General features: G+C 48.4%; 1 long non-coding RNA gene across 5 annotated transcripts; it reads right to left on the bottom strand.

Moving 5' to 3' along the window:
* Window positions 1–42,048: 42,048 nt before the first annotated feature.
* On the bottom strand, window positions 42,049–98,579 carry LOC147991060 (uncharacterized). 5 transcript variants are annotated; one of them, XR_015602235.1, is made up of 7 exons: window positions 98,097–98,579; window positions 97,678–98,012; window positions 80,946–81,079; window positions 46,257–46,448; window positions 44,530–45,940; window positions 44,311–44,340; window positions 42,049–44,233 (listed from the first exon to the last, which is right to left on the bottom strand). It is a non-coding gene; the product is annotated as an uncharacterized LOC147991060 (long non-coding RNA). The 5 variants fall into 5 exon arrangements; XR_015602234.1 differs by having other exon boundaries at window positions 42,049–44,340; window positions 44,530–44,742; window positions 44,841–45,940; XR_015602236.1 differs by having other exon boundaries at window positions 42,051–43,863.
* Window positions 98,580–144,179: the final 45,600 nt, after the last annotated feature.

Genomic DNA, 144,179 nt, shown 5'->3' with positions numbered 1-144,179 from the left:
TAGAAAGCTTTATGATGAGTGGGAACCAACTATTAAAATTAAAATTAAAGATCATGAATGCTATGCTTTATGTGATTTGGGTGCTAGTGTTTCCATGATTCCAAAGACTTTGTGTGATTTGTTAGGTTTCCGTGATTTTGATGATTGCTCTCTAAACTTGCACCTTGCGGACTCCACTATTAAGAAACCTATGGGAAGAATTAATGATGTTCTTATTGTTTCAAATAGGAATTATGTGCCCGTAGATTTTATTGTTCTTGACATAGATTGCAATCCTTCATGTCCTATTATTCTTGGTAGACCTTTCCTTAGAACGATTGGTGCAATTATTGATATGAAGGAAGGAAATATTAGATTCAAATTTCCATTAAGTAAAGGCATCAAACACTTTCCTAGAAATAAAATTAAATTACCTTATGAATCTATTATGAGAGCCACTTATGGATTGCCTACCAAAGATGGCAATACCTAGATCTATCCTTGCTTTTTATGCCTAGCTAGGGGCGTTAAACGATAGCGCTTGTTGGGAGGCAACCCAATTTTATTTTTATTCATTGCTTTTTGCTACTGTTTAGTAATAAATAATTTATCTAGCCTCTGTTTTGGTTGTGTTTTTTGTGTTTAATTAGTGTTTGTGCCAAGTAGAACCGTTGGGAAGACTTGGGGAAAGTCTTGTTACACTTGCTGTAAAAAACAGAAACTTTAGTGCTCACGACAACTACTGCCATTTTTATTTGAAAAGTGATATTTAGTTAATTCTTTTTGAAGATGATTAATAGATAAATCCTCACGTCCAGAAATTTATTTTAGAATTTTTGGGGTTCCATATCTTGCGCTAGCTACAGATTACTACAGACTGTTCTGTTTTTGACAGATTCTGTTTTTCGTGTGTTGTTTGCTTATTTTGATGAATCTATGGCTAGTAAAATAGTTTATAAACCATATAGAATTTTGAATACAGTAGGTTTAACACCAATACAAATAAATAATTAGTTCATTACAGTACCTTGAAGTGGTATTTTATTTTCTTTCGCTAACGGAGCTCACGAGATTTTCTACTTTGAGTTTTGTGTTGTGAAGTTTTCAAGTTTTGGGTAAAGATTTGATGGATTATGGAACAAGGAGTGGAAAGATTCTAAGCTTGGGGATGCCCATGGAACCCCCAATATAATCTAAGGACACCTAAAAGCCAAAGCTTGGGGATGCCTTGGAAGGCATCCCCTCTTTCGTCTACTTCTATCGGTAACTTTACTTGGAGCTATATTTTTATTCACCACATGATATGTGTTTTGCTTGGAGCGTCTTGTATGATTTGAGTCTTTACTTTTTAGTTTACCACAATAATCCTCGCTGTACACACCTTTTGAGAGAGCCATACATTATTTGGAATTTGTTAGAATACTCTATGTGCTTCGCTTATATCTTTTGAGTTATATAGTTTTGCTCTAGTACTTCACTTATATCTTTTTAGAGCACGGTGGTGGATTTGTTTTATAGAAACTATTGATCTCTCATGCTTCACTTAGATTATTTTGAGAGTCTTAAATAGCATGGTAATTTACTTAAATAATTCCAATATGCTTGGTATTCAAGAATAATAAAAGAACCTTCTTATGAGTGTGTTGAATACTAAGAGAAGTTTGATGCTTGATGATTGTTTTGAGATATAAAGATGGTGATATTAGAGTTATGCTAGTTGAGTAGTTGTGAATTTGAGAAATACTTGTGTTAAAGTTTGTTATTCCCGTAGCATGCACGTATGGTGAACCGTTATGTGATGAAGTCGGAGCATGATTTATTTTTTGATTGTCTTCCTTATGAGTGGCGGTCAGGGACGAGCGATGGTCTTTTCCTACCAATCTATCCCCCTAGGAGCATGCGCGTAATACTTTGCTTTGATAACTTGTAGATTTTTGCAATAAGTATATGAGTTCTTTATGGCTAATGTTGAGTCCATGGATTATACGCACTTTTCTCACCCTTCCACCTTTGCTAGCCTCTCTAATACCGCGCACCTTTCGCCGGTATCATACACCCACCATATACCTTCCTCAAAACAGCCACCATACCTACCTATTTTGGCATTTCCATAGCCATTCCGAGATATATTGCCATGCAAATTTCCACCGTTCCGTTTATTATGACACACTCCATCATTGTCATATTGCTTAGCATGATCATGTAGTTGACATCGTATTTGTGGCAAAGCCACCATTCATAATTCTTTCATACGTGTCACTCTTGATTCATTGCATATCCCGGTACACCGCCGGAGGCATTCATATAGAGTCATATTTTGTTCTAAGTATCGAGTTGTAATTCTTGAGTTTTGTCCCAGTGAGGAAAGGATGATGGAGACTATGATTCCCCCACAAGTCAGGATGAGACTCCGGACGAAAAATAAAAAAAGAGAAAGAAAAGAGGCCATAAAAAAAGAGAGAGAAAAGGCCCAACTAAAAAAATGAGAAAAAAGAGAGAAGGGACAATGTTACTATCCTTTTACCACACTTGTGCTTCAAAGTAGCACCATAATATTCATGATAGTCTCCTATGTTATCACTTTCATATACTAGTGGGAATTTTTCATTATAGAACTTGGCTTGTATATTCCAATGATGGGCTTCCTCAAAATGCCCTAGGTCTTCATGAGCAAGCAAGTTGGATGCACACCCACTTAGTTTCTTTTGTTGAGCTTTCATATACTTATAGCTCTAGTGCATCCGTTGCATGGCAATCCCTACTCACTCACATTGATATCTATTGATGGGCAGCTCCATACCCCGTTGATACGCTTAGTTGATGTGAGACTATCTTCTCCCTTTTTGTCTTCCCCACAACCACCATTCTATTCCACTTATAGTGCTATATCCATGGCCCACGCTCATGTATTGCGTGGAGATTGAAAAAGTTTGAGAACACCAAAAGTATGAAACAATTGCTTGGCTTGTCGTCGGGGTTGTGCATGATTTAAATATTTTGTGTGGTGAAGATGGAGCATAGCCAGAGTATACGATTTTGTAGGGATAACTTTCTTTGGCCATGCTATTTTGAGAAGACATGATTGCTTTGTTAGTATGCTTGAAGTATTATTATTTTTATGTCAATATTAAACTTTTATGTTGAATCTTTCGGATCTTAATATTCATACCACAATTAAGAAGAATTACATCAAAATTATGCCAAGTAGCACTCCGCATCAAAAATTCTGTTTTTATCATTTACCTACTCGAGGACGAGCAGGAATTAAGCTTGGGGATGCTTGATACATCTCCAACGTATCTATAATTTTTGATTGCTCCATGCTATATTATCTACTGTTTTGGACATTATTGGGCTTTATTATCCACTTTTATATTATTTTTGGGACTAACCTATTAACCGGAGGCCCAACCCAAAATTGCTGTTTTTTTTGCCTATTTTAGGGTTTCGAAGAAAAGGAATATCAAACAGAGTCCAAACGGAATGAAACCTTCGGGAACGTGATTTTCTCAATGAACAAGACCCAGGCGCGCCCTCCACCCTCGTGGGCCCCCTGTTGCTCCACCGATGTACTCCTTCCTCCTATATATACCTACGTACCCCCAAATGATCAGATACAGAGCCAAAACCCTATTTCCACTGCCATAACTTTCTGTATCCACGAGATCCCATCTTGGGGCCTATTCCGGAGCTCCTCCGGAGGGGGCATCGATCACAGAGGGCTTCTACATCAACACCATAGCCCCTCCGATGAAGTGTGAGTAGTTTACCTCAGACCTACGGGTCCATAGTTAGTAGCTAGATGGATTCTTCTCTCTTTTTGGATCTCAATACAAAGTTCTCCCCCTCTCTTGTGGAGATCTATTCGATGTAATCTTCCTTTTGCGGTGTGTTTGTTGAGACTGATGAATTGTGGGTTTATGATCAAGTCTATCTGAGGGAGTCCTGGATTAGGGGGTCTCCTGACAGTCGGACTATATCCTTTGGCCGGACTATTAGACTATGAAGATACAAGATTGAAGACTTCGTCCCGTGTCCGGATGGGACTCTCCTTGGCGTGGAAGGCAAGCTAGGCAATACGGATAAGAAGATCTCCTCCCTTGTAACCGACTCTGTGTAACCCTAGCCCCTTTCAGTGTCTATATAAACCGGAGGGTTTAGTCCGTAGGACAACATATACAATCATACCATAGGCTAGCTTCTGGGGTTTAGCCTCTACGATCTCGTGGTAGATCAACTCTTGTAATACTCATATCATCAAGAACAATCAAGATGGACGTAGGGTATTACCTCCATCAAGAGGGCCCGAACCTGGGTAAACATCGTGTCCCCTGCTTCCTGTTACCATCCACCTTAGACGCACAGTTTGGGACCCCCTACCCGAGATCCGCCAGTTTTGACACCGACATTGGTGCTTTCATTGAGAGTTCCACTGTGTCGTCACCGTAAGGCTTGATGGCTCCTTCAATCATCTCTAATGATGCAGTCCAGGGCGAGGTTTTCCTCCCCGGGCAGATCTTTGTATTCGGCGGCTTCGCACTACGGGCCAATTCGCTTGGCCATCTGGAGCAGATCGAGAGCTACGCCCCTGGCCATCAGGTCAGATTCGGAAACTTGAACTACACGGCCGACATCCGCGGAGACTTGATCTTCCATGGATTCGAGCCCATGTCAGGTGTGCTGCACAGTCTCGACGAGCATGACGTAACTCTGCCGTCGGACAATGTTCGGGAGATCGCATCTGCATCTACTCCGGCCATCAATCCAGAGCAAATCGCGCCATACGAGAGCGGAGGGATAGACCCCTCCATGGAGGCCGCACTCTCAGTGGCGATAGAGCCGGATACTGACTTCCCCCCTTACAAGAGCCGTGTCGCCGAACCACTGGATTCTTCCCCGACCACGGACTCCGAGCCGCCTGCATCCACACCCATCGAATCCGATTGGGCGCCGATCATGGAGTTCACCTCCGCGGATATCTTTCAGCACTCACCTTTCGGCGATGTGCTAAATTCATTAAGGTATCTCTCCCTGTCAGGAGAACCTTGGCCGAACTATGTCCGTCTAGAATGGGATGCGAACGACGAAGAAATTCGCTGCCCACCCACCACCCACTTAGTAGCCACTGTCGACGATTTAACCGACATGCTCGACTTTGACTCCAAAGACTTCCACGGTATGGACGACGATGCAGGAGACGAACAGGAACCACCGCCCATAGGGCGCTGGACCGCCACCTCAGCATATGATATATACATGGTGGACACCCCCAAAGAAGGCAATGGCGACGAGACAGCGGAGGATGACCCCTCCAAGAAGCAACCCAAGCGCCAACGTCAGCGGCGCCGCTCTAAGTCCCGCCACAGCAAAAGTAGTGATACCGGCACAGGAGATAATAACACTCCGGATAGTGCCGAAGACAACAACAATCCCCTCCAGCACGATGTAGAGCCAGAGGACGAACAAGCTAGCCCTCCAGAGCGGGCAGCAGATGGAGAACCGGAGGAGGACAATTACATGCCTCTCTCCGAAGACGAGGAGAGCCTCGGCGACGAAGAATTTATCGTGCCTGAGGACCCCGTCGAGCAAGAGCGCTTCAAGCGGTGGCTTATGGCCATGGCAAATATCCTGAAGGAAAAGCAGAAACAGCTTCAAGCTGATCAAGACTTGCTAGCAGACAGATGGACCGAAGTCCTTGTGACCGAGGAGTACGAACTCGAGCGCCCCTCCAAGAGTTACCCAAAATGCAGGTTGCTACCTCACCTCGAGGAGGAAGCATTGAAACCTCATTCACCAGTGTACGATGCGGCTGACCGGCCACTACGTGGCCGAGCCAGAGAGGCATTTCATCCTGAAGTTCAGCCTGCACCCCGCCGCCACTCAATCAAAAATACTAAGGCCCGGGGCAACACAGGGGACCTGCGAGACGTATTGGATAGTAAGGAAAAAATCGCAAGGTCAATATACGGGTCACGGGCACGCGCGCCAACACGGGACTATGATCGTCGCGTCGGATACACCAAGAGTAAACCCGGCCGGGCCGAATACAGCACACAAGACTCATACGAACTGCGTCGGGATATAGCCTGGCACAAAGGCACCGCACACCCCCTATGCTTCACTGATGAAGTTATGAATCATGAATTCCCGGAGGGTTTCAAACCCGTAAATATCGAATCATACGATGGCACAACAGATTCCGCTGTATGGATTGAGGATTTCCTCCTTCACATCCACATGGCTCGCGGCGATGATCTACATGCCATCAAGTACCTCCCACTAAAACTCAAAGGACCAGCTCGGCATTGGCTGAACAGCTTGCCAGCAGACTCCGTAGGCAGTTGGGAGGATCTGGAAGACGCATTCCTGGACAACTTCTAGGGCACTTACATGCGGCCACCGGATGCTGACGACTTGAGCCATATAACCCAGCAGCCAGGGGAATCGGCCAGAAAATTCTGGACACGGTTCCTGACTAAGAAAAACCCAATTGTCGACTGTCCAGACGCAAAGGCCCTAGCGGCATTCAAGCATAACATCCATGACGAATGGCTGGCTCGCCACCTTGTCCAGGAGAAGCCAAAATCTATGGAAGCCCTCACAACACTCATGACCCGCTTTTGCGCGCGCGAGGATAGCTGGCTGGCTCGCAGCAACAACACATCGAGGAATCCGGTAACTTCAGATGCCAAAGATGCAACGGTAGGCAGCGTCGTAACAGACCAAAGCGCCGCAATAACGGCGATAACACAGAAGATACGGCAGTCAATGCCAGATTCAGAGGCTCTAGATCCGGTCAGTGGAAAAAGCCATTTAAAAGAAGTACTCCGGCTCCGTCCAGTTTGGATCGCATACTGGATCGCTCGTGTCAAATCCACGGCACCCCGACAAGCCAGCCAATCACACCAACAGAGAATGCTGGGTGTTCAAGCAGGCCGACAAGTTAAATGCCAAAAACAAGGACAAGGGGCTGCATAGTGATGACGAGGAGGAGCCCCGACCGCCAAACACAGGAGGACAGAAGGAGTTCCCCCCCACAAGTGAAGATGGTGAACATGATATATGCAACCCACATTCCCAAGAGGGAGCGGAAGCATGCACTAAGGGACGTCTATGCGATGCAGCCCGTCACCCCAAAGTTCAACCCATGGTCTGCTTGCCCGATCACCTTTGATCGCAGGGACCACCCCACTAGAATCCGTCATGGCGGATCCGCCGCACTGGTACTAGACCCCATCATCGACGGATTTCACCTCACTCGAGTCCTTATGGACGGCGGCAGCAGTCTGAACCTGCTCTATCAGGATACAGTGCGAAACATGAGTATCGATCCCTCGAGGATCAAACCCAGCAAAACCACCTTTAAAGGCATCATCCCAGGTGTAGAGGCCTATTGCATAGGCTCAATCACACTGGAAGTGGTCTTCGGATCACCGGACAACTTCCGAAGCGAGGAGTTAATCTTCGATATCGTCCCATTTCATAGTGGCTATCACGCACTGCTCGGACGAACAATATTTGCAAAATTTAATGCAGTGCCGCATTACGCATACCTCAAGCTCAAGATACCAGGACCTAGGGGGGCTCATAACAGTAAATGGAAACACAGAACGCTCGCTCCACACGGAAGAGCACACTGCGGCCCTTGCAGCAGAAGCACAAAGCAGCCTTTTAAGGCAGACCACTAATTCGGCGTCATAGCCCCCGGATTCAAGCGAGTCCGAAACAAGCTGCAGCAGGATCGCCTGGCACGTTCAGAGCTCGCCTAGCAATTCGGCCCCCGTCCCAGTCAAGCGACGAAATCTGTGCCGCACGTACATAACTACGCACTGAAAAACCATGGACATAGGCGGGGGCACGATCAGGGCACGTCCCGCAATGCGGCTTAACCGCCCTAGGGGCTGTATACATTTATCATTTCTTTTCTCTTTCAGGGCCTAACTCTCTGGAAGCCCTTTCCGGCAGTATGATTGCCAGACACATTCCGGAAGCAACAACCAAGGCGGCAAGAAGCTAAGATGAACACAAGAACCCCCAGGTGATCTCTAATAATAATTGATATACTAGTTTTTCACTATCTATGCACAGCTTGCCCTGGGATAGGACATTTCGAATTGTCCTACTTTCTGCTTATTGCACTACTTGTACCAGTACGCTTCGACGTATTATTTAAATAACAATGCATAGCATTAGTTTATCATTGCATTATTTAAGCTTTCTCTCTCTCTCTCTCTCTTATATGTCCATTTACGACAATCCGCACCCGCACGTTCGGGTACGGTCAGTACGCCAGGGGCTTTCGTTTACCCCATAATACGGCGCAAGAAGTCTGAACACTTTCGACAGTGCGGCACCCCGAACTTATAGCATTATATGCATCAACTCCGAATCATGTCTTTGGTCAAATGTTGGGTTTGCCCGGCTCCCATGCTTGTTGGGGAACGTAGCAGAATTTTAAAATTTTCTACGCATCACCAAGATCAATCTATGGAGTCATCTAGCAACAAGGGAGAGGGGAGTGCATCTACATACCCTTGTAGATCGCGAGCGGAAGCGTTCAAGAGAACGGGGTTGATGGAGTCGTACTCGTTGTGATCCAAATCACCGATGACCTAGCGCCGAACGGACGACACCTCTGCGTTCAACACACGTACGGTTGGGAAGACGTCTCCTCCTTCTTGATCCAGCAAGGGAAGGAGAGGTTAATGGAGATCTAGCAGCACAACGGCGTGGTGGTGGAAGCATCGTGATCTCGGCAGGGCTTCGCCAAGATCCAACGAGAGAGAGAGAGAGAGAGAGAGGTGTTACAAGGGGAGAGGGAGGCGCCAGGGACTTGGGTACGGCTGCCCTCCCTTCCCCACTATATATAGGGCCCCTAAGGGGGGGCGCCGGCTCTAGGAGATGGGATCTCCAAAGGGGGGCGGCGGCCAAGGGGGACTTGCCCCCCAAGCCAAGTGGGGCGCCCCCACCCCTAGGGTTTCCAACCCTAGGCGCAGGGGGAGGCCCATGGGGGGCGCACCAGTCCACCAGGGGCTGGTTCCCCTCCCACTTCAGCCCATGGGGCCCTTCGGGATAGGTGGCCCCACCCGGTGGACCCCCGGGACCCTTCCGGTGGTCCCGGTACAATATCGATTACCCCCAAAACTTTCCTGATGGTCGAAACTGGACTTCCTATATATAAATCTTCACCTCCGGACCATTCCAGAACACCTCGTGACGTCTGGGATCTCATCCGGGACTCCGAAAAACTTTCGTGTTACCGCATACTAATATCTCTACAACCCTAGCGTCACCGAACCTTAAGTGTGTAGACCCTACGGGTTCGGGAGACACGCAGACATGACCCAGACGACTCTCCGGTCAATAACCAACAGCGGGAGCTGGATACCCATGTTGGCTCCCACATGTTCCACGATGATCTCATCAGATGAACCACGATGTCGAGGATTCAATCAATCCCGTATTCAATTCCCTTTGTCAATCGGTACGTTACCTGCCCGAGATTCGATCGTCGGTATCCCAATACCTCGTTCAATCTCGTTACCGTCAAGTCACTTTACTCGTACCGTAATGCATGATCCCATGACCAAACACTTGGTCACATTGAGCTCATTATGATGATGCATTACCGAGTGGGCCCAGAGATACCTCTCCGTCATATGGAGTGACAAATCCCAGTCTCGATCCGTGTCAACCCAACAGATACTTTCGGGGATACCTGTAGTATACCTTTATTGTCATCCAGTTACGTTGTGACGTTTGGTACACCCAAAGCACTCCTACGGCATGCGGGAGTTACACGATCTCATGGTCTAAGGAAATGATACTTGACATTGGAAAAGCTCTAGCAAACGAACTACACGATCTTGTGCTATGCTTAGGATTGGGTCTTGTCCATCACATCATTCTCCTAATGATGTGATCCCATTATCAATGACATCCAATGTCCATAGTCAGGAAACCATGACTATCTATTGATCAACGAGCTAGTTAACTAGAGGCTCACTAGGGACATGTTGTTGTCTATGTATTCACACATGTATTATGATTTCCGGATAACACAATTATAGCATGAACAATAGACAATTACCATGAACAAGGAAATATAATACTAACCATTTTATTATTGCCTCTAGGGCATATTTCCAACAGTCTCCCACTTGCACTAGAGTCAATAATCTAGTTACATTGTGATGAATCGAACACCCATAGAGTTCTGGTGTTGATCATGTTTTGCTCGTGGAAGAGGTTTAGTCAACGGATCTGCGACATTCAGATCCGTATGTACTTTGCAAATATCTATGTCTCTATCTTGAACATTTTCACGAATGGAGTTGAAGCGACGCTTGATGTGCCTGGTCTTCTTGTGAAACCTGGGGTCCTTGGCAAGGGCAATAGCTCCAGTGTTGTCACAGAAGAGAGTGATCGGCCCCGACGCATTGGGTATGACTCCTAGGTCGGTGATGAACTCCTTCATCCAGATTGCTTCATGCGCTGCCTCCGAGGCTGCCATGTACTCCGCTTCACATGTAGATCCCGCCATGACGCTTTGCTTGCAACTGCACCAGCTAACTGCCCCACCATTCAAAATATACACGTATCCGGTTTGTGACTTAGAGTCATCTAGATCTGTGTCGAAGCTAGCGTCGACGTAACCCTTTACGACGAGCTCCTCGTCACCTCCATATACGAGAAACATATCCTTAGTCCTTTTCAGGTACTTCAGGATGTTCTTGACCGCTGTCCAGTGTTCCATGCTGGGATTACTTTGGTACCTACCTACCAAACTCACGTCAAGGTTTACATCAGATCTGGTACACAACATGGCATACATGATAGACCCTATGGCTGAGGCATAGGGGATGACACTCATCTTTTCTCTATCTTCTGCCGTGGTCAGACATTGAGCTGAGCTCAATTTCACACCTTGCAACACAGGCAAGAACCCCTTCTTGGACTGATCCATATTTAACTTCTTCAATATCTTATCAAGGTATGTGCTTTCTGAAAGACCTATGAGGCGTCTCGATCTATCTTTATAGATCTTGATGCCTAATATGTAAGCAGCTTCTCCAAGGTCCTTCATTGAAAAACACTTATTCAAGTAGGCCTTAATACTGTCCAAAGTTCTATATCATTTCCCATCAAAAGTATGTCATCCACATATAATATGAGAAATGCTACAGAGCTCCCACTCACTTTCTTGTAAACGCAGGCTTCTCCATAAGTTTGCATAAACCCAAACGCTTTGATCACTTCATTAAAGCGAATGTTCCAACTCTGAGATGCTTGCACCAGCCCATAGATGGAGCGCTGGAGCTTGCATACCTTGTTAGCATTCTTAGGATCGACAAAACCTTCCGGTTGCATCATATACAATTCTTCCTTAAGAAAGCCGTTAAGGAATGCCGTTTTGATGTCCATTTGCCATATCTCATAATCATAGTATGCGGCAATTGCTAACATGATTCAGACGGACTTCAGTTTCACTACGGGTGAGAAGGTCTCATCGTAGTCAACCCCTTGAACTTGTAGATAACCATTAGCGACAAGTCGAGCCTTATAGATGGTAGCATTGCCATCCGCGTCCATCTTCTTCTTAAAGATCCATTTATTCTCTATCGCTCGCTGATCATCGGGCAAGTCTGTCAAAGTACATACTTTGTTTTCATACATGGATCCTATCTCGGATTGCATGGCTTCAAGCCATTTGTTGGAATCTGGGCCCGCCATTGCTTCTTCATAGTTCGAAGGTTCACCGTTGTCTAACAACATGATTTCCAGGACAGGGTTGCCATACCATTCTGGTGTGGAACGTGTCCTTGTGGATCTTCAAAGTTCAGTAACAACTTGATCCGAAGTACCTTGATCATCATCATTAACTTCCTCTCTAGTCGGTGCAGGCACCACAGGAACTTCTTCCTGAGCTGCACTACTTTCCGGTTCAAGAGGTAGTACTTCATCAAGTTATACTTTCCTCCCACTTACTTCTCTCGAGAGAAACTCTTTCTCCAGAAAGGACCCGTTCTTGGCAACAAAGATCTTGCCTTCGGATCTGAGGTAGAAGGTATACCCAATGCTTTCCTTAGGGTATCCTATGAAGACGCATTTTTCCGACTTGGGTTCAAGCTTTTTAGGTTGAAGTTTCTTGACATAAGCATCGCATCCCCAAACTTTTAGAAACGACAGCTTAGGTTTCTTCCCAAACCATAATTCATACGGTGTCGTCTCAACGGATTTAGACGGTGCCCTATTTAAAGTGAATGTAGCTGTCGCTAGAGCATATCCCCAAAATGATAGCGGTAAATCAGTGAGTGACATCATAGATCGCACCATATCCAATAGAGTGCGACTACGACGTTCGGACACACCGTTATGCTGAGGTGTTCTAGGCGGCGTGAGTTGTGAAACGATTCCACATTTCCTTAAGTGCTTACCAAATTCGTGACTTAAATATTCTCCCCCACGATCTGATCGTAAGAATTTTATCTTTCGGTCACGTTGATTCTCTACCTCATTCCGAAATTCCTTGAACTTTTCAAAGGTCTCAGACTTGTGTTTCATCAAATAGACATACCCATATCTACTTAAGTCATTAGTGAGAGTGAGAACATAACGATAGCCACCACGAGCCTCAACGCTCATTGGACCACACACATCAGTATGTATAATTTCCAATAAGTGGTTGCTCGCTCCATTGTTCCGGAGAATGGAGTCTTGGTCATTTTACCCATGAGGCATGGTTCACACGTGTCAAATGATTCGAAATCAAGAGACTCCAAAAGTCCATCTGTATGGAGCTTCTTCATGCGTTTGACACCGATGTGACCAAGGCGGCAGTGCCACAAATATGTGGGACTATCATTATCAATCTTACATCTTTTGGTATTCACACTATGAATATGTGTAACATCACGTTCGAGATTCATTAAGAATAAACCTTTGACCAGCGGAGCATGACCATAAAACATATCTCTCATATAAATAGAACAACCATTATTCTCGGATTTAAATGAGTAGCCATCTCATATTAAACGGGATCCAAATACAATGTTCATGCTCAAAGCTGGCACTAAATAACAATTATTGAGGTTTAAAACTAATCTCGTAGGCAAATGTAGAGGTAGCATGCCAACGGCGATCACATCGACCTTGGAACCATTCCCGACGCGCATCGTCACCTCGTCCTTCGCCAGTCTCCGCTTATTCCGCAGCTCCTGTTTTGAGTTACAAATATGAGCAACGACACCGGTATCAAATACACAGGAGCTACTACGAGTACTGGTAAGGTACACATCAATTACATGTATATCACATATACCTTTAGTGTTGCCGGCCTTCTTGTCCGCTAAGTATTTGGGGAAGTTCCGCTTCCAGTGTCCCTTTCCCTTGCAATAAAAGCACTCAGTCTCAGGTTTGGGTCCATTCTTTGACTTCTTCCTGGCAACTGGTTTACCGGGCGCGGCAACTCCCTTCCCGTCCTTCTTGAAGTTCTTCTTACCCTTGCCTTTCTTGAAACTAGTGGTTTTATTGACCATCAACACTTGATGTTCCTTTTTGATTTCCACCTCCGCTGATTTCAGCATTGAAAATACTTCAGGAATAGTTTTCACCATCCCCTGCATATTGTAGTTCATCACAAAGCTCTTGTAGCTAGGTGGGAGCGACTGAAGGATTCTGTCAATGACCGCCTCGTTTGGGAGGTTAATGTCCAGCTGGGACAAGCGATTGTGCAACCCAGACATTTTGAGTATGTGCTCATTGACAGAACTATTTTCCTCCATCTTACAACTGTAGAACTTGTCGGAGACTTCATATCTCTCGACCCGGGCATGAGCTTGGAAAACCATTTTCAGCTCTTCGAACATCTCATATGCTCCGTGTCGCTCAAAACGCTTTTGGAGCCCCGGTTCTAAGCTGTAAAGCATGCCGCACTGAACGAGGGAGTAATCATCAGCACGTGACTGCCAAGCGTTCATAACGTCTTGGTTCTCTGGGATGGGTGCATCACCTAGCGGTGCTTCTAGGACATATGCTTTCCTGGCAGCTATGAGGATGATCCTCAGGTTTCGGACCCAGTCCGTATAGTTGCTGCCATCATCTTTCAGCTTGGTTTTCTCTAGGAACGCGTTGAAGTTGAGGTTGACATGAGCGTTGGCCATTTGATCTACAAGACATTTTGCAAAGGTTTTTAGACTAAGTTCATGGTAATTAAGTTCATCTAATCAAATTATTTAATGAACTCCCACTCAGATAGACATCCCTCTAGTCATCTAAGTGATACATGATCCGAGTCAACTAGGTCATGTCCGATCATCACGTGAGACAAACTAGTCATCATCGGTGAACATCCCCATGTTGATCGTATCTTCCATACGACTCATGTTCGACCTTTCGGTCTCTTGTGTTCCGAGGCCATGTCTGTACATGCTAGGCTCGTCAAGTCAACCTAAGTGTTTTGCATGTGTAAATCTGGCTTACACCCGTTGTATGTGAACATTAGAATCTATCACACCCGATCATCACGTGGTGCTTCAAGACAACGAACTTTCGCAAAGGCGCACAGTTAGGGAGAACACTTTCTTGAAATTATTGTGAGGGATCATCTTATTTACTACCATCGTTCTAAGCAAATAAGAAGCAAAAAACATGATAAACATCACATGCAATCAAATAGTGACATGATATGGCCAATATCATTTGCTCCTTTTGATCTCCATCTTCGGGGCGCATTGATCATCATCGTCACCCGCTTGACACCATGATCTCCATCATCATGATCTCCATCATCGTGTCTTCATGAAGTTGTCTCGTCATCTATTACTTCTACTACTATGGCTAACAGTTTAGCAATAAAGTAAAGTAATTACATGACGTTTATGTTGACACGCAGGTCATAAATAAATTAAGACAACTCCTATGGCTCCTGCCGGTTGTCATACTCATTGACATGCAAGTCGTGATTCCTATTACAAGAACATGATCAATCTCATACATCACATCCTTTTGGCCATATCACATCACATGGCACATGCTGCAAAAACAAGTTAGACGTCCTCTAATTGTTGTTGCAAGTTTTTTACGTGGCTGCTATAGGTTTCTAGCAAGAACGTTTCTTACCTACGCCAAAACCACAACCTGATATGCCAATTTCTATTTACCCTTCATAAGGACCATTTTCATCGAATCCGATCCGACTAAAGTGGGAGAGACAGACACCCGCTAGCCACCTTATGCAACTAGTGCATGTCAGTCGGTGGAACCAGTCTCACGTAAGCGTACGTGTAAGGTCGGTCCGGGCTGCTTCATCCCACGATGCCGCCGAATCAAGATAAGACTAGTAACGGCAAGCAAATTGACAAAATCGACGCCCACAACAACTTGTGTTCTACTCGTGCATAGAAACTACACATAGACCTAGCTCTGATACCACTGTTGGGGAACGTAGCAGAATTTTAAATTTTTTTACGCATCACCAAGATCAATCTATGGAGTCATCTAGCAACGAGGGAGAGGGGAGTGCATCTACATACCCTTGTAGATCGCGAGCGGAAGCATTCAAGAGAACGGGGTTGATGGAGTCGTACTCGTCGTGATCCAAATCACCGATGACCTAGCGCCGAACGAACGGCACCTTTGCGTACAACACACGTACAGTTGGGAAGACGTCTCCTCCTTCTTGATCCAGCAAGGGAAGGAGAGGTTGATGGAGATCCAGCATCACGACGGCGTGGTGGTGGAAGCAGCGGTGATCTCGGCAGGGCTTCGCCAAGCTCCAACGAGAGAGAGAGAGAGGTGTTACGAGGGGAGAGGGAGGCGCCAGGGACTTGGGTACGGCTGCCCTCCCTCCCCCCACTATATATAGGGCCCCTAAGGGGGGCACCGGCCCTAGGAGATGGGATCTCCAAAGGGGGGGCGGCGGCCAAGGGGGACTTGTCCCCCAAGCCAAGTGGGGCGCCCCCCACCCCTAGGGTTTCCAACCCTAGGCGCAGGGGGAGGCCCATGGGGGCGCACCAGCCCACCAGGGGCTGGTTCCCCTCCCACTTCAGCCCATGGGGCCCTCCGGGATAGGTGGCCCCACCTGGTGGACCCCCTGGACCCTTCCGGTGGTCCCGGTACAATACCTATTACCCCCGAAATTTCCCGATGGCCGAAACTGGACTTCCTATATAAATCTTCACCTCCGGACCATTCCAGAACTCCTCGTGACGTACGGGATCTCATTCGGGACTCCGAACAACTTTCGGGTTACCGCATACTAATATCTCTACAACCCTAGCGTCACCGAACCTTAAGTGTGTAGACCCTATGGGTTCAGGAGACACGCAGACATGACCGAGACGACTCTCCAGTCAATAACCAAAAGCGGGATCTGGATACCCATATTGGCTCCCACATGTTCCATGATGATCTCATCGGATGAACCACGATGTCGAGGATTCAATCAATCCCGTATTCAATTCCCTTTGTCAATCAGTACGTTACCTGCCCGAGATTCAATCGTCGGTATCCCAATACCTCGTTCAATCTTGTTACCGGCAAGTCACTTTACTCGTATCGTAATGCATGATCCCGTGACCAAACACTTGGTCACATTGAGCTCATTATGATGATGCATTACCAAGTGGGCCTAGAGATACCTCTCCGTCATACGGAGTGACAAATCCCAGTCTCGATCCGTGTCAACCCAACAGATACTTTCGGGGATACCTGTAGTATACCTTTATTGTCACCCAGTTACGTTGTGACGTTTGGTACACCCAAAGCACTCCTACGGCATGCGGGAGTTACATGATCTCATGGTCTAAGGAAATGATACTTGACATTGGAAAAGCTCTAGCAAATGAACTACACGATCTTGTGCTATGCTTAGGATTGGGTCTTGTCCATCACATCATTCTCCTAATGATGTGATCCCGTTATCAATGACATCCAATGTCCATAGTCAGGAAACCATGATTATCTATTGATCAACGAGCTAGTTAACTAGAGGCTCACCAGGGACATGTTGTGGTCTATGTATTCACACATGTATTACGATTTCCGGATAACACAATTATAGCATGAACAATAGACAATTACCATGAACAAGGAAATATAATAATAACCATTTTATTATTTCCTCTAGGGCATATTTCCAACAATGCTTTGGTACCTTACGTTCCGCTATATCGGCTAAGGTAGCGGTGGGAGAACTACTGCGATTGTGTCCTGGTTCTTCCGGACAAGCACCTTAGTAGAGGAAGCCAAAAACTGACTGTCTTGATAAGGCGAGAGACTAGTCGCTGTTCGAGAGGTCTCAAGTCCTTACAGACTTTTTCCGCTTCGGGCGAGGAGTCGGCCTTGTCCGGCTTAGGCGTGTATAGCGCCCAAAATTTGGCCTTCCGAATACCAGGGGCTTCGCCAAAATTTAAAATTATAGACTTCTATGGCTAAGTGAGAGTGATAAAGCATTATAGTCCGATTGCCTAGTTCGTTGCGTTGAACACCTCCCTTGAAGGACCCAAAATTGGGGTAAAGAGTGCTCAGGTTTATCCCGAACACCCTAGTACTAGTTACATGGCGGCAGAAGCCAACGACTGGCCAACTCTCAGATTTTATAAACGGCCGCACAAAAGGTAATATTTTAAATAGAAAAAGCGTCGCATGGCGCAAATGAACTCGTTTCATATTATAGGATCACATGAGCATGTTCATTCAAAAATTACATCCTTGACACACTCATCCGCCACAAGGCGGGAACCCTTCAGGACACTCTCATAGTACATCTCGGGGCAGCGATGCTCCTTGCCCTCCGGCGGCCCCTCCTTCACCAGCTTCACGGCGTCCAGCTTCGCCCAGTGCACCTTCGCCCGGGCAAAAGCCCTGCGCGCACCCTCGATGCAGACGGATCGCTTTATGACTTCAAGCCGTGGGCACGCGTTGACGAGACGCCTTACCAGACCGAAGTAGCTGCCAGACAGGGGCTCGCCAAGCCACATTCGGACTACAAGGCCCCTCATGGCTTGTTCGGCCGCCTTGTGAAGCTCGACCAACTGATTTAGCTGGTCGCTCAAGGGCACGGTTTGACGCCCCAAGACCGGAGCTTCAGATGCCTTCCAGGGTTTCCGGGTTTCGTCATGTGATTTTATTTTGGTTCGTTGCGTCATGTGCATTGCATCATGTCATCATGCGACCCATTTTAAAACTCAACTAAATAAATGGCATGGATCTTTGATCCATTTAAATCGAGGGAACTCACATGGTGGTTTCTATTTAAAACATATCCTCCCGATAGTAGGGAGCTATATTCAATATTTCTTTAATTTCAAATTCACCATAACACACTTGCAAAAATCCTAATGCCTTTGTTATCACAACTCTTGGCCTCTAACTTTGCCATATATCCTTTCATCATTTTCCGGAGCTCCACCTAAATTCTCACCATTTTTGGGCACTTTGAAAAACATGTCCTAGTTCAAGCCTTTTGAATTAAATTCAAAGGAATTTGAATTCAATCTTTCAAACTTGACCTTTTCTATTTTCTAGGACCGTGCACATTTTTGCGAGTCCAGGAAATTTATCCCCATGCATAAATCCTGTCTCCACCCTTCCTTTCTTTTTCTTTCCTTTGCTATTTTTTATCTGGGCTTTAGAACAGAAAGAGAGGGAATAAGAGAGAGAGAGAGCCCAGCCAAGATCTAGGCGCAGCCCCCTTCTCTTCTGGGCCGGCCTCCAAGGCCCAACCGCGCCCCACGGTAACCCTAGCACGCCCGATCCCATCTCCCCTCGTTCCCTCCTTCTCGAACCCTCTCCCTCGCGCCGCCAGAGTCAGTGAGCACTGCTGCCTCGCTCGACCTCCTCCTTCTCTCGATCTCACTGTTGTGCCCGACCCCATCTCTCCCTCGCAGCCCGATCCCCATCCCCAGCTGCTCGAACCCCCTCTCGATCTCCCTCCAGCGCCCCTGAGCCTCCCTCCTCCTTCGATCCAGGGATCCAGGCCGGAGCCCCGTCTGCCTCCTCGCCGCCGTCACGCCCACGGGGCCACCAGCATGCCCTGCTCAGCCTCCCCCTCTGCTCCCTCAGCCATGATGCTCTGCCGCCCCTTGCCTCGTCCGCATCGGTGACCAGCAGCAGGTTGCTGCTTCGCGCCGCCCCCATCTGCCATGGCCTCCCTTCGCCAGCGCCGCGCCTCCGTCGCCCGGCGAGCTCCGCCACCAGCCGTGCCAGCGAGCTTGCCGCTGTCGTCCGCCTCGACGTGTTCCCCTCCACCTCCAGCCGCCAACCTCCGTCATCTCCATGGTCAAGTTGGTGCCAGGGCCGACCCCAAAGTCTCCTCTGTCGTCGTCATCAACCGTAGTTGCAGGTCCGGCAGACCCATGCCTGCCATGGCCCTCCTCGCGCCCCTGCTCCCTCTCTGACGGCCTTCCATGACTGCAACCACCTTTGCGGTCAATACCATCGAACCACGACTTCGCCTCTTGCTCGGCAAGTACCGCACCGAACGCCAAGTACCAGGACGTCGAGGACCCGCCAAGTTCATCTACGTGCATGTACCACTACATATCCGGGATGCGTCTAGTACCTCTACGGGAGACCCGAACGTCTACGAACTGTGCACGACGCTCGGAGCCCTCGAATCCATCAAGTCCGACTACCTTCATGTGTACCACTACCGTCGCCCCGAAGACGTTGGAGTCATCAAGTACCTCTCCAAACGAACATGAACGACTACCGTCGCAAGAACGGGACCGGAAAGTCCGAAGACCCCAAGTACCACGACACCGATGACATGAACGTCTACGGAAACTCATGCAACGATAAACATGTACCACTACCGTCGCCGAGATCGCGAGAACTTCTACCGTCGACCCTAGAGCGTGTGAGAACGACTACTTCCACTACCGCCGTCGCGAGAACGTCTACTTCCTCTACTTTGCACCGAACGAGAACTGTCCCGCTTGCACGCTTCGAAGGTATAACCTCGAGATGACATCCATGAACGAATGCTTGCGATGTTTGAGATGCTCGTGTTTGCACCATGTCCAAATTGTCACTCGTTTCCTTGTCGCCAAGTCGTGGGACACCCGGAATCCAGGAGCGCCCCACCATCTTTTGCACGCATCCGCACACTTCTCCTTTGCATCGGTACCTCAATAGAGTTACCGGAACTGGAACACTGCCGTGGCACCGTTTTCGTTATCGTTGCCGTGGCACCCCTTTCCTTTCCACCACGGTGAAAAATGCTTCATAATGCTCTTGTCAACTTTTAATGAAAATTGCATAAACTTGTTCATCTCATCCGCATCATGATAACAACAATTAAAATGTTTAGATTGTTGTTGCAATAAATTACTAAGGCATATGGGGATTTACCGGATTCATTATTTGTTATATCCGGCCCAATTTAAATTGTTTAGATGGTGTAGTTTCGTTATGCCTCACCTCTTGCCATGTTAACCAACATTTAATATTGTTGAGTACCTAACCGGGAGAGAACTAAATAATTGATGTGGTGTTCCGTCAATATGCAACCCGTTGCATATTGAGCTCCACTTAATTTGTAGTTTTGGTTGTTGCACTTTGCCATGTCATGCATATTTAAACCGGAAATGCATCATACTTGGTTGTGCATCATGCCATGCTTATGTGATGGTTGTTTACCATGTTGTTTGCTTTCTTTTCGGTGTTGCTTCTTCGGGTTAGTTCCGATAACGTCGCGTTTGTGAGGATCCGTTCGACTATGTCCGTTTGTCTTCTTCATGAACTCGTTCTTCTTCCTTGCGGGATTCAGGCAAGATGACCATACCCTCGAAATCACTTCTATCTTTGCTTTCTACTTGCTCGCTCTATTGCTATGCCTATGCCGCGGTACCTACCACTTGCTATATCATGCCTCTCATATTGTCAGGCCAAGCCTCTAACCCACCTTGTCCTAGCAAACCGTTGTTTGGCTATGTTACCGCTTTGCTCAGCCCCTCTTATAGCGTTGTTAGTTGCAGGTGAAGATGAAGTTTGTTCCTTGTTGGAACATTATTATTGTTGGGATATCACAATATCTCTTATTTTAATTAATGCATCTATATACTTGGTAAAGGGTGGAAGGCTCGGCCTTATGCCTGGTGTTTTGTTCCTCTCTTGCCGCCCTAGTTTCCGTCATACCGGTGTTATGTTCCTTGATTTTGCGTTCCTTACGTGGTTGGGTTATAATGGGAACCCCTTGACAGTTCGCCTTGAATAAAACTCCTCGAGCAAGGCCCAACATTGGTTTTACCATTTCCCACCTAAGCCTTTTTCCCTTGGGTTCTGCAGACTCAAGTGTCATCTTTATTTTAAACCCCCGGGCCAGTGCTCCTCTGAGTGTTGGTCCAACTTGTCAGCAGCCAGTGACCACCAGGGGCAACTCTGGGTTGGCCTACCGGAACCTTGGACAATCCGGTGTGCCTTGAGAACGAGATATGTGCAGCTCCTATCGGGATTTGTCGGCACATTCGGGTGGCTTTGCTGGTTTAGTTTTACCATTGTCGAGATGTCTTGTAACCGGGATTCCGAGTCTGATCAGATTGTCTTGCGAGAAGAAATATCCTTCGTTGGCCGTGAGAGCTTGTGATGGGCTAAGTTGGGACACCCCTGCAGGGATTTGAACTTTTGAAAGCCATGCCCACGGTTATGGGCAGATGGGAATTTGTTAATGTCCGGTTGTAGAGAACTTGAAACTTAACTTAATTAAAATGCATCAACCGCGTGTGTAGCCTTGATGGTCTCTTTTTGGTGGAGTCCGGGAAGTGAACACAGTTCTTGTGTTATGCTTGAACGTAAGTAGTTTCAGGATCACTTCTTGATCACTTCTAGTTCATGACCGTGCTTTTCTTCTCTTCTCGCTCTTATTTGCGTAAGTTAGCCACCATATATGCTTGTGCTTGCTGCAGCTCCACCTCACATACCTTTTCCTACCCATAAGCTTAAATAGTCTTGATCGTGAGGGTGTGAGATTGCTGAGTCCCCGTGACTCACAGATTTACTTCCAAAACCAGTTGCAGGTGCCGATGATGTCCGTGCAGGTGACGCAACCGAGCTCAAGGAGGAGCTCGATGAAGATCTCGTTCATTGTGTTGTTTCGTTTCAGTTGATCAGTAGTGGAGCCCAGTCGGGGCGATCGGTGATCTTTTGCATTAGGGGTAGTCTTCTTTTATTTTGATTCCGTAGTCGGACCTTGTTTGTATCTGGTTGATGTAATGTTATATTCATGTATTGTGTGAAGTGGCGATTGTAAGCCAACTTTGTACCTCTTTCTTATTCAGTACATGGGATGTGTAAAGATTACCCCTCTTGCGACATGCCTACAATGTTGTTATGCCTCTAAGTCGTGCTCCGACACGTGGGAGATATAGCCGCATCGTGGGTATTATAAGATGGTAATCAGAGCCTTCCCCGACCTAGGAGCCCCCTGCTTGATCGAATCGCTGGCGTTGTTGAGTCTAGAAAAATGTTTTGAGTCTTTTAGTATTATATATATCGGAGAGTAGGATTCTTTTTACTCCTCAGTCCCTTCGTCGCTATGGTGAGGCATCCTGATGTAGAGTTTGGACTCTTCTCAAATTTCACTAAATTTTTTTTAGGATCACGCGGGTATCTTGGAATCGTTCCGATGGTTTTGTGACGAGAACATTGTTCTTGGTGCCTCCTGACATTTAGGGGTTGTGGCAGTGTCCTGGGAAGTTGAGCTCCGAGGTGTTGTCGTCACAATTTTATCGTTGCAGTTCTGGAATACCTGAGTTTCGCCGACATCGAAAATCTCATTTATGCAGTTGTTGGTGAGATAACCTCGACGCCACCCAGTACTGGGGAGGGAGTTCGGGAGTATTGCCATAACTCGTATAACGGGTGCTTTTCGAAGGTTGAGGTAAACGATTTCTGAAGGTTTCTTGGTTATGTGTTGAAGGATGGATACAGCTGGATGTAGGATTTGCTAGTTTTGGGTGAGATATTATGCTTCCCCTGTATCCCCAACACCTGATTACATAACCAGAAAGTTTCGGGAGTTTATAAGTGGGAATTCAAGTAGCTCCTAGGATATCTTTCCGACAGATGTATGATATGAAATTGGGGTTCGACGTCTAGTGGTCCGCCTATCCATGGTTGGTTTTACAGTGGTCTCGTTGTGTCTTAAAGAGTCCTTGGCTATGCTGACTCGGGGACGCTTCGTATGTCATGTGCACTGCCTTGTACATGATGGTGTTGTACGATCGAGCCCGTGTGGGCCCCACCACGAAAACTTCAGACGAAATCTCTATCATATGTTTGTTCCGGCTTATTCTGCAAGCTAATCCTTTGTTTTGTTTTCAGTTGTGGTATTCGAGTTGCTTCAAAGTCAAATGTTAATTCCATACCTTGCCTAAGTGGTGTTCTCATATTTCTATGTAAATACTAATCCTTCTTGATCATCGAGGTTGTCATGTCAATTCTTTCCAACTGGTGTGTTTCTCGTCAAGTGGATCCGATCATTATCAACATCCGCAAGATCCAATCTCAGTTTTCTCAACGGTGTTCGTTTCATCCGTCCCCAAGTTGCCTTTGTTTTCCCACCCTCCCTCCCTTTGTTTCTTGAAGGACTCAGATTTCTTCATCAAGTATCTATTTTATTGATGCAAAACCTCTCCATTCTTTCCCTTCAATCTTCTTATCCGGTGATTCTCAGAAAGATACTAACAGAGCCTCTCGTTCACCATTCTTCATTCTTTTCTTCTCCGGTGGTTCCAACTCGAGCCTTTCAAGGTTGATCATTTTATTTTCCTCGCTTCAAATGCTTTCTCATGCCGGTGCACCTCATAATCATTCACTTCTCGCTATTCATTTGTTCGGGAGTGCTGAAGACATCTCAGAAGACTCGTCTTTTCATTCAAGATCCGTTCAACCTATTTTGAGGTTGTTCTCTCATTCAAACCATTTAATTCTACCGGCGCAATCTCTCTTTCAAATCTTTCAACGATGTTTCTTTTGAGTGGGCCCTAACCCACAGGTCTTTTCCCAGGATCTTACCTGACTCTTCTAATTTTCTCGGAGCTTTTCAAATACATTTCAAAGTTTGACGTAAGAATGAATTGACATCAGTCAAATGCCTTTCTCCAAGATCTTTCATTTCTTTTCATCATTGGTTCAACCTTTCTAATTTTCATCCCGGAATATCTCAACAATTTGGTGGTGTTTCTTATCGTCATTCTCAACATTTGAAGACCGAAGAAGAGTTTTTCCTCCAAATCTTACCCGTTCTCTCAAGACTCGTGGTGCTAGCCTTATGCCATCCTCTCATAATTGTTTTTGATCGTGAGAATTCTTTTCACCCATCCGGAGCATTTCATGAGTTGTTTCCACTTATTTCCTCTAAAGGCCATCTTTTCAAATATTATTCATTCCAGCTTTCAGCTATTGTTCTCCAAATCTTATCGGTGCTTCATGCAAGTATTATCTAATCAGCTCATGATCTCTTCATTCTCTTGTATCTAAATTTCCCCAAGTATCTTTGTTAGTTTTCAAATTCTTATCGGTGATTCATTCCTTTACTTCGTTCGTTTTTCAATTCTTATGGTGGTTCGGTCAAGAGTTCTCTTCATTCGTTATCATATCAATTCATTCGTTGTTTCAATCCTACCGGTGGATCGTTGGAGACCTTTCTCAAGTTTGCGCTATATCTCTTTTCAATCCTTTTTCTATGAGAATAAGTGGTATGCCAAATCCGTGGAATGTCATTAATTTAAATTGATGAAGGATACGCATAACGTAATTCTTATTATTGTTTCATCCAAGGGATTAATTCCTTATTCCGGAGGCTCATCAAATTCTCGGTTTCACTTGATTCATCTTTTCTTTTCCCGGAGCTCCAAGCTCTCATCACCATGAAGATCCACATATATCATTACAAGGCTTCACCTTGTGTTTTCAACTTCTCTTTCCTTTCGTTTGATCATTCTTTTACCGGAGTTCTTCATGGAGGCTCTACATGATGGTTCATCAAGGACTTAATCCGTTCTCGAAACGTTCATCAAGATTCTTTTCAGAGGAGTTCAAGCATTCTTCATCTTGCAATCCGGAGTGAAATTGTTTCTCCCTTATCTTTTGAGGTGGTAATATATCATTCTTCATTCACAAGAATGAGATATTTAAACCCATCAATATCTTCTTTGGGGTTATCTTGGGTTATATTTCACCTAAAGCCTTCCCTAAGGATTGTTGCTAATTATGGTGCTTATAAATGATCCAAGTTCTTCATTTATCCTACTGGTGAGATAAGTTTCTCGTCTCCTTGTTCATATCAATCCAAATCCATTGTTTCCATAGCGACATAATTTCACCTCATAATTTTGAGATGTTTTCCATAAGCCCACTACAAACTTATTCGTTTCGTTGTTGTTTTTTCCAACAACTCCGTTTTAACCTTCTTGGAAGGGTGCTTTCCAAGCTCATTTGTGGCAGAAGTTGGCATTTTCAACTCCATTGTTTTATTACAATGATGTAACTTCTATTCTTTTCTTCCGGAGGCATTGTGATGTTGCTCTCTTCGACCCATCATCTTGTTTTGTCAAGATCATGTTCTATTCCTTCCATTTACAGTCGGAGTGCTGTCCAAATTATATCATTCTTATTCCTTCTCTATCTTGTCTAACGGAGTGTTTGCAACTTTGTTCATCTTTGTTGTATTCTTTCTTTCATTTCTTCAAACTATCAAGGTTCTTTGGTTTCACTCGTTTGTCAAATAAGCAACTTTGTTTTACCTCTTCCTCTTCCGTTTTCTATCCGGTGCCATCCTAGATCTCGGGACGAGATCCTCTCGTAGTGGTGGAGTGTTGTGACGTCCCAAGACCGGAGCTTCAGATGCCTTCTAGGGTTTCCGGGTTTCGTCATGTGATTTTCTTTTGGTTCATTGCGTCATGTGCATTGCATCATGTCATCATGCAACCCATTCTAGAACTCAACTAAATAAATGGCATGGATCTTTGATCAATTTAAATCGAGGGAACTCACATGGTGGTTTCTCTTTAAAACATATCCTCCCGATAGTAGGGAGCTATATTCAATATTTCTTTAATTTCAAATTCACCATAACACACTTGCAAAAATCCTAATGCCTTTGTTATCACAACTCTTGGCCTCTAACTTTGCCATATATCCTTTCTTCATTTTCCGGAGCTCCACCTAAATTCTCACCATTTTTGGGCACTTTGAAAAACCTGTCCTAGTTCAAGCCTTTTGAATTAAATTCAAAGGAATTTGAATTTAATCTTTCAAACTTGACCTTTTCTATTTCTCGGACCATGCACATTTTTGCGAGTCCAGGAAATTTATCCCCATGCCTAAATCCTGTCTCCACCCTTCCTTTCTTTTTCTTTCTTTGCTATTTTTTATCTGGGCTTTAGAAGAGAAAGAGAGGGAATAAGAGAGAGAGATAGCCCAACCAAGATCTAGGCGCAACCCCCTTCTCTTCTGGGCCGGCCTCCAAGGCCCAACCGTGCCCCGCGGTAACCCTAGCAGGCCCGATCCCAACTCCCCTCGATCCCTCCTTCTCGTACCCTCTCCCTCGCGCCGCCAGAGGCAGCGAGCACTGCTGCCTCGCTCGACCTCCTCCTTCTCTCGATCTCACTCTTGTGCCCGACCCCATCTCTCCCTCGCAGCCCGATCCCCATCCCCAGCTGCTCGAACCCCCTCTCGATCTCCCTCCAGCGCCCCTCAGCCTCCCTCCTCCTTCGATCCAGGGATCCAGGCCGGAGCCCCGTCGGCCTCCTCGCCGTCGTCGCGCCCATGGGGCCACCAGCATGCCCTGCTCAGCCTCCCCCTCTGCTCCCTCAGCCATGACGCTCCGCCGCCCCTTGCCTCGTCCTCGCTGATGACCAGCAGCAGGTTGCTGCTCCGTGCCGCCCCCATCTGCCATGGCCTCCCTTCGCCAGTGCCGCGCCTCTGTCGCCCGACGAGCTCCGCCACCAGCCGTGCCAGCGAGCTTGCCACTGTCGTCCGCCTCGTCGTGCTCCCCTCCACCTCCAGCCGCCAACCTCCGTCGTCTCCATGGTCAAGTTGGCGCCAGGGCCGACCCCAAAGTCTCCTCTGCCGTCGTCATCAACCGTAGTTGCAGGCCCGGCAGACCCGTGCCTGCCATGGCCCTCCTCGCGCCCCTGCCCCTTCTCCGACGGCCTTCCATGACTGCAACCACCTTTGCGGTCAATACCATCAAACCACGACTTCGCCTCTTGCTCGGCAAGTACCGCACCGAATGCCAAGTACCAGGACATCGAGGACCCGCCAAGTTCATATACGTGCATGTACGACTACATATCCGGGATGCGTCTAGTACCTATACGGGAGACCCGAACGTCTACGAACTATGCACGACGCCCGGAGCCCTCGGATCCATCAAGTCTGACTACCTTCATGTGTACCACTACCGTCGCCCCGAAGACGTTGGAGTCATCAAGTACCTCTCCGAACGAACATGAATGACTACCGTCGCAAGAACGGGACCGGAAAGTCTAAAGACCCCAAGTACCACGACACCGATGACATGAACGTCTACGGAAACTCGTGCAACGAAAAACATGTACCACTACCGTCGCCGAGATCGTGAGAACCTCTACCGTCGACCCTAGAGCATACGAGAACGACTACTTCCACTACCGCCGTCGCGAGAACGTCTACTTCCTCTACTTTGCACCGAACGAGAACTATCCCGCTTGCACGCTTCGAAGGTATAACCTCGAGACGACGTCCGTGAACGAATGCTTGCGATGTTTGAGATGCTCGTGTTTGCACCGTCTCCAAATTGTCACTCGTTTCCTTGTCGCCAAGTCGTGGGACACCCGGAATCCGGGAGCGCCCCACCATCTTTTGCACGCATCCGCACACTTCTCCTTTGCATCGGTATCTCAATAGAGTTACCGAAACCGGAACGCTGCCGTGGCACCGTTTTCGTTATCATTGCCGTGGCACCCCTTTCCTTTCCACCACGGTGACAAATGCTTCATAATGCTCTTGTCAACTTTTAATAAAAATTGCATAAACTTGTTCATGTCATCCGCATCATGATAACAACAATTAAAATGTTCACATTGTTGTTGCAATAAATTACTAAGGCATATGGGGATTTACCGGATTCGTTATTTGTTATATCCAGCCCCATTTAAATTGTTTAGATGGTGTAGTTTTGTTATGCCTCACCTCTTGCCATGTTAACCAACATTTAATATTGTTGAGTACCTAACCAGGAGAGAACTAAATAATTGATGTGGTGTTCCGCCAATATGCAACCCGTTGCATATTGAGCTCCACTTAATTTGTAGTTTTGGTTGTTGCACTTTGCCATGTCATGCATATTTAAACCGGACATGCATCATACTTGGTTGTGCATCATGCCATGCTTATGTGATGGTTGTTTACCATGTTGTTTGCTTTCTTTCCGATGTTGCTTCTTCGGGTTAGTTCCGATAACGTCACGTTTGTGAGGATCCGTTCGACTATGTCCGTTTGTCTTCTTCATGGACTCGTTCTTCTTCCTTGCGGGATTCAGGCAAGATGACCATACCCTCGAAATCACTTCTATCTTTGCTTACTAGTTGCTCGCTCTATTGCTATGCCTATGCCGCAATACCTACCACTTGCTATATCATGCCTCCCATATTGTCATGCCAAGCCTCTAACCCACCTTGTCCTAGCATACCGTTGTTTGGCTATGTTACCACTTTGCTTAGCCCCTCTTATAGCGTTGTTAGTTGTAGGTGAAGATGAAGTTTGTTCCTTGTTGGAACATGATAATTGTTGGGATATCACAATATCTCTTATTTTAATTAATGCATCTATATACTTGGTAAAGGGTGGAAGGCTCGGCCTTATGCCTGGTGTTTTGTTCCACTCTTTCCGCCCTAGTTTCCGTCATACCGGTGTTATGTTCCTTGATTTTGCGTTCCTTATGTGGTTGGGTTATAATGGGAACCCCTTGACAGTTCGCCTTGAATAAAACTCCTCCAGCAAGGACCAACATTGGTTTTACCATTTGCCACCTAAGCCTTTTTCCCTTGGGTTCTGCAGACTCAAGGGTCATCTTTATTTTAAACCCCCAGGCCAGTGCTCCTCTGAGTGTTGGTCCAACCTGTCAGCAGCCGGTGACCACCAGGGGCAACTCTGGGTTGGCCTACGGGAACCTTGGACAATCTGGTGTGCCCTGAGAACGAGATATGTGCAGCTCCTATCGGGATTTGTCGGCACATTCGGGTGGCTTTGCTGGTTTAGTTTTACCATTGTCGAGATGTCTTGTAACCGGGATTCCGAGTCTGATCGGGTCTTCCTTGGAGAAGGAATATCCTTCGTTGACCGTGAGAGCTTGTGATGGGCTAAGTTGGGACACCCCTGTAGGGTTTTGAACTTTCGAAAGTCGTGCCCGCGGTTATGGGCAGATGGGAATTTGTTAATGTCCAGTTGTAGAGAACTTGAAACTTAACTTAATTAAAATGCATCAACCGCATGTGTAGCCTTGATGGTCTCTTTCCGGCGGAGTCTGGGAAGTGAACATGGTTCTTCTGTTATGCTTGAACGTAAGTAGTTTCAGGATCACTTCTTGATCACTTCTAGTTCACGACCGTGCTTTACTTCTCTTCTCGCTCTTATTTGCGTAAGTTAGCCACCATATATGCTAGTGCTTGCTGCAACTCCACCTCACATACCTTTTCCTACCCATAAGCTTAAATAGTCTTGATCACGAGGGTGTGAGATTGCTGAGTCCCGGTGACTCACAGATTTACTTCCAAAACTAGTTGCAGGTGCCGATGATGTCCGTGCAGGTGACGCAACCGAGCTCAAGGAGGAGCTCGATGAAGATCTTGTTCATTGTGTTGTTTTGTTTCAGTTGATCAGTAGTGGAGCCTAGTCGGGGCGATCGGGGATCTTTTGCATTAGGGGTAGTCTTCTTTTATTTTGGTTCCGTAGCCAGACCTTGTTTGTATCTGGTTGATGTAATGTTATATTCATGTATTGTGTGAAGTGGCGATTGTAAGCCAACTCTGTACCTCTTTCTTATTCAGTACATGGGATGTGTAAATATTACCCCTCTGGCGACATGCCTACAATGCGGTTATGCCTCTAAGTCGTGCTCCGAAACGTTGGAGATATAGCCGCATCGTGGGTGTTATACACGGGGTGTTCGGTCCGAGTATACTGAGACTAGAACAACTTCTCCGTCGAGCTCCCCTCCTCAGCTCGGTAAAACTCCGCGACATCTAGTACACTGCGGGGAAGATCTGCGAACGCTCCTTGAGAGCTCCGAACTCAGGTAAGAAAAAGGAAAGTCTCCTTCACGTGCTTGCTTTGCATAATGAATGCCTTACCCGGTGCTATCTTCTTCACTGCATCAATCTCCTGGTGGGCCTTGTGTGCTTCGGCCTTGGAGCTCCGGACGCTTTCAAGCGCCTGCGCGAGCTCGGACTCTCGCGTCTTAGAGTCAAGCTCCAAGGACTCGTGCTTTTTGGCGAGAGCCTCGAGCTCTTGCTGCACCTCGCCTACTCGGGCTTCTTGCTTCTCCCGTTCAATGCGCTCCTTGGCCGCTTTGTCTTCGGCCTCGGACAATGCCTTCCTCAGGGTTGCCACTTCGGTTGTGGCCCCTAGAATATCCATGATGATCCTATTACTTAACACCCAAGTTTCATTTTAAATATATAGACAAGGGTATTTCTTACCTTTGCTCTCCTCGAGCCGCCTCTTGGTAAGGCCGAGCTCATCCTCGGACCGCTCCAGGTCCTGCTTCAGCGCAGAGACCTCCACAGTACATGCGGCGGCGGCCAGCAGTGAAGCCTGCACATACACATAGACATTTTTCTGATTAGACTCCTGAATTATCATTTGATCCTCTATCCGGCCTTTCTTTCCGAACACCGAACAGAGCATCAGGGGCTAGTATCCATGTGGGCATATTTTCCTATATCTTCATTGCTTACCTCAAAGCCTGTTAGGAGGCTGGCGCAAGCTTCGGTCAGTCCGTTCTTGGCGGACTGAACTTTCTCGATCACCGCACTCATGATAGTGCGGTGCTCTTCGTCGATGGACGCACCGTGAAGCGCTTCCAGCAAGTTGTCCGGTGCCTCTGGATAGACAGAGGACACCGGCACGGGCGGCTTGCCCCCTTAATGGGGGGTCGCCCGCTGGAGTCCGGAACCATCGAAGATTCTGGTGCAGTGTTCGGCTGGGGGCCGAACCTAGAGCCCATGGGAGTCCGGCTCCCTTTGTGCCCAAGGTCTGGAAGGTCGCCTCGAGGCGCCCCCAGGACTGCCTCCCCTTGGCCCGGTGCCTGTTGAGACAACACCTCGATGTTGTTCGCAGGGCAAGGAGTGGAGGCGGTCGGAAGAGAACCGCTGTTCATATCCGATGAGTCCAACGAACCACTCGAAAGTTACATCGAGATGAGCTCGGGATGGACTGCATAATCATGTTCGGCATGAGAAGAATCAGTGCAGTACAACATACCATGAATTACTATGGTGTCCGGATACTTACGACTTCGCCAGGGGCTTGACCATGGGTAGCCACTCATCGCCGTTGTAGGCGGCCGTCGTGGAGCAGTCCGGAGGGAGGGTCTTGCCCTTCTTGGACCCTTCGGCCTCCCCGGTAGGGTCGGCCTTCCTTTTCTTGTCTCCCCCGGGTGAGGGGGGGGACTTTCCTCTTCCTCCTCCTCATATTCGTGGGAGGAGTGCGCGTCGGAGTCATCGAACGATGAGTCTGATACAACCTTGCGTCGGAGACCCTTTCGGGTCCCCGTGGCCTTCTTCTTGGTCTTCTTCACCGGCACCTCGTAAGGTCCCGGAGTCAGCATCTCCATTAGGAGAGCGCCCGCAGGATCTTCGGGCAGGGGGGCTGGGTAATCAAGCTACTCCGCTGTCTTTATCCAGTCCTGTTAATGGCATAGAAGCTTAGATCCTGCATATCACTAAACCGGGCAATACCCTGAGATATATAAATACTTACCGGATTGGCGCGACGCTTTGCGCTGAGTCTGCGGTCCTCGGTGAGGGAAGGAGGAATCTCGGCGCCCTTGAACAACACCCTCCAGACGTCCTCGTGCGTCGTCTCATAGAGCTCTCGCAGCGTTTGGTGCTTGGCCGAGTCGAACTCCCACAAATTGAATGCCCGTCATTGACACGGGAGGATCCGGCGGAAGAGCATGACCTGGACCACGTTGACGAGCTTGATGTTCTTGCCCATGATGTTCCGGATGCAGGTCTGGAGTCCGGTTAACTCTACCGAAGAACCCCAGGACAGGCACTTCTCTTTCCAGGAGGCGAGCCGCGTGGGGATTCCGGATCAAAATTTGGGGGCCGCCACCCAGTTGGAGTCGCGCGGCTCGGTGATGTAGAACCACCCCGATTGCCACCCCTTTATGGTATCCACATAGGTGCCCTCGAGCCAGGTGACGTTAGGCATCTTTCCCACCATGACGCCTCCGCACTCTGCTTTCCTGGCCACCCACCACCTTCGGTTTAACATTGAAGGTTTTCGGCCATAGGCCGAAGTGGGGCCTGATGCAGAGGAAGGCCTCACACACGACGATAAATGCCGAGATGTTGAGGATGAAATTGGGGGCCAGATCATGAAAATCCAGCCCGTAGTAGAACATGAGCCCGCGGACAAATGGGTGGAGGGGAAATCCCAGTCCACGGACAAAATGGGTAAGAAAAACTACCCTCTCATGGGGTTCAGGCATTGGGATGATCCGCCCCGCATCTGGCAGCCTGATACGTCTCCAACGTATCTATAATTTTTGATTGCTCAATGCTATATTATCTACTGTTTTGGACTATATTGGGCTTTATTTCCCACTTTTATATTATTTTTGGGACTAACCTAATAACCGGAGGCCCAGCCCAGAATTGCTATTTTTTTGCCTATTTCAGTGTTTCGGATAAACGAAATATCAAATGGAGTCCAAACGGAATAAAATCTTCGGAAACGTGATTTTCTCACCGAACGTGATCCATGAGACTTGGACCCTACTGCAAGGGATCAAAGAGGTGGTCACGAGGGTGGGGGCGCGCCCCTTGCCTCGTGGGCCCCTCGGTGCTCCACCGACGTACTCCTTCCTCCTATATATACACACGTACCCCCAAACGATCAGAACAGGAGCCAAAAACCTAATTCCACCGCCGCAACTTTCCGTATCCACGAGATCCCATCTTGGGGCCTATTCCGGAGCTCCGCCGGAAGAGGTCCGTCATCACGGAGCGCTTCTACATCATCCTAGCCCCTCCGATGAAGTGTGAGTAGTTTACCTCGGACCTTCGGGTCCATAGTGAGTAGCTAGATGGCTTCTTCTCTCTCTTTGAATCTCAATACAAAGTTCTCCCCCTCTCTTGTGGAGATCTATTCGATGCAATCTTCCTTTTTGCGGTGTGTTTGTTGAGAACGATGAATTGTGGGTTTATGATCAAGTCTATCTATGAATAATATTTGAATCTTCTCTGAATTCTTTTATGCATGATTGGTTATCTTTGCAAGTCTCTTCAAATTATCCGTTTGGTTTGGCCAACTAGATTGGTAGTTCTTGCCATGGGAGAAGTGCTTAGCTTTGGGTTCGATCTTGCGGTGTCCTTACCCAGTATTGTATCGTTGCCATCGAGGATAACAAGATGGGGTTTATTTCATATTGCATGAATTTATCTCTCTACATTATGTCATCTTGCTTAAGGCGTTACTCTGTTTTTAACTTAATACTCTAGATGCATGCTCGATAGCGGTCGATGAGTGGAGTAATAGTAGTGGATGCAAAATCGTTTCGATCTACTTGTCACGGACGTGATGCCTATATACATGATCATGCCTAGATATTCTCATAATTATGCACAATTCTATCAATTGCTCAACAGTAATTTGTTCACCCACCGTAGAATACTTATGCTCTTGAGAGAAGCCACTAGTGAAACCTATGGCCCCCGGGTCTATTCTCATCATATCAATCTCCATCACTTTTATATTGTTTTTCTATTTACTTTGCTATTTACTTTTTACTTTGCATCTTTATATCAAAAATACTAAAAATATTCTGTCTATCAGATCTCACTCTCGTAAGTGACCGTGAAGGGCTTGACAACCCCTAATCGCGTTGGTTGCGAGTAGCTATCGCTTTGTGCAGGTACGAGGGACTTGAGCGTGGGCTCCTACTGGATTGATACCTTGGTTCTCAAAAACTGAGGGAAATACTTACGCTACTCTGCTGCATCATCCCTTCCTCTTCGGGGAAAACCAAACGCAAGCTCAAGACGTAGCACAGCCGGTGCGGGATATCCGCGGCCAGATATCCGGCTTCTCATAACTTTTTGATGTTCTCCTCCGTGACGGAGGAGACTGTCCACTTGCCTCCTGCTCCGGACATGCTTGGAGTGGTTTGAGAAGAAGAACGCGAGCTTGGGCGCTAGAGCTCGAGTGTGCGGGAATGGGTAAGCAAGGAGGAAGAAGGCGTGGGTGAAAAGAGTAAATCCTTGTCCCTTTATAAGGGCAGAAGAGGCGATGCGTCTCCCCACTTGCCTGGTAAAACCGCTTATTCCCCAGGCGCCGTAATTGATGGCGCGGTTAGGTTACCCACGTCCGTATTGATGAGAATCCCGTAATAAGGGGGACACAATCTCTGCTTTGACAGGACGTGTCGAGAAAAGCGCCCCATGTTATGTGCGGTGCTGGTTGAGAAAAATGGTTCGAATAATGACCGAGCCATGACATAACGTTGTGCTGTCAGAATGCTCAGCAGATTAGATTTGTGCAAATATTATTCTCTCTGCGGTAGTATGTGGAACTTGTTTTGCAGAGCCGGACACTATTCTGGTGTTCAAAATCTTCTATGGAGTATTCGGAGGAGGAGCCCGCCTTGCAATGCCGAAGACAATACTGCGCGCCGGACTCATCGTCATTGAAGCCTGGTTCAGGGGCTACTGAGGGAGTCCTGGATTAGGGGGTCTTCGGACAGCCGGGCTATATCCTTTAGCCGAAGTATTGGACTATGAAGATACAAGATTGAAGACTTTGTCCCGTGTCCGGATGGGACTCTCCTTGGTGTGGAAGGCAAGCTAGACAATACGGATAAGAAGATCTCCTCCCTTGTAACCGACTCTGTGTAACCCTAGCCCCCTCCGGTGTCTATATAAACCGGAGGGTTTAGTCCGTAGGATATACAATCATACCATAGGCTAGCTTCTAGGGTTTAGCCTCTACGATCTCGTGGTAGATCAACTCTTGTAATACTCATATCATCAAGAACAATCAAGCAGGATGTAGGGTATTACCTCAATCAAGAGGGCCCGAACCTGGGTAAACATCGTGTCCCCTGCTTCCTGTTACCATTTGCCTTAGACGCATAGTTCAGGACCCCCTACCCGAGATCCGCCGGTTTTGACACCGACACTATCTATGAACAATATTTGAATCTTCTCTGAATTCTTTTATGTATGATTGGTTATCTTTGCAAGTCTCTTGGAATTATCAGTTTGGTTTGGCCTACTAGATTGATCTTTCTTACAATGGGAGAAGTGCTTAGTTTTGAGTTCAATCTTGCAGTGTCCTTTCCCAGTGACAGTAGGGGCAGCAAGGCACATATTGTATTGTTGCCATCGAGGATAACAAGATGGGGTTTTCATCATATTGCATGAGTTTATCCCTCTACATCATGTCATCTTGCTTAAGGCGTTACTCTGTTTTTAACTTAATACTCTAGATGCATGCTTAATAGCGGTCGATGTGTGGAGTAATAGTAGTAGATGCAGGCAGGAGTCGGTCTACTTGTCTCGGACGTGATGCCTATATACATGATCATACCTAGATATTCTCATAACTATGCTCAATTCTATCAATTGCTCAGCAGTAATTTGTTCACCCACCGTAGAATACTTATGCTCTCGAGAGAAGCCACTAGTGAAACCTATGGCCCCCGGGTCTATCTTCATCATATTAATCTCCTACTACTTAGTTATTTCATTTGCTTTTTTACTTTGCTTTTATTTTACTTTGCATCTTTACCACATAAATACCAAAAATATTATCTTATCATATCTATCAGATCTCACTCTTGTAAGTGGTCGTGTAGGGATTGACAACCCCTATTCGCATTGGTTGCGAGGATTTATTTGTTTTGTGCAGGTATGAGGGACTCGCGCGTAGCCTCCTACTGGATTGATACCTTGGTTCTAAAAAACTGAGGGAAATACTTACGCTACTTTGCTGCATCATCCCTTCCTCTTCGGGGAAAACCAACGCAGTGCTCAAGAGGTAGCACTGATCACACTGTTCTTCCCAATCAAAATATGCATTGGGGTCTTCCTTTCCTTTGATGTGCAACTTGATTCTTGCCATGTCTTCTCGACCATCTCAATCACGATGTTCTGCACGATGCCCATCTTGAGGAGCACGACGGTATGGGATACCATCATAATCATCAAAATCATCTCCATGACCACGAGAAACACGCTCATGAGGGTCATAGTAGTGCCCACAAGGACCATGGCCTCACCCTCGAAGTTATCCTCATCGCTGCCCTCCATGAGCAGCAGCACCGCGCCCACGAGCAACAGCCACATGTCCACCATAGCTGGTGTTATCATCCTCGAAGGCACCGTCAATAGGAGCATGCACGAAATTCTCATCGCCAACTTCCTCAAGTGGACCAATAGGGTGTTATCAGTGTCCACCCCTATCACCACCTGCTGGAGGACGCTCGTGAAGCATCCGTTTCATGGCTTGGAGTAAGTTGTTCTCGAGTCACTGTAGCTCGGCACGTGTGACCGGGGCATCTTCTTCCCCATGGTTTTCTCCATGAACACTTGATCTAGATCCTGCCATGTTAGTAAGGTCAAATGTGGAATAGGATAATTTTGTGGAATCACACAACCTGAGCTCTTACTCACCAAAGTTCTTATGAGTTCACATCAGATTGTGCTTCTCCCGAATGTGTTTAAGAGATTGAAAGACATGGATCAAAGTACTAGCTTCGGTTTTTGTTGGAGCTCGATGGGGTAAAAAAGGGGCTTGTGCTGAAATCAAGTTGATGCAAACCAAGAAAATACGGGGATAGATCTGCCGCACCTTTGCACCAAGATTTAAAATACACAACACACAAGCTTCTGAAATTTTTCTACCAAGTTGAAACTTTTGGATCTTACGCAACACTATCTTTTTATCTCTTGATTTTTTTCTGCCACTCTTTTCTTTCTCTCTTTGATTTTTTGCCATTTTCCTCTCTTTTTCCAAAGCATAACAACCAAATATGAAAACAACTATGCAGATGAACTTGGTGAAGATCTAAAAGATGCAGAACATGCAAGGTATGCAACAACAAGATCTCAGCACCAACAAGGCTTGGATTTATTTTTGGCTAGGCTTTGGACTTCTAGGGAAGAAAATATAGCATGAAAAACACTCAATCTAAAGGTATGATAGCAAGATAAACTTGGATAACAGATGATATCATGTCAATGAAGGCTCTGATACCAAATGATAGGTGGGAACCCGGTGAACGAGTTCACACCCGAGGGTGGCCCGATCTTCATGTCATAGGATCAAATCGAGAGGGATAACTAGCTGCAAGCAGCCGGGATAACTACCTTTATACTTACCAAGGTTGGATGCAACCCATACGTTGGGGATGGCTGACTGGAGCTACAAGAACTCCAACCCATTGTCCGAACAATTGCAGAACCAAAAACCAGGACTAAACCACACAAAATGGCTGGAATTGTAGAGCATGAATTAGGGGGAACCAGAGGCTCCTTCTCGCGAATCCGTATGAACTCACATGAGCAAAGGTGGCAAGGATCTCTCGGATCTCTCTAGTAGTCTTGCTGCATAAGCTTGTAGTTGAATGGTTTGACAAAAGGTTCCTAAGAGGGTGGGGGAGATGGGGATTTATAGCAGGGACAACCCCCTTAGTTAGGTGTGAAAATGGTTTCAAAAGTAAATAGGTTTGCATGGCTTCCTTGGGGGAATAAGCAGTCAAATTTGGGAGTTGTTGGAGAGCTCCTCGGAAATTCGCGAAGCCTTGACCGCCTGGACACCTTCCATGAAAGTGACTAGAGCTTTTGACTCACAACTCCAAATGATGTGAGGTTTTTGCATTGGAAAGTAAATTTGATATAGATTCTAGTGATGTACCCCTATGGCCCCATATCTCCACCACACGGGTGTGGCACAATGAAATATCAGAGGAAAAACTGATAGCATCAACTTCACTTGAAACTTGTTTTCTCCAAAATTGTTCCTCCAAATTGGTTGCTTCAAGTGATCATAGGTTGTTGGATTTCTTCCATGTGATACCTAAGTTAAACAAACAACAATGGGGATGAAAGCATAGTTGTGTCATCAAGGTTACCAAGTAAACTTAAGTTAGCGTTCACCTAGTCACTTATTAGTTTAGTGCGACTTCTTGTGATTTGACTTATAATTGTTGGAGATTTGTCGATGGTTGTGGTGTCCTCATCACTTCCAGCAAAAAAATTACTAGGGGTATTGAATTTCAGTGGATTCAATTCACTTATAGGCATTCACGAGTGACAAACAACTCAGAACCTGGGGAAAAACTGAAATTGGCGAGAAGCAATACTTGATGAAGAACTCATAAGGAGTAATGCAGTTCTGTAATATTATCGAGATACCAAAGGGGTAATACTCAAAGATAGATCATAATATAAGTTGAACTTGGCCGTTGACTTGCTACATAAGATACTTTAACCTTGTCGAAAAATAGACGAGGCACTGGAATGGATTTCTTTCAGATATATTGAATAAGGTAAGCTTGGTCGGAACCATAACTACACGGGGTCAAATTTAATGTTACCAGAAGGATCATTTAGATGATTAAATATTTTAAAAGAAGCTTCTATGATGGTCTACATCGGTACCATGGGCATGAACACAAAGTTCAAGGTCGACTCCCACTTCTTCAACACATAACCTTTCATTTACTTCCCGCTTTCTAAGAAGTTGTAGTGTTGAAAATTTATCTGTCGAAACAACAATAGATTATGACCCATATAAGTTTCTGGGTTCACACAGATTAGGGAAGGCATTGGTTCAACCCATAGGGGCATCTCAAGAACATATACCACAAACTTCAAGAGTAAATAACACAAGCTCGATAGTAGAGCATGGTTGTCAAAAGTAGAGGATACAATTTACCAAATGCATTATGTATCTGGGGAAGAACTCACAAGATTTTGAATGGGAAGGACACTGTCGAATAATAACCCAGCAATGGGTCTGGCGGTGCACAATGGAGCTAATGTGAGTATCGGTACTCAACCAGAGGAAGAAAGAATGCAAAGGCATCGGCTTATAGAAACATCCAAATAATTCAATGCTTTCATACAAAGAAATTATGATTTCTAGATCGGTATATCAGAATTAGAAGCTTTGATCAAAGATGAGTAAGTTGAATAGACTTAGAGGCACAATCGGTCAAGGTTTGATTGGTTGAAAACTAGCTCATATCCGAAATGATGTGAGAGCCAGAAGGATGAATTATAGGATTCGACTAAGGACTTCGAGCATTCACAACATATTGAATCAAGGGACTCAAAATGATAGCAACAAAGGAGCCAATAAGATCACTAGACATATGGGATTCACCATAATGCAAGTAGGCAAGAATTTCAAGAGCAATATGCTCTAGAGGATTTTGTAATGACCGGATAGTATTTTGAAGAATTTTGTGAAACACATGATCACTTGGGATGAATGAATCCTTAGTAAGTGTGAGGAATCATTCTTAGGTGTATTCATGTAGGAAGGAGCTGCAAGGCAGTAGTCATTATGGATTCTCATAATATAGGAAAATGTTTCGGGGTATCTTGTAATAACAAGAGCAATGAGAAATGATTGTATGAATAGCAAGTGCATGTAGTTATCCATAGAGACTTATCGGTGTTAGGGAATTGCAAAGGCGGTGGGCACAAGGGTCTCGGGAAAACATCGAAGAGTATCTTCAGAATACTTCTGGTGCACCAAGCGATCATCTGGAATGAGGGGCTCTCCGGGAGGAAGTAATTACGAGAATCTAGAGTTAGAGTTAGCAAAATCTTTAACCCAAATAGAAGAGAGATCAGAATCCTAGAGTATAGGAGAGGAATAAAAGATCCTAATACCACCCATTTGTGATGTCGGCCCGAAGCCACACAACAATGTTAGTAAAATAGTTTTTCAAAGACTAGACTCAACTTCGGCCAAGGAGTTGGAAAGGGGCTTCCTATAGGCAGTCGGTTCTAATACCAACTTGTGACACCCCCGACTTAATCATGCACTAACCATACACGCAATTGCACATGATCAAGATCAGAGACTCATGGGAAGATATCACAACACAATTCTAGACACAAATCCAAACATAAAGCTTTATATTTCAAGCCAGGGCCACGAAGTCTCGAATACATAAGTCAGCGGAAGCTACAACATCTGAGTGCAGACATAAGTAAACAAGTTTGCCTTAAGAAGACTGAGCAAAACAATGATAACTAGATTGAAAATGCGCATGCCTCCTGCCTGGGGCCTCCTAACTACTCCTGATCGCCAGGGTCTCCACGTAGTAGTAGGCTCCGTCGGGGTAGTAGTAGTCATGGACGGGATCAGCTAGCTCCTGGGCTCCGTCATCTGATCGTAGCAATCGGGTAAAGGGGAAAAAGGTAGCAAAGCAACCGTGAGTACTCATCCAAAGTACTCGCAAGAATTACATCAGATCTATGCTAAGTATGCATCAGTAACAAAGGGGCTGTATCTGTGGACTATACTGCAGAATGCTAGAATAGAAGGGAACACCTAGCCTAACAAAGACTAGCATCTTGCAGAATCTTGCAGCAACAGAAGAGAGGAGAGTAACGTATCATATAGTAACAAGTATATAATAGCAACGCCCAGAGATCCTTCCTTGTCTACCCCGTGAGGAAGTGATCCGGGACCATCATATCCGCTTATTGTCTCTAGTATGCAGTCCTAGTTGTAATAGATCAGGACACAACTCTGAGTGTATGTTAGCATGGACACACCTATTCGAATAGATATACTTCCCTGCAAGGGTGCACCAACTTACCCAAAACACTCAATTAACTCCGGTCGGACACACTTTCCCTGGCCATGTCCGGCCTCAGCTGATCGACATACCTTAGTCCTACCTAGGCTCAATAGAGAGGCTAGCACACCGGTCTACATCCTAAGCGCTCAGGGGTCTTGGGCCCATCGCCCTTTAAACTCCTGTGTGTTGCATACACGGCCTGGAGCAGACCCACCCCCTTATACAAGCGCATGTGGTTACCGTCCAACCGGGCGCGTGCCGCTCAATCACTAACGTCCAAAGAGCTTTTGGAGAATCGTACGACGTTGAGTGCCACTTTTATTCGTGCGTGATGGTTTGTGCAAAAAAGGCCAGAGGCCTACTCAGATCACATATCCAAACCCGTTAGTGTCTTAGGAGCACGCGAAGATGATCAGTGATCCCGTCGCCCTGTCTCAAGGACTTACGACAATGGTCAGGCCCATCCATTTCTAGTGCGGTCTGCCTGCCCGACCATGCCTCATAATTATCTCACGCGTACCCTCCAGGTCCACCCAACTCACAAGAGACAGCCGGGAACTCAAGTCCACCTCTACCGGGGTGGTACCGCCTGTCCCTTCAGTCCCACAACACTAGTAAAAGGGGCAATAGGTAAAGGTAACAGTGTGTCCGTGTCATCGAGGGGGAAATCCAAGGAATCACCCTCAATGGATTCCCACTCGATGTAATCGTCAAGGTGAACTTGGAGGAATCACCTTTGATAGGTTCACACTTGAGGGGTTGCACGACAGAGGCATCATCGGAGGCGGTGAAAGAGGAATCACCCTCGGTAACCCACAACCGACTAGCTACCACTACAAAAAATACACTTCCATGATGATATGTGTTTGTAAAAGTAGGTCACATTTTCTGTCATGCATGTACATCCATGACGATTTTATGACAGAATCAAGATAGTCGTACATGTGCTGTCGTAGAAGTGTTCCATGACATTACCAAAAATATCATCACGGAAGTGTCCACTTCCATGATGATAAATCACGCGTCATAGAAGTGCTTTCGTCTAGGGTAATCGACATGTGGCATCCACCGTAACGGGTCGCCGTTAAGCTATCGGGTTCCAGTTTGGATCTGATAACCCGTTAATAGACCGGACCAATGGGGATTTTCCACGTGTAAAATTCTGAATGGCCATAGCAACCACTTGTGGGCTCACCGTTGGGACAAATGTCATCAACTCATTGGACCGAAGGCACCTATGATATGTTGACACGTGGCACGACCCAATAGATGCCCATTCCGGTGAAAAGGCCGACCAGTTTGACTTGGTCAAAAGGTAGCGGGCCGGCCCACGGAAAGCCTGTTAACGGCGTGTTCGCATATAGCCCATTTACAGCCCGCTAAGCGACGACCCGTTACGGCTTATCCAAATTAGGCCCAGTAGCGTCATCTGGGCCGTCCAATATGATTCCAGCCCGTTGTAACTTCCGGCCCATGACGTCATTCGACCCATATGAGGCCCTTTGTGACTCTTGGCCCATTAACGGCCCATTGTGAAACTAGCCCGTAATGAACAATCTATCGCTTTATACCCATTAACGGCCCATTAGTCCGTCGGCCGTTTCCAGCCCGTGTTAACTTTCGGCCTTCTAAGGGCCCATTTATTCTTGGGCTCATATCCAGAATTCGATTACCTATGGTCCGTTATTGGCATGTTCCGCTTGTGGGCCAAATTCAGCCGTGGTTACAGTCGTCCTGTTTGTGACCCGCTAACCCATTGGGCTGTTTCCATAGCGTTATCAAATACATCCTATTAACGGCCCGTTATGGTCGAGCCATAAAACAAACGATTTACACTCTAGCCCGTTTACATCCCATTTTGCGGCCCGTTATTGGTCCACGAATAGTACGACCCATGTTTGGCAAAACGATTATACGACCCGTAGAAGGCCCATAGATGAGACGACCCGTAGAAGGCCCATGGATCCTATGGCCCGTAGAAGGCCCATGGATCCTACGACCCGTAGAAGGCCCATGGATCATAAAGCCCGTGGAGGGTCGCGGTCACTACAGCAGGTAGCAGGACCATGGTCACAATAGTCCGTGTGTTGCCATGGTTATTGTGGCCTAGTTATAAAAATAGGTTACTATGGCCATTAGAAAAATGCGGAAAAAGAACTACAATGACTACAAGCAAACAACTAAACAAGACAATAAGGAAATAAATAAGCAAACAACTAACGCTAGGCTATTATGGCTATTACACATATTACATCCACTGGGCATCAAAGTTCGCCACGAGTGCAAATATAGGGAACAAAGAAGCATATTACATACACTGGCCGTCTAAATTGGCGACCAGTGCAAATAAGCGTGGCAGCAAAAAAAGTCCATAACTGAAACAACTTCAGAAGAGCTCAAGGAACATTATCCTGGGTATCCACCATGCTGGCAATAAGCTTAGCAATCTTATTAGCTTTGTCCTGTTTGGAGCTAAAATCCTCCAACGCTTGTTGTTGCACCAGAAAGTATGCATCTGAATGCTCCAGGGACTTCCGTAGTCCTTCCGCTTCTTGTCGCAACACAGCTGATTGATGTCTTTCAGCTTGTAGTTGAGACTCAATAAACCGAACTGATTCAGACAGCGAGTGTGAATATCTTGTGCAAGCGGTAGTGGCCAGTAACTCAAACACTAAACCAAGACAAGACTTTGGGGTTGTCTCACTGTCTTCAAGATAGTTTTCCTCAGTTGTTTTATCAGCTTTGTTGGAGACCAACAAGGATGTCTCACTATCCTGAACCTTATTTGCATTACTTCCTTTACCATTGCTTAATAAGGCACTCTTCCCCAATAGTCTGTTAGCATTCTAAAAGAAGAAACAAGCAGACACATAATAGGTCTAGCATGTACTAGTATATGGAACTCATTTCGGTGAATCAATTCATTAGTAAGGTGGACAAGATTAAACTACCAAGTCTTCTATTGCCAAGTAGTACATAATAAAAGCATAAAACAAACATATATCTGTGTCCTATGGTCACTGCATTGTCTTGCCAAATCAAATAGAGACACGGTTCAAATCGTGTCAGTTCAAGACAAAGCAGCACTGAAAGAATACAAAGCGTGGGAAACTACAGGGCACAACAAGATTTCAGATGGGTACCATGGGTCTACATGTACAACAACACTATTGGCTCTGTTGTGATGCTAGTAATGTGCATGATATGAGAAGTCAACTGTATACACAATTGAAATTGAAATCAACAGAGATATTTACAAGAGCAACCTGTTAAAGAAACATGCGTAAACATACCTGTTGTGCCATTGGAGTTTCAGTTGGATCCTTCAATTTAAAAATAAGTTTGTATGAGTAAATACAGTGATACAAGAGCAAAGCAGTATGCATGATAGCAATGGAATCTTAAATGAGAACGGTTGTTCTTTGGGTTTAAGCACTTGTTCTACATGAATAGAGTACAGTAAGACGCAAGAATATAGTACTTAAAATAGAAAATGAGCTCACTGAGCTTACCACGTTCTTGGTTCAGGAACAGTACAGAACAAGGCGTTCCTAGTCATCGTCCAGTAAATGTGTCTCAGGAGAACATAAGGGAATTTGATGAGTTTCTTTGCCAGTGAAGTACGTTTTCTTTAGGTAATTCCGATACTGCCACCAAGCATTCTTGAAGATAGCAGAGGCATTAGCACAGGTTACCTCATCATGAGTTTCCAAATCGGTCCTTCTCTATAGAGAAAAATGGGAAAATTTACTGTATTATAACCATCATGGAGGTAGAATGTATGGGACAAAGCAAAGTAATTGCCATGAATAACATTACTTACACATAACTCCTGGACAAACACCTGCAACTGGCATTTTCCTTCATCTTCAGTATAATATTTCTATGATGGGAAGATACGCACATAGGATTTAACGACATCAAATGCGATAGATGATAAACTACGACTGGCTGGTTGTGCTTCCTCCACAAGAATAGGTGTACTAACTGGTGGACTTGGGGTTTGCTATGGTAGTACTGGCGCTTTGGGCACTGGGGCTGCCTTACTAACTGCTCTTGTTTGGGAGCTCTGTGGTGGAGATGGTGCTGTGTCACTAGGAACTATGTTACTATCTGCTGGGGTTGGGGTTAGATTGGGCGAAGCTGGTTCTTTGTCCATCTCAGCAGGGGTACAATCTGCGACAGTCTGGGGTATGTGTGGTAGGGCTGGTTCCCGTGCATGTACAACCGGGGGTGCTATCTCCACCAAAAGGTAGCACTATTTTATTTAAAGACCATGTTTTTACTTCGCTAGATACCGCAATCACCCGCTCCAATTCAAATGGCTAATAAACAGGAAACGTATTTGAATGTACAAACATTGTATGAGAGACAGATGCAATAGACAGTGTGGAAAAAGAGCGCATGAAATAGTTGACATGTATATTGTTTAACTAAAAAGGATAACATGCCCTAATTTCACATATATGATGTCTATCTAAACTGGATAGCATAGCATGACATAATTCAAAGATATGATGACTAACTAAATAGGATGGCATGCGATAATTATATGATCTCTTTAGTAAACAGGTTCGCATGATATAATTCACATACATGTTATCTAAGTAATTAGGATCACATGATTTAATTCACATAAGTGATTTATATGCTAAGTAGAGGGCATCGCATATATGATGTCTGAACTAAGAACATGGTATTGCATATTGTGTATATGATCTCTAAATTATGCAATGCAAGACACCATATGCATGATATGAGCAGTATAACCGTGCCAAGTTAGAGCATACACCTCGGTGGGGGACCCAAATCCATCTCTGAGGAGCTATCGGGACCCAACAAGAGATCTGCTTCGACAGGTACCAATGTCTGCTCTGAAGACCTTGTTTTCACTCCAAATTTTTCCATTACCCACTCAAATGGCTGATTCATAGGAAGAGTAGTTTAATGTACAAACATTGTCGACAAATGGAAATGTAATGAAGAAAAGGATGGCAAGATATCATTCAAATATATGATGTCTGGCTAAACAGGATGGCGTTACATATTTCACATATATTATGGCTGGCTAAAAGAGATGAGACTACATAATTCCCATATATGATATAGAAACTAAATAGGTGGCATTATAGAACATGTCTAAACTAAGCAGATGACATATATGATGTCGAAAGTAGGCACTGAAAGGCAACATATGCATGATATGACCAACATCATCATACCAAGTTAAAGCAAACACCTTGGGGGTAAATAGGAGTTCTCAGATGCGTCTGAATCCGCCTCAAAACAGATATCTTCCTCTGGATTACAATCTGGAGAGGGGGGAGGGTTTTCCATTGAACCCGCCATGGAGCGATGCTTGCATGACATTGTTTGCTGCACAAAACTCTTCTCTTTTTCTCTACATGTTCAGCATGACCATGTACAATATCTGACATGGATATGAAAAAATATAGTGATATTATGTAAGGAGAGCATGCAAAAATCTAGAGTGATGGTAACAACCAGTGGATGGATCCAAAAATAATGATAGCAGGCTGATGATAGCTTTAATTTAATAAAAAGACAGATGATGATTGCTTTACTATTTGTTTCCCACCCAAGATGAACAACATAGGCATACCATAGGTGAACCAGATAGTAGACAAAGATACTATTCATATCTGCCTCGATATGTGCCTCACAAGTAATTTTAAAACTCAGGTTTGAACATTAATTTGGACCTGACTTGGGGTCTAAGAGGTGAACAGGACGATAAAGTAGTAGGTAATATTAAGCAATGCATAACATAAGCAGAAACAAAAGAGTGCGACCTCTCTTGTGGACCCGTGTACTCCTCAGGTTCATCTGCTGAGTCAATGATGGTGATGCAGTTGCGGTGGGTGCCGGTGGCAGGGAAGGAGATCTGAGGCAGCGAAAGACGGTCAGGAGTTGTGATGTCTGGTTTGGTGGATGCTTCTGTCGATGGAGCAGCTCAAGTGAGGTGGACAACATTGCAGCAGGAGCAGGACAAACCACACAAAATTTTCTTAGACACCTACCTGTAACTGAAGTAATTCTGTAAGGGCTCCTTTGGCTTGCAAGATTCTAAAAACTCAGGGATAGGAAAAACACTGGAATAGGATAGGAATGCACGTGGGAAACAGAGCATTTGTAAACACATGATTTCTTTCAACTTGGGTGTTTGGTTCACAGGAATTGGAAGAGTAGAGGAATGGAAAGAAACATGGCCAAATTAAAGTGAACCACATGAAAGCGTGTACAGTTAGAATGTTATTCTGCCATTAATGCACTTTGTCTTGTTTTTATGCATAGGATTTTGAAAAGTAGGTCCAGGTGGATGTTTTTCTCCATTCCTTTCAATAAAATGCATGAATAATTGAATAGTAGAGTGTGATATGAAAATTTCCTATTGCTATGTTTTTCCTTTGAACCAAAATAGCCCTAATGGATCGACATGAATGTAGAGTAATAAGTGATGCGACAAGTGTGCAACCTCTTTTCCATAGCCGTGTCGACCTCAACATCATTGGGTTGGACACTGAAGAAGTTGAGGCAGAGGTGGCTGTCAGAGGTGTGGCGGAAGATCCGAGGAATCTGTAGACGGCGTCCAGGGCACTGCTCTGTTGTGATGGATGGTTTCGTCGTTGGAGCAGCTCCGGCGAGCCGTAAGACGTCAAGGCTGAAGTAGTACAAGACAGACATCGTTAATCTCAAGTGAGATTCTAATAGCATTTCCAATAGATGATGTAAAATACACTACCAAAGAGTGATAGATGTAAAATTTACATCACCAGAAAACACCTGACTACAATAGATGAGGTAAAAACTATTGACTCTGAATTTAACTATCGAAACTGAAATTTACTGTGGAATCTGAATGTTACTGTCGAAACTGAACAAACTAGTAGCAGAGAGGCATTTCACATGTAGTTTAGGGAGGGCCTGCAGTTCATCTTCAACCTCCACACCCCTGAGCTGCCAGCCATGACCGGCTAAACCGTCGGTCCCCGCCTGTTGGCGTCCTGGGACCGGGGGTGCCCAGATTTGCCTGCTTGCAGCCCAAGGCATGGCTCCATCGATAGCCTGGTATGGCATAGATTTGACAACAACAACACAAGACCCTCGCGAGGTGCCAAGCCTCGCAAGGCGGACGACACCAAGACCTCCCTGGGGGCAGCCTCACCAGGCTGGCTCCCGAGGAGCGGAGATATCTATGCAAGATGCACCTCGCGAGGTTCATATGACGTGAGCCGTGACGACCAAGGCCAGGCGGGCGCCAGTGGGCGCAGTGTACCAGTTTCCTGTTTGGTGCTAAGGAGGCAAGCGCAGGCGTGGGGTCCCGAGGAATCAAGCAAAGGTTTCCATATTGGTGCAACAAGACCAAGACCTCCAGGACGGAGGTCATCGCGGAGCCCATTGCAGCATCACCACCAGAGGCTTTTGCAGGCGAAGACCACCTTTGTCAGGATAACTTGTACTAGTTGTCTCCCTTCAAATTTGGTCGTTGTGGGATCCCTTCCCGCCTACATTTTGGGAAGAGGACCAAGGCCACTATAAATAGGACTTAGCCACCACCATAGAGGGGATCGGATCGGATTCGATCCATTCCACCCTGACCATCTCACCAGCTCATGAGCGCAAGAACACCTCACCCCCTGAGGCTGTTCTACCACTATACTAGTTCATCCTCAGCCCCTCGAGGCAATCCACCACAAAGCTGGAGTAGGGTATTACATTGCAAGGTGGCCCAAATCAGGATAAACTGTTGTGTCTCTTGTCCCTTGGGTTCGTCGAGTTAGGCCTTGTAATCGTTAAGCAGGCAGACCGGGGAGGACGAGAGCTTTGCACGCACCCCAGAGTTCGAACCTCTCACGGGTCTGCGGAACCCCGAATCCGACATTTGGCGTGCCAGGTAGGGGTGCGTCGGAGCCTCTCTTCTGCCGATTGACTCGCCGCTGCTCCATCGCTTCCATGGCTAACGCTTGTCGAGCCCGTGCTGAGCGTCGGGCCGCTCTCGCCGCTCGCATCGCCCAGACGGCGCCCGTCGGCGGGCCTCCCCATCGTTCCCCATTGCCAACCGCTAATGCCGCCACCGGCCCGGCAGGGCACGATCAGCAAGCTTCGTCGCTGCACCCCTCTTTGTGGCGTGATGGATGCACGGCCACCCCGTTGCTGACTCCGGCTGCTTCGTCGTCTCATGCTTGTCGTGGGCCGGCGGGCGCGCAGGTTGCGCTGCTCATGGCGCGCGAGCTCCTACGCTACCGCCCCGTCGAGGACTTCTACGAAGACTGGCTGGACCGCATCGTCGTTGGGGGCTCTCCTGCGCCGTCCCTCTCGCTACCTCGCCCGCCGCCTGCCGCGGGTGACATAGCCCATGGAGCGCCTCCGCCACCTCCCCGTCAAGACGTCGCCCTCGAACCAAGGCGCGCGGCCCCATGGCGTGACCCACCGTGCAGGGCGCCCGCGCATGAAGAAGAAAGCTTCCAGGAGGTCCAGGGGCCGCAAGAAGATGCTCCAGCGCTCGCTGCACCACCACGTCAAGACTGCGCGCCGCCTGCGGTGGTGGTGCATGAGCGCCAAGATCAGGCTCCACCTCCATGCCGGGCTCCCGTGACCACCACGGGCTGCCGAGCCTTCAATCCCGAGCTACGTCACGTCGTCTGGTCGGGGAAGTTCAAGCCCGACCTGCCTCGATGCTACGACGACACCCCCGACCCTACCAAGTTCTTGCAGCTCTATGAGCTGAGCATCGAGGCGGCCAACGGCGACGAGAAAGTCATGGCGAACTGGTTTCCCATGGCCCTCAAGGATGGTGCACGCTAGTGGCTCTTGAACCTGCTCGCGGGATCGATCTCCTCCTGGGCGAGATGCGCGAGCGTTTCGTCGCCAACTTCTAGGGCACTCACGACCGCCTGCCTGCCGCGGGATACCTGCGGCGCATCAAGCAGCAGTCTGGGGAAACCCTGCAGAAGTACATCCAGCGCTTCAATAGCGTTCATGTCAAGATCCCCAAGGTGTCGGACGAAGCCATCATATCAGCATTCTCTGATGGCGTCTGCGATGTCAAGATGAAGGAGGAGCTCACCATACACGAGGACTTGTGCACGGCTCTAGAGATGTTCAACATGGCGACCAAGTGCACGAGAGCTGAGGAAGGACGCCTCTCCCTCCTCAAGCTCCTAGCGACTGACCCAGAAGACAAGAAAGCCAAGGCCAAGGACGTGAAGCGTAAGGGGGCGGCCGTGCTCGCGGCTGAACCGAACATGAAGCGCGGCGGGGACCACCCAGAGTCATCCAAGGGCAGCTTTCCGTTCTGCGTCTTCCACAACGTACACAACCACAACACCAATGACTGTCAAGAGCACAGGGCCATCCGTGATGGGCGCCTCGGTCGTCGCCCCGAGCGCAATGATCGAGGTTACGACCATGGAGGAGGTCGAAGTGGAGGACGCTGGGACGACCGCAGCCCGCGCCAGGAGTGGCGCGACCAGCCTCGTGGGGACCGTTGACAGGGCCAACCACGCGAGGGCGCCTGGAGAGATCAACCTCGTGAGGACCGTCCTTAGGGCAACGCCGGCCTCCCTCCACTGCCACACAACCACCACCAGGACGAGGGTGCCGGGGGCTTCTAGGAGCCTCACGCCATTGCCTACATCCTGGGCGGTGCTCAGGCCCCAACCTCTCAACGCATCTTCAAGCAGTTCGCCCGTGAGGTGAACTCGGCCTCCCCGGGCTCGATGCCACTTGTCCACTCAGGTGGTCCAAGTGCACCACCACCTTTAGCTCGTCCAACCAGCTCAAGTGCGTGACAACTTCCGGCACCCTCCAGATGCTTTGCTCGCCCGTCATCAGCAATGTCCTCGTCACCAAGACCCTCATCGATGGTGGTGTGAGGCTCAATGTTCTTTCCATTGAGACGTTCGACCGCCTCCAAGTGCCCTATGATCAGCTGCAGCCCACCAAGCCTTTCTCAGGAGTGATCAACGGCTCCACCACCCTGATAGGGCAGATCCGCCTCCCTGTCACCTTCGGCCAGCGCGACAACTATCTCACCAAGCTCATCGACTTCGACGTCGCCCACATCCGCGTTCCGTACAATGCCATCCTTGGATATCCAGCCCAGGGCAAGTTCATGGCGGTGACTCATCATGGTTACAATGTCCTCAAGATGCCAGGGAACCATGACATCATCACGATCGCCTGCGAGGAGAAGGATGCGGTGTGGTCTCTCGAGCGTGCCTACCAGGCTGCAATGGTCGAGGATCGAGACAACGAAGGCACCATCTACCCTCCCGAGGCTGTCCCCAAGAAGAAGAAGTAGCTGCTCCGCTAAGAGCCTCAGGAGAGCGGTGTCTCCAGCAGCACCATCTCAGGACCGACGCCCACGGATGGGGCGCCTCCCTTGCTCGCATAGGAAGGCGCGCCCAACGCCCCTCTCAGGCTAGGCTCGGGGGCTCTCTTCTGGAGGGCCTCTGACTTAAGCCAACGTCACGAGGGAGGCGCTTGGGCACCACATGTAGGCGTGCTTCAATGCGTGTTTCCCTCACGAGGGCACAAGGCACGGGGTGCCAGGTGCTTAGGAGTTCATCACCAAGGCGACCGAGGAGCTTCAAGAGGCGAGAGCCATGCGCGGCGACCGCCGCCCACCACCTGGCGCGACCCCTTGTCCTGGCGAGGACAATGAGTTACGCGTCTGCGTCAACATTCTAGGGCTCAACAGGGCCACATCCCAGGAGCGCTTCTAGCCATCACACATTGGTCGGTGTGAGGGCCCCCCTCACAACTACGTTCGCATGCCTTTTGGCCCGCCGAACGCGGCTGTTACCTTCCAGCGTTGCTTGCGGAGCGTTTTGGTGGCTTAGGAGGCCAAGCACCAGGCGGTCCTGGCGGAGATGGCGACGGTTCTTTGCGAGCCCCCTGAGCACCTAGAGCCTCCCGAGGTTCAGGACCCAGGCGGCTTGTGAGGAGCGGCTTCTTCAGCATGCATCTTTAGCTACCCCAACATCTCTTCAGCAACGGTGCCAGGTGACATTTTCTGGTTTATTCAGTTGGGGGCGCCCCTCGGGCTGCATTATCCCCAGATCGCATGGGCTTGTCCCTGCGACATGTATCATTCTTGCATCTTCTAGTTATTCAGCTGGGAGCGCCCCTCGGGCTGCATCATCCCCAGGCCGCATGGGTCCGTCCCTATGGCACGTCTCGTTCTTTACATCTATTTAGAGTTGGCTTACCTCCTTCCATGAGTTATTGCATGATTATCATCTGCTTGTCCGGCACTTTGTTGCCATGATTGTCGTATGCCCTTGCAAACCCACCCACGACCGCCTCATGATTAAGGGCGGGCACGACGTCTGTGCTTGGGTCCATCCCTGCAGCGTTGCTAAACCCAAGAGGCTGAGCTCTGGCTCGCAGGCCAGTTCCCGTGCACGTCACCTCCCATGGCCCTTGGTGCTTTGTGATACGTCCATTTTGCATCATGCTTTTATATCAATATTTATTGCATTATGGGCTGTTATTACACATTATGTCACAATACTTATGCCTATTCTCTCTTATTTTACAAGGTTTGCACGAAGAGGAAGAATGCGGGCAGCTGGAATTCTGGGCTGGAAAAGGAGCAAATATTAGAGACCTATTCTACACAACTCCAAAAGTCTTGAAACTCCACAGAAGTCAGTTTTGGAATATATGAAAAATATTGGGCGAAGAAAGCACCAGAGGGGGGCCACCCACCATCCACGAGGGTGGGGGCGCACCCTACCCCCTGGGCGCGCCCCCTGTCTCGTGGGACCCCTGGCAGGCCTCCGGTGCCAATCTTTTGCTATATGAAGTCTTTTGCCCTGGAAAAAAAATCAGAAGGAAGCTTTCGGGACAAAGCGCCGCCATCTCGAGGCGGAACCTTGACGGAACCAATCTAGGGCTCCGGCGGAGCTGTTCTGCCGGGGAAACATCCCTTTGGGAGGGGGAAATCATCACCATCGTCATCACCATCGATCCTCTCATCGGGAGGGGGTCAATCTCCATCAACATCTTCACCAGCACCATCTCATCTCAAACCCTAGTTCATCTCTTGTATCCAATCTTTGTCTCAAAACCTCAGATTGGTACCTGTGGGTTGCTAGTAGTGTTGATTACTCCTTGTAGTTGATGCTAGTTGGTTTATTTGGTGGAAGATCATATGTTCTGATCCTTTATGCATATTAATACCCCTCTGATTATGAACATGAATATGATTTGTGAGTAGTTACATTTGTTCCTGAGGACATGGGAGAAGTCTTGCTATAAGTAGTCATGTGAATTTGGTATTTGTTCGATATTTTGATGAGATGTATGTTGTCTCTCCTCTAGTGGTGTCATGTGAATGTCGACTACATGACACTTCACCATTATTTGGGCCTAGGGGAAGGCATTGGGAAGTAATAGGTAGATGATGGGTTGCTAGAGTGACAGAATCTTAAACCCTAGTTTATGCGTTGCTTTGTAAGGGGCTAATTTGGATCCACATGTTTCATGCTATGGATAGGTTTACCTTAATACTTCTTTTGTAGTTGCGGATGCTTGCAAGAGGGGTTAATGATAGGTGGGATACTTGTCCAAGTAAGGGCAGTACCCAAGCACCGGTCCACCCAGATATCAAATTATCAAAGTAACGAACGCGAATCATATGAGCGTGATGAAAACTAGCTTGACGACAATTCCCATGTGTCCTCGGGACCGTTTTCCTTTATATAAAACTTTGTCTAGGCTTGTCCTTTGCTACAAAAAGAATTGGGCCACCTTGCTGCACCTTGCTTACTTTTGTTACTTTTTACCCGTTACAAATTACCTTATCATAAAACTATCTGTTACCAATAATTTCAGTGCTTGTAGAGAATACCTTACTGAAAACCGCTTGTCATTTCCTTCTCCTCCTCGTTGAGTTCGACACTCTTACTTATAGAAAGGACTATGACCTATACTTGTGCGTCATCAAGGCTCTTTTATGGCACCGTTGCCGGGGAGTGAAGCGCCTTTGGTAGGTGGAATTTGGTAAGGAAAAATTTATATAGTGTGCTGAAATTTACTGTCGCTTGTTACTATGGAAAGTAATCCTTTGAGGGGCTTGTTCGGGGTATCTTCACCCCAACCAGTAGAGCAAAGAGTTTCTCCTCAACCTACTGAACCTACTGAAAATGTTTACTTTGAAATTCCTTCGGGTATGATAGAGAAACTGCTAGCTAATCCTTTTACAGGAGATGGAACATTGCATCTCGATTTGCACCTAATCTATGTGTATGAAGTTTGTGGATTATTTAAGCTTGCAGGTATCCCCGAGGATGTTATCAAGAAGAAGGTCTTCCCTTTATCTTTGAAGGGAAAGTCATTGACATGGTTTAGGCTATGCGATGATATTGGATCATGGAACTACAACCGACTGAAATTGGAATTTCATCAGAAGTTTTATCCTATGCATCTGGTTCATCATGATCGTAATTATATATATAATTTTTGGCTCACGAAGGAGAAAGCATTGCTCAAGATTGGGGGAGGCTTAAGTCAATGTTATATTCATGCCCCAATCATGACCTCTCAAGAGAATTATTATTCAAAAATTTTATGCTCGGCTTTCTCTCAATAATCGCTCCATGCTCGATACTTCTTGTACTGGTTCTTTTATGATGAAGACTATTGAATTCAAATGGGATTTATTGGAAATAATTAAACGCAACTCTGAAGATTGGGAACTCGACGAAGGTAAGGATTCAAGTATAACACCTAAGTTTGACTGTGTTAAATCTTTTGTGGATACCGATGCTTTTCATGAATTTAGCACTAAATATGGACTTGACTCTGAGATAGTAGCTTCTTTCTATGAATCATTTTCTACTCATGTTGATCTCCCTAAGGAGAAGTGGCTTAAATATCATCCTCCCATTGAAGTAAAAGTAGTTGAACCTATTAAAGTTGAAGAAAAGACCATCACTTAAAATGTTGATCCTATTGTTCCCACCGCTTATATTGAGAAACCACCTTTCCCTGTTAGAATAAAGGATCATGCTAAAGCTTCAACTGTGGTAAAAAAGTAATATTAGAACACCCAAACCCTTTGAACAAATTAAAGTTGAACCTAGAAATGCTATGGTTAAAGATCTCTTGGTTGATAATATTGATGGGCATGTTATTTACTTCTGTGATGAAGCTGCTAGAATTGCTAGACCCGATACTAAAGATAAACATAGACCTGTTGTCGGTGTCAAAACCGGCGGATCTCGGGTAGGGGGTCCCGAACTGTGCGTCTAAGGTCGATGGTAACAGGAGACAAGGGACACGATGTTTACCCAGGTTCGGGCCCTCTCTATGGAGGTAATACCCTACGTCCTGCCTGATTGATATTGATGAATTTGAGTATTACAAGAGTTAATCTACCCTGAGATCGTAATGACTAAACCCTAGAGGTCTAGCTTGTATGGCTATGATAATGAGTGACCTATCCGGACTAAGTCCTCCGGTTTATATAGACACCGGGAGGATCTAGGGTTACACAAGGTCGGTTACAAAGAAGGGAATCTACATATCCGGTCGTCGAGCTTGTCTTCCACGCCAAGGAGAGTCCCATCCGGACTCGGGTGCAGTATTTGGTCTTTGTATCTTCACAGCCCATCAGTCCGGCCCATGGCTAACAGGGCGTACACCCGAGGACCCCTTAGTCCAGGACTCCCTCAGTAGCCCCTGAACCTGGCTTCAATGACAAGGTATCCGGCGCGTAGTGCTGTCTTCGGCATTGCAAACAGGTTCCTCCTTCCGAACTCTAGAATAGTCTTCGGACGAATTGATCGTGTCCGGACCTGTAACACACAGCACACACAACTGTAGAGAGAATATAATAACACACGAGTCCAATCTGCTGACAAATTTTACAACATGACATCACGTCCATCCAGTCATAATTTCGAACCGTTCTTTGCCTGCTGCTCTATGTTTTGAGACGCGGTTGCCATTGGCAGGTCTTGTCGAAGCAGAGATCGTGTCCCCTTATTACGAGATTCTCATCAATACAGGAGTGGGTAACCCAACCGTGCCGTTTACACAGCCCTCGGGAGCAGGCAAATTTTGAGGCGAGTGGGGTGGCGTTCAATATTCACTGCCCTTATAAGGAGATAAGATTCCCCTTTCTTCTCCCACGCCTTCTCTCTTCTTCTGCCTTTCCGCCCTTGAGCTCCAGCGCCCAAGTTCTCATCTGTTTCCCACTCGAGAAAGCACTCCAACCATGTCCAGATCAAGAGCTGGTGGCAAGTGGATGGCTTCTTCCGTCAAGAAGAAAGACATCAAGGAGCTTCGAGAGGCCGGATACCTAGCCAAGGAGATCGTTCACCATCTCCCGGCCGAAGGACAGATCATCCCTACCCCAGAGCCCCATGAGAGGGTAGTATTTCTCGCACACTTCGTCCGCGGGCTGGGATTGCCTCTCCACCCATTTGTCCGTGGACTGATGTTTTACTACGGGCTAGATTTTCATGATCTAGCCCCCAATTTTGTCCTCAACATCTCGGCATTCATAATCATTTGCGAGGCCTTCCTACGCATCCCGCCTCACTTTGGCCTATGGCTGAAGACTTTCAACGTAAAGCCGAAGGTGGTGAGAGGCCAACAGGCAGAGTGCGGAGGCACCATGCTGGGCAAGATGCCCAATGTGATATGGCCCGAAGGTTCCTTTGTGGAGACGGTGAAGGGGTGGTAATCGGGGTGGTTCTACATCACCGAGCTGCGTGACACCAACTGGGCGGCGGCCCCTGAATTTCGATCCAGAACTCCGTTGCGGCTTACCTCCTGGCAAGAGAAGGGCCTCGCCTGGGACTATTAGAGCGAGCTGATCGGGCTCCAGACGTGCATTCAGAACATGCTAACCAAGAATGTCAAACTCGTCAACATGATCCAGGTTATGCTCATTCGCCGGATCCTTCCGTGCAAACACTGGACTTGCTGTTTGTGGGAGTTCAATCCAGCCAAGCATCAGACGTTACGAGAGCTCTTCAGCACAACGCACAAAGATATCTGGAAAGTGCTCTTCAAGGCCGGCGAGACACCACCTCCCATGACCGAAGATTGTGGGCTCAGCTTAAAGCACTAGGCCAATTCGGTAAGTTCTTTCATGTATGTAAGGTATAGCCTTTACTGGCATATTTTGGGAAGGAGCCTAAGCCTTCTTATCAATTTGCAGGCCTGGATCGACATAGCGGAGCGGATTAATTGCCCCGCTCCACTTCTCGAAGACGAGGAAAACCCACTCCTAACGAAGATGCTATTCCCGGCACATTATGATGTGCCGGAGAAGAAGGCCAAAGGGAGCAGGAGTAGCCTTCGCCGAAAGGGTGCTTCGGACGTGTCGTCCGAAGACGAGACTGACTCTTCGGTCGCTGAAGACGATGGAGAGGAGGAAGAAGAAAGCGGCTTCCCCCAGGAGGGGGGAAAGAAGAAAAGAGAGGCCCCCACGAATCTGGAGGCGAAAGCGCCCAAGAGGGGGAAAGGCTCCCTTGCGGATAACTCCGCATGGGATGTCAAAAGCAGTCCAGAGCGAATGCCCCGGACCAAGCCTCGGGCTGCCTCGTAAGTACCAAAACCCTACGCACCTCCCAATTCCTGGCATTTCCAGCTTATAATATTAATATGTTTAAACTATGCCATTATAGTCCGGCCCGTGACGGCTGCCCGCGATCCTCGACAGAGGATTCACTAGACTCAATGGAGATGGCTAGCATGTCTCCGCCGCCCGCTCATTCTGCTTCACCCAAGGGTGATGACGAGGTGGTGTCCCAAAGGATCTTCCCAGACCAGGGGGAGATTCCTGAAATCGTTAAGGTGGCGATGCAAGATGACTCCTCGGCTGCCGGACACATGGGGGAAAAATCCCCCATGGGGACTGGCAGTGGGGGCCAAGTTCCCTTCGGCCCTCAGCCGGATACCATTCTGGAGACCTATACGGCTCCAGAGTCCAGTGAACGGCCTTCCCTGAAAGGAGGAGGCGTGTCTGTTCCACCGATGACCTCTGTCCAACCAGAGGCATCGGACAACCTGCTGGAGGCGCTGCAAAGTGTCGCCATTGTGGATGAGGACCATGTCCTTATGGGTACGGTGATCGAAAAGATTCAGTCCACCAAAAGCGGACTGACCGAGGCCTGCACTAGCCTTTTAACAGGCTTTGAGGTAACAATTATAAAAAAAATCACAATGTGGATAGTAGCCCCTGATGCTGTGTTCGGTGTCCGGAAAGGAAAAGCCGAACAGGGGACCAAAATAGTTTTCGCGGGAGTCTAATGTAATATGTCTATATGAATAAGGAGGCGTCGCTGCCGGTTGCTGCCGCTCACACTTCGGAGGTCTATGGACTGAAGCAGGACCTGGAGCGGACCGTGGAAGAGCTCATCCTTGTGAAGAAGCAGCTGGAGGACATCAAAGGTATGCAGTAACCTGCATGTATGTTTAGGAAGGATGAATGGTTCGTGCTGACTAAAGTGCCATGAACTTTATTAGGGGCCATGACCGAGGTGGAGGCCCTCAAGAAGGCATTAAAGAAGGCCGAGGACAAAGCGGCCAAGGAACGCACCGCGCGCGAGAATCACGAGGCACGGGTTGGCGAGGTTTAGCAAGAGCTCCGGGACACCATCAAGAAGTGTGAGTCCTTGGAGCGTGATTCCAAGACGCAAGCGTCCGAACTTGCGAAGGCCCTCCAGAGCGCGCAGGAGGCTCGAGCCGAAGCCCGGAGCACCCTTCAGGAAATCAAGGCGGCCCGGAAGATCGCGGCGGGTAAGGCTTTTGTTATGCAAAGCAAGTCTGTGAAGGAAACGTTCCTATTACTTACTCGAATTTGGAGTTCTCCAGGAGTGTTTACGGATTTGCCGCGTAGCATATCAGATGTTGTCGAGTTCTATCGGGCCAAAGAAAGGAGTTCTACGGAGAAGCTGTTTTGGTCTCAATATCTTGGACCAGAACATCCTTTGTCCTTCAGCAACCAGCTGAAATAGCTGGTCAAGCTGCACAAGGCGGCCGAGCTAGCCATGAAGGAGCTTATAGTCCGATTGTGGCCTGCCGCGCTGATGCCCAGCAGCTACTTCGGTCTTGTGAAGCGGCTTATTGATGCTTGCCCACGTCTGGAGGTGATAAAGCGGTCAGTCTGTATCGAAGGTGCACGGATGGCCTTTGCCAACGTCAAGACGCATTGGCAAAGATGGATGCCAAGAAGCTAATGATTGAGGGGCCACCTGAGGGCAAGGAGCACCACCGACCCTAGTTGTATTTTGATGGTGTCCTTGAGGGATCCCGCATTGTTGCGGATCATTGTGCAAAAGACGTTATCTTTGAGTGACTGTACTCAAGCTCCCTCTACCTTGTAAAACAAAGTGTTTATGCCATATAATGCTTGTTATGTTTTTAAATTTTTACTTCCTGTGCGGCCATGTTGTATAAAATCTGAGGGTTAACCAGTCGCCGACTTCTGCCCCCACGTAGGTAGTACGGGGGTGTTCGGGATGGAATATAAACAATCTTGATACAATTGGATGATCCTTGAAGGAGTTGTTTAGTGCAACGAACCAGGGAACCAGACTATGCGGCTGTAACGCCCTCACTTAGCCATAGGAGTGTGACAATAAAAACATGGGTGTAGCCCCTAGTATCAGAACTAGAGTGCTATAAGCGTCTGATCGGGAAGTACCAATCCTTCGCATAATGCGGAAGAAATCTCCAACGATTTGTAACCTCCGAACAGCTGACCGGCTCTCGCCGCATCATGACAGTCAGTTTTCGGCTTTCTCTACTAATGTGCTCCGTTGGATAAACCAAGGCACAATCGTAGTAGTTCTCCCTTTACTACCTTAGCCGATGTAGTGGAATGTAAGGTAGCAAGCACAGGAGCCGGGCAACCCAACTATTGACCAAAGACATGATTCGGAGCCAATGCATATAATGCTAAATTCGGGGTGCCAAACTATACTTATAAAAAGTGTTTGGACTTTTGTTGTCGTAATGTGGGGTGCTTTGCAGCCCCTGGCGAACATGAAACATACCAAAGTGTACGGGTGATACCTGATAGGGTTATCCACAGGGGAGCTGAAAAAGAGAAAGAAGAAAGAAAACCAAAAAGGTACAAAAAGGTTGGAGCCTTACAGCTCCCGCCGCAAACTGTTCTCATTGTAATTTAATTAGTACGTCAAAACGCATTGATACAGGTGGTGCGATGAGCAACAAGCTATTTGACATGCTGAAACCAAGGGAGAGCTGCATGTGGGTCCTGAAAAACAGGTAAAGTTATCGTTAACGGAATCACCTAAAAAGTCCCCCATATGTCTGCGTTTCTCGCCGTCTTGGTGTGTTTATCCTTCAAGAGGACAGATGACCAGGCCATCGGATGGTGCCTGTGGGATTGAGACCTGAAAAGGAAATAAGTAAAAATGAAAGTATATGTGTATCCGACGTCGGTTGAGCCGTACTATGGACCACAAGCTAGCTGTGCCTCCGTCAATGCCCATGGGATTTTGAGCACGTAGTTATGTACGCGCGGCACGAATGCCACCACTTGATTGGAACCGCGACAGAGGCCGGATTGCTAGTCGAGCTCTTGATGCGATGAGCTCTCCTCCCGCAGAGTAGTTCGGACCCTCTTAACGGTGTCCGTGGGCTCGGCAGCCGAGTTAAGGTACTGCTTGAGAAGGCCGTTCTGTACTTCTGCTGCTAAGGCAGCTGTGTGCTCTTCTGTACGGAGGGAGCGTTCCGTATTTCCATTAACCGTTATGACACCGCGTGGACAGGGCATCTTGAGGTTGAGGTAAGCATAGTGTGGTACTGCGATGAATCGAGCGAACACAGTTCGTCCGAGCAGTGCGCGATAGCCGTTGCGAAAGGGGACGATATCAGAGATTAACTCCTCGCTTCGAAAGTTGTCCGAAGATCCGAAGACAACCTCGAGTGTGATCGAGCCCGTATAGAGGGCCTCTACACCTGGTATGACTCCTTTGAAGGTAGTCCTGGTGGGCTTGATCCTTGATGGGTTAATGCCCATTTTTCGCGTTGTATCCTGATAGAGCAGATTGAGGCTGCTACCTCCGTCCATAAGGACGCGAGTCAGGTGGAACCCATCAATTATTGGGTCTAAGACCAGTGCGGTTGAGCCACCATGCCGGATACTGGTCGGATGATCCCTGCGAGTGATTGGGCATGAAGACCATGGATTAAATTTTGGGGCGACTCGCTCTATCGCGTGGACGTCCCTGAGCGCACGCTTGCGCTCCCTCTTGGGGATGTGGGTAGCATATATCACTGTTTTGACCTGAGGGGGAAACTTCTTCTATCCCCCTGTGTTTGGTTGCTGGGGATCTTCATCATTGTCCTCGCTTTGCGATCCCTTTTCCCTATTATCGGTGTTTAATTTGCCGGCCTGTTTAAAAACCCAGCAATCTCCATTTGTATGATTGGGTGGCTTGTCTGGGGTGCCATGAATCTGGCACGGATGATCGAGTATGCGGTCCAAGCTGGATGGACCTGAATTGTTCTTTTGGAACGACTTCTTCCGCTGACCGGACTTAGGGCCTCTGAATCTGGCATTGACTACCGTGTCCTCGGTGTTATCACCGTTGTTTCGGTGCTTGTATCTGTTGCGTCGAGATTTGTCTTTGCTAGTTTTAGCTTAGGGGTGCCGGCGTCACTTGCATTGTTTTTGCTATGGGCCAACCAACTGTCCTCACCCGCACAAAAGCGGGTCATGAGTGCCGTGAGGGCTGCCATGGATTTTGGCTTTTCTTGGCCGAGGTGGCGAGCGAGCCATTCATTGCGGATGCTGTGTTTGAAGGCTGCTAGGGATTCGGCATCCGGACAATTGATGATTTGGTTCTTTTTAGTTAAGAACCTAGTCCAGAATTTCCTGGCGGACTCTCCGGGCTGTTGAACTATATGGCTTAAGTCATCAGCATCCGGAGGTCGAACATATGTACCTTGGAAGTTATCGAGGAAAGCCTCTTCCAAGTCCTCTCGACTGCCAATTGAATTTGCAGGCAGACTGTTGAGCCAGTGCTGAGCTGGCCCTTTCAGTTTTAAAGGGAGGTATTTGATAGCGTGGAGGTCATCGCCGCGGGCCATATGAATGTGGAGAATGAAGTCTTCGATCCACAGCGCGGAGTCCGTGGTTCCATCGTATGATTCTATATTCACAAGTTTGAACCCTTCTGGGAATTCATGATCCAGGACCTCATCAGTGAAGCAATGAGGGTGTGTGGCGCCTCTATATCGGGCCGTATCGCGACGTAGCTTGGATGCAGTCCGTCTGCGGTTTTCGGCCCATGCATGACTAAGTTTGTCACGTCCGGATAGGTGGCCTTCGTCGCGTGTCGAGGCACACCCTCGCGATCCGTAGATTGATCTAGTGTGTCCTGGTTCACTGTTCAGGGTTTGCCGGAGGTCATATGTATGCCCATGGGCTAATTTACCTCTGCCTGTGCGCTGAGGCGGGGCTGGCTGGAGTTCGGCGTGAGTTGCCGTTTTGTCTCGACCACGTGGTGGTCGGTCCGCCACATTGTACGATGGAGGTATGTAGTTCGGCGCCTCCTCGTCAAACTGAGGTAACAGTTTACGCTTTGGGTAGCTTTTAGTTGGGCGCTTGAGGCCGTACTCTTCGGCTGCTAGGACATCGGTCCATTTATCATTTAGTAGATCTTGGTCAGCTTGAAGCTGCTGCTGCTTCTTTTTCAGGCTCTGTGTAGTGGCAATTAGCTAGCGCTTGAGGCGCTCCTGCTCAAGAGGTTCCTCAGACACGATGAAATCCTCGGTGCCGAGGCTCACCTCGTCCTCGGAGAGCGGAAGGTAATTATCGTCCTCCGAATATTCGTGCGTGGCCTGTTTACCGGGGCAAACCTGCCCGCTTTCCCGTTCATCTTGTTCATTAGCTATATCGACGGGGTCTTCGTTGTCTTCGACACCTTCTGGAGTGTTGTCTTCTCCTGTGACGGTACCGCTATCTTTGCTGCGGCGTGATTTAGAGCGGCGCCGCTGACGCCGGTGCTTGGACTATATTTCAGAAGGTTTATCCTCAGCTGGATCTTCCTTGTCCTCACTGTTGTTCTCCTTTGGTGCATCCACCATGTACACATCATACGAGGAAGTGGTCATCCAGCATCCGGTGAACGACGGGTTCTGGACCTCTTCTTCTCTGGCATCGTCGTCCATACTGTCGATGTCCTCTGAGTCATAGCCAAGCTCGTCGGTCAAATCCTCGACCGTGGCTATGAAGTGGGTGGCGGGTGGGAAACAAAATTCTCCACTGTCAGCCCCTAGTTCGAGCCGGATATAGTTCGGCTGTGAGTCCTCTGTCAAGGACAGGTTTTTTAATGAGTTTAGCACATCGCCCAAAGGCGAGCACTGGAAGATGTGTGCGGCCCTGAATTTGAAGATCGATAAATGATCAAGCTCGACATCCGTGGTCTCACGTGGTTCGGAACTTACGACCGGAGACGAGTCTGAAGTTCCGCTGACAGAGACGTCGTGAGAGGTTAAGTCTGTATGCGGCTCCAACGCCTTGGAATATGTGGCCTCCGTGGTGGGGTTGATCCTCCCGTCCTTGGGTGACGCAGCTTGCTCAGGATCTAGGGCCAGAGCGGTTACAGGAGAGATCTCCTGGATGCAACCTGATGACAGATTTAGGTCATGATCATCGGGGTGGCTGGGAGCGGCTATCGCGGTCTCGAATCCGGCGAAGATCAAGTCTCCACGGATGTTTGCAACGTAGTTCAAGCTCCCAAATCTGACCTGATGGCCAGGGGCGTATCTTTCGATCTGCTCCAAATGGCCAAGCGAATTGACCCGTAATGCGAAGCCGCCGAACAGGAAGATTTGTCCGGGGAGAAAAGTTTCTCCTTGGATGGTATCATTATTGACGATTGAAGGGGCCATCAAACCTTTTAGAGACAGCACATAGGAACTCTCAATGAAAGCACCAATGTTGGTGTCAAAACCGGCGGATCTCGGGTAGGGGGTCCTGAACTGTGCGTCTAAGGTCGATGGTAACAGGAGACAAGGAACACGATGTTTACCCAGGTTCGGGCCCTCTCTATGGAGGTAATACCCTACGTCCTGCTTGATTGATATTGATGAATGTGAGTATTACAAGAGTTGATCTACCCCGAGATCGTAATGACTAAACCCTAGAGGTCTAGCTTGTATGGCTATGATAATGAGTGTCCTATCCGGACTAAGTCCTCCGGTTTATAGACACCGGGAGGATCTTGTAACGCCCGGGAAATCAAGCTACAGTAATCCAACGATAATCATGCCACGTCACCCCGGTTACTATTGATAATCTACCGTTAGTCCAAAACCGAGTCAAATTCAAACATTAAAATAAAGTTAAATTATAAAAGTTTTCAAAATATTAAACTAAAATGTTCGGGCTGTGCCAAAATGGCATAGGTAATTATAGTGCAGCAAACATATTTTATAGAATGTCTAAATGATTGAAAATGAAATAAAACAGAACATAAAATAAATAAGAGAAAGAAAACACAAAAAAAAACGGAAAACAAAACCAAAAAAAAGAAGAAAAAGAAAAGGAGAACCCCCCCCTTGCCCCCTGGGCTTCGGCCCAGCAGGCCACAAGCCCCCCCCCCACTGGGCCCCTTGGCCCAGTCGGCTCAGCCGACCACGCCGGCCCACCCCGCACCTCCCCAGGCCTATTAGGCCACCCCACCCCCCCACTAACCCTAACCCCCACCCAAAACCCCCACTCCCCCCCGCGCCGCCACTCCCTCTTCCCCCCTCCCGATCCAATCTGGATCGGGGCGAAGACCCCCACTTCCCCTCGCTACTCGCTCCCCTCCTCTCGGAGCGCCCGCGCCCGGAGACAGTCGCCGCCCGCCGGCGCCGAGCACCAACCTCCGGCCTCCTCCTCGCGTTTTCCTTCCGCCGTGCCTTCGTCCTCCTCCACGGCGTCGCCTCGCTGGACGCCCACCGCCACTCCATTGCCGAGCCCCGAAGTCACCCCGACGCCCGTCGCCACCACCACGTCGCTCGTCCCCGTCGCCCTCCTCACGCCCGCTGCCTAGTCCCTACTTCCCGCCGTGAGCAGCCGCCTTTTCCCTCCTCCTTCTCCTCTGTGTCGCCTCGCGCGCACGCACACCGCCTCGCCGGTCACCGCCCCTTCCCCATGCTCGTCACGAAGCCTCCGCCACGGGCCTGCCCCTGTTGGTCGTGTCCGCGCCCGGTGCGTGGCCGCGCCCTGCGCCTTGCCTGCGGGCACGCCCGCAGCCTCCTTCCCGTGCGCACTATCCGTGGTCGCGTCCCTGTTGGTCGCCGTCGACCCGGCACCGCCCCGCCTCACCAGGACTATGCACGGCCACGCCCTTGCTCGCCTCATCGCCGATGGTCGTGCGCCCCGGAGCTCTGCTCCGCCCCTGAACACCACCTCCGCCGTCGCAGTTCGCGCACCCCGCCCTCGGTTGTTGCCGCTGCGGCCTGGGGGCCTCGCCGTGCCGCCCCCGCGCGCTGGTCGCCGCTCAGGCTTCGGCCACGCCTGCGGCGCACGTCGTCGGGTTCGCCCGCACGCCCGAACCGCTCGGGCTGGTGCCCGACACCAGCCACCCGCAAAGTCCCTCTGGGCCAATGACAGGGGGCCCCATGCCCAGAACGATTCAAAAAAAAAGAGAAAATAATAATAATAATAAAATTAATTAATTAATTAATTAAGGAATTAATTAGGTTAATTAATTATAATTAGATTAACCTAATAACTAATTAACCTAATTAACTGTTAGTTAATTAAAACAGAGTATGACGATCGGGACCCACCTGTCAGGTTGACCAAGTCAACTGCTGACGTCATGTTGACGTCATGATGACGTCAGCAGACACTATTCTGGATAATGTTGATTAAATTAAATAAATAAATCCTAAAAGTGATTTAAATCTTTTAGAATTAATATAAAATAAACCGTAGCTCGGATGGAAAAACTTTGTACATGAAAGTTGCTCAGAACGACGAGACGAATTCGGATACGCAGCCCGTTCGTCCGCCACGTGTCCCTAGCATAGTGAACCTGCAACATTTCACCTCCGGTTCATCTGTCCGAAAACGCGAAACACCGGGGATACTTTCCCGGATGTTATCCCCCTTCACCGGTATCACCTAATACCGCGTTAGGGCACCCCTAGCACCGTTACTTGCCTTGTCATGCATCGTTATGCATCTGTTTGCATTATATTTATTGTTTCTTCCCCCCTCTTCTTCCGCTAGACACCGAGACTGACGCCGCTGCTACCCAGTACGACTACGGAGTTGACGACCCCTCTCTCTTGCCAGAGCAACCAGGCAAGCCCCCCCTTGATCACCAGATATCGCCTACTCTCCTCTTTACTGCTTGCATTAGAGTAGTGTAGCATGTTACTGCTTTCCGTTATTCCTATCCTGATGCATAGCCTGTCCTTGTTACTACTGTTGTTACCATTACCTGCTATCCTACTGCTTAGTATAGAATGCTAGTGTTCCATCAGTGGCCCTACACTCTTGTCCGTCTGCCATGCTATACTACTGGGCCGTGATCACTCGGGAGGTGATCACGGGTATATTACTACATACTTTCTACAGGATACATGTGGCGACTAAAGACGGGTCGGCTTGTGGAGCACCCGCGAGTGATTCACGGATTGGGGGCTGAAAGGACCTTTGTCCCAACGGCCCTCTGTGTGGATCTTTGAGGCGGAGCGACAGGGCAGGTTCCGACCACCAAGGAGAGAGGTGGGCCTGGCCCTGGTCGGCGTTCGCGGATACTTAACACGCTTAACGAGATCTGGGTATTTGATCTGAGTTTGGCCATTTGGTCTATACGCACTAACCATCTACGCGGGAGTAGTTATGGGTATCCCGGCGTCATGGTATCAGCCGAAGCCTTCTTGACGTCAGCGACGGAGCGGCGCGCGCTGGATTGGACTGGAACGCCACTAGGCTAGGTCTGCTTCCGGCCACCCACGCAACGTGCAGGTGTGCTAAGGGCGATGGGCCTAGACCCCTGTGCGCTTAGGTTTAGACCGGCGTGCTGACCTCTCTGTTGTGCCTAGGTGGGGCTGCGACGTGTTGATCTTCCGAGGCCGGGCATGACCCAGGAAAGTGTGTCCGGCCAAATGGGATCGAGCGTGTTGGGGTATGTGGTGCACCCCTGCAGGGAAGTTAATCTATTCGAATAGCCGTGATCTTCGGTAACAGGACGACTTGGAGTTGTACCTTGACCTTATGACAACTAGAACCGGATACTTAATAAAACACACCCTTCCAAGTGCCAGATACAACCGGTGGTCGCTCTCTCTCAGGGATACGAGGAGGGGATCGCCGGGTAGGATTATTGCTATGCGATGATACTTGGAGGACTTCAGTCTACTCCCTTCTGCATGCTGCAAGACGGAGGCTGCCAGAAGCGTAGTCTTCGAAAGGATTAGCTATCCCCCTCTTATTCTGGCTTTCTGCAGTTCAGTCCACCGATATGGCCCTTTACACATTTACCCATGCATATGTAGTGTAGCTTCTTGCTTGCGAGTACTTTGGATGAGTACTCACGGTTGCTTTCTCCTTCTTTCCCTCTATTCCTTCTACCTGGTTGTCACAACCAGATGTTGGAGCCCAGGAGCCAGACGCCACCGTCGACGACGACCCCTACTACACCGGAGGTGCCTACTACTACGTGATGCCCGCTGACGACGACCAGGAGTAGTTAGGAGGATCCCAGGCAGGAGGTCTGCGCCTCTTTCGATCTGTATCCCAGTTTGTGCTAGCCTTCTTAAGGCAAACTTGTTTAACTTATGTCTGTACTCAGTTATTGTTGCTTCCGCTGACTCGTCTATGATCGAGCTCTTGTATTCGAGCCCTCGAGGCCCCTGGCTTGTAATATGATGCTTGTATGACTTATTTTAATTGTAGAGTTGTGTTGTGATATCTTCCCGTGAGTCCCTGATCTTGATCGTACACGTTTGCGTGTATGATTAGTGTACGGTCAAATCGGGGGCGTCACTAGTTGGTATCAGAGCCGACTGCCTGTAGGAATCCCCCTTCCACACTCCTTGGCCGAAGTCGAGTCTAGACATTGTAAAAACTTTTACTAACTTGGTTGTGTGCCTTACGGGCCCACGTCGCCATCGGGTGGTACTAGGATCCTTTACTCCTCGACCTTTACTCTGGGACTCTGAACTCTCTCCTACTCGGGTTAAACGATTTTACTAACTCTGACACTAGGGTCCCGTTACGACATTCACCCCAAAGTTGGATAAGCCCTAGTTGTTCTTTAGAGTAGTAATTGAACATTATCCACATTGTCATTTGACTCCTGTGAAAACATCTTTGTTTTCAGATGGAACCCACGAGGCAGGTCGTGCGCCACACGACGACCATTGGTGCCTCAGGATCACCTGCTGTGTTGGTTGAGATGATGACCTATCTGGGTTATCGCTGGCACCCTGAGTACACCGTCTATGAGGAGTACCAGGACTTCAACCAGGAGCAGTACCGTGCCATCGTCCACCTCTACTCTCGAGAGTATGACTCCACTACCGTGCTACACACTGCTCATGGTGTTGGAGTGACTATCGATATGGCAGTCCACGACGCTGCTTATGCTGCTCTGACACGTCTCCGTGGAGAGTATCAGGAGTTGGATACCTCCCCCTTCAGGCACGTTGCTATCGCATCCGATGTTGGTGCGGAGGGTTACTACACTGCTGCCTACTCCACTGTCACTCGAGAGCCCTTCTACCATCAGAACCTGGTTCTGCATGCTGATGGGCTGGATCGCGCCAACCGAGCTCTTCGCCACGAGTTGTACACCACTCGTCAGCACCTCTACCGTGCTCTGACACTGTTGCACCCCTCTGTCCGATCTGGTGATCTATCGCGTTCTGCGGTCTACCCTGCCAGGACCGTGATGCCTCAGGGCGTCGGCTGGCCAGATGTGGGAGGCTACGCTCCTGCACTTGGTCCTCTTCTGCCACTTGAGCGTCAGGTTCTGCACCAGAGTACCCGCGGACCCCAGGTTGCCGACGTGGTGTACCCGATGCCACACTACCAGCTTTCAGGCTACAGCTACCTCCGCAGTACCGCGTGGGACTGATGTAGACTTGCTTGTTAGTGTTAGATGCATTCACCGCGAGCCTGCGTGCCGCCTATGATGTCTTAGTCTATGTACCAAACTCTGTGTAACGAACTCCATGCATGATCTCTTTTGTAAGATATGCCGACTACTATGTAGTATCTATCGTGCTGCTTTCGTTGTGCATGTCTCATCATGAATGACTCTTGTTATTTTTGCAAATTTCTCAATGCTGAACTACCCCTGTTAAATATTAGCAGGATGGTTAGACCAGGTGGTCGTGGTCGTGGTGGCAACGCCCCACCACCGCCTGAGTACATGGCTGGTATGGTCCAACAGCTTGGGATGAATCGCCAGTTCATGGAGAATATGATGGCTCAGTTTCCTCGCCCCAATATGAACCAGCAGCCAACCCCAGTAACTCTGCAGGATTTCATGCGCCTGAACCCAACTGTGTACCGCAGCTCAACTCAGCCTCTGGATGCTGATGACTGGCTCCGTGACATCACCTATGAGATGGAGTCTGGTGAGGTAGCCCCTGCCAGCTATGTCACCTTTGCTTCCTTCTTCCTGAAGGGACCCGCAGCTCAACGGTGGGACAGCCACAGGCGTACACTGCCAGCTGGAACAATCATCACCTGGCCAGACTTCCAAGCTGCCTTCCGTGCTCGCTTCATTCCTCAGGGAGTCATGGACCGGAAGAAGCGTGAGTTCCGCAACCTCACCCAAGGCAACAAAACTGTGGAAGCTTACCAGCGGGAGTTTCTTGACTTGTCCCGCTATGCTGAAGAAGACATTGCAAGTGATGCACGCAGACAAGAGAAGTTCCGTGATGGCCTTCAAGCTGACATCAAGCTCGCACTTCTAGTGCATGACTTTGCTGATTTCGCCACTCTGGTGAACAAAGCCATCAATGTCGAAACTGGTCTGCAGGAATACCAGAGCTCTCACAGGCGCAGCCGTGACACGGGCTCATCTTCGGGCCCGTCCTCGCAAAAGTGCAAGATATGGATTCCCAACAGCATGTACCAGCCGAATGCACCTGCCCCAAGGCAGTCCTATGCTGCACCTCGTCTGCCTACGGCTCCAACTAGGCAGCCAAGGCTTCCAGCTCCACCACCCCAAGCTCCTGTTCCTACTCCTGAGAATGGTTTGTGCTTCAGATGTGGACAACCAGGGCACCGTGCTAGGGAATGCAACCAGAACCAGAATCAACTGGCCCTTCCAGCAACTGGCCGTGGAAGCAACCAGCCCCGCAGCAACAGTGCCAAGTCTTATGGTCGTGTTCATGCCAACCATGTTGATCTCAATGAAGCTCAAGACCAGCCTGCTACTGTGATGGGTACCCTCCTCGTAAATTCAGTACCAGCATCCGTTTTATTTGATACAGGTGCATCGCATTCATTCATGTCAGAAGGTTTTGCATGCTTGCACGACATTAAATGTGAGAACATGGATGCTTCACTATTAGTACACACCCCTGCGGGCCAATGTCGAACCTCCATGATTTGCAACGACGTCCCTGTAGAAATCGAAGGACTGGAATTCCTTGTCTCTCCCATCGTACTGAAGTCCTGTAGCATTGATCTCATTCTGGGAATGAATTGGTTAAAAGCGCATACTGCTTCTATAGTTTGCGCCACTAAGGTCGTCCATCTGCTACACCCTTCTGATGAAATAATAGCTTATCAAGCTCATCTAGTTCAGAACACCGAGGCACGACTTTATGCCTTGAATGCGTTGAACGCTGCACCACTCGAGGGCATTGAAAACGTTCCTGTCGTTCGTGAATTCCAAGATGTATTCCTAGAAGAACTTCCAGGGATTCCCCCTGCTAGAGCTGTCGAATTCATCATCGACTTGAAACCCGGCACTACCCCTATAGCTAAACGACCCTACAAGATGCCGCCGCATGAACTCCTTGAGCTTAAGGAGGAAATCGACAAATCTCTTGTCAAAGGTTTCATTCGCCCAAGTTGCTCTCCTTGGGGAGCACCTTCTCTCTTTGTTAGGAAGAAGGATGGGACAAACCGATTGGTCCAAGACTACCGTCCTATAAACCAAGCTACCATTCAGAATAAATACCCTCTTCCTCGGATCAATGATCTTTATGATCAACTGGCTGGTTCATCAGTGTTCTCCAAACTCGACTTGAGGTTGGGTTACCACCAGATCCGTGTTCGTGAAGAGGACATCCCAAAAACCGCCTTCGTGACTCGGTATGGATCATACGAGTACACCGTCATGTCATTCGGCTTAACGAATGCTCCAGCCACCTTCTCTCGTCTGATGAATTATATATTCATGGATTACCTCAACAAGTTTGTCGTGGTTTATTTTGACGATATCCTTGTATTTTCCAAGAACAAGGAGGAACATACTGAACATCTTCGTCTTGTGCTGGAAAAGCTTCGGGAGCATCAGCTGTATGCTAAGTATTCCAAGTGTGAATTCTGGCTTCCCGAAGTAACCTATCTTGGGCATGTCATCTCCAAAGATGGTATTGCCGTCAACCCTGAACGAGTTCAGGCTATTCTCGATTGGACTCCTCCGAAGAATGTGAAGCAAGTCCGAAGTTTTCTCGGTCTCGCCAGCTATTGCCGTCGATTCGTCGAGAACTTCTCCAAGATTGCCAGGCCTCTGACTAATTTGTTGCATAAGGGTGTCAAGTTTGACTGGACAGACAAGTGTCAGGAAAGTTTCCAGGCGCTCAAAGACAAGTTGACTTCTGCCCCCGTGCTTGCACCACCTGATACTAAGAAGGACTTCGTCATTTACTGCGACGCTTCCCGCCAAGGATTAGGCTGTGTCCTAATGCAGGAGCGCAGAGTGATTGCTTATGCCTCTCGTCAACTGCGCCCTCACGAAGAAAACTACCCAGTTCACGACCTCGAGCTGGCTGCCGTCATTCATGCACTGAAGCAGTGGCGACATTACCTTCTCGGTAATCGTTGCGAGATCTTCACCGACCATCAAAGTCTGAAGTATCTGTTTACTCAGCCAGATTTGAACCTACGTCAGCAAAGATGGATGGAGACTGTTGCAGACTTTGACGTGGGTATATCTTATACCCCCGGCAAGGCTAATGTAATGGCTGATGCCTTGAGCCGCAAGTCTTACTGCAACCACCTCTAGGTTCATAAAGTTTAGCCCTCGCTTACCGAAGAATTTAGAAGGCTGAACCTCCATATTGTTCCTCCGGGATCACTCGCTCCCCCTCCCGAAGATTTCCCCAAACGGAACCTCCATGTTGTTTCCAAGGGTTCTCTCAATACCCTGGTTGCGAAACCAGATCTTGTGGACACCATCAAATGGATACAGAAATGTGACGATGAAGTCCTCAAGATTAAGCGCGACCTCAAAAAGGGAAAGCCCTCATTCTTCACGATCGCCGACGATGGCGCCTTGTATTTCAAAGGCCGCCTAGTGGTACCATGTTCGAAGAAAAACCTGGATAAGACTAAAAGGGTTATGCAAGAAGCCCATGATACGCCTCTGTCCGTCCATCCTGGTAGTACAAAGATGTACCAGGATATTCGTCAAAGATTCTGGTGGTCTAATATGAAGCAGGACATTGCTCGTTATGTTGCTGAGTGTGACGTTTGTCGCCGAATCAAAGCAGAGCATCAAAGGCCTGCTGGAACTCTGCAACCTATCTCTATTCCTGAATGGAAATGGGACCATGTTGAAATGGACTTCGTCACCAGATTTCCCAAATCGCAGAAAGGTAATGATGCTATTCTTGTCGTCATTGACCGGCTTTCCAAAGTTGCCCATTTTCTGGCGGTCAAAGAGACAATCACGGCTAGTCAGCTTGCTACTCTCTACATGGCCAGAATTGTTTCACTTCACGGTATCCCACTGGTTATCAGTTCAGACCAGGGCAGTTTATTCACTTCAAGATTCTGGGCAAGTTTCCAAGAAGCTATGGGGACTCACTTATCTTTCAGTACTGCATTTCATCCGCAGTCACAAGGGCAAGTTGAACGTGTCAACCAAGTTCTCGAAGACATGCTTCGAGCTTGTGTAATCTCATTCGGCAAGAAATGGGAGGAATCTCTTCCATATGCCGAGTTCTCTTATAATAATAGCTATCAAGCTAGTCTGAAGATGTCCCCCTTCGAAGTGCTTTGTGGACGAAAGTGTCGAACCCCTCTGAACTGGTCAGAAACTGGGGAACGTCCACTCTTCGGTCCGGATATTATCCAACAGGCCGAAGAACAAGTTCACATTATTCGCGAGAATCTCAAGACTGCTCAGTCACGTCAGAAAAGTCAGTATGACCGTCATCACCAAGACATGGCCTATCAACCTGGCGAAAAGGCTTATCTTCGAGTTACACCAATGAAGGGTGCACACCGCTTCGGGATCAAAGGAAAGTTAGCTCCCCGCTATATTGGTCCCTTCACTGTTCTCGAAAGGCGTGGAAAGGTGGCATATCAACTGGAGCTTCCGCCGAACCTTTCTCAGGTTCACGATGTGTTCCACGTGTCACAACTCCGCCGTTGCTTCAAGGATCCAATCCGAGCGGTGGATCATGAAGTGCTCGAATTGCAACAGGACCTCTCGTTTAAAGAGCATCCGGTCCGCATTCTTGACCAAGCTGAACGCCGCACACGTCAGAAGGCGATCAAATTCCTCAAAGTCCAGTGGTCGAATCACTCTGAAGACGAAGCCACTTGGGAACGCGAGGATCGCCTGTGTGATGAATACCCCGCGTTGATTCCTTCTACCTCCTAAATCTCGGGACGAGATTTCTTGTAGTGGAGGAGTTTTGTAACGCCCGGGTAATCAAGCTATAGTAATCCAACGATAATCATGCCACGTCACCCCGGTTACTATTGATAATCTACCGTTAGTCCAAAACCGAGTCAAATTCAAACATTAAAATAAAGTTAAATTATAAAAGTTTTCAAAATATTAAACTAAAATGTTCGGGCTGTGCCAAAATGGCATAGGTAATTATAGTGCAGTAAACATATTTTATAGAATGTCTAAATGATTGAAAATGAAATAAAACAGAACATAAAATAAATAAGAGAAAGAAAACACAAAAAAAAACAGAAAACAAAACCAAAAAAAAGAAGAAAAAGAAAAGGAGAACCCCCCCTTGCCCCCTGGGCTTCGGCCCAGCAGGCCACAAGCCCCCCCCCACTGGGCCCCTTGGCCCAGTCGGCTCAGCCGACCACGCCGGCCCACCCCGCACCTCCCCAGGCCTATTAGGCCACCCCACCCCCCCACTAACCCTAACCCCCACCCAAAACCCCTACTCCCCCCCCCGCGCCGCCACTCCCTCTTCCCCCCTCCCAATCCAATCTGGATCGGGGCGAAGACCCCCACTTCCCCTCGCTACTCGCTCCCCTCCTCTCGGAGCGCCCGCGCCCGGAGACAGTCGCCGCCCGCCGGCGCCGAGCACCAACCTCCGGCCTCCTCCTCGCGTTTTCCTTCCGCCGCGCCTTCGTCCTCCTCCACGGCGTCGCCTCGCTGGACGCCCACTGCCACTCCGTTGCCGAGCCCCGAAGTCACCCCGACGCCCGTCGCCACCACCACGTCGCTCGTCCCCGTCGCCCTCCTCACGCCCGCTGCCTAGTCCCTACTTCCCGCCGTGAGCAGCCGCCTTTTCCCCTCCTCCTTCTCCTCTGTGTCGCCTCGCGCGCACGCACACCGCCTCGCCAGTCACCGCCCCTTCCCCATGCTCGTCACAAAGCCTCCGCCACAGGCCTGCCCCTGTTGGTCGTGTCCGCACCCGGTGTGTGGCCGCGCCCTGCGCCTCGCCTGCGGGCACGCCCGCGGCCTCCTTCCCGTGCGCGCTCACCGTGGTCGCGTCCCTGTTGGTCGCCATCGACCCCGCACCCCCCCGCCTCACCAGGACTATGCACGGCCACGCCCTTGCTCGCCTCGTCGCCGACGGTCGTGCGCCCCGGAGCTCTGCTCCGCCCCTGAACACCACCTCCGCCGTCGCAGTTCGCGCACCCCGCCCTCGGTTGTTGCCGCTGCGGCCTGGGGGCCTCGCCGTGCCGCCCCCGTGCGCTGGTCACTACTCAGGCTTCGGCCACGCCCGCGGCGCCCGTCGTCGGGTTCGCCCGCACGCCCGAACCGGTCGGGCTGGTGCCCGATACCCGGCACCCGCAAAGCCCCTCTGGGCCAATGACAGGGGGCCCCACGCCCAGAACGATTCAAAAAAAAGAAAATAATAATAATAATAAAATTAATTTATTAACTAATTAATTAAGGAATTAATTAGGTTAATTAATTATAATTAGATTAACCTAATCACTAATTAACCTAATTAACTGTTAGTTAATTAAAACAGAGTATGACGATCGAGACCCACCTGTCAGGTTGACCAAGTCAACTGCTGACGTCATGTTGACGTCATGATGACGTCAGCAGACACTATTCTGGATAATGTTGATTAAATTAAATAAATAAATCCTAAAAGTGATTTAAATCTTTTAGAATTAATATAAAATAAACCGTAGCTCGGATGGAAAAACTTTGTACATGAAAGTTGCTCAGAACGACGAGACGAATTCGGATACGCAGCCCGTTCGTCCGCCACGTGTCCCTAGCATAGTGAACCTGCAACATTTCACCTCCGGTTCATCTGTCCGAAAACGCGAAACACCGGGGATACTTTCCCGGATGTTATCCCCCTTCACCGGTATCACCTAATACCGCGTTAGGGCACCCCTAGCACCGTTACTTGCCTTGTCATGCATCGTTATGCATCTGTTTGCATTATATTTATTGTTTCTTCCCCCCTCTTCTTCCGCTAGACACCGAGACTGACGCCGCTGCTACCCAGTACGACTACGGAGTTGACGACCCCTCTCTCTTGCCAGAGCAACCAGGCAAGCCCCCCCTTGATCACCAGATATCGCCTACTCTCCTCTTTACTGCTTGCATTAGAGTAGTGTAGCATGTTACTGCTTTCCGTTATTCCTATCCTGATGCATAGCCTGTCCTTGTTACTACTGTTGTTACCATTACCTGCTATCCTACTGCTTAGTATAGAATGCTAGTGTTCCATCAGTGGCCCTACACTCTTGTCCGTCTGCCATGCTATACTACTGGGCCGTGATCACTCGGGAGGTGATCACGGGTATATTACTACATACTTTCTACAGGATACATGTGGCGACTAAAGACGGGTCGGCTTGTGGAGCACCCGCGAGTGATTCACGGATTGGGGGCTGAAAGGACCTTTGTCCCAACGGCCCTCTGTGTGGATCTTTGAGGCGGAGCGACAGGGCAGGTTCCGACCACCAAGGAGAGAGGTGGGCCTGGCCCTGGTCGGCGTTCGCGGATACTTAACACGCTTAACGAGATCTGGGTATTTGATCTGAGTTTGGCCATTTGGTCTATACGCACTAACCATCTACGCGGGAGTAGTTATGGGTATCCCGGCGTCGTGGTATCAGCCGAAGCCTTCTTGACGTCAGCGACGGAGCGACGCACGCTGGATTGGACTGGAACGCCACTAGGCTAGGTCTGCTTCCGGCCGCCCACGCAACGTGCAGGTGTGCTAAGGGCGATGGGCCTAGACCCCTGTGCGCTTAGGTTTAGACCGGCGTGCTGACCTCTCTGTTGTGCCTAGGTGGGGCTGCGACGTGTTGATCTTCCAAGGCCGGGCATGACCTAGGAAAGTGTGTCCGGCCAAATGGGATCGAGCGTGTTGGGGTATGTGGTGCACCCCTGCAGGGAAGTTAATCTATTCGAATAACCGTGATCTTCGGTAACAGGACTACTTGGAGTTGTACCTTGACCTTATGACAACTAGAACCGGATACTTAATAAAACACACCCTTCCAAGTGCCAGATACAACCGGTGGTCGCTCTCTCAGGGATACGAGGAGGGGATCGCCGGGTAGGATTATTGCTATGCGATGATACTTGGAGGACTTCAGTCTACTCCCTTCTGCATGCTGCAAGACGGAGGCTGCCAGAAGCGTAGTCTTCGAAAGGATTAGCTATCCCCCTCTTATTCTGGCTTTGTGCAGTTCAGTCCACCGATATGGCCCTTTACACATTTACCCATGCATATGTAGTGTAGCTTCTTGCTTGCGAGTACTTTGGATGAGTACTCACGGTTGCTTTCTCCTTCTTTCCCTCTATCCCTTCTACCTGGTTGTCGCAACCAGATGTTGGAGCCCAGGATCCAGACGCCACCGTTGACGACGACCCCTACTACACCGGAGGTGCCTACTACTACGTGATGCCCGCTGACGACGACCAGGAGTAGTTAGGAGGATCCCAGGCAGGAGGTCTGCGCCTCTTTCGATCTGTATCCCAGTTTGTGCTAGCCTTCTTAAGGCAAACTTGTTTAACTTATGTCTGTACTCAGTTATTGTTGCTTCCGCTGACTCGTCTATGATCGAGCTCTTGTATTCGAGCCCTCGAGGCCCCCGGCTTGTAATATGATGCTTGTATGACTTATTTTAATTGTAGAGTTGTGTTGTGATATCTTCCCGTGAGTCCCTGATCTTGATCGTACACGTTTGCGTGTATGATTAGTGTACGGTCAAGTCGGGGGCGTCACAGATCTAGGGTTACACAAGGTCGGTTACAAAGAACGGAATCTACATATCCGGTCGTCAAGCTTTCCTTCCACGCCAAGGAGAGTCCCATCCAGACTCGGGTGCAGTCTTCAGTCTTCATATCTTCACAGCCCATCAATCCGGCCCATGGCTAATAGGCCGGACGCCCGAGGACCCCTTAGTCCAGGACTCCCTCACTTGTTGTTGGCATGCATGCTATTTCTGTTAAAATAGGAGATCATTGCTATCATGGCTTATGTGATATGGGTGCTTGTGCGAGTGCAATACCTCATTCTTTACACGACGAAATTATGCATGATATTGCACCTGCCGAGTTAGAAGGTAATGATGTTACTATTAAGCTTGCCAATAGAGATACTATTTCACCAGTTGGGATTGTTAGAGATGTTGAAGTCTTGTGTGGGAAAGTTAAATATCCTACTGATTTTCTTGTTCTTGGTTCCCCACAAGATGACTTTTGTCCCATTATATTTGGTAGACTCTTCTTGAATACTGTTAATGCTAAGATAGATTTCAAAAAGGATGTTGTTACTATTGGTTTAGGGGATATGTCTCATGATTTTAATTTTGCTAAATTTCATAGACAACCCCATGATAAAGAATTGCCTAGTAAAGATGAAATTATTGGTCTTGCTTCTATTTCCGTGCCTCCTAATGATCCTTTAGAACAATATTTGCTAGACCATGAAAATGATATGTTTATGAATGAAAGAAGGGAAATAGATGAAGTATTCTTTAAACAAGGACCTATTTTAAAACACAACTTGCCTGTCGAAATTCTAGGGGATCCTCCTCCACCCAAGGGTGATCCCGTGTTTGAGCTTAAACCATTGCTGATACTCTTAAATATGCTTATCTTGTTGAAAAGATGATATATCCTGTTATTATTAGTGCTAACCTTTCAGAGCAAGAAGAAGAGAAATTATTGAAAACTCTGAAGAAGCACCGTGCTGCTATTGGATATACTCTTGATGATCTTAAGGGCATTAGTCCCACTCTATGCCAGCACAAAATAAAATTGGGGAAAGGCGCTAAACCGGTTGTTGATCACCAGCGACAGTTAAATCCTAAGACGAAAGAAGTGGTAAGAAAAGAAATACTAAAGCTTCTGGAGGTAGGTATAATTTATCCTGTTGCTGATAGTCAGTGGGTAAGTCCTGTCCATTGTGTCCCTAAGAAAGGAGGTATTACTGTTGTTCCTAATGATAAAGATGAATTGATCCCACAAAGAATTGTTACATGTTATAGAATGGTAATTGACTTCCGTAAATTAAATAAAGCTACTAAAAAGGATCATTACCCTTTACCTTTTATTGATCAAATGCTAGAAAGATTACCCAAACATACACATTTTTGCTTTCTAGACGGTTATTCTGGTTTCTGACAAAAACCTGTGTCAAAAGAGGACCAAGAAAAGACCACCTTTACTTGCCCTTTTGGTACCTTTTCTTATAGACGTTTGCCTTTTGGTTTATGCAATGCACCTGCTACCTTCCAAAGATGTATGACTGCTATATTCTTTGACTTTTGTGAAAAGATTGTTGAGGTTTTCATGGATGATTTTTCCGTATATGGAACTTCTTTTGATGATTGCTTAAGCAACCTTGATCGAGTTTTGTAGAGATGTGAAGAAACTAATCTTATCTGGAATTGGGAGAAGTGCCACTTTATGGTTAATGAAGGTATTCTCTTGGGGCATAAAGTTTCTGAATGAGGTATTGAAGTTGATAAAGCTAAAGTTGATGCTATTGAAAAGATGCCGTGTCCAAAGGACATTAAAGGTATAAGAAGTTTTCTTGGTCATGCCGATTTTTATAGGGGGTTCATTAAATACTTCTCAACAATTTCTAGGCCTCTGACTAATCTCTTACAAAAAGATGTTCCTTTTGTCTTTGATGATATTGTGTGGAAGCATTTGAAATACTTAAGAAAGCCTTGATTTCTGCACCTATTGTTCAGCCTCCTGATTGGAATTTACCCTTTGAAATTATGTGTGATGCTAGTGATTATGCTGTAGGTGTTGTTCTAGGACAAAGAGTTGATAAGAAATTAAATGTTATCCAATATGCTAGTAAAACTCTAGATAGTGCCCAGAGAAATTATGCTACTACTGAAAAGGAATTTTTAGCAGTTGTATTTGCTTGTGATAAGTTCAGACCTTATATTATTGATTCTAAAGTAATTGTTCACATTGATCATGCTGCTATTAAATATCGTATGGAAAGGAAAGATGCTAAACCTAGACTTATTAGATGGGTTCTCTTGCTACAAGAATTTGATTTGCATATTATTGATAGAAAGGGAGCTGAGAACCCCGTTGCAGACAACTTATGTAGGTTAGAGAATGTTCTTGATGACCCACTACCTATTGATGATAGCTTTCCCGATGAACAATTAGCTATCATAAATGCTTCTCCTACTGCTCCATGGTATGCTGATTATGCTAATTACATTGTTGCTAAATTTATACCACCTAGTTTCACATACCAACAAAATAAAAGGTTTTTCTATGATTTAAGATATTACTTCAGGGATGACCCACACCTTTATAAAGAAGGAGTAGATGGTGTTATTAGACGTTGTGTACCTGAGCATGAGCAGGAATAGATCCTACGCGAGTGTCACTCCGAGGCTTATGGAGGACACCATGCTGGAGATAGAACTGCACATAAGGTATTGCAATCTGTTTTTATTGGCCTACTGTCTTCAAAGATGCCCGTAAGTTTGTCTTGTCTTGTTATGAATGTCAAAGAATTGGTAATATTAGTAGACGTCAAGAAATGCCTATGAATTATTCACTTCTTATTGAACCATTTGACATTTGGGGCTTTGATTATATGGGACCGTTTCCTTCCTCTAATGGGTATACACATATTTCAGTTGCTGTTGATTACGTTACTAAGTGGGTAGAAGCTATTCCAACTAGTGTTGATCATAACACCTCTATTAAGATGCTTAAAGAAGTTATTTTTCCGAGGTTTGCAGTCCCTAGATACTTAATGACTGATGGTGGTTCACATTTTATTCATGGTGCGTTTCGTAAAGTACTTGCTAAGTATGATGTTAATCATAGAATTGCATCCTCATATCACGCACAGTCTAGTGGTCAAGTAGAATTGAGCAATAGAGAGCTTAAATTAATTTTGCAAAAGACTGTTAATAGATCTAGAAAGAATTGGTCCAAGAAACTTAATGATGCATTATGGGCCTATAGAACTGCATATAAAAATCCTATGGGTATGTCTCCATATAAAATGGTTTATGGAAAAGCATGTCACTTACCTCTCGAACTAGAACATAAGGCGTATTGGGTCATTAAAGAGCTCAACTATGACTTCAAACTTGCCAGTGAGAAGAGACTATTTGACATTAGCTCACTTGATGAGTGGAGAACCCAGGCCTATGAGAATGCCAAACTGTTTAAAGAAGAAGTTAAAACATGGCATGACAAAAGGATACAAAAACGTGAGTTTAATGTAGGTGATTATGTATTGTTATACAACTCTCGTTTAAGATTTTTTGCAGGAAAACTCCGCTCTAAATGGGAAGTTCCCTATGTTATCGAGGAGGTCTATTGTTCCGGTGCCATAAAAATCAACAACTTCGAAGGCACAAATCCAAGGGTGGTGAATGGTCAAAGAATCAAACATTATATCTCAGGTAATCCTATAAATGTTGAAACTAATGTTATTGAAACCGTAACCCCGGAGGAGTATATAAGGGACACCTTCCAGAACGTTTTAGACTCCGAAAAGGAATAGGTATGTGGTACGGTAAGTAAACCGACTCCAAAACAGTTCTAATAGCAATTTTTCTCTATTTTGGAATTTTTAAGAAAATAGGAAAATAACAAGCGGTCCGGAAAGGACACGAGGCGCCCACGAGGGTGGAGGGCGCGCCCTACCCCCCGGGCATGCCCCCTGCCTCGTGGGCACCCCATGTGCCCTCCGGACTCCGTTTTCTTGCACGATACTTCTTTTGGTCGGTAAAAATTCATTATATAATCTCCTGAAGGTTTTGACCACCGTACCATGAAAAGATCTCCTGTTTTTGTTTCGAGCTGTTTCTCTAACAGATCTAGATCACTATGACGTCTTCAAGCGCCCCCAAGGACAAGTTTTTTGAGAGGGTCATCAACCCCTACCTTACGGAGATTTTACGATCCCGAAGACTCGATCATCCTTCTATGATGGTGAGCCTATGCCTTGGAAGATGGACGACAAGCCTACATCATCAACAACTCCATCATCACTACCAGCAAAGGAGAATTGAGTATCGGGTATGGGCACTCCCCTTGGCAATTGCCAAGCTTGAGGGAGTGCCCCAGTATCGTATCACCATCATACTTTTATCTTTACCGTTTTTCTTAGTTCGATCCTTTTGGTATCTTGATCTTGTAGAATAAAGTTTTAGTATGATTTAGTTTTGAGTTTTGCTTTATGATCCTTCTATGTAATCGAGTCCGTGAGCTATATATAATAAAGATTAGTTTTGAGTCAAGGGCTTGTTTATCTTGCTATGGTCTTGAGAAAAAAGAGAGAAAGAATAAAAAGAAATAAAGAGATCATATTTATCTTATGGAGAGTAATGACTTCACATATAAAGAGTATGGTGAATAAAAGTGTTGAGAGTTGACAAACATAGTTTTGGTCATCGTTGCAATTAATAGGAAGTAATAAAGAAAGAGAGGTTTTCACATATAAATATACTATCTTGGACATCTTTTATGATTGTGAGCACTCATTAAAATATGACATGCTAAAAAGTTGATGTTGGACAAGGAAGACAACGTAATGGGTTATGTTTTCTTACATCCGAAATAAATTATATTGTCATGGATCATCCAATATGTTGAGCTTGTCTTTCCCCCTCATGCTAGCCAAATTCTTTGCACCAAGTAGAGATACTACTTGTGCTTCCAAATATCCTTAAACCCAGTTTTGCCATGAGAGTCCACAATATCTACCTATGGATTGAGTAAGATCCTTCAAGTAAGTTGTCATTGTTGCAAGCAATAAAAATTTCTCTCTAAATATGTATGATCTATTAGTTTGGAGAAAATAAGCTTTATACGATCTTGTGATGTGGAAGAAATAAAAGTGATAGACTGCATAATAAAGGTCCATATCACAAGTGGCAATATAAAGTGACGTTCTTTTGCATTATGATTTCGTGCATCCAACCATAAAAACACATGACAACCTTTGCTTCCCTCTACGAAGGGCCTATCTTTTATTTTTTGTCCTATACTTTATACAAGAGTCATGGTGATCTTCACCTTTCCTTTTTACATTTTATCCTTTGGCAAGCACTATGTGTTGGAAAGATCCTGGTATATATAGCTAATTGGATGTAAGTTATCATAAACTATTATTGTTGACATTACCCTTGAGGTAAAAGGTTGGGAGGCAAAACTATAGGCCCCTATCTTTCTCTGTGTCCGATTAAAGCTTCATACTCATAAGTATTGCGTGAGTGTTAGCAATTGTGAAAGACTAAATGATAGTTGAGTATGTGGACTTGTTGAAAAGCTCTTATATTGACTCTTTCTGATGTTATGATAAATTGCAATTGCTTCAATGATTGAGATTATAGTTTGTCAGTTTTCAATGAAGTTTCTGATTCATACTTCACATTTTGAATAGATTGTTACTTTAGCATAAGAAATCATATGACAACATATATATATATATATGTGTGTGTGTGTGTGTGTTGCTGTTCTAAGAATGATCATTATGCCCTCATGTCCGTATTTTATTTTATCGACACCTCTATCTCTAAACATGTGGACATATTTTTCGTTATCGGCTTCCGCTTGAGGACAATCGAGGTCTAAGCTTGGGGGAGTTGATACGTCCATTTTGCATCATGCTTTTATGTCACAATACTTATGCCTAAGCTTGGAGGACAAGCGAGGTCTAAACATGTGGACATATTATATCACAATACTTATGCCTATTCTCTCTTATTTTACAAGGTTTGCACGAAAAGGGAGAATGCCGACAGCAGGAATTCTGGGCTGGAAAAGGAGCAAATATTAGATACCTATTCTGCACAACTCCAAAAGTCCCTAAACTCCACGGAAGTCAATTTTAGAACATATAAAAAATATTGGGCGAAGAAAGCACCAGAGAGGGGCCACCCACCATCCACGAGGGTGGGGGCGCGCCCTACCCCTGGGCGCCCCCTGTCTCGTGGGCCCCCTGGCAGGCCTCCGGTTCCCATCTTTTTCTATATGAAGTCTTTTGCCCTGGAAAAAATCATAAGGAAGCTTTCGGGACGAAGCGTCGCCATCTCGAGGCAGAACCTTGGCGGAACCAATAAAGGGCTCCGGCGGAACTGTTCTGGCAGGGAAACATCCCTCTAGGAGGGGGAAATCATCACCATCGTCATCACCATCAATCCTCTCATCAGGAGGGGGTCAATCTCCATCAACATCTTCACCAGCACCATCTCATCTCAAACCCTAGTTCATCTCTTGTATCCAATCTTTGTCTCAAAAGCTCAGATTGGTACCTATGGGTTGCCAGTACTGTTGATTACTCCTTGTAGTTGATGCTAGTTGGTTTATTTGGTGGAAGATCATATGTTCTGATCCTTTATGCATATTAATAGCCCTATGATTGTGAACAAGAATATGATTTTTGAGTAGTTACGTTTGTTCCTGAGGACATGGGAGAAGTCTAACTATAAGTAGTGATGTGAATTTGGTATTCGTTCGATATTTTGATGAGATGTATGTTGTCTCTCCTCTAGTGGTGTCATGTGAACATCGACTACATGACACTTCACCATTATTTCGGCCTAGGGGAAGGCATTGGGAAGTAATAAGTAGATGATGGGTTGCTAGAGTGACAGAAGCTTAAACCCTAGTTTATGCGTTGCTTCGTAAGGGGCTGATTTGGATCCACATGTTTCATGCTATGGTTAGGTTTACCTTAATACTTCTTTTGTAGTTGCGGATGCTTGCAAGAGGGGTTAATCATAAGTGGGATACTTGTCCAAGTAAGGGCAGTACCCAAGTACTGGTCCACCCACATATCAAATTATCAAAGTAACGAACGCGAATCATATGAGCGTGATGAAAACTAGTTTGACGACAATTCCCATGTGTCCTCGGGACCGTTTTATTTTATATAAGACTTTGTCCAGGCTTGTCCTTTGCTACAAAAAGGATTGGGCCACCTTGCTGCACCTTGTTTACTTTTGTTACTTGTTACCCGTTACAAATTACCTTATCACAAAACTATTTGTTATCGATAATTTCAGTGCTTGCAGAGAATACCTTACTGAAAACCGCTTGTCATTTCCTTCCGCTCCTCGTTGGGTTCGACACTCTTACTTATAGAAAGGACTACAATAGATCCCCTATACTTGTGGGTCATCACTTTGTTCTCGCATGAGCTAATCACGGGCAGACGAGCTAGGGTGCGTGACACGGTGCCTCGTCACCACTGGAGCCGCGCGCCGGTTGTCTTTCTTTAGGATTTTCGCATGAGACGACTGGGCACGGCGTCTGTGCTCGGGTCCGTCCCTGCAGCATCGATAAACCCAACGGTTGAGCTTTGTCTGGCACGCCGTCCCCGTTAACGTCATCTTCTGGGGTCGTTGGTGTTTGGCCTTCTCACGTGATAGCCTCAGGAGATTCATGCGGCGTAGGTTATCTAACCATCTCGCAGGGTCATCACAAGTGTTCCAAATCAAATCGAGGTGCAACCTGCCTTCAGGTGCCTCGTGAGTCCCGCGCTGGCTCACGAGTGCCCAAACACACCTCCTCTAGCCTTGCCGTGCAAGTCACGTGTCAGGGCGGGGCTGTACACGCCCCGGGGGCTTCACTCAGAGGGAGCCCCCACCCACGCACCAGTGGAAGCACCATGCTCCGCGCTGGCAGTCGACACGGTCGAGGAGGGGCTATGCCCGTGCAAGTGCAAAAGCGCCATGCTCCGTGCTGGTGATAAACAACTAGGGGCGGCCTCACAGTTGCATTAACCTCAGGGAGCCGCCAGGCTCGGTGTTCAGCTTCATCACAACACTTTCCCTTTGGGAGAGTCGTGCGAGGGGGCTGGGCACGGGGGCTACGCTTAGGTCACGCCCAACATACGCCACCCTGCCAGGTCCCTCGGACCTGGTCTTTGCGCGGGCCTCCCGAGCGGGACCTCAGTGAGGAAATGTATGGAGGCCCGTTCGTACGTCAAGGGGGACTCCTAAGCATCGCGACTCAGGAGCTTAACTGGTCACATAGCCCCTCACCCCTTGGTCTTGTCCTGGCGATCCTGACGACCCAACGGCGACTGAGGTATGTGCGGGGCTGGGCCCTACCGATGTAGAACGCTAAGGCGTACTCTCGAATCTCCTTCCCAAGGGTTGTTTGTACGTCAAGGGGGACTCCTGAGCATCGCGACTCAGGAGCCTAACTGGTCACGTAGCCCCTCACCCCCTGGTCTCGTCCTGGTGATCCAGACGACCCAGCAGTGGCTGAGGTATGCGCGGGGCCGGGCCCTGCTGTCACGCCCAATATGTGATACTATCCTAAAGAGACTGGAAGGTCCCACCAAGGATAGAAACGCATATTGACACGCTTTTGCAAGGTGGATATCATTACATCAACCATTACATAATAGATGGGGATACATACAAGGCATACAAATGCCGCAAGGATACATCAATACAACATACAAGAGTACACAAACCAAAGCTCTAACGACATCCACCCTGCTAGCCCAGGCTGTCGACCAGGAACCTATCCCCTGAACGAAGAAGAAGCAGGAGAAGAACTCCAACACAAGCAAACGTCGTGCTCACGTCGAAACATTGCATTACCTATACCTGCAACTGTTGGTGTAGTAATATGTGAGCCACAAGGACTCAGCAATCCCATTACCATGGGTATCAAGACTAGCAAAGCTTAATGGGTAGGAAAGGATAAGTGGTGAGGTTGCAGCAGCGACTAAGCAAAGTATGGTGGCTAGCTTACGAATACAAGAGTAAGATGAGAAACTACCCAAACGGTCGTAAACTAGTGATGATCAATAAGTGATCCTGGACTACTTATGTTCAAACATAACCCCACCGAGTTCTCCTCTCGAACTTCCACGAAAGGAGACAGTCACGGTTACGCAACGCGGTTGGTGTATTTTAAAAGAGTTTACTTCAAGTATTCTACAACCGGATATAAACAAATTCCCATCTGCCACATAATCGCGGGCACGGCTCTCAAAAGTTTAAACCCTGCAGGGGTGCCCCAACTTAGCCCATGACAAGCTCATGATCCGTGGAGCCAATCCTCCATCGCGAGACCCTCTGATCAGACTCGAAATCCCGGCGCAAAAGACATTTTGACAATGGTAAAACTAATCCAGCAAGACCTCCCGGCGTGCCGACACCCTGATAGTAGCCGCACGTATCTCGTATCAGGCCATGTCTGGATGGGACATCCTACGAGTAAAACCAGCCCTCGAGTTTCCCTGAGGTGGCCCCGCAGTCTACCCGTTTGGGACCAAGACCATCAGCACTGGCCCCCTGCTATGTAGAAAAACCTCGGGTTCGCGACGCCCTATGCCAATTAACTATTAGGTTCAAGTATTATTATGGAAAATGTTAAAACAAAAGTTGGGCCTTGCTGGAAGAGTTTTATTCAAAGTGAAACGTCAAGAGGGTCCCATACCCCTCATTGTGTTAGGGACGCAAAATCAAGGAACATAACACCGGTATGATGGAAACTAGGGCGGCAAGAGTGGAACAAAACACCAGGCATAAGGCCGAGCCTTCCACCCTTTACCAAGTATATAGATGCATTAATTAAATAAGAGATATTGTGATATCCCATGATATCCATGTCCCAACATGGAACAACCTGCAACTAGCAACGCTATAAGAGGGGCTGAGCAAAGCGGTAACATAACCAAACAACGGTTTGCTAGGAAGGGTGAAAAGGTTAGAGGCTATCATGGCAATTTGGGAGGCTTGATAAATAAGTGGTAGGTGGTGCGACATAGCGATAGCATCGAGACAACTAGCATAACAAAGATAGTAGTGAGATCCAAAGTGACGGTCATCTTGCCTGAAATCCCCCTAGGAAGAAGAATGAGTCCATGAAGAAGACAAGCCAACGTAGTCGAACGGATCCTCACAATAGCAATCTAACCGGAACTATCAAGGAGAAGCACAACCAGAAATAAACAAACATCAAGGTAAAAAACCATCACATAAACATGGCATGATGCACAATCAAGTATGATGCATGTCCGGTTCAATGAGGCATTGTCGGTGTCAAAACCGGTGGATCTCGGGTAGGGGGTCCCGAACTGTGCGTCTAGGCCGGATGGTAACATGAGACAAGGGACACGAAGTTTTACCCAGGTTCGGGCCCTCTCGATGGAGGTAAAACCCTATGTCCTGCTTGATTAATATTGATGATATGGGTAGTACAAGAGTAGATCTACCACGAGATCGAGGAGGCTAAACCCTAGAAGCTAGCCTATGGTATGATTGTTGACGTGTATGTTGTCCTACGGACTAAAACCCTCCGGTTTATATAGACACCGGGTAGGGTTCGGGTTACATAGAGTCGGTTACAATGGTAGGAGATCTACATATCCGTATCGCCAAGCTTGCCTTCCACGCCAAGGAAAGTCCCTTTCGAAGACGGTACGAAGTCTTCAATCTTGTATCTTCATAGTCCAGGAGTCCGGCTGAAGGTATAGTCCGGCTATTCGAACACCCCCTAATCCAGGACTCCCTCAGTAGCCCCTAAACCAGGCTTCAATGACGACGAGTCCGGCACGCATATTGTCTTCGGCATTGCAAGGCGGGTTCCTCCTCCAAGTACTTCATAGAAGATAGTGAACACAAAGATAGTGTCCGGCTTTGCAAAATAAGTTTCCACATATTGCCATAGAGAGAATAATATTTGCACCAATCTAATCTGTTGACGTATTCCGTAGCGTGTTACACCACGGCCAAGCCTTGATTCGAGTCGTTTCATTATCCCACCTCAGCGCGTCATGCGAGGTAGTTTCCTTGGCACGTCTTGTTAAAGCAGAGATCGTGTCCCCTTATCCCAGGATTCTCATCAATACGGGCGTGGGTAACCCAACCGCACCATCGATAACGGCGCTTGGAGATAAGCGAGTTTTACCAGGCTGGTGGGGACATGTAGTTGCAACCACTCATATAAGGGGATAAAGATCCACCTTTTCACCTACGCCTTCTTCCTCCTTCGCCTATCCATTCTTGTGCACTCGAGCTCCAGCGCCCAAGTCCACACTCCCCACCTCAACCTTCTCTAGCCATGTCCGGAGCAGGAGGCAAGTGGATGGTCTCCTCCGTCATGGAGGGACATATCAAAAAGCTGAGGAAGGCCGGATACCTGTCTAACGACATCGCGTACCGGCTCCCCAAGAAGGGGCAGCTCATCCCCACCCCTAGGCCCCATGAGAGGGTGGTGTTTCTCCCCCATTTCCTCCGCGGACTGGGCTTCCCTCTCCACCCATTTGTCCGGGGGCTCATGTTCTACTACGGCCTGGATTTCCACGATCTGGCCCCGAACTTCGTCCTCAACATCTCGGCGTTTATCGTCATGTGCGAGGCCTTCCTCCGCATCCGCCCCCATTTCGGCCTATGGCTCAAGACTTTCAACGTCAAGCTGAAGGTGGTGCGCGGCAGCCAAGCGGAGTGCGGAGGCGCCATGGTGGGTAAGATGGCCAACGTCCTATGGCTCGAGGGCTCCTTTGTGGAGACCCTGAAGGGGTGGCAATCGGGGTGGTTTTACATCACCGAGCCGCGCGACGCCGAATGGGTCACACCCCCCGAGTTCCGGTCCGGACCCCCAACTCGGCTCACGTCCTGGAAAGAGACGGGCCTGTCGTGGGGTAAAAAAGGAGAGCTGACCGGACTCCAAACATGCGTCAAAACCCTGGTGGACAAGAATCTCAAACTTGTCAATGTAGTCCAGGTTATGCTCATCCGCTTGATCCTCCCGTGCCAACAACGAGCTTTCAACCTGTGGGAGTTCGACCCGGCGCGGCACCAAACTCTGAGCAGGCTCTTCGACACGACGTACGAAGATGCCTGGAAGGTGCTTTTCAAGGGCGCCGAGGCTCCCGCATCCGCTACTGAGGATCGCGGATTCAGTGCGCAGCATCACGCTCTCGTGGTAAGCTGTTTTTTTTCCTTTTACAGGGTATCAGTTTTTCATAGTTTGACTCTATGCGGGATCTAAGCTCCCTTTCCTTTGAAAGGATTGGCAGGTGACGTCCGGACAGATCAACTGTCCGGCCCCTTTGCCCGAAGGCCAAGCGGACGCTAGCTTGGCGAGGCTGCTGGTTCCGGCACCCTATATGGTGCCGGAGAAGAAGGTCAAGAAGAAGGCCACAGGGACTCGAAAGAGTGCCCGACACCCGGAGGTGTCGGATTCATCATCCGACGAATCCAAGACGCACTCCTCCCGCGAAGACGAGGAGGAGGAAGAAGAGACCCCTCCCCCTCCAGCGGGGGAAGGGAAGAAAAGGAAGGCCGCCCCAACTGGGGAGGCTGAAGGGTCCAAGAAGGGGAAAATCCTTCCTCCGGACTGCTCCACCGATGCCGACGGCGGCGGAGAGGAGTGGGCGCCTAGGGCCAAGCCCCTGGCCAAATCATAAGTATCCGGATACTAGAGTAATTCATAGTATTCGTTTATTGCACAGCTTTCCCTCATGTCGAATATGTTTATGCAGCCCACCCAAAGACCGGCTCGACGCGTCGTCGAGCGGCTCACTGGACTCGTCGGATGTGAACTCGCTTCCGACGGCTTCCTCCCCCCGCCCTACGGACGACACCGAAGTGTTGTCGCAACAGGTTCCCAGCCGGGAGGAGGTGGTCCTGGAGGCGCCGCAAGGCGACCTCCCAGACTCCAGGAGTAAAGGGGATGAAACCCCCCAGGGCTCCAAGTCCGGCTCTAGGCCGGACACCGCTCCGGAACCTTCAAAGGTTCCAGAGTCCAGCGGGGGACCTCCTTCCAAGGGGAGCAAGTCCACCATGCCAGCGGCCCCCGTCCAACCGGAGGCGCCGGACAATATGTTGGAGGCGCTCCAAGGCGCCTCCATTGACGAGGAGCACCGCGCTATTATGAGTGCGGTGGTCCAGAAGGTTCAGTCCGCCAACAACGGACTGACTGAAGCTTGTACTAGCCTTTTGACAGGCTTTGAGGTAAGTAACGAATGTGTAAATAATAGTACCGCATAGACAGTAGCCCCTGATGCTCTGTTTGGCATTCGGGAAGAAAAGTCGAATAGATGATCAAATAGAATTCACAGGAGTCTAACAAAAATGAGTCAATATGCATATGAAGGCTTCCCTGCTTGCGTCCGCCGCACTGACTGCGGAAGTGGACACGCTAAAGCAGAACCTTGAGCGGTCCGAGCAAGAGCTCGGTCGTGCCAAGAAGCAGCTCGAGGACAATGAAGGTAAGAAATACCTTGTTTAAATATATATAAAAAAGGTGCAATTGCAAAAAATGACAGGATTATCGTGGCTATTATAGGGGCCACATCTGAGGTGGCGACCCTTAAGCAAGCGCTGGACGAGGCTGAGAAGAGGGCGGACTCGGAGCGCACCGAGTGGGAGAAGTATGAGGCCGAGGTTGGCAAGGTGCGGCAAGAGCTCCAGGATCTCATGGAAAAACATGAGAGTTTGGAGCTTGACCCGAAGACGCAAGCGTCCGAGCTCGCTGTGGCTGTCGAAAATGCCAAGTCTGCCAAGGCCGAATCCTAGAATACCCTCCTGGAGTTGGATGAGGTGAAGAAGATAGCGGCGGGTAAGGCATTCTTTATGCAAAGCAAATACATAAACGTGAGTTACTTGTTACTTACCCGAATCCAGAGCTCTCCAGGAGCATTCACAGATCTTCCCCGGAGTGTATCCGATGCCGTCGCATTCTATCGAGCCGAGGAGGGCAGCTCGACGGAGAAGGTGTTCTGGTCTCAGTACGCTGAGGCCGGACACCCCGTGCCCCTAAGCGACCAGCTGAAGCAACTGGTCGAGCTCCACAAGGCGGCCGAACAGGCCATGAAGGGCCTCATTGTTCGGCTGTGGCCTGGAGGGGCTCTACCTGGGAGCTATTTCGGGCTGGTGCGGCGGTTGGTGGAGGCCTGTCCAAGGCTTGAAGTCATCAAGCGCTCCGTCTGCATTGAAGGTGCCCGTAGGGCCCTTGCCCGTGCTAAGGTGCACTGGGGCAAGCTGGATGCTGAGAAGCTGGTGAAGGACGGGCCACCGCCCGGGAAAGAGCATCGCAAGCCCGAGAATTACTATAAGGATGTTTTGAAGGGTGCCCGCCTTGTGGCGGATGAATGTTCTAGGGATGTAATTTTTGAGTGAAACTTGCTCGTTTTGTCCTGTGCGCTGAAAACTTGTTTATATGCGCTAAGCAATGCTCTTGGAATTTAAAATATTACCTTCTGTGCGGCTGTTTATCAATTCTGAGAGATGGCGAGTCGTCGGCTTCTGCCCCTGTGCCGCTAGTGCTGGGGTGTTCGGGGATAAACCTGAGCGCTCTTTTTCCCATGTTTGGGTCCTTCGAGGGAGGCGCTCAGCCCAACGAACAAGGCAATCGGACTATAATGCGTGAACACTCTCACTTAGCCATAGAATTCTATAATTTTAAATTTTGGTGAAGCCCCTGGTATTCGGAAGACCGAGTTCGGGGCGCTATCCACGCCTTGGCCGGACAGAGCCGTCTCCTCGCCCTAAGCGGCATAAGTCTTTAGGGACTCGAAAAAACCTCTCGAACAGCGACCAGCTCTCGCATCATCATGACGGTCAGTTTTAGCTTTCTCCAATGAGGTGCTCGACCCAGCTCAACTGGGGCACAATCGCAGTGGTTCTCCTAGTGCTACCTTAGCCGATATAGCGGAACGTAAGGCACCAAAACATAAGAGCCGGGCAAACCCAACTATTGACCCAAGACATGATTCGGAGCCGATGCATATAATGCTATAAGTTCAGGGTGCCGCACTTATTAAAGTGTTCAGACTTCTCACACCATATTGAGGGGTACTAAAGCCCCTGGCGTATTTTGGCCATACCAACGTGTACGGGTGCAACATGTCGTTAAGGAACATATATAAAGAAAAAAAGGTAATGCAAAAACAGACGAAAGCTATGCATTATTTATTAAAAAGGGCTGCGATCAAAGCAAAACGATACAAATAATGCAATAAGTGGAAGGTTGGACTAGTTAACATGTCCGTTCCAGGGGCAAGCTGCAGAATCGTATGCGGAACGGGTATACTGCTCGTGATAGAGACCACCTGGGAGTTCCGTAGTGTGGCGTGGCTTGTCTGCTTCCCTGGTTCTTGCATCGTTTGTGCGGCAATTGAACTGCCGAACAGGCCTTCCGAAGGATGAAGTCCTGAAAGTACGAGAAAATTAAAAAATAGGCAGCCCCTGGTACGGTTTAAGCCGTGTTTTGGGCGTGCCGTGATGGTGCCCCTCCCCCTGTGCCCATGGTATCTCTAGAGCGTAGTTATGTACGTGAAGTACTGGCGTCGCCTTTTTGCGAGGGTTGGGGTTGGGGCCGCATTGCTATGCCTGCTCGGATCGTGCCAGGCGGTCTTGTTGTAGGTTACTCCGGGCGCGCTTGAGGTGTCCGGTCGTTTAGTGGCCGGACTGGAGAACTGCCTGGAGAGGCTGCTTTGAACTTCCGCTGCAAGGGCCGCCGTGTGCTCCTCCGTTCGGAGGGAGCGTTCGGTGTTTCCATTGACCGTAATTACTCCTCGAGGGCTGGCATCTTAAGCTTAAGGTATGTGTAATGCGGTACCGCATTGAACTTAGCGAATGCGATTCGCCCGAGCAGTGCGTGATAGCCACTGCGAAACGGGACTATGTCGAAGATTAACTCCTCGCTTCGGAAATTATCCGGAGATCCGAAGACCACTTCAAGTGTGACTGAGCCTGTACAGTTGGCCTCTACACCTGGTATTACGCCTTTAAAGGTCATTTTGGTGGGCTTAATCCTCGAGGGATCTATGCCCATTTTCCGCACTGTATCCTGGTAAAGCAGGTTCAGTCTACTGCCGCCGTCCATAAGGACTCTAGTGAGATGAAATCCGTCAATAATTGGGTCTAGAACCAATGCGGCGAATCCGCCATGACGGATGCTAGTGGGATGGTCCCTTCGATCAAAGGTGATCGGGCAGGAGGACCATGGGTTGAACTTTGAGGCGACCGGCTCTACCGCGTATACGTCCCTTAACGCACGCTTCCGCTCCCTTTTGGGGACATGGGTTGCGTATATCATGTTCACCGTCCGCACTTGTGGGGGAAAACCCTTCTGTCCATTGTTGTTCGGTGGCCGGGGCTCCTCGTCGTCATCGGTATGCAGCCCCTTGTCTTCATTTTCGGCGTTTAACTTGCCTGCGTGCTTGAACACCCAACAGTCCCTATTGGTGTGATTGGCTGGCTTTTCGGGGGTGCCATGTATCTGGCACGAGCGGTCGAGTATTCGGTCCAAACTGGACAGGCCCCTAGGATTCCTTTTGAATGGCTTTTTCCGCTGACCGGATTTAGAGCCTCTGAATCCGGCATTAACTGACATATCCTTAGCATTGTCGCCATTAATGTGGCGCTTCTGCTTGTGGCGACGCGACCTGCCACTACTGTCCCTGGTGTCCGAATTACTAGGGTTCTTGGTCATATTATTGCTATGAGCAAGCCAGCTGTCTTCGCCCGCGCAAAAGTGGGTCATGAGTGTCGTGAGTGCTGCCATAGATTTTGGCTTTTCCTGTCCAAGGTGCCGGGCTAGCCACTCGTCACGGATATTGTGTTTGAAGGCTGCTAGGGCCTCAGCGTCCGGACAGTCAACTATTTGATTTTTCTTTGTTAGGAACCGTGCCCAGAATTGCCTGGCCGATTCCTCTGGCTACTGAATTACGTGACTTAGGTCATCAGCATCTGGGGGTCGCACGTAAGTGCCCTGGAAGTTCTCGACGAATGCGGCTTCCAGGTCCTCCCAACAACTGATTGATCCTGTTGGCAAGCTGTTAAGCCAATGCCGAGCTGGTCCTTTAAGCTTGAGTGGGAGGTATTTGATGGCGTGGAAATCATCGCCGCGGGCCATGTGGATATGAAGGAGATAATCCTCGATCCATACCGCCGGATCTGTTGTGCCATCATATGATTCGATGTTTACGGGTTTGAAACCCTCGGGGATTTGATAATCCATTATTTCGTCCATAAAGTAGAGTGGGTGTGCGGCGCCTCTGTACTGGGCTATATCATGACGTAGCTCCAACGAGCCTTATCTACTGTGTTCGGTCACGCCGAATTTGTGGCCGGCGTGACGGTTACCGTCTCGAGCCGTGGGGCTCCCACGCAATCCGTAGATCGATCTTGTTTGCCTTGCCTTGTCCTCCAACATGTCTCGTAAGTCCGGCGCATATTCCCGTGCCTTGGTACAGGGTGCGGCTTGAGTGGAGGGCCGAGAGGCCTCTTTGTCGCGACCACGAGGTGGCCGGTTGGCCGCATCAAGTGCTTCCTCCTCTAATCGGGGTAGCAACCTGCGCTTTGGGTAGCTTTTGGAGGGGCGTTTGAGTTTATGCTCTTCGGCCGCAAGGACTTCAGTCCATCTGCCGACTAGCAAATCTTGATCAGCTCTAAGCTGTTGCTGTTTTTTCTTGAGGCTTCTTGCCGTGGCCATAAGCCTGCGTTGAAAACGCTTTTGCTCGACGGGATCCTCTGGCACGACGAATTCGTCGTCGTCAAGGCTTGCCTCGTCTTCGGAGGGAGGCATATAATTATCGTCCTCGACCTCTCTGTCTGCCGCTCTCTCATGAGGGCTGGTTTCTCCATCCTCCTGCGCTAAATCTTGCTGGAGGGGGTTTTCTTCGGCGCTTTCTGGAGTATTATTATCTCCCGTGCTGGAATCACCGTGTTTGTTTTGGCGGGATTTTGAGCAGCGCCGCTGACGCCGGCGCTTAGGCTGTTTCTTGGAGGGGTCATCCTCCGTTGTTCCATCGCCATCTCCCTCTTTTGGGGTTTCCACCATGTATGTCATACCATGAGGTGGCTTTCCAGGGCCTAGTAGGCGCTGGTTCTTCATCATCTCCTTCATCGGCGTCCATACCGTCGATGTCCTCGGAGTTGAAGTCGAGCATGTCGGTTAAGTCGTCGACAGTGGCTATAAAGTGGGTGGTGGGTGGGCTTTGAATTTCTTCATCGTCTGTACCCCAACCTTGCTGACCATAGTCCGGCTAGGGCTCTCCTGATAAAGAGAGAGACTTCAGTGACTTCAGGATATCGCCGAAAGGCGAGTGCTGAAAGATGTCCGCGGCAGTGAACTCCATGATCGGCGCCCAATCGGATTCGATCGGCAGGGCGCGGAGGGTTCGGAGTCCGGAGAGGAGGCCGGCTCCTTGGAGTCACGAGTCTCGCAGAGTACAGGGCTGGTGCTTGGCTCAATCGCCGTTGGGGTCGCAGCCCCCGAGGTGGCGCCCAGCCGCCCAACCTCGATTGGCGCAATTGGCTCCGAATTAAGGGTCAGAGCCGAAGCGGGTGCGGCCTCCAGGGCACTGTTCGGCGGCAGAGCTAGATCATGCTCGTCGTGACAGTGCGGCACGCTCGGTAGTGGCTCAAATCCGTCGAAGATCAAGTCCCCGCGGATGTCAGCCATGTAGTTAAAACTTCCACATCTGACCTGACGGCCAGTGGCATAGCTTTCGATCTGCTCCAGACGGCCAAGCGAATTGGCCCACAGTGCGAAGCCGCCAAAGACGAAGATCTGTCGGGGGAGGAAGGTCTCACCCTGGACTGCATCACTATCGATGATCGTAAGAGCCATCAAGCCTGACGGCGACGACACAGAGGAACTCTCAAAGAAAGCACCAATGTCAGTGTCAAAACCGGCGGATCTCGGGTAGGGGGCCCGAACTGTGCGTCTAGGCCGGATGGTAACAGGAGACAAGGGACACGAAGTTTTACCCAAGTTCGGGCCCTCTCGATGGAGGTAAAACCCTACGTCCTGCTTGATTAATATTGATGATATGGGTAGTACAAGAGTAGATCTACCACGAGATCGAGGAGGCTAAACCCTAGAAGCTAGCCTATGGTATGATTGTTGACATGTATGTTATCCTACGGACTAAAACCCTCCGGTTTATATAGACACCGGGTAGGGTTAGGGTTACATCGAGTCGGTTACAATGGTAGGAGATCTATATATCCGTATCGCCAAGCTTGCCTTCTACGCCAAGGAAAGTCCCTTCCGGACACGGGAAGAAGTCTTCAATTTTGTATCTTCATAGTCCAGGAGTCCGGCTGAAGGTATAGTCCGGCTATCCGAACACCCCCTAATCCAGGACTCTCTCAGGCATGGCATGGCAAAGTGCACGAATAATACTACAAGTTAAGTGGAGCTCAATATGCAACGAGTTGCATATTGACGAAACACCACATTCAATTACTTAGTTCACTCTCGTTTATGTACCCAACAATATAAATATTGTTAATCATGGCAAGAGGTGAAACATAATAAAACTACCTATCTAGGCAAGTTTAAATGAGGCCGGAAATAACAAACGACAATTTCGGAAAATCCTCATGTGCATATTTTAGATTTGGTACTGTTCTGCCCTAAACCATAATTTAGAGTTGTTAAACATGCAAGATGAGTGCACCATGTTAAAATAGACATTTTTCTACCCCATTTATATATAAAGTTTATTTAAAAAGGAGCTACGGTTATTTAGTTATGAAATACATCATTTTAGCAAGGCATTTGAGCAAATTTAATCAAACAACATTTTGAAAATTTTAAACATAGATGAAAGTGGCATATTATGAAACGCATTTTACATGTTTAAATCATTTTAATCCGATGCACAGTTTATGAGTTATTATATGCAGGATGTTTGAGGGTTTTTTTGCAAAACTGGCATTTATTGGAATAATAGGCAAATTCATTCAGGGAAAAAACACGGGATGAATCTGGCTGGTCCCAACAGGAACATGCGCTGGGGAGGGGGGGGGGGGGGGGGCAGCTCACCATGGGCTCGACCCAGTCGGTGGAAGAGGCCGCAAAAGGCGTGGCGAGCTGGGCCTGCAGCGGTGTGGCCAACTCGGTGGATCTGGAGGTAGACGGGCGCAGCGCTGGGCCGGCTTGGGATCGACGCCAAGGTCAACGAGGGAAAACAGGAGCGTTGCGCTCTGCTCGTCGTCTCGTTCCTGAAGCAGGGGATCGAGCAGTGGGGGTCGAAGGCAGGCAGCGACGCAGCTTCACAGGCAAGGGCGCATGCGTCGGGGAAGGCTTGTAGCGCAGCTCCCGACGCCGGATCTGGGCGGCGGCGCGATGGAGCTCATCCATGGCGCGAGCAAGGCGACCTGGAGAGACAGAGATGCGGTCAGGAGTGAAAACAGGGGGAGGGAAGGAGAGAGAGACACAGGGAGATGGCAGAGAGCAACGACCTGTTGGTGGTGGTGCTTCGATGAGCCTTGGGCGGCACACACCGGCAAGGACGACGGGGACAAGGAGAGGCCGAGGCGCAGTTGCTGGTTCCGGCGAACTCTGGATGAAGCGGCGAGGACCTTGGGGTGACGCAGATGACCGCGAGGCAGGAGGAGGCATGTGGTGCTGGTGGCCTGCTCCGACGAGCTGGGACTCCAGCGAGCAACCGGAGGCGACGATGGTCGGAGAGGCACTCGGGCGTGAGGTCCTTGCGACTAGAGATTGAGTGCATAGGGCATCAGGCTCCTCCCGAACGTGGCTGGCGGCGTGGGGATCGAGAGGTGGCTGGCTCAGGTTGGCTGCGAGGGGATTTTTTGGATCAGGGGTCGGGCAAGATTGGCGGGGATCAACGGATGGAAGGATCGATGGTGACTGATTGGCTCGATGAAGAAAACGAGGGAGGTAGGTGGCGGCGGCGGGTGAAGGGATGGATGGATGGTACATCTAGGTCTAGGGTTTCATCTGTTTAAATACCATGTAGGAAATGGGTTGGGCTATCTAGCCCCTCCAATCATAATTGACCGGACGAAAAAACGATAGGCTAGGGAGTCCAAACAATGAACTGAATATGATTAGGGGATGTTTGGAGATGACCCGGACCCAACGGTGATGACTGAGCGGGACGGGTTCGGGTATGTTTCGGACGCGCGCGAGGGGTTTGACAAAAGGCCATGGAGACAAGGGGGTTTGAGAACTGAGTAGAGAGACTCTGGCTTAGGCAAGAGAGAAAAACAAAGCTCCAGGTTGCAAGGGGTCCGAGAAAGGTCAACTTAGACAAACGAGAAGCGACACTACGAACAGATGTAAGTTTTGAAAAATGGCGGCAACGGATTGCCGATGCAATGCAAATGATGACATGATGAAATGCAACAGACAAAAAAGAACACACGGCGGTCACGCAAAACATGGAAGGCGTCTGGAGCGTCGGTCTCGGGTCGTCACACCTGCCGAAGCAGAACATTAAAGCAAACAGGAAGGAAATCGCAAAATCCTAGCAAATTATTACAAGACATACTATTTCTTAAAGGTTCAGAACGCTTAATTTCTTATGCTTCCACGAGGCACGATACATGTTACAGGAAATAAAATGGAGGGGAGCGCCACCAGCGAGCTTCTCCTTCAGCCTTGGGCGCCGCTGTCGCCCGTAAGGGGTGCCCCATCGTCAACAACATCGTCGTCGCCCGTGCCATCAGCCGCGGCCGTAGGGTTGGCGGCGCCATCAGCCGTGGGCGTGGGGTTGATGGTGAGGAACATCCCCAGCAGGGCCTCCACCTGGTCCTTCACGGCTTTGGCAGTAGTGGCGTAGTGCTCCAGGTCCACAGGCTCAAGAAAGGCTTCAAAGTCGAAGCCAGGGTCGTGAAGATAGAGGTGGCGGAGAGCGCGCGGGCTTCTCCTTCCACCATGGGGCCGACCCCAACGACAACGCCCTCGAGCACCGTAACCAGCTAGGGGAGCAGCTCAGCGGGGCCTTCCTCAGCAGTCACCAACGACTCCTTCAACCCCCTCCCATAGAGATCCCGCGGTGCCTTGCGGGACCTCTACTCAAGAGAATTGAAGGCGACACGATCTTTGCTAATAACTTTCCCTTTGGCCTCCAGCTGGGCCTTCTCCGTCTCCACCTCCTCCTTCGGCTTCTCCAGGTGGCCGCGCTCGCAGCATGCTCCCGGCCCGCTTGCTCCTGCTTGGCATCACGGTCAGCAACCACGGCCTCACGAGCCTTCAGATCCTCCTCTTGCACCTCGCGCCGACGGGCCTTAGCGGCCTGTTGGTCGCGAAGGGTCTTCAGCTCCGCCTTCGCCTCTTGGCAGCGCTTCTCGGCAGCCTCAGTATCCTTCACCGCCACATCGCGGGCGGTCGCGGCCAAGCCAGCAGCCTGTTTGCCCTCCTCTGAGGCCGCCACGACGTGGCTCCATGCCGCCCTGACGGACACGTCAGCTTGAAGCCATCCTAAGATCAGCTCCAGGCGCCCCGACGCCAGGCACCGACCGAAGCCTTGAAGATCGCCACGAAGCTGGTTCAACACAGAAAGAGCCTCCAGAGCATCAAGCGCAACAGAAGGGGTTGGGGCTCTGGAGCCTTCAAGACTTCAGCGGGCGAGCTGAAGGCGAGCGCCTCAAGAGTCGTCTCGGCCACGGAGATCACCTCCTCATGAGGTCGGACCTCCGGACATCCGGAGGGAGACCTAGTCATAGGAGCGCGCAGGCCGGCCCTGTCCTTCCGTGGCGGAGGCGGCGCAACCACGACAAGCTGCCGAACCATGGTGGTCCCAGCCGTCTCCTTCTTCTTCTTCGCTACCGGCATTGGCCTAGCTGTAAAACAGGGAAGCATCAAGACACTACGACAAGAACAGGAAACAAAGACCAAGATGGTGCACTTACTGGTCCATGGCGGCGTAATCCCTTGCCCTCTTCTCAAGCACCATGCCCGCAGGCTTCGCGGGCTGGGGCACAGGCGCGCGGGTCCCAAGGGCGGACAAGGGCATGATGCCTGGGTCTGTAGCCTCGGGGGATCAGCGCCGACATACTCTTATTTGGGACACCCGACTTCGGCTTCTTCGGAGGGGTGCCCCTAGATCTCGTCGTGACCCCGAGGGAGTGCGAAGACTCCTGGACCGGGTGCTCGGCGGCGTCGTGATATGTCTCCAATGTATCTATAATTTTTGATTGTTCCATGCTATTATATTATCAATCTGGGATGTTTTATAATTATTTTTTGGTACTAACCTATTGACATAGTGCCAAGTGCCACTTGCTATTTGTTCCATGGTTTTTACATCGCAGAAAATCAATATCAAACGGAGTCCAAATGCCACGAAATTTTACGGAGAATTTTTATGGGCCAGAAGGAACACAATAGGCCCTGACTGCGCCTGGGGGGGGGGGTACCCAGAGGGAGGCATAACCAACCAGGGCGCGCCAGGAGGCCCAGGCGCGCCGTGGTGAGTTGTGCCCACCCCGGGTGCCCCCCGGACCGCCTCTTTGCTCTATAAATACCCCAATATTCCCAAAACCCTAGGGGAGTCGACGAAATATTGATCCAGCCACCGCAGAGTCCAGAACCACCAGATCCAATCTAAACACCATCTCTATTGGAGAAATGGGCCACGGGTAGGCTAACCCGGGGCCCAGAACCTTTCAAGACATCGGGGTGGACTATGCCCCTCAAGGCACCAAGATGGAGTGCCGCCTCCTGGTGGCCGGCTGGAGGAATAGCCGGCTGCCCGTAGGCGGCCGAGTTCCAGAGACCGACTGCAAGACCAGCCGACTCCTAGTTGGCGGCTTCTAGAGAAGCCGGCCGCTAGCAGTCGGCCCGTGGCGCTAACGAAGCCCACACCCCCACTAAAGAAGACAAGACAGGGGATGGCTACAGTATAGACCATCCCCCCCAATCTAGAGACGGGCGTGGCCACAATGCGCTGTACTGGCGGAGATCTCATTTCGGCGCGGCACTCTTGCCACACCACTCCTGATGTCACCACAAGCAGACGGGGCCGTGCTCTCACGACGGCCTGTCGGTACGGCCCAAGGACGACGGGCCCCACTAGTCAGCGAGAGCCCAGAAGACGGCCAGGGCCTCACCAGTCGGACCCAAGGAAGGTCGGCCCCCAGCAGACGGCCCGCTCTTTCCTCGGGTACCACGCACCATTAACCAGACGAGACACGGAGTGGCTATAGTAATCGCCCACCAGGCGGTAGGAGCTGCGGCCACGATCCCCTGACCAGGTCTGCGTCATTAGAGTCATGGCTACAGTGATCAGCAGCCGGCAAGACCCGAGAGCGGTGGGGGCGGCCTGTCGGCTCCGTACCAGACCAACCGGCGGGACCCACCAAGCGGCGGGCCCAGCAGCCGGCGGAGAAGCCGGCGGCCAGAGAGACTGATAGTCGGGCCCTACGCAAGGCTGGATTACCATTGTACCCCTGGGGGTAGGCCTATACAAACCCCCCAGGACACCCATGCAATGGGTTAGCACCCACATAGGACTAGATTCATACCTAGGGGAGGAGAGAGCCAACCTTGCCTTCTCCCACCTCTGGCATACAGCTCGAGGAGCACCATTGTACACACTTGAGCCTTAGTGATCATGCGGATACCCCGCAGAGTAGGACTAGGGGTGTTATCTCCTAGGAGAGCCCCGAACCTGGGTAAGGTTCGCCGGCGTACGTGTCTACGCCTCATCCCGCTTCCGGGCACCGGCGATGTTCTACTCGCTCCCACCATGATAAGCCATCCATTGGCATATGTCGCACCCAACCCCCGACATTTGGCGCCCACCATGGGGCAAGGTGCACCGTCGTCCGAAGACCTATTCTGGACGGGAACCCTTTTCCTCCCTAGCGAGCATAGCCAGCCCGGCACGCCAGATGGAGTCTGTGCCAACGCGCTGCATAGCGCGGAGCTCGCCTGCGCGGCGAGCTGCCTCGCCGACCTCGTTGGCGAGTTTTGCCTCTCCGACGAGCCGGCATCCGATGATGGCAATGACGGCCCCGAGAGCCGCGTCGTTAGCCTCCTCGATCAGCTCCACATCGCCAGCGAGCCCGCTGTGGATTTGGAATCCGTTGGCTCCACCGACCCGATGCTTGTCGACTCTGACACTGCGTCGCTCGACGCGTTCCCCTCCAACGTGGTAGTCTACGACGAGCCGCATCCTCGCGAGGAGAGCGGTGAAAGCGCCGTCACGGAGGTGCTTGTCATCAACAACAGTGAGCACTCTGGCGGAGATGCTCACGACCCGCTCAATGCGGCACTACAAGACCTGATGGCGCCCCTCCCAGAAGACGTTGGCGCCGAGATGCTGGAAGCACGCCGCCTATAGCTCGTCGAGGGCGCCAAGAAGTTGGCTAGCATGAGACGCCTATCAGAAGCCTACCAGCACGAGATGGACCGCGCTGTGGGCGGCACGCCGGCTCCCGCGGGGCCCAGCCGCCTTGGCGCGGTCCAGCAGTGCGGCGTGGCCATCGCCAACCAACTCGGGGCAGATCGCCCGTCTATGCCACGCCCGCAGAGAATATTCGAGCTGCCCAGGCGGCAGCAGAAGAATTAGACAAGTTTGAGGGCGAAGAACGTCGCCTGGTGGCGGAGCGCGTCCAGCCGATCCTCGACGTGGCTGCTGAGCAGCACGAGGCCGGCTGCCGCACTGAGGCGCCCCACCAGCAAAATGACAATCTGCCTCCCCGCCGAGATCAAGGTGTGACATCTCGGACGCCGACTGGTGACGTCCGCGGGAGAAGAGACAAGGAGCCGGCTACTAGCCGCAGCCGGACTCGCATCACCATTGAGCGCGACCAAGATGGCCGCCCAAGGGGAGTGGAACGGCGGGATGACTATCCGCCTCCTCCCCCTCGAAGGGAAAGGCGCGTCACCCCGCCGCCTGTTGATCACCCAACACTCGGCGACCACCTTGGCCGCCGAGAGGGAGTTGGAGAGAATGATGCCCGCCACCGGATCGACCGTCTCCACCGGTCCCTGGCACTAGAAGAGGAAGATGAATTGGGCCCGCCCTGTTTCGGCCCCCGCATTTGAGATGAGCCTTTCCCCAGAGGGTTCACGCTCCTAAGAGACACGCCCAAATACACCAGCTCTGTGAAGCCAGAAGACTGGCTGGTCGACTACTCCACGGTCATCTGCATAGAAAACAGCAACAAGCGCGTTGCTGTAAAGTATGTTCCGCTCATGCTCTAGGGCACAACCCGGACCTGGCTGAACAGCCTAAAGCCCCGCAGCATTAACAGTTGGGCCGACTTCACCGAAGCCCTCATCCGCAACTTCACCAGCACGTACAAGCGGCCGCCCAAGCCTCGCGAGCTCTCCTTGTGCATGCAAGGCCCCAACGAGTCGACTCGCGACTACCTCACGCGCTGGGCCGAGCTCCGCAACTCTTGCGAGGGCGTGCAGGAGGTGCAGGCTATCGCGTACTTCACCGCTGGGTGCCGGGAGGGCACCCTCCTCAAGCACCGACTCCTCTGCGATGAGCCGGCGACCCTTGATGAGCTGCTGATCATAGAAGATAAATATGCCACAGCCGACTCCTCCATGAAGGCAGAGATCCAAGTTGACGCCTCTGGCAAAGTGGCCCCTCAGGCTCCCCAAACCCTGGCTAGAGACACCAGCCGACGCCAGCAATAGAGTGACAACAAGCGCAAAGCCATACAGATCAAGCTGAACCCGGCTGACAGACTGAAGACCGCCTTCATCACACCGTTTGGAGCCTTCTGCTACTTGACCATGATGTTCGGTTTGAGGAATGACGGCGCCATGTTTCAACGTTGCATGCAGAAGTGCCTCCTCAAGCAACTCGGCAGAAATGCCCATGTTTACGTGGACGATGTGGTGGTGAAGACGGAGAAGCGTGGAACGCTGCTAGAAGACCTCAAGGAGACCTTTGAGAACCTACGCCGGTTTCAAATCAAGCTCAACCCAGAGAAATGTGTCTTTGGAGTACCAGCTGGCCAGCTTCTTGGATTCCTGGTCTCAGAGCGTGGCATAGAGTGCAACCTATGAAGATCAAGGCCATCGAGAGGATGGAAGTACCCACCCGACTGCTGGATGTGTAGAAGTTCACTGGCTGTTTGGCATCCCTCAGCCGATTCATCAGTCGGCTGGGCGAGAAGGCTCTTCCCCTGTACCAGCTCATGAAGAAGACCACCTTTTTCGAGTGGAACGACAAGGCGGACGAAGCTTTTCTCCAGCTCAAAAAGATGTTGACTACTCCACTTGTTCTAGCGGCTCCGACTCCTAAGGAGCCCATGCTCCTCTACATGGCCGCCACCAGCCGAGTGGTCAACACAGTCATCGTGGTAGAGCGCAAGGAGGAAGGCAAGGCACTACCAGTCCAGAGACCGGTATATTATTTGAGTGAAGTGTTGTCGACCTCCAAGCAAAACTACCCCCACTACCAGAAGATGTGCTACGGCGTGCACTTTGCCGCCAAGAGATTGAAGCCGTATTTTCAAGAGCACCCAATCACTGTGGTCTGCACAGCTCCACTGGCCGAGATCATTGGAAGCCGAGATGCTTCGGGCCGAGTGGCCAAATGGGCCATAGATTTGGCCCCCTACACCGTACTACCAGCCTCGCACTGCCATCAAGTCACAAGCGCTGGCCGACTTCCTCGTCGACTGGGCCAAGACCCAGTACCTGCCACCAGTGCCTGACTCCACCCATTGGCGGATGCACTTTGATGGCTCCAAGATGCGCACCGGTTTGGGAGCCGACATCGTCCTCACCTCTCCCAAAGGTGACAAGCTCAGATATGTGCTGCAAATCCATTTTTCCGCCTCCAACAACGTTGCTAAATACGAGGCACTCATTCACGGGCTCCGGCTTGCCAAAGAACGTGCCATTCGCCGGATCCTGTGCTATGGTGACTCCGACTTGGTGGTCCAGCAGTCGTCAGGCGACTGGGACGCCAAGGATGAAAACATGGCGAGCTATCGTTTCCTCGTACAACAACTCAGTGGGTATTTTGATGGATGCGAGTTTCTCCATGTGCCAAGAAACAACAACCAGCAAGCAGATGCCTTGGCACGAATCGGCTCCACCCGCCAAGCAATACCGAATGGCGTCGCCCTTCAACGCCTCATCAAGCCGTCTGTCAAGCTATCACCAGAATCGGATTCTATCTTCGTGCTGGCTCTCCCTGAAGCAGTCGGATCCGACTCGAGAGCTCCAACAGCCGGCACAAGAATTCTGGCTGACGGCTCGGGGACCACGGCAGTCGCACCCGGCTCAGGGACTTCAGAACCCGGCCTGGGGACTGCAGCGGCCAGCCCGGGGACTTCAGAGCCCGGCCCGGGAACTGCACCAATCGGCCCGGGGACTTCATCAACCCAGCAAGCAGCTGCCGATTCCAACCTGCCGCCTCCCGGCCCAACCGCCCTCATCCAAGTCGGAATCTTGGCAATTGCAGAAATCGCAGCACCTTCATGAGCCCAGTCCATCCTCAATTTCCTGGTAAACAAAGAGCTGCCAACTGATGAGATCTCGGCCCAGAAAGTGCAACGCCGGGCAGCAGCATACAGCATAGTCAACAAAGAGCTTGTAAGGCGCAGCGTCACTGGTGTCTACCAGCGCTGCGTGGAGCCGGAGCAAGGCCAAGCGATTCTCAAAGACATCCATCAAGGCGAGTGTGGCCACCATGCGGCTTCAAGAGCGCTTGTCGCCAAAGCCTTCCGCCATGGTTTTTTTCTGGCCGACTACTCTAGAAGACGCCAAGGCCTTGGTCCAAAAATGCAAAGGGTGCCAGAAGTTCCGTTCCAAGACACATCAGCTGGCTTCTGCACTCAAGACTATTCCCATCGCCTGGCCATTTGCTGTCTGGGGCCTGGATATGGTGGGACCATTCAAGACAGCGAGAGGTGGCCTGACTCATCTACTTGTCGCGGTGGACAAGTTCACCAAGTGGATAGAGGCAAAACCAATCAAGAAGTTGAATGGTCCGACTGTTGTGACTTTCATCTCCGACATCACCGTTCGGTATGGCATACCACACAGCATCATCACCGACAACGACACAAATTTCGCCAAAGGTGCCTTGGCCCGTTTCTGCGCGACGCAGGGCATCTGACTGGACCTAGCATCTGTTGCCCATCCGCAGTCAAACGGCCAGGTAGAGCGAGCAAACGGCCTCATTTTGTCCGGCATCAAGCCCCGACTGATCGAGCCTTTGGAGCGTTCGGCCGGCTGCTGGCTCGACGAGATGCCAGCCGTCCTCTGGAGCCTGCGCACAACTCCAAACAAGTCAACCGGCTTTACACCTTTCTTCCTCGTCTATGGTGCCGAAGCCGTCATCCCAACGGACATAGAATTCGACTCCCCTCGAGTCACCATGTACACCGAAGAGGAGGCAGAAGAAGCACGCCAAGACGGCGTCGATCTGCTGGAAGAGGGCCGGCTGCTAGCACTCAGCCAGTCCAGCATCTACCAGCAGAGCCTATGCTGATACTACAACCGGAAGGTCAAGCCGAGATCTTTCCAAGAAGGAGACCTTGTGCTCCGGCTGATCCAGCGAACAACCGGCCAGCACAAGCTCTCAGCGCCTTGGGAAGGCCCCTTCATCACCAGCAAAGTGTTGGGAAATGACTCCTACTACCTGATCGACACTCAGAAGCCTCGAGCACGCAAGAGGGACGACTCCGGCAAGGATACGGAGCGGCCATGGAATGCAAATCTCCTTCGAAGATTTTACAGTTGATGCAATATGTACCACGCTACCTTTTGTATTAAAGTATGAAGACTCCGGGTCCCCCGAGAAGAGCTCGGGGACTGCCCTCTTTTATCTATATGATAAGAATTATGCCTATGATTATGTCATTTTTTGTTATGCCGCCTGGCACCGGGTTTGACTAGTTGGCCCGAGGACTTGCCGTCTTGTACTATGCAATGCTTCCTGCAGCCGGACAAGTAATGTGTGGCACTTAAGCCGTCTCCTGCCAGAAGCCACAGCTCACAGAGCGACTGCATGGTGGGCAGGAGCGAGGTAGAAACGGTGCCCACATGAAAAATGGCTAAGGACACAAGGCATGTGCATAGTCTAAGCAGGCTTCCCGCCTTTTACGACCGACTGTTGAGCAGCCGGCCCGCCGTCTTCTACTTAACTTGCTAGAATGTTCTAAAAATGGCTAAGTACTTGCCTTCCCAGAAGTAGCTAAGTACTTGACCCAGCCACAGTCCGCAGAGCGGCTGTTCGACTGGCAAGACATCAACCAAGGGAAGGTGGCAAAGGAAAAAGCCAAAGAGCAGCAAGCAAGAAAAGATAGAACTCAGAATAATATTTACATAACAAAGGCCCTTGGCCAATCTTCAAAACACAAGTTTAAGATACACCCCGCGGGTGGAACTGTGCAAAATTAACAAGTTCATTAAGATTGATAGACAGGCGAAACAAAGATAAACTAGCGGCCTAGGAAGTGGAAGAAGGGTTCGGTGGAGCGGAGGAATCGGCGGCGCCGGTTGGTAGAGCGGCCGGCTGGTCAGTCTTCGCCTGGCCGCCTCTGGCGACAGCCGGCTCGGTTGGGCGTGACTCGTTGCTCGAAGCGTGGTCGGGCTGGGGCTGGCCGCCTGCTCTGACCTCTGGCACCTCTTCTTCACCTTCCTCCTTCGACTCGCCCTCTTCCTCGCCGCTGGAGTCAATCACCTCCGCCGAGTCTTCGCCGTCTTCCGGGTTCAGCCCGAACCATTCCGGCGGCGCCTCGGTGCCGTCTTCAACCCGCTCTGGGACGAGGACGCTGGTGTCGGTGTACTCGGCAATCGACGCCACGCGCTTGACGAGTTCATCCTCCAGCCCCGCCAACTCCTCCTAAGCCTCCAGCCGGAACGTGGCTAGCTGGGCTAGACTCAGCACAAGATACCATGCCTTGACAAACTCCAAGGCCCGACGCGCTCCAGCCCAGGCCGAGGAGCCCTTCCAGGCCTCAAGACGGCCGGCCGCCACCTCCAGCCAGTCGGCAGTCCGACTGGGAGTGCGCGGTGCTAGCATGTCGGGCCACAGGGCGGCGATCACCTGGGCGCCAACACGCTGAAGCCGGCGCAGCATCCGGTGGGCCGGCCGAAGACGGGCTTCGATGCTCAGGATCTGCTCGCTAAGGGTCCGGGGGGCATTGGCAGTGATTTGCGCACCATCCGCCCTCCGTCCTTCGCGATCAGCTTCAATGGCCTGGTTGGCGGCGTCCGAGTGGCTAGGGAAGAAGTCTGCCAAAACAGAAGGCAGAAAGCCAAAGTTAAAAATAAGAAGCCGACTCAACCAACAAGCCGGCAGTTCAAAGAAGGAAAGAAAGAGAAACTCACCATCGACTATGTCTTCGATCGCGTGGAAGCCAGAAGTCAGCTCCGTTTCCTTGTCGGTCCAGGCGGAGTGTTTGACCACAAATTTAGCGAGGAGTCTGGTCTCCCTAGCTTCCGCCTCCTCCTGGGCTTTCTTGAGGAGCTCCTTCTAGTCCGCCAGCTGCACGGCAAGACGGTCGCGCTCTTCAGCCAGCCTGCCGCAGTCCACTCCTTGGCTCGCAGCGCGGCATTGGCTTCGCCTAGTTGTCGCTGAAGAATAGCGGTGGCTTCTGCGAAAAGAAAAAAGAGAAAGAAACGACAACAGTTAGCAAAGAAAGATGAAGTCGCCAGGAAGATCTAGCCCGACTTCTCAGCAGTCAGCCCGAATCTCGGGGACTACAGCCCGCGGGTGCGCCAGCACGCCCCCGCAGAGGAAGAAGGAGACTTACTCCGGCTCTCCGACAAGTAGGCGGCACGTTGGTCTGACTCCAGGACCTTGGAGTTGAAGGCGGCCGCGCGGAGGTTATGATAATCCTGCAAGCAAAGATATTTAGTACTCGGAGCTCGCCAATTTGAGTTCCGAGCCGCCTGCTCAGCAGCCGGCCCGAAACTCGGGGACTACACCCAGTGGGTGCACCAGCGTGCCCCCACGACGAAGTACAAGAATCAAAGCAAAGAAGCAAAAAGTGTACCCGGATGGCCTCTCGCGACGCCAGATGCACCTTGTTGCAGTTCCTGATGGCTTCGCCCTCGGCTCGGATCTTGTCTTGGACGTCCAAAAGCGCCTGGTTCAACAGGCCCGTCCCGCCTCCCCGCACGCACCCAGTGGGCGCGGTGCTCGTCGCCTCGGTATCGGGGATCGAGGAGCTCGCGGCACCAGTCTCCAGCGGGCGTGGCGCTGAGGCCGCCTTCGCAAGATGGCTGCGCATCGGTGTGCCGACCTCGAGAGCTAGGCCCGTCGCCACCACATTTTTAGTTGGCGGCACCGGCGGGTCCGCCAGCTGCCCACTTGGCGTGCTCCTGGACGGCAGCGATGGCGGCACAATCACGTCCGCCATGGCAGTGTCGCCGCCGTCCCTCTCCATGATCGGATTCTCGTCACCGACTTCCCCAGTCTGCGCTGTGAACTCCGGAGTTGGCGGCGCGGAGTTCAGAGGAGTGACGAAAACCGCCGACTGGCGGTGTGTGGCTTCTTCAGCCTGCTTCTTCGCCGCGTCGGCGGCTTCGGCCTTCGCTAGTTTCTTCTGGGCGGCGGCCTCCGCCTGGTCAGCTTCCACCTTCTTCAGGCGGGCGGCCTCCCGCGTGTTCCGCTCCGTCGCCTCCGGGAAGTCGGCGGCCGGATCGATCCGCCGAGTGGTGGAGGAGGTCTCCGCCGACCTCACGATGGAGCCGGCGGCCGACTTCTCGAGGGAGAGCGGGTCCCTAAAATGAAGAGTGTAAAGCAAAAGAAGTTCAGACAGGGTCAATCGAAGAAAAATTGAAGGCGCAAAGGAAGGTGGTACTTAAGCAGAAACCAGCTGCGGTGTCTTCACCTCCTTGTGGAAGCGGTTGGCCTTCACGGCCCTTCGTCCCGTTTGGTCGCCGCGGCCGAGCCCTTGGGCTTCTTCGGCCGACTACCGAACATGCTCGGCGTGGCCCTACGTTTCTTCGCGCCGCCTTGGGCGTCCGGCGCGGCAGAAGAGCTCGCGCCTGGCTGGCCGACTCCTGGCCGCTGGCGCGGGGCGACATCCCCCGCATCGTCATCAGGCCAATCCTCGAGGCTGGCTCCGAGCCTCGGGCCACCTATTTCGCCACCTCCTCCCTCGGTGTCATCCTCCAAAGCCTCCGCCCCCAAGTCGGGGTCATCGACGTCACTCTCCGCCCAGCCGAGGAGGAATTCACGCTCCAGCCCTGCGGCACCGGCTGCTGGCTGGAGGAGGGGGCTCTGTTCAAAGGCCGATCGGTCAGGCTGGACAAGACATACTCGGCAAACAAAGAATCAGAGAAAAAGAAAGAAAAAACAACTCACCATAGGCGGAGGGTTGGCGCGTGAATACGGCTCCTTGCTGAACCGCTACTCTTTCGTGAGCTTGCAGTTCGCAAGATAGTTCACCATGAAGGCGACCTCCGCGTGAGGCATCTCCTTGGTGCACAGCCGACTCCGGTCCCGATGCCCGCTCATCTGGCAGATCATGTGGGGCGGCCCTGGAGCGGGAGCACTCGGCGCGCCACGAAGGCGGCCAGCAAATCAGGCCGGTCAGGCCCTCCGACTGCATCAGCACTCGGAGCCACGCGATGGCGGCGGCTCCAGCAGGCGTCAGCGTCCTGACCCGGTATGACCAGTTGGGCTGCCTTCCAGCTGGCGGGCCGGCTGCGTAAGTCGGCAAGTTGACCCAGTCGCCTTCCGCGGAGATGCTCTTCACATAGAAGTACGACAGCTGCCACATCTTCACCGACTTTATCAGCGTGATGGGGGGAAACGGATTGTCGGCGCCCGACCTTCGCATCGCGATGAACGCGCCGCATTGGGTCGGCACGCCCGCGACGTGGGTGCCGAGCTTGGAATAGAAAAACTCCCCCAGAGCTCGATGGTGGGGAGGACGCCAAGGAAGCCTTCGCACAAGGTGACGAAGGCGGACAGCAGCACCACCGTGTTGGGGGTGAGGTGGTGCGGCTGGAGACCATAGAATTCAAGGAAGGAGCGAAAGAAGTTGCTCGCCGGCAGGCCAAGGCCGTGCAGGCAGTGCGAGCAGAAGACGACCCGCTCGCCCTCCTCCGGCGCCGGCGATATCTCCCTCCTCGGCGCGAGGCGGACCCTCACGAGGTCCTTGCCGGGCAGCTGTCGCGTCTGGCGGAGGAAATTGATGTGGTCGTTGTGGACCTCGGAGCCACCCCATGCTCCGGAGCACACCGCGGGGGGCGTGACGGTGGAAGAGGAGCTCATCGGGAACGAATCACCGCAACGCTCAGCGCAGCTTGGGGCGTAGCGGCGAGAGGAAGAAGAAGGAGAAAGGAATGGGGAGGAGGGACGCGCGTGCTCCGCCGCTCCCCCTCCTCCCCCTACTTATAGGCCTACGGGCTGCGAAGCCGAGGGGGCGATCATGGGATTTACTGCACCCACGATCCCATGCCCCCACGTTTATCGGGCAACAAAACTGCGCGCAGTAACTCCACAAGAACCCCAACCTCCCGCCTCGGCCGCAGCAGATCCGCTCTCGTGCCGAGGCGTGGTAGTGGCGTGCCCCGCCCGCAGGTGTGTCCCATCATGGCGTGGATTAGCGAACGGGCCCGGCCGCTCGGCGACCACGTGGCATAACCATACAGGGCGGCGGCCTGGAGGCTTAGCTAGCACGCCACTGGTGTCCTACCGACGCGTTCGAGGCTTGGATAAGTCAGACTGGGTGCGGCCGGCTCCCGCTAATCGGCCCGGCCAAAGTAGGACAAGGCTCCACCTTAGGCACTCGGAGAAGAAAACTGCTGAGGCTCCTCAGCTGCTCAGCCGCGGCACCTCACCAGCCTCAGGGACTACTGTCGGAGTAATGGTCCACGGGTAGGCTAACCCGGGGCCCAGAACCTTTCAAGACATCGGGGCAGACTGTGCCCCTCAATGCACCAAGATGGAGTGCCGCCTCCTGGTGGCCGGCTGGAGGAATAGCCGGCTGCCCGTAGGAAGCCTAGTTCCAGAGACCGACTTCAAGACCAGCTGACTCCTAGTTGGCGGCTTCTAGAGAAGCCGACCTCTAGTAGTTGGCCCGTGGCGCTAACGAAGCCCACGCTCCCACTAAAGAAGACAAGACAGGGGATGGCTACAGTATAGACCATCCCCCCTGATCCAGGGACGGGCGTGGCCACAGTGCGCCATACTGGCAGAGATCTCCGTCCGGCGCGGCACTGTTGCCACGCCACTCCTGACGTCACCACAAGCAGATGGGGCCCTGCTCCCACGACGGCCTATCGGTACGGCCCAAGGACGACGTGCCCCACCAGTCAGCGAGAGCCCAGAAGATGGCCAGGGCCTCACCAGTCAGACCCAAGGGAGGTCGGCCCCCAGCAGTCGTCCCGCCCTTTCCTCGGGTCCCACACGCCATTAACCAGACGAGACATGAAGTGGCTACAGTAATCGCCCACCAGGCGGCAAGAGCTGCGGCCACGATCCCCTAACCAAGCCTGCGTCATTAGAGTCACGGCTACAGTGATCAGCAGCCGGCAAGACCCGAGAGCGGTGGGGGCGGCCTGTCGGCTCCGTATCAGACCAGCCGACAGGACCCACCAAGCGGCGGGGCCCAGCAGCCGGCGGAGAAGCCGGCGGCCAGAGAGACTGACAGTCGGGCCCTACACCCGGCTGGATTACCATTGTACCCCTGGGGGGTAGGCCTATATAAACCCCCCAGGACACCCATGCAAAGGGTTCACACCCAAATAGGACTAGATTCATACCTAGGGGAGGAGAGAGCCAGCCTTGCCTTCTCCCACCTCTGCATACAGCTCGAGGAGCACCATTGTACACACTTGAGCCTTAGTGATCATACGGAGACCGCGCAGAGCAGGACTAGGGGTGTTATCTCCTAGGAGAGCCCCGAACCTGGGTAAAGTTCGCCGGCGTACGTGTCTACGCCTCATCCCGCTTCTGGGCACCGGTGACGTTCTACTCGCTCCCACCATGATAAGCCATCCATTGGCATATGTCGCACCCAACCCCCGACAATCTCGGATGGGGTTCACCACCTCCATTGGTGCCTCTCCGATGATGTGTGAGTAGTTCTTTGTAGATCTTCGGGTCCGTAGTTAGTATCTATATGGCTTCATCTCTCTCTCTCTTGATTCTCAATACAATGGTCTCTTGGAGATCCATACAATTTAACTCTTTTGCGGTGTGTTTCTTGGGATCGATGAACTTTGAGTTTATGATCAGATGTATCTTTTTATATCCATGAAAGTATTTGAGTTTCTTTGATCTCTTTTATGCATGATCTCTTATAGCCTCGTATTTCTTCTCCGATATTTGGGTTTTGTTTGGCCAAATTGATCTATTCATCTTGCAATGGGAAGTGGTGCTTTGTAGTGGGTTTGATCTTACGGTGCTTGATCCCAGTGACGGAAAGGGAACCGACACGTATGTATCGTTGCTACTAAGGATAAAACGATGGGGTCTATCTCTACATAGATAGATCTTGTCTACATCATTTCATTGTTCTTATTGCATTACTCCGTTTCTCCATGAACTTAATACACTAGATGCATGCTGGATAGCGGTCGATGTGTGGAGTAATAGTAGTAGATGAAGGCAGGAGTCGGTCTACTAATCTTGGACGTGATGCCTATGTAATGATCATTGCCTGGATATCATCATGAGTATTTGAAGTTCTATCAATTGCCCAATAGTAATTTGTTCACCCACCATTTGCTATTTTTCTCGAGAGAAGCTACTAGTGAAACCTACGGCCCCCGGGTGTCTTTCTCATATTATTTGCCTTTGCGATCTATTTTTATTTGTTTTTGTTTTCAGATATATTAATCCAAAAACCCAAAAATACTTTTCTGCACCTTATTTTATTTGCGATCTATTTATTTAATCTATTACAACTTTATCTCATCACACACCAATTTCTGGGACCGTTACCTGAAAGGGATTGACAACCCCTTTAACACGTCGTGTTGCGAGGATTTGTTTTCTATGTGCAGGAGTTGTTTACGTTGTGTTGCTTGGTTCTCCTAGTGGTTCGATAATCTTGGTTTCATATATAAGGGAAATGCCTACTGCCGCTGTGCTGCATCATCCCTTCCTCTTTGGGGAAATACCGACGTAGCTTCAAGCAACATCAAAAGGAATTTCTGGCGCCGTTGCTAGGAAGGATCTTCAAGATATACCAGTTTCCTAATCACAAATCTCATCTCCTCACAATTTACATTATTTTCCATTTGCCTCTCGTTTTCCTCTCCCCCACTTCACAAAAAATTACCATTTTATTCGCCCCTCTTTTTTGTCTGCCGTTTTCTTGCCAGGTCTGTTTTTGTGTGTGCAATATTGTTTGCCTTTATTATCATTATGGATAGTTCTTCTTCTGTTTATTGCACTCCCGAGAACGAGGTTCTCAACTTTAAACAAAGGGGAGGAGAAAATTTAAAAGATGCTTGGTATAGGATTTGCAGTGCTCATAATAGATCTACCCGTAAGCAATCCACCGTTGTTCTTCTTTGTTGTTTTTATGTTGGCATCACCACTTGGTATAGATTCGTCCTTGATACAATTACCGGTGGAAATTTCTTGACGTGTCCTTCTCTTGATGCCTTTAATGCTATGGGAAATTTAGTGGGCTCACGACCCCTCATTATTAATGAAACAACTTTAACTCTTGAGCATGTTATGGAAAGACTAGATACTATTGAAAAGAAAATGCTCATCGAAGATCATATGGGAATTATAGATAAAAATATGCATAATTTTGCCACCAATATGGGGTCAAAAGCGGGAGATATCCTTAAGTTATTAAGGGAAAAGGGTACCATAATTCATGAAAGAATAGAAGAAAGCCCTTCTCAGATTGATAAATTAGAAGAAATTTTTAGTAATCTAAGCACGGCTTTCACTTCTGCTAAAACTTCCGAAAAAACTCCCGTTAAAATTGGTAGAGCTTCCAAGAACAAGGGTGCAACCTCTAGTAATAGTAATAAAGAAGATCTTAAGATGATTGGTATTCACCCGGATTTTGTTGAAGTGATAAGAGATCCTTTATGCAAGAATGAAATCTTTGGATTTATCCCTAGAATTGTTGTGATTGAAAATCTATATGTTAAATCTTTGAAGGGTTCTAAGTGTTTGATTGAAGAGTTGGACAAAGATGACAAAACTTAGATCCTTGCTTTATGCCTAGCTAAGGGCGTAAAACTATAGCGCTTGTTGGGAGGCAACCCAATGAGTAAAATTTATTTTTGCTTCCTATTTTTGAGTGTTATCACAATTATGCTACTGTTATGATTGTGTTTTTATGTTTTAGTTAGTGTTTGTGCCAAGTAAAGCCTTTAGGAACTTCTTGGGTGATAGTTGTTTGATCTTGCTGAAAAATAGAAACTTTTGCACTCACGAAAATAATTTACTTTTTTTAGCAGAGAGCGATAAAATACCAATTCCACTTGCAGCAGATGAATATACAAATTTCTCAGGTCTTCCTATTTTTTCAGAATTTTTGGAGTTACAGAAGTATTTCAAATAGTCAGATTTATACACACTGTTCTGTTTTGACAGATTCTGTTTTCTTTGAGTTGTGTGCTTATTTTGATAGCTCTATGGTTTTCTTTGATGAATTTTTGCCATAGAAAAGTTAGAATACAGTAGATATAATACAAGAACAAAATATGAATTGGTTTGATACAACACTTATAGTAGTGATTTATTATTCTTATACTAACGAATCTCATGAAGGTTTTGTTGAGTTTTGTGTGATTGAAGTTTTCAAGTTTTAGGTTATCTTATGATGGATGAAGGAATAAGGAGTAGAAGAGCCTAAGCTTGGGGATGCCCCGGCATCCCAAGCTATTATCCAAAAATGAGCGACCAACTAAGCTTGGGGATGCCCCCCGAGTGGCATCCCCTCTTTCTTCTAACGACCACCGGTATTTTACTTGAAACTACATTTTTATTCGTCACATACTATGTGTTTTGCTTGGAGCATCTTGTATGATATGAGCCTTTGCTTGTTTTATTTTTTGTTTTAAGTCTTGATCCCTTGCTGGACACACCTATTTGAGAGAGCCAAAATTATGTGATGACTTGTTAGAATCGCTCTCTATGCTTCACTTAAATTTTTTATGAGCTATGGACTTGCTCTAGTGCTTCACTTATATCTTTTTTTGAGCACGACGTGCTTAGTATTTTTGAAGAAATTCTCTCTTGCTTCACTTAAATTAATTTAAGAGAAAGAAATATTATGCTCATGATCTTCACTTATATTTGTTTGAGCTTATGAAAAGCAAAACATGAGAATTAGTCCCAAAGTGATAGATATCCAAGAAGAATATAATAACAACTTCCATGAAGATCATTCGACAAAATATACTTGATTCTTAGTAATAGTTTTGAGATATGATGATGTGATATGTGAGTCATCTTGATGAGTAATTATGCTTTGGTAAGAATATCGGTGTTAAGGTTTGTGATTCCCTATGTAAGCACCAAGTCAATAGTTATGCAATGAAATTATATCCTACTTATGGTACATTATTCGATGTTAGTTATGCTTAATGCTCGCTTATGATATTATTCGTTTCTTGGTTGGTCACTTCCCAATCTTTTGCTAGCCTTCATTTTGCACTAAGTACGATCACTACTTGTGCATCCAAAAACCTTTATCCCAGTTTTGCCATATGAGTCCACTATATCTACCTATATGCGGTATTCTTTTGCCGTTCTAAGCAAATTTGCATATGCCATCTATAATTTTCAAAAATAAACTTCTCTTTTGTGTGTTTTTTTCGCTCGCGGAGCGGTGAGGGGTGGCTAATGTTTTCCATTCTAGATGTGTTATTCTCAAGATGAGTGTTTATTCACTTGTCAGCGCACGAGAGTAAGGCAAAGGTATTAGGGATGCCCAGTCCCGAAATGCAAAAAAATGAATTTACTTTATGTTGTCAAATAATAAATTCCTTGGAAAGTGTTGGTATGGAGGGCACCAGTGGATACGGTTAGCCATGGAAAGTGAAAGTATGGTGGAAAAAGGAATAAACTTTATTTTCTGTTTGGGAACTGCCTATCATATATATCTAAGCATGGAAAGTATTGGGAACTCTAAGTCGTTTTCGTTGGTGGGATGGATACACCTCCCAGAATTTTTTTATCTCTAAGTTTTTCGCTTTGAGCTCTGGCACCTCTACAAATCCCTACTTCCCTCTGCGAAGGGCCTATCTTTTACTTTATGCAATTTTTATTTTGAATTTGAGTCTCCATCTTCTCTTATAAAAGCACCAACTAGGAGGCAATATGATCGTACTTGAGTATTGGGCATAGCTAATATGCGAGTGTGTTTAATGAATGGATCAACGGTTGAGCATGATGGGCTAGGGATAGCTTATTTTAGCGTTGATATTTTGAAAGACATGGTTGCTTGTTGATAAGCTTGAGTATTTAAATATCATGTCAAAACTAGACTATTGCTTTGAACAATATAAAAGTCCAAATGTCCATGCTATAAAGAAAGAAATATGATATGGAATGTTAGGCAACATTCCACATCAAAAATTCTATTTTTATCACTTCCCTACTCGAGGACGAGTAGGAGTTAAGCTTGGGGATGTTGATACGTCTCCAACGTATCTATAATTTTTCATTGTTCCATGCTGTTATATTATCAATCTTGGATGTTTTATAATCATTTTATATCATTTTGTGGTGCTAACCTATTGACATAGTGCCAGTGGCTGTTTTTTCCATGTTTTTTTACTTCGTAGACAATCAATATCTTGCCTTATAAATACCCCTCGGGCCGCCTCTTTGCCCTATAAATACCCCAATATTCCCAAAACCCTAGGGGAGTCAAAGAAATATTGATCCAGCCACCACAGAGTCCAGAACCACCAGATCCAATCTAAACAGCATCTCGGATGGGGTTCACCACCTCCATTGGTGCCTCTCCGATGATGTGTGAGTAGTTCTTTGTAGATCTTCGGGTCCGTAGTTAGTATCTATATGGCTTCATCTCTCTCTCTCTTGATTCTCAATACAATGGTCTCTTGGAGATCCATACAATTTAACTCTTTTGCGGTGTGTTTCTTGGGATCGATGAACTTTGAGTTTATGATCAGATCTATCTTTTTATATCCACAAAAGTATTTGAGTTTCTTTGATCTCTTTTATGCATGATCTCTTATAGCCTCGTATTTCTTCTCCGATATTTGGGTTTTGTTTGGCCAACTTGATCTATTTATCTTGCAATGAGAAGAGGTGCTTTGTAGTGGGTTCGATCTTACGGTGCTTGATTCAAGTGACAGAAAGGGAACCGACACATATGTATCGTTGCTACTAAGGATAAAACGATGGGGTCTATCTCTACATAGATAGATCTTGTCTACATCATTTCATTGTTCTTATTGCATTACTCCGTTTCTCCATGAACTTAATACACTAGATGCATGCTGGATAGCGGTCGATGTGTGGAGTAATAGTAGTAGATGAAGGCAGGAGTCGGTCTACTAATCTTGGACGTGATGCCTATGTAATGATCATTTCCTAGATATCGTCATGAGTATTTGAAGTTCTATCAATTGCCCAATAGTAATTTGTTCACCCACCATTTTCTATTTTTCTCGAGAGAAGCCACTAGTGAAACCTACGGCCCCGGGGTGTATTTCTCATATTATTTGCCTTTGCGATCTATTTTTATTTGCTTTTGTTTTTAGATCTATTAATCCAAAAACCCAAAAATACTGTACTGCACTTTTATTTTATTTGCGATCTATTTATTCAATCTATCACACCTTTTTCCTGTCACGCACCAATTTCTGGCACCGTTACCCGAAAGGGATTGACAACCCCTTTAACACGTCGGGTTGCGAGGATTTGTTATCTATGTGCAGGGGCTGTTTACGTTGTGTTGCTTGGTTCTCCAATTGGTTCGATAACCTTGGTTTCATATCTGAGGGAAATACCTACTGCAGCTATGCTGCATCATCCCTTCTTCTTTAGGGAAATACCGACGTAGCTTCAAGCGACATCACGTCGTCGTCGTCGTTAGAAAGGATGAGGAGGAGGTCGATCTGGCGTGGAGGGGGGGGGAGTTCTCCCCCGCACCTTCCAAGGTCTCCACCGAGTCTACCCTCTCCTCCTTATCGGGCTCGCCGGAGGACGCCGCCACCAGGGAGCCGGGGCCCGGGAAGGTCGCAGAGGCGCAAGCCCTCGCTCGTCGAAGACGGGCATGTCATCGGTGATCTTCTCTCCATCCGAGCGACGATATGATGTCTACTACACAACCTTCTTCTTGTAGGCATTGTTGGGCCTCCAAGTTTAGAGGTTTGTAGGACAGTAGCAAATTTCCCTTAAGTGGATGACCTAAGGTTTATCAATCCGTGGGAGGCGTAGGATGAAGATGGTCTCTCTCAAACAACCCTGCAACCAAATAACAAAGAGTCTCTTGTGTCCCCAACACACACAATACAATGGTAAATTGTATAGGTGCACTAGTTTGATGAAGATATGGTGATACAATTGCAGTATGGATGGTAGATATAGGTTTTTGTTATCTGAAAATATAAAAACAACATGGTAACTAATGATAAAAGTGAGCGAAAACGGTATTGCAATGCTTCGAACAAGGCCTAGGGTTCATACTTTCACTAGTGCAAGTTCTCTCAACAATAATAACATAATTGGATCATATAACTATCCCTCAACATGCAACAGAGATTCACTCCAAAGTCACTAATAGCGGAGAACAAACGAAGAGATTATTGTAGGGTACTAAACCACCTCAAAGTTATTCTTTCCGATCAATCCATTGGGCTATTCCTTTAAGTGTCACAAACAGCCCTAGAGTTGATAGTAAAATAACACCTTAAGACACAAATCAACCAAAACCCTAATGTCACCTAGATACTCCAATGTCACCTCAAGTATCCGCGGGTATGATTATACGATAGGCATCACACAATCTCAGATTCATCTATTCAACCAACACAAAGAACTTCAAAGTTTGCCCCAAAGTTTCTACCGGAGAGTCAAGATGAAAACGTGTGCCAACCCCTATGCATAAGTTCACAAGGTCACATAACTCGCAAGTTGTTCACCAAAACATACATCAAGTGGATCACATGAATATCCCATTGTCACCACAAAAAAGCACATGCAAGACATACATCAAGTGTTCTCAAGTCCTTAAAGACTCAATCCGATAAGATAACTTCAAAGGGAGAACTCAATTCATTACAAGGAGATAGAGGGGTTGAAAGATCATAAGATCCAACTATAATAGCAAAGCTCGCGGTACATCAAGATCGTGCCGTATCAAGAACACAAGAGAGAGAGATCAAACACATAGCTACTAGTACATACCCTCCTCCCCGAGGGTGAACTACTCCCTCCTCATAATGGAGAGCGCCGAGATGATGAAGATGGCCACCGGTGATGGATACCCCCTCCGGCAGGGTGCCCGAACAGGGTCCCGATTGGTTTTTGATGGCTACAGAGGCTTGCAGCAGCGGAACTCCCGATCTAGGTTAAGTTCTGGAAGTTTGAGGATTTATAGGAGAGGTTGGTGTCGAGAACAAGTCAGTGTAACACCCAGATAATTATGCTACAGTGAACCTATGCTAATGATGCCACGTCACATTACTGTTGCTAATCTCGCGTTAGTTCGAAACCAATTCAAATTCAAATTCAAAATCAAGCAAACAATGAAAGTTTTCAAACTTTGGAACAAAAATGTTCGGTTGGTGCCAAATATTGCACATGTAATAATAGTGGAGGAAGCTCATTTGTAGAAAATGCTAAAATGCTCTAAAATAAATAAAACAGAAAAAGGTAATGAAAAAGAAAAGGCAAAACAGAAAATAAAACAAAAGAAAAAGAAGAAAAGAAAGGAAAGGCCCCCTGGCCAACTGGGCCAGACAGCCCAGCTGGCCGACCCACCTGGACCAGGTGGCCAGCCCACCAACAGGTCGGCCCACCCCCACTCCCCCCATAACCCCACTACCCGAATCCCGAACCAACGACACCCACTCCCCCCACTCGCTCTCTCCCTTCCCCTGATCTGGATCGAGATCGGGAGCATGATCCCCTCGCCGACCACGCCGCCCGTTCCCCGTGACTCGACGCCGTCGCCCATCGCCCCTGACGCCGCCTGGAGGACCACATCGCTAGAGCCCCACGCCGCCATGACTCCGTCACTGCACATCGTCCCAATTCTCCTCCTCCTTAGACCACCTCCCCGGAGCATCGCCGCCTCGACCTCGCCCGTCTTTGTCCCCGAGCCCGCGTACGCATACATGCAGGGCCCGGTGAGCCGCCATCCTTCCCCCTTTTCCTCCTTGCCCGGCGCCGCTCGCCGCGCGTGCGACACGCGCCCGCGCCCAGTATGTGCCCGTGCCGCCCGTCCCCCCACTGACTCCCACCGCTGCTCGCCTGACGCCCCGCCGTGGCCACAGCCTCATCCGCCGGCGCCTGCCACCCCCTCTGGCCATTGTTGCCGTGCCGCCCCACTGCTTTTGCTGCCCCGCCACGCCTTGCGCCGCTCCCGGCCACGCCGTGACTCGCCGGCTCCCCCTGCTCGCGCGCGTGCCTGCCCCGTTCTCCCTTGTACGTCGCTCGACAGCCACCACCGCCCCGCGCCGTGCCTGGACCACGCCCGACACCCTCCCCTGCCTCCTGGCAGTGCCTCATGCTCGCCATCACCGGCCACGGCCGCCGCCGAAGCCCCCTGCTGCCCTGTTCCTCCCCCTCATCGGTCCGGCCCCCGCCACCGGCCGTGCCCTTGGCCTCTGCCGCCCCGCCAGCTTCGCCCCGCGACTGGTCTGGGCGAGCTCCCTGTCGGGCGGGCTGGCGCCGGTCGCCCAGCGCCTGCTCCCGCTAAGCCATGCCCGTTTCGGCCCTAGGGCCAAGGACACGCGGGGCCCACGCCCGAGAACGATTAAAAAAAGGAATTTAAAAATATGTTAATTAATTAATTGTGTTTAATAAGCCTAATTAATCAACTAACCTAACTAATCTGTTAATTAAACTAATTAACTTGGTTAATTAGTTAACAAACAATGACGTGTGGGACCCACACGTCAGTTTGACCAGTCAACGGTCAGAGTTGACCGCTGATGTCAGGCTGACATCATAATTGTATTTTCTAAATTAATTAATTCTGTTAATCCTAAAAATGATTTAAATCTTTAAAATTTAATATAAAATAATCGGTAGCTCGGATGAAAATACTTTGTACATGAAAGTTGCTCAAAACGATGAGATGAATCCGGATATGCAGCCCATTCGTCCGCCACACACCCCTAGCATAGCAAACACGCAACTTTCCGCCTCCGGTTCATTTGTCTGAAAACACGAAACACCGGGGATACTTTCCCGGATGTTTCCCCCTTCATCGGTATCATCTTCTACTGCGTTAGGGTAGACCTAGCACTGCTCATTGCCATGTCATGCATTGATATGCATATGTTTGCATTGTATTCATTGTTTCTTCCCCCTCTTCTCTCCGGTAGACTACGAGACTGACGCCGCTGCTAGTGCCCCGATCGACTACGTTGTTGACGACCCCTCCTTGCCGGAGCAACCAGGCAAGCCCCCCTTGATCACCAGATATCGCCTATTCTTCTCTCTACTGCTTGCATTAGAGTAGTGTAGCATGTTACCGCTTTCCATTAATCCTATCCTGATGCATAGCCTGTCTTTGCTACTACTATTGTTACCTTTACCTGCAATCCTAAATGTTTAGTATAGGATGCTAGTATTCCATCAGTGGCCCTACATTCTTGTCCGTCTGCCATGCTATACCATCGGGCCGTGATCACTTGGGAGGTGATCACGGGTATACACTTATATACATAATATATGATACTTGTGGTGACTAAAGTAGGGTCGGCTCGTAGAGTACCCGAGTGATTCATGGATTGGGACCGAAAGGACATTTGTCCTGACGGCCCTCTGAGTGGACCGTTGTGGAGGAGCGACAGGGCAGGTTGAGACCACCTAGGAGAGAGGTGGGCCCGGCCCTGGTTGGTGTCCGTGATTACTTCAAAATAACACGCTTAACGAGATCTTGGTATTTGATCTGAGTCTGCCACTGGCCTATACGCACTAACCAACTACGCGGGAATAGTTATAGGCACTCGACATCGTGGTATTAGCTGGAGCCTTCGTGACGTCAGCGACTGAGCGACACGCGCCGGATTGGACCGTAAGCCTATGCTTGTATTAAGGGGGCTAGGTCTACTTCCGGCCGCGTACCCAATGTGCAGGTGCAATGGGCGATGGGCCCAGACCCCTGCGCGCATAGGATTTAGACCGGCATGCTGACCTCTCTGTTGTGCCTAGGTAGGGCTGTGACGTGTTGATCTTCCGAGGCCGGGCATTACTCAGGAAAGTGTGTCCGGCCAAAGGGGATCGAGCGTGTTGGGAAATGTGGTGCACCTCTGCAGGGAAGTTTATCTATTCAAATAGCCGTGTCCCTCGGTAAAAGGACGACCCAGAGTTGTACCTTGACCTTATGACAACTAGAACCGGATACTTAATAAAACACACCCTTTCAAGTGCCATATACAACCCGGTGATCGCTCTCTAACAGGGCGACAAGGAGAGGATCGCCGGGTTGGATTATGCTATGCGATGATACTTGGTTAACTTACCATCTACTCTCTTCTACTGCTTCAAGATGGAGGCTGACAGAAGCGTAGTCTTCGATAGTACTAGTTATCCCCCTCTTATTCTGGCATTCTGCAGTTCAGCCCACATATACTACCCCTTTTCATTTGATACCAATGCATATGTAGTGTAGTTCCTTGCTTGCGAGTACTTTGGAAGAGTACTCACGGTTGCTTTTCTCCCCCTTTTCCCCCTTTCTATACTTGGTTCTTGCGACCAGATGTTGGATCCCAGGAGCCAGACACCACCGTCGACGATGACTCCTACTCGCTGGAGGTGCCTACTACTACGTGCAGGCCGCCGCCGACGAGCAGGAGTAGTTTAGGTGGATCCTAGGTAGGAGGCATGTGCCTCTCTCGATCTGTATCTCAGTTTGTGCTTGCCATCTTATGGCAACTTGTCTAACTTATGTCTGTACTCAGATATTGTTGCTTCCGCTGACTCGTCTATGATCGAGCTCTTGTGTTTGAGCCCTCAAGGCCGCTAGCTTGTAATATGATGCTTGTATGACTTATTTTATTTTTAGAGTTGTGTTGTGATATCTTCCCGTGAGTCCTTGATTTTGATCGTACACGTTTGCATGTATGATTAGTGTACGATTGAATCGGGGGCGTCACAGTCAGGGGGGTCTTCGAGTCATCCACGAGGTAGGGGGGCGCGCCCTCCACCCTCGTGGATGGCTCGGGACTCTTCTGGCCCAACTATTTTACTCCGTTACACCGGGGGCTTCTTTTGGTCCATAAAAAATCATCAAAAATTGGCACGTCAATTGGACTCTGTTTGGTATTCCTTTTCTGTAAAACTCAAAAACAAGGAAAAAACAGAAACTAGCATTGGGCTCTAGGTTAATAGGTTAGTCCCAAAAATCATATAAAATAGCATATAAATGCATATAAAACATCCAAGATGGATAATATAATAGCATGGAACAATCAAAAATTATAGATACGTTGGAGACGTATCAAGCATCCCCAAGCTTAATTCCTGCTCGTCCTCGAGTAGGTAAATGATAAAAACAGAATGTTTGATGTGGAATGCTACCTAACATATTTATCAATGTAATCTTCTCTATATTGTGGCAAGAATATTCAGATACATAAGATTCAAAACAAAAGTTTAATATTGTCATAAGAACAGTAATACTTTAAGCATACGAACAAAGCAATCATGTCTTCTCAAAATAACATGGCCAAAGAAATCTATCCCTACAAAATCATATAGTCTGGCTATGCTCTATCTTCATCACACAAAATATTTAAATCATGCACAACCCCGATGACAAGCCATGCAATTGTTTCATACTTTTGATGTTCTCAAACTTTTTCAATCTTCACGCAATACATGAGCGTGAGCCATGGACATAACACTATAGGTGGAATAGAGGGGTGGTTGTCAATAAGACAAAATGGAAAAGATAGTCTCACATCATCTAAGAGTATCAACGGGCTATGGATATGCCCATCAATAGATATCAATGTGAGTGAGTAGGGATTGCCATGCAACGGATGCACTAGATCTATAAGTGTATGAAATCTCAACAAAAGAAACTAAGTGGGTGTGCATCCAACTTGCTTGCTCACGAAGACCTAGGGCATTTTGAGGAAGCCCATCATTGGAATGTACAAGCCAAGTTCTATAATGAAAAATTCCCACTAGTATATGAAAGTGACAAAATAAGAGACTCTCTATCATGAAGATCATGGTGCTACTTTGAAGCACAAGTGTGGAAAAAGGATAGTAGCATTGTCCCTTCTCTCCTTTTCTCTCATTTTTTATTTGGGCCTTCCCTCTTTTTTGGCCTCTTTTTTTATTTTCTTTTTGTCTGGAGTCTCATCCCGACTTATGGGGGAATCATAGTCTCCATCATCCTTTCCTCACTGGGACAATGCTCTAATAATGATGATCATCACACTTTTATTCACTTACAACTCAAGAATTACAACTCGATACTTAGAACAGAATATGACTCTATGTGAATGCCTCAGGCGGTGTACCGGGATGTGCAATGAATCTAGAGTGACATGTATGAAAGATTTATGAATGGTGGCTTTGCCACAAATACGATGTCAACTACATGTATGAATATGACAATGATGGAGCGTGTCATAATAAACGGAACGGTGGAAAGTTGCATGGTAATATATCTCGGAATGGCTATGGAAATGCCATAATAGGTAGGTATGGTGGCTGTTTTGAGGAAGATAATGGTGGGTGTTATGGTACCGGCGAAAGTTGCACGACACAAGAGAGGCTAGCAATGGTGGAAGGGTGAGAGTGCGTATAATCCATGGACTCAACATTAGTCATAAAGAACTCACATACTGATTACAAAAATCTATTAGTTATCGAAATGAAGTACTACATGCATGCTCCTATGGGGATAGATTGGTAGGAAAAGACCATCGCTCGTCGCCGACCGCCACATATAAGGAAGACAATCAAAAATAAAATCATGCTCCAACTTCATCACATAACGGTTCACCATACGTGCATGCTACAAGAATCACAATCTTTAACACAAGTATCTCTCAAATTCACAACTACTCACTTGCATGACTCTAATATTACCATCCTCATATCTCAAAACAATCATAAGGAATCAAACTTCACATAGTATTCAATGCACTTTATATGTAAGTTTTTATTATACACCTCTTGGATGCCCATCATATTAGGACTAAATTCATAACCAAAGCAAATTACCGTGCTGTTCTAAAGACTCTCAAAATAATATAAGTGAAGCATGAGATTTCATCTATTTCTTCAAAATAAAACTACCGTCGTTCTCTAAAAGATATAAGTGAAGCACTAGAGCAAACGACAAACTACTCCAAAAGATATAAGTGAAGATCAATGAGTAGTCGAATAATTATGCAACTATGTGAAGACTCTCTAACATTTAAGAATTTCAGATCTTGGGATATTATTCAAACAGCAAGCAAAACAAAATAAAATGACATTGCAAGGATAGAACATATCATGTGAAGAAGCAAAAACTTAGGCTCAACCGAGGCTAACCGATAATTGTTGATGAAGAAAGGTGGGATGCCTACCGGGGCATCCCCAAGCTTAGATGCTTGAGACTTCTTGAAATATTGACTAGGGATGCCTTGGGAATCCCCAAGATTGAGCTTTTGTGTCTCCTTAATTCCATTCATATCGCGGTTTCCCTAAATCTTAAAAACTTCATCCACACCAAACTCAACAAGAACTCATGAGATAAGTTAGTATAAATCCATGCTAAACCTTATCATTATCTAATGTAGAAAATCACTAAAATTATAATTTGACATTGCATACTAAATGCCTCTGCATATTTAATACTCCTATAATAAAAAAGAATCATTAAACAAGAAAACATATGCAAACAATGCAATCATAACAACAATCTGTCTAAACAGGATAGTCTGTAAAAATGCAAGAAGAATCATACTTATTTAACTGCAAAAATTATGAAATTACCACACTTTAGATAATTTTTTGTTACTCACTGTGTAAAAATTTCAAGATTTTATCATGTTCTGACTAGTCACAAATATTCAAAACATAACAGCAAACTTTCTGTTTTTAAAACAGCAACATATGGACTTGCAAAATAAGCATGGCAAAGGCTTCACTTGACATTTTATTGAACTAAAATATGGAAAACATTACTCTAAATAACATAAATCAAATCCTAATAAAGAAAAATGACGCTCCAAGCAAAACACATATCATGTGGTGAATAAAAATATAGCTCCAAGTAAGGTTACTGATGAACGAAGACGAAAGAGGGGATGCTATCCCGGGCATCCCCAAGCTTAGGCTCTTGGTTGTCCTTGAATATTATGTTGGGGTGCCTTGGGCATCCCCAAGATTAGGCTCTTTCCACTCCTTATTCCATATTCCATCGAATCTTTACGCAAAACTTGAAAACTTCACAACACAAAACTCAATAGAAAACTCGTAAGCTCCGTTAGTATAAGAAAGCAAATCACCACTTAGGTACTGTCAAGACAAGATTCATAATTTTTATCACATGATGCCTACTGTACCATAACATTTCTACAATTTATATTAAGCAATATAAGCCATAGAAACTCGAAAAAAGCAAACTATGCATCAAAAACAGAATCTGTCAAAAACAGAACAGTCTGTAGTAATCTGTAACTCTCGAATACTTCTGTAACTCCAAAAATCCCGAGAAATTAGGAAGTCCTAGGAAATTTGTTTAATCCTATGCAAAAAGAATCAACTTAAAAACACTCTTCTATGAATTATGAAAAAAAAATCGTGAGCGCAAAAGTTTCTATTTTTTACAGCAAGATCACATTAACTTTCACCCAAGTCTTCCCAAAGGTTCTACTTGGGACTTTATTGAAACAAAAGCTATAAAACATTATTACTACAAGAGCTTAATAATGTGGACACACAAAAACAGTAGGGGTAAATATTGGGTTGTCTCCCAACAAGCGCTTTTCTTTAATGCCTTTCTAGCTAGGCATGATGATTTCAATGATGCTCACATAAAAGATAAGATTTGAAATATAAAGAGAGAATCATGAAGAATATAACTAGCACATTTAAGCCTAACCCACTTACTATGCATAGGGATTTTGTGAGCAAATAATTTATGGGAGCAATAATCAACTAGCATAGGAAGGTAAAAGAAGCATAACTTCAAGATTTTCAACACATAGAGAGGAAACTTGATATTATTGCAATTCCTACAAGCATATATTCCTCACTCATAATAATTTTCAGTAGCATCATGAATGAATTCAACAATATAACTATCACATAAATCACTCTTTTCATGATGCATAAGCATAGAATTGTTATTACTCTCCACATAAGCAAATTTCTTCTCATGAATAGTAGTGGGAGCAAACTCAACAAAATAACTATCATGTGAGGCATAATCAAATTGAAAATTAAAATCATGATGGAAAGTTTCATGGTTATCATTATTCTTTATAGTATACATGTCATCACAATAGTCATCATAGATAGCAACTCTGTTCTCATAATCAATTGGAACCTCTTCCTAAATAGTGGATTCATCACTAAATAAAGTCATGACCTCTCCAAATCCACTTTCATAATTATCACAATAAGATTCAACACCCTCCAAAATAGTGGGATCATTACTTCCTAAAGTTGGCACTCTTCCAAACCCACTTTCATCAATATAATCATCATAAATAGGAGGCATGATTTCATCATAATAAATATTCTCATCAAAACTTGGGGGACTAAAAATATCATATTCATCAAACATAGCATCCCCAAGCTTGTAGCTTTGCATATCATTAGCATCATGGATATTCAAGGAATTCATAATTACAACATTGCAATCATGCTCATCCTTCAAATATTTAGTGCCAATCATTTTAAGGCATTCTTCTTCTAACACTTGAGCACAATTTTCCTTTCCATCATTTTCACGAAAGATATTAAAAATATGAAGCATATGAGGCACCCTCAATTCCATTTTTTGTACTTTTATTTTATAAACTAAACTAGTGATAAAACAAGAAACAAAAAGATTCAATTGCAAGATCTAAAGATATACCTTCAAGCACTAACCTCCCCGGCAACAACGACAGAAAATAGCTTAGTTGACGGGGTGTTAGTGCCGCTTACCTAGCCTCCCAGGCAATGGCGCCAGAAAAGAGCTTGATGTCTACTACACAACCTTCTTCTTGTAGACGTTGTTGGGCCTCCAAGAGCAGAGGTTTATAGGACAGTAGCAAATTTCCCTCAAGTGGATGACCTAAGGTTTATCAATCCGTGGGAGGCCTAGGATGAAGATGGTCTCTCTCAAACAACCCTGCAACCAAATACAAAAGAGTCTCTTGTGTCCCCAACACACCCAATACAATGGTAAATTGTATAGGTGCACTAGTTCGGCGAAGAGATGGTGATACAAGTGCAATATGGATGGTAGATATAGGTTTTTGTAATCTGAAAATATAAAAACAGCAAGGTAACTAATGATAAAAGTGAGCGAAAATGGTATTGCAATGCTTCGAAACAAGGCCTAGGGTTCATACTTTCACTAGTGCAAGTTCTCTCAACAATAATAACATAATTGGATCATATAACTATCCCTCAACAAGCAACAAATAGTCACTCCAAAGTCACTAATAGCAGAGAACAAACGAAGAGATTATTGTAGGGTATGAAACCACTTGAAAGTTATTCTTTCCGATCAATCCATTGGGCTATTCCTATAAGTGTCACAAACAACCCTAGAGTTCATAGTAAAATAACACCTTAAGATACAGATGAACCAAAACCGTAATGTCACCTAGATACTCCAATGTCACCTCAAGTATTCGCGGGTATGATTATACGATATGCATCATACAATCCCAGATTCATCTATTCAACCAACACAAAGAACTTCAAAGAGTGCCCCAAAGTTTCTACCGTAGAGTCAAGACGAAAACGTGTGCCAACCCCTATGCATAAGTTCACAAGGTCACAGAACTCGCAAGTTGATCACCAAAACATACATCAAGTGGATCACGTGAATATCCCATTGTCACCACAGATAAGCACATGCAAGACATACATCAAGTGTTCTTAAATCCTTAAAGACTCAATCCATAAGATAAATTCATAGGGAAAACTCAATTCATCACAAAGAGATAGAGGGGGAGAAACATCATAAGATCCAACTATAATAGCAAAGCTCGCGGTACATCAAGATCGTGCCATATCAAGAACACGAGAGAGAGAGAGAGAGATCAAACACATAGCTACTGGTACATACCCTCATCCCCAAGAGTGAACTACTCCCTCCTCGTCATGGAGAGCGCCGGGATGAGGAATATGGCCACCGGTGATGGATCCCCCCTCCGGCAGGGTGCCAAACAGGGCCCCGATTGGTTTTTGGTGGCTACAAAGGCTTGTGGCAGCAGACTCCCGATCTAGGGTAAGTTCTGGAAGTTTGAGGATTTATAGGAGAGGTTGGCGTCGAGAACTAGTCAGGGGGTCTCCGAGTCATCTATGAGGCAGGGGGCGCACCCAGGGGGTAGGGCGCGCCCTCCACCCTCGTGGATGGCTCGGGACTCTTCTGGCCCAACTATTTTACTCCGAGGCTTCTTCTGGTCCATAAAAAAACATCAAAAATTGGCACGTCAATTGGACTCCGTTTGGTATTCCTTTTCTGTAAAACTCAAAAACAAGGAAAAATAGAAACTGGCACTGGGCTCTAGGTTAATAGGTTAGTCCCAAAAATCATATAAAATAGCATATAAATGCATATAAAACATCCAAGATGGATAATATAATAACATGGAACATCAAAAATTATAGATACGTTGAAGACATATCACGGTACAGCGGAAGATGGGAGTCCGGGGGGCAGCCCTGGTCCTTCCCAAGCAGGGTGCGCACAAGCTGGTCCAACTCCTCCTGGGACAAGTCATCTGGGTGCAGCCAGAGGTCATCTCCTATGCCCTTGAACTTCCACCGGGGGCGCGAGTGCGCCTGGAGTGGAGACAGGCGTTGCGTCAGAAATTCCCTGACAATCATGGCCCCCGTCAGCTTCTCCGCCTTCGGGTCGTCGGTCTTCAGGTCTGCCGCCATCCTCTCCAGCAACGGCTCTGCCCTGGGATCGGTGAGCTTCTCGTGAGTCCATCCTTCCTAGGGCATCGGCTGCGAGGTCGGCAGCACGAGCCGGGGTGGGTGCACTTGGAGTCCATGAAGATCCACCTATTCCCGAAGACCTCCACCTTCTTCCCGACTCGCAAGATTGTGTTGCTGCCGTTCGCCGCGACGAAGTTGGCGCACCCCGAGCACTGGGTGCCATTGACTCGGAGGTAGAAGAGGTGGCGGAGCAGCGCCATGGAGGGCATCACCCCTAGGAATGCCTCATAGTAAAAGGCAAAGATCGACAGGAGGAGGACGGAGTTGGGGTGAAGATGGAGGGCGTGGAGCTTGTAGTGGCAAAGAACAGCGAAGAAGAAGTCGGAGAAAGGAGGAACCAACCCCGCAAAGAAGCTGTGTTGAAAGAAGGGGTAGAAGGTGTCGCCCAGGGTTTCTGGCTTAGCGGAGTCGGCCTGGAGCGACGTCTCTCCCCTTTCATTGCTTCTGTCGGCTGTCACCTGGAGCACGGTGGAGAGGTGCTTCTCCTCGGTGATGGTGGACGCGCTCAAGGCTGGCTCGAAACAGGAGGCTTGATGCCTGGACGCAGCAGAGGATCTAGCCTTATCGGTGACCATCGGTCGCTGATTCGGGTTGAGATTGGCGGATCTGGAGGTTTTCTGAGTAGAAGGGAAAGGGGATCTAGAGAAAGATGAAGGAAGGGCAATGAAGGCTTCGCGGCAGATGCCATCCTTTTTGTCAGCCAGGAACAGTTGCCGAGGCAGCGTGGGAGCGGAGGCGCCCACGTCCCATTAATCCTCACGCGTCGACCGAGGCCGCAGGCGGTTGGGGCCCGCGGCGCTCCGCACTTGCCCTTTGGCCTTGCCTCGAAGACAAGTTCGAGCGTGCCTTGGGCTCGGGGGCTACTGTCGGCGTCCTAGGACCGGGGGTGCCCAGACTTGCCTGCGTGCGGCCCACGACGTGGCTCCATCGACGGCCTGGTACGGCCCAACTTCGACAACAACAACACAAGACCCTCGCGAGGCGGATGACACCAAGACCTCCCTGGAGGGCAGCCTCACCAGGCTGGCTCCCGAGGAGCGGAAATATTTATGCAAGATGCACCTCGCGAGGTTCATATGACGTGAGCCGTGACGACAAAGGCCAGGCGGGCGCCAGCGGGCGCAGTGTACCAGTTTCCTCTTTGGTGCTAAGGACGCAAGCGCATGCGCGGGGTCCCGAGGAATCAAGCAAAGGTTTCCATATCGGTGCAACAAGACCAAGTGAAAGTGCAACTATCCCTAGGTGGTTTTGGTAATTCCTAACAACTTATAGCACATTGAGCTAATGCTATTCCAAGATTAATATTTCAGGAAAAGCTCAATGAATGGCATGGCATGGATGAGGAAAGTGGACCCCTCAAAATACTGAGGACAAAAAGATTGGCTCAAGCTCAAAGCTCAAGACTCTACATTTTATATTTTAGTGATCCAAGATCACATTGAGTCTATAGGAAAAGCCAATACTATCAAGGAGGGATGAGGTGTTGCTTGATGAGGTTCTTGCTTCATAGTTCTTAGTGATATGCTCCAAAACCCTCAACTACCTTCCCACATCCACATATGACCTAAACCAAAAGTCAAACTCGGCCCCACCAATTTTTTCTATCCGGCACCACCGAGTTCAAATGTCATAGCCACTGCCACAAACCCTAGGCAAATCGGTCTCACCGATAGGGATCTCGGTCACACCGAGATGGGGTTGTAATCTCTCTGTTTCCCTTCATAACGTTTCGGTCCTACCGAGATGAGCGATCGGTCCCACCGAGATTGCAATGTAAACTCTCTGTTTCCCTTTTGTAACATTTCGGTCCCACCAAAATGAGCAAATCGGTCCCCACCGAGTTTACCTGACCAACTCTTTGGTTAGCTTATTACCAAAATCGGTCCCACCGAGTTTGTGTAATCGGTCACACCGAGATTACGTTATGCCCTAACCCTAACCATATCGGCCCACCGAGTTGCATCTCAGTCCCACCGAAAATCCTAATGGTCACTAGGTTTGCTAAATCGGTCTGACCGAGTTTCTTAATTCGGTCTCACCGAGATTGGTAAATTGTGTGTAACGGTTAGTTTTTGTGTGGAGGCTATATATACCCCTCCACCCACTCTTCATTCATGGAGAGAGCCATCAGAAAATACCTAAACTTCCAATACACATTTTCTGAGAGAGAACCACCTACTCATGTGTTGAGGTCAAGATATTCCATTCCCACCATATGAATCTTGATCTCTAGCCTTCCCCAAGTTGCTTTCCACTCAAATCTTCTTTCCACCAAATCCATATCCTGTGAGAGAGAGTTGAGTGTTGGGGAGACTATCATTTGAAGCACAAGAGCAAGGAGTTCATCATCAACACACCATTTGTTACTTCTTGGAGAGTGGTGTCTCCTAGATTGGCTAGGTGTCACTTGGGAGCCTCCAACAAGATTGTGGAGTTGAACCAAGGAGTTTGTAAGGGCAAGGAGATCGCCTACTTCGTGAAAATCTACCGCAAGTGAGGCAAGTCCTTCGTGGGCGATGGCCATGATGGGATAGACAAGGTTGCTTCTTCGTGGACCCTTCGTGGGTGGAGTCCTCCGTGGACTTGCGCAACTGTTACCCTTCGTGGGTTGAAGTCTCCATCAACGTGGATGTACGATAGCACCACCTATCGGAACCACGACAAACATCCGTGTCTCCAATTGCATTTGAATTCTCCAAACCCTTCCCCTTACATTCTTGCAAGTTGCATGCTTTACTTTCCGCTGCTCATAGACTCTTTGCATGCTTGCTTGAATTGTATTAAGATTGCTTGACTTGTGCTAAGATAGCTAAAATCTGCCAAAGACTAAAATTGGGGAAAGGATAGATTTTTAATTGGTCAAGTAGTCTAATCACCCCCCTCTAGACATACTGTCGATCCTACAAGTGGTATCAGAGCTTTGGTCTCCATTTGCTTTGATTTCCATAGCTTTTGGTGGTCATAGCCTTAGTTTCACAACCTAGGAGAGTATGGCGTCTAGCGAGTGAAATTATCACCGTAGAGGTCCTTACTTTGATGGTACTAATTTTGCTAGTTGGAAGCATAAGATGGAAATGCATATTCTTGGACATAACCCTGCCGTTTGGGCTATTGTGTGTGTTGGCTTGCAAGGTGAATTCTTTGATGGGAGAGAACCGAATCGTGAAGCTACCGCGGAAGAGTTGAAGATGCTACAATACAATGCTCAAGCTTGTGATATCCTCTTCAACGGATTGTGCCCTGAAGAATTCAACAAAATCAGCCGTCTTGAGAATGCAAAGGAAATTTGGGATACTTTGATTGATATGCACGAAGGTACCGAGTCCGTCAAGGAATCCAAGTCGGATGTGCTTCAAAGTCAACTTGACAAGTTCAAAATGAAGGATGGTAAAGGTGTCGCTGAAATGTACTCTAGGCTTGCTCTTATCACAAATGAGATTGCCGGCTTAGGAAGTGAAGAGATGACCAACAAATTCATCATCAAGAAAATCCTAAGAGCCTTGGATGGAAAATACGATACCATATGCACATTGATCCAAATGATGCCAAATTACAAAGATCTCAAGCCAACGGAAGTCATTGGAAGAATTGTTGCTCATGAGATGTCACTCAAGGATAAGGAGGAGCTCCATAACAAGTCAAGTGGTGCTTACAAAGCCTCATGTGAAGCCCCCACATCATCAAGTGAGAAACAAACCTTCAATGAAGAATTGAGCTTAATGGTGAAGAACTTCAACAAGTTCTACAAGAATAGAAGCAAAGAGAGAAGTTCCAAGTCAAGGTCCTACAATGACAAAAGGTCTTCTAGTCGAGAGCGAAACTGCTACAATTGTGGAAGACTCGGACACTACTCCAACGAGTGTACGGCTCCCCACAAGAAAGAGAAGATTCTCCCAAAAGAAGAAGTAGAAGAGAAGAATCACCATCAAGGGAGAGAAGGAGTAGGGATGATCGATATGAATGAAGACCATCTCGGAGAAGCAAGGATTCGGAAAGGAAGGAGAAGTCATCAAGAAGCTACACAAAACGAAGGCATCAAGCTCATGTTGTTGAATGGGTATCCGGCTCCGACTCCGACTCCGACAATGACTGCGAGAGAAGCTATCACTCCGACTCCGAATATACTCAAGATGAAGGTGTTGCCGGTCTGGCACTTGTGTCAACCAACTCCTATGACATATTTGATTCACCAAATGAAGGAATTGGAAGATGCTTCATGGCCAAAGGTCCAAAGGTATCACACCCCGAGTATGTTGATTTCAACAGTGATGAAGATGACTTGTTAGGTGATGATGATTTACTTGTTGACAACTATAGTGATGAATACTATGATGAAACGAATGACAATGGTAAGGAGAAGATTGAGTCTCTAACTAAAGAACTAAACACTCTTAAGTTAGCTCATGAAACTATCTTAGGATATCATCGAGAACTTTTAAGGACTCATGAGAAATTACGTTTTGAGAAGCTCAACCTTGAGCAAGAGCATGAGTTCTTAAAGGCAATCAATGATGATCTTCGCAAGAAAAGTTCTTCTTACATTGCCAAGCGTTTACTCTTATCCACTTACATGCCCCAAGTCAAGTCTAGTAACAAGAACAAGAAAGATTCTTCCTCTAGTAGTAACAATAATCATGCTAAATCCAATGTTGTTGCTTCTAGTAGTTCTCTTGATTCCACTAATGATTCTCTTAGCCAAGTTACACTTGAGCAAGAAAATAGCTTATTGAAGGGAATTATAGAGAAATGTGTTTACAAGAGCCTTGCCGGGAGTAAGAAATTCGAGGAAATTGTACGCAAGCAAGGAAGGCACCGGAAGAATCAAGGTATTGGTTTTGAACAAAAGTTCAATGCCAATGGAGTTGAGTGGGAAGAAGATAAATACCCCAAGACGAAGTTTGTTCCTCAACAAGAGAAGTATGATCCTACTTCTTTCAAAGGGACACAAGCTCAAGATGATCTTCCACCATAAGACCAGAAGCAAAAAGGCAAGGACAAGCTTCAAGAGGAAATTGATGCATTTGAAGAAGCTCCTAAGGCCTTGGTCAAGTGGGTCCCCAAGACTACATCAAGTTCCACTTCATCAAGTACAACTACAACTCCGAGGATTCCCATCAAGATGGTGTGGATCCCGAAGAAGAAGAACTAGAGAGTTCTTGAGGGTGACTCCGCCAACATACTTCACTCTTATCATTTTGGCAAGAACAAGTGCAATCAACTTCCACATCTTGCACTAGTTCAAGGAGTCACAAACCCTCTTGTTGGTAAGACAAGGGACAAGGTAACCTAAAGCTTTCATAGACATCATCTTGTGTGTGCATCACTCTATGTCTATGGATATCCTTGTTTGTTCCTTGTGGGACTAACCCGTGTAGGTATTGAAAGTGCAACTCACTCCAAAGGATAGCTCCGAATGATCTACATCAACTTAGAGCATCCACATCTTCAACACCTACATGAAGTCATCATCGACAAAACCCAAGGTTAGTTCATCCCTCTTAAGGGGGGATCTCACAACTAGGGGGAGCTTTAGTCTAACAATTGAGTTAAAGCAACTCTAATGGTGTGAACACAACAACGCTTTATGTAAAAGTGGTAACCCCACTTGTGCTTAAACGATGAGTATGACCTATGATCAAATGTTCGCATTTGACTCCTAAGTCAATATACTCATATATAGATGACCTAGTCATCGCCAATTGCTTGATAGATGCTAGAATTGTTTGTGCATGCTTTGCCACATATTTCATTTGTCATTTTATTGTGTGAGCATGTTGGTTGCATAATTTACTCATTCGAGGACATCCACTTGTTGTTTTGATTGATTGGTTTCCTTTTCTTTGGCCAAGTGGATGGACAAGAATGCCTAAGAACCTTCTCTAGCTATCTATGCTTTTCTCGTCTCAAACTCTATTCATGCTACATCACAAAATTTGATCAAGTAAGATTCGAACCACTCTGTGTGAGGAGCACTCGGAGTCCCCGATTCGTCATAGACTTAAACTTCCAAAACTTCTTTGTGCGTTTCGGTCTAACAGATTCACCCATTTTGGTCATATCGAGATCACTAAGTCGATCTAGGTTTTCAATGTCGATGCAACCGATTTGAACTTTTCAGTCACACCGAGTTTCAGTAACTGCTTGCAGTTATGAATCTCGATGCCACCAAGTTGTTCCACTCGGTCACACCGACAGGGTCAGGCTATATATATCCACGGGTCAAATTTTGGAAAACTTTCCGAACTCTTTCGCCCGTGCTTAGCCCGCTCTGCCTCTTGGGTCTCCGGATCGTCCTCCTCATCACCAGCTGCCTCCTGTCGCTGGTCTCCACCGCCGTCAACGGCAATCATCCCCGCCGTTGCCGCCGTAGCAAGTTCATCGCCGAACTAGGGTATGAACTTGAACTTTGTGCTGTTCTAACTCCGATTCCCCAGCACATTGCTTTGCCATGTATCTTGCCATGATTGAAACCATTCTATCCATCGAAAACACTCCGTAGTTTAGTCGTGAATTGAAAATTTAGGGTTAGGTTTCCGCCGAAACCATCTCGGACCGACCGAGTTGATGAAATCGGTTCCACCGAGTTGGCTCAGGCCATTGCTCATGTGATTCTCGGTCTGACCGAGAATTGAAAATCGGTGTGACCGAGTTCAGCACTTTGTGAAACCCTAGCAGTCTCGGTGCCACCGAACTGTGACTCGGTCTGACTGAGTTCACTAGTTTAGGTTCCAAAAGCTGCTTCGGTATCACCGAGTTTGCAAATCGGTAGATCCGAAATGCTTTCTGTGGAAAACTAAAACTATGTTTTTAATTCATTCTTTTGCAAAAACCTCTGTATTTTGTGATGCTCATCCACTCTACCTCATCTATAATCTATTCACAGGGTCTGTTGTTAGTGTTTGCATTATGTCTGATCAGAGTGACAGTCAGAACAAGTCAGAGGAGCAGGTTCACTTGGAGTGAGGGCACTAGTCCCTCTCGCAGCTCAGATGATGGCAGCAGGAGCACACCAAGCAATCTGCCAAAGGCTGCCACCAGGGCCAGCAAGAAAAGAACCTCAGAGTCAGAGGATGAGGACTATGTGGCTGAGGAAGAAGAAACCACCTCAAAGAGGAAAGTCCTGAAGAAGGAATATGGCACAACTGCTGCCACCAAGCCAGGAATGAAGCAAAAGGTTCCTGCCAAGAGAGCTCCAATGTCTAAAGCCAGAGCATCTACTCAAGAGACTTTGGGATCTGCACCCAAAGAGCAGGTTGTGGCAGAAAAGAAAAAGGAAGGAAAGGGTCAAAAAGACCACTACCAGAGTGCTTGGAAGATCTTCAATCATGAAAGACTCTGAAGAAGTGGAAGAGGAAGAGGATGCTGCACCAGCACCTAAGGCACAAAAGCTTATGGGAGATGCCATAAGATCAGGGGCTGCTTCATCTAAGCCCAAAGGAACTTCCAAACCAGCTGCTCCAAAACCCAAAACTGCACCAAAGAGGAGTACCAGGAACATTCCAGCTGCTGAGAAAAACAAGGCCCTAGTGCCTGAAACTGTTGCTGAAGAAGAAGATGATGAGACACATGTTTTGAGGAAGCTAAAGCCAAAAATTCCAGATCATAATGATGCTCATCCTGTAGCAGAAAACATGAAGATCAGGAAGGACTCATGATTGAGGATATGGAGAGAGTCAGATCCATATGCCACCAGAAGGAGAACTGCCGTGGACTATAGGTTCCATACCAAAGAACAACAGGGTTTTTATGAGATAGTGTTGCTTGACAAGAAACCAATAGTATGTGACATGAGATGGGTCAACTGGGAGTACATCAAGGAGAATGTAGAACATTATCCGGGAGTATATGACAGTTTCAAGGCTTGTGGAGTTGATGAGTTTGTGGCTCAGAAGCTCACAAAGTGGAATGATGAGCTTATCATGCAGTTCTACTCCACATCTCACTTCTACCCAGATGGCAAGATAGTCTGGATGTCTGAAGGCACTAGATAACAGTCCACAGTTGCAGAATGGGCTAAGTTGATCAATGCCCCAGAAGAGAGTGAAGATGACTTGGATGTCTATGCCAACAAGATGAAGGATCACAACACCATGGCACACATGTACAAGGAGATCCCAGATGCTGCTCTTGAGACACACAAGTTTGGATCTGTACATTACCTTCTGTCAGGCTTGCCAACTATCAACTGGATCCTTAGGCACACTCTTCTTCCAAAGTCAGGTGATCACAAGATGATCAGAGGCCATGCAATTAACTTGCTTAACATCTTTGATGTCCCACAGAAGTTCAAAGTCATGAGCCTAATAGTGGAAACCATAAAGAGGACAGCCGCAGATCAGAAGAGGAGTTGTGGATATGCCCCACAGATTCAGGAGCTGATTAACTCCAAGATGGGCACTGGCACATATCTGCTGGACAAGGAGCACCTGCCCATCTATCCAGACTTTGAGGACAACCAAGTGGTCATGAATGAGGATGAACCATCTTCTGTGCACGTTCTAGCAAAGAGGGAGAAGGCAAAGGCTGAGAAAGCTACAAAGATGCCAACCATGGAAGAGGCATCTCAGTATCTTCTAAAGAGCAAGCAAGATCAGCTTGGCTACTTGATTGCATCCACTCTAAGGATTGAGAAAGGGATGGCCACCCTGACTCAAAACCAGGAGAGCTTGGAAAGGATCATAGAGTAGAAGTTCTATGACATGGATGTGAAGGTAACTGAGATCCAGTCTGTTGTGGAGCAACTTCAGGATGATATGTAGGAGAGGAAGGGCAAGACAACCACTGATGCATTTGCCAGAGTGCCTAGAGCTCAGAGATCTGCTGCAGTGTCTGTTCCAGACACCAGAGCAACTTCATCTGCACCAACTACAGCTTCAGTGCCACCAACTACAACACCTACTCCATCAGCTCCATCTACATCGACTGAAGCCTTCGTTCTTGGAGTTATCCGGACACCACCACCTAAAGACCAAGCCCGAGAGAATATTTAGTGCTATGCATTTTCTAGGAACTTTTTGGTAACTTGTTGCCAAAGGGGGAGAAAAATGTATAGATCATAGGCTTCGAGAGAGAGCGTTGCTTTTTATTCTCTCTTGCTTTGGTGGTTGAACTTTATTTGCTTTTCTTGATTGAGATACTTTCTGTCTGTGTGATACTTGGATGATCATGTATGTTTGATCATATGCTACATTAATGCTTGTTGGATGACATTATCATTTTATCCCTATATGATCATTCACTTTGCTTGGTGATGAGTGCATGTATTTAATTATTATCATTTTGAGCGCAACACCAAGATGTATGTGACATGGAAGACTAACCCATGAGCCTAATTCTCTATGCATTTGCAGTCCAAAGCAAATCATAAACTATGCACAAATTTAGGGGGAGTTGTTGCTTTTCACATACTTCTCAAAGCGACAATGTTTTTCACTCTTATTATCATTCGTCGAAGCTTTGATCATATGTTGTCATCAATTACCAAAAAGGGGGAGATTGAAAGTGCAACTATACCTAGGTGGTTTTGATAATTCCTAACAACATATAGCTCATTGAGATAATGCTATTCCAAGATTAATATTTCAGGAAAAGCTCAATGAATGGCATGGCATGGATGAGGAAAGTGGGCCCCTCAAAATACTAAGGACAAAAAGATTGGGTCAAGCTCGAAGCTCAAGACTCTACATTTTGTATTTTAGTGATCCAAGATCACATTGAGTCTATAGGAAAAGCCAATACTATCAAGGAGGGATGAGGTGTTGCTTGATGAGGTTCTTGCTTCATAGTGCTTAGTGATATGCTCCAAAAACCCCAACTACCTTCCCACATCCACATATGACCTAAACCAAAAGTCAAACTCGGCCCCACCGATTCTTTCTATCCGGCGCCACCGAGTTCAAATGTCATAGCCACTGCCACAAACCCTAGGCAAATCGGTCTCACCGATAGGGATCTCGGTCACACCAAGATGGGGTTGTAATCTCTTTGTTTCCCTTCGCAACGTTTTGGTCCTACCGAGATGAGCGATCGGTCCCACCGAGATTGCAATGTAAACTCTCTGTTTCCCTTTTGTAACATTTCGGTCCCACTGAAATGAGCGACTCGGTCCCACCGAGTTTACATGACCAACTCTCTGGTTAGCTTATTACCAAAATCGGTCCCACCGAGTTTGTGTAATTGGTCACACCAAGATTACGTTATGCCCTAACCCTAACCATATTGGCCCCACCGAGTTGCATCTCAATCGCATCGAAAATCCTAACAGTCACTAGGTTTGCTAAATCGGTCCGGCCGAGTTTCTTAATTCGGTCTCACCGAGATTGGTAAATTTTGTGTAACGGTTAGTTTTTGTGTGGAGGCTATATATACCCCTCCACCCACTCTTCATTCGTGGAGAGATCCATCAGAACATACCTACACTTCCAATACACATTTTCTGAGAGAGAACCACCTACTCATGTGTTGAGGTCAAGATATTCCATTCCCACCATATGAATCTTGATCTCTAGCCTTCCCCAAGTTGCTTTCCACTCAAATCTTCTTTCCACCAAATCCATATCCTATGAGAGAGAGAGTTGAGTGTTGGGGAGACTATCATTTTAAGCACAAGAGCAAGGAGTTCATCATCAACACACCATTTGTTACTTCTTGGAGAGTGGTGTCTCCTAGATTGGCTAGGTGTCACTTGGGAGCCTCCGACAAGATTGTGGAGTTGAACCAATGAGTTTGTAAGGGCAAGGAGATCGCCTACTTCATGAAGATCTACCGCAAGTGAGGCAAGTCCTTCGTGGGTGATGGCCATGATGGGATAGACAAGGTTGCTTCTTCGTGGACCCTTCGTGGACTCGTGCAACCGTTACCCTTCGTGGGTTGAAGTCTCCATCAACGTGGATGTACGATAGCACCACCTATTGAAACCACGACAAAACATCCGTGTCTCCAATTGCGTTTGAATTCTCCAAACCCTTCCCTTTACATTCTTGCATGTTGCATGCTTTACTTTCCGCTGCTCATAGACTCTTTGCATGCTTGCTTGGATTGTATTAAGATTTCTTGACTTGTGCTAAGATAGCTAAAATCTGCCAAAGACTAAAATTGGGAAAAGGATAGATTTTTAATTGGTCAAGTAGTCTAATCACCCCCCTCTAGACATACTTTCGATCCTACACCAAGACCACCAGGACGACAGGACGGAGGTCATCGCAGAGCCCATTGTAGCGTCACCACCAGAGGCTTTTGCAGATGAAGACCACCTTTGTCAGGATAACTTGTACTAGTTGTCTCCCTTCAAATTTGGCTGTTGTGGGATCCCTTCCCACCTACATTTTGGGAAGAGGACCAAGGCCATTATAAATAGGACTTAGCCACCACCCTAGAGGGGATCGGATCGGATCAGATCCATTCCACCCTAACCATCTCACTAGCTCATCGAGCGCAAGAACACCTCACCCCCTGAGGCTGTTCTACCACTGTACTAGTTCATCCTCAGCCACTCGAGGCAACCCACCACAAAGCTGGAGTAGGGTATTACACTGCAAGGTGGCCCGAACCAGGATAAACTACTGTGTCTCTTATCCCTTGGGTTCGTCGAGCTAGGCCATGGAATTGTTGAGCAGGCAAACTGGGGAGGATGAGATCTTCGCACGAATCCCATAGTTCGAACCTCTCAAGGGTCTATGGAACCCCAAATTTGACACCGCCGCCCGCGACCGGCGGCGCTCGGGCGCCGCCCCGCCCGCCCTGAAACCACTCCCCACCGCCGGTCCACCGCTGCCCCGGCCAGCCCTCTAGGCCCCCTCGAGCCGAGCTTTTTCTCTGGCGATCCCCATGCCACCGCCCCCACTCTGAATCCTAAGATAGATAGTGGGGTACCTCTCCGGCGAGCCCCCTCCTTGCTGCGGCTGGTTCTTCCTTAACTCTAGCGAGCCCTGCCACCCACTGAAAATGGACTGACCGAAAAGTCGAGCCCTGCCACCCCCTTCCACCCTCCTTGCTGCGGCTGGTTCTTCCTTAACTCTAGCAGTAGCATGAGCGAGGGGGAGAGCAGAGCAGAAGCGCGAGCGAGCGAGTGAGAGCCGAAACAATAGCAGCAGTGTCGGCGTCCTGGGAACGGGGTCCCCAGACTTGCCTGCCTGCGGCCCAGGGCGTGGCTCCACCCGCGGCCTGGTACGACCCATCTTCATCAACCAACGCTCAAGACCCTCGCGAGGGGCCAAGCCTCATGAGGCGGGCGACACAAGACCTCCTCAGGGGCGGCCTCACTAGGCCGGCTCGCGAGGAGCGGAGAGATCAAGGCGAGGGGCACCTCGTGAGGTTCCCATGACGT

The sequence above is a fragment of the Triticum urartu genome, chromosome 1A (assembly GCF_056163025.1).
Source record: "Triticum urartu cultivar PI428250 chromosome 1A, HENAU_Tu73, whole genome shotgun sequence".
NCBI classification, from domain to species: Eukaryota; Viridiplantae; Streptophyta; class Magnoliopsida; order Poales; family Poaceae; genus Triticum; species Triticum urartu.
Note: the sequence above shows the minus strand (reverse complement) of the source record. Positions and strands in the feature narration are given on the sequence as shown.